The sequence below is a fragment of the Sphaerodactylus townsendi genome, linkage group LG08 (genome assembly GCF_021028975.2).
Source record: "Sphaerodactylus townsendi isolate TG3544 linkage group LG08, MPM_Stown_v2.3, whole genome shotgun sequence".
NCBI lineage: Eukaryota > Metazoa > Chordata > Lepidosauria > Squamata > Sphaerodactylidae > Sphaerodactylus > Sphaerodactylus townsendi.
Window position 1 is genome coordinate 96,792,845 of NC_059432.1, and position 144,179 is coordinate 96,937,023.

The following is a 144,179-nucleotide window of genomic DNA, read 5'->3' on the forward strand; positions in this document are numbered from 1 at the left end:
CGTGCCCACAGAGAGGGCTCTGAGTGCCACCTCTGGCACCCGTGCCATAGGTTCACTACCACTGCACTAGAGCCACCCTGACACCTTTTTTTAGGATTAAACTATTGCATACATTTTTCCCATGTTTAAATAACACAACTGTCATCATCCCAAGCTAAATATTATAACCCAAGGTAAGTAAGTACACATTAATTTTCAGATTATTATTTACCTTTTCAAATAATAGAAGCATAAAAGCTTTGGGGGCAGAATGCGGGATCGGTGAGTGTCTTTAATTAATAAAGAGAGCAGAGCGTGTTAGAAACGCTGAGCCAGCCACGCTTTCTGTGTTATTTATCTATAGTTGTGCTTTGTTTTGACCTCACAGACAAAGAAAAAGCTGGGCTAAGCATGCTGCTGGAGCGGTCCAAATCGCATGGAAGCCACATGCTGCAGTAGGACGCCTGTCGGATAGACAATTAAAGTGGCCCAGGAATGACATATCCCCTCTTGCCAACATAATTAAGGTGTATTATTTGTCAGGGAGGTCAACGGTGAACAAATGTCCTAGCAAAGTGAGACTGAAAGACAGGGAAGGAGCAGATAATGAAATTCAGGGATGACAAATGGCTTTGAGTCTGACACAGTGGCATCTGACAGAAAGAGACATCCAGCCAGCCTGAAACTTTACTTATGCGGCAGTCAAAGCTGTTTCATTCCGGCTTCTGACTGAGAGACCCTTGTGCCAGACCGCTTACAACCTCGTTTTGTTTACAGCAATAAAAAGGATGACCAATTAAAGGATTCTGGGCTTATTTTTATTTTATTTTTTTAGCAAATTGGCTGCCTTGCTTTGAATCAGTTCACGAGACAATGAATAAATATGTGATTGGCCAGTGACCAATTCGCCGCCCGTTGAACGAGTGCCATGAGGGAATTCTCTGAGGTCGAGGCAGAAGGGTACAGCAATAAGACGATGGAATTTTGGTTCAGAGGGAGGGAGGGAGGGAGGGAGGGAGGGAGGGAGGGAGATGTACATTGCTCGATTGCCATTGGTTCTGCGTGTGAACTGATTCTATATAAATAGCACTGGGTCTGAGGTGATATACAAATCTGGCCTGAGGTTTTGATCTGCGAACCAGCGTTCAGAACAAGCCCAACAGCAATCCTCGGATAGCGGGAAGCAGCAACAAGCATTTTCATTTGCAGCAGCCCTCTTCAGATGACACGATACATAGACATGAATGAGCATACTGACCCTGCCTCCAAAAGATCACTGGAAAATGAGCAGGGGAAGGCTAGTGTTGCCAGCCGTTGGTTGGCTACAAGCAGAAGATGACAGGGCTGGAGAAAAACCATAGAGTTTGGGGAGGACCCTGGACAATGACTTTACTAAGGCAAAGTCACTTCTGGTTATTCACCAGAAGTGACATTGAACAGTTAGTGAATCTCTGGTTTTACCGCTCCTTTTTCCCTTGTCCCCCACACCAAGCAGAGCAGGTGGTAAATCTGCAGTGCAGGCTCTGTCCCCATGGCTGAAACGGACTCAGATTCACTTCATACCTTGTAGGTACTTTGTTCATGTTTTGACAACTACACTTAGGCAGATGGCAGAGCCGACAGCTTCTCTTTATCACTCATTCAAGATAATTTATTTAAGAGGCAGACTATTCTCTAAGCCATTCCTGCTGAAACCACTGGGTTTAGACTGCAGCACCTCTGCACAGGATTGCACCTTCAGTCTGTTGTGTCTAAGATGACCAAGAATTCAGTGACTCCATGAAGATCAGTAGATTTGTTGTAGCAGATGCTTTCGTGGATCAGAGCCTGCTTTTTCAGATTTAAGAAAGATTTAAGACAGATCAAACCTCTTTGGTTTTTAGGACCATTCACACTGCTCTGAGCTCCCTGGAGGAAGGGTGGAGTAAAAATTACTAAATAGATAAAGATCTTAAGACTAAGATCCTTTACTACTAGTCTCTTGTGAATTGCCCTACAAAGATATTCAATCATTTGATATTTCTCTTGATAGGTGTGGTATCTATCTGAAAGGAGGACCATTTTATTTTTGCAGTGGTATTAATAAAACAGTGGGGAAAAATTAATCATTTTCCCCTGCTGTTACAAAATTATGAGAATTTTTTTAATGTGAGATTTCTCTTGATAGGTATCATATCTCTCTGAAAGGAGGATCATTTTATTATCGTGGTGATGTTAATAAAATAAATGAGGAAAATGAGTTATTCTTTTCCCACTATTACAAAACTATGAGAATTTCTATAATTTCATCATTTTTGAATATTTGTAATTTTTAATAATAAAAAAGAAAGAAAATAAGAACAATAAAAAGACAACAGCTCACCTCTTAAGCACAATCTATAATTTCATTATCGATCTCTTCCAGAATAAACCCTACTTAGCTTCTGAGATCTGATGAGATCAGGCGATCTTTTTCAACCTAAAGATGATAGGAGACTTGTGAATTCATCCACCATTTCCTGGACTGTCTTGGCTCAAGAATGCTCTGCTCAGGTCCTAGTACATTGAGGACAGAACTAGATAGGCACTAGGATTTAAACGGAGCATTCTAAAACAAAGATTGTCAAGGAAATGGCAGATGAATTCTAAAATCTCCAGTCATCTTTATACTGAAAAAGGTATAGCCTGGGTCATTCATGTCAGGATCTTTCAGTATATATTTTTAAACCTCAAGATTAAGATGACCAGATGGTCACCTTTGTGAACCGGGACGGGGGGTGGGCGGCTGCACACGCAGCCGCAGGAGCGCATGGCCTTCTGGGGCGCTGCTGTTTCCCGCCCTGTCACAGGGCGGGAAACGGCAAGCCCCAGAAGGCCGTGCTCCTGCAGCCGTGCGTGCGGGAGGCTGCCGCACTGCCTTGCGCCCCAGAAGGCAGTGCGGCAGCCTCCCAAAAATCAGGACAATTGAATTAACCCGCGGGACACGGGACAAATTGTTTGAAGGCGGGACTGTCCCGCCAAAAGCGGGACGTCTGGTCAGCCTCCTCAAGATGTTCCCAGATATCCTTTTCTGAGTGATAAGCACAGAGCAAAGCTCGCTCTAGCATGGTTAAATAAACCAGTTCCAGAAGATTTCTCAGTGTCAAAGATTTATTCTTTTCAAAACTGCAGTTTCGGGAGAGGTTGTTTGGTTTAAGTCTTCCTGTCTGAGTTTTCTATAATTGTTACATTTGCTCATGTTTATCTACTTTTCGTTAAAACTTTCTTTCCTTTTTCTGTAACTTTTTGTTAATAAAATAAGATGAGTTTTCTGTTGGTTCTATTTTTCATATTTTGACTGAAACACCACAATAAATCTCCTATGCATTGGGGGAAGGAAACAAATGGGAACAAGGCAAAGAAAGTAGAGGCCTCCAATCCACTGAGTTCAGTGGGACTGAAATGCTTACTAGCGTGCTTACGTTCCACTGACTGCGGTAGGCCTCACCGGCTATCTCAGGGTGATGCCCAGTAGATTTACCTATACCTGGTTGCACATTGCACAGAGCATGTTTAATCATAGGCTCAGATTAGAGTGCCAGAGGCAAGACATCCGCATTAAAAAGTGATCTTTCCTTACTGACGCTGCCAATATAGCATTTCCAGCAACTTTGGAACTGGCACAAGCGATAATATATTCTTATGATATTAATATAACATGTCTGCCAGTTTTACGGTTTTTAAATGGAGGGGGAAATTACTTCATTCCATTTTTTACCATACCTTGAAAAATCATGACCAGTATTAATAAAGCATTGGAATCTCTGTATTTATGAAGAATAGATGCTTAAGATTTTTTTTTCAAGCGGTCCCTTTATTGATTGGAGGGCTCTTTTTGTCCATTACAGCAATAAAACACAACACTGACGTGATGCTGAAAACACGAAGCTCTAGAGAGGGGACCGCTGGAATCCAATCAGCAAACACTTACTCCAGAGTACCACCACTTATGTTAGACTTTAAGGGGGTGCTTTATATGGCGCTCCATCGTTCCTCCCCCAGACGTTCTCCCTGCGGGTATAAGCAAAACATGTGCCCAATCCTGCAATCAAGTTAATGTCAGATAACTAACACGACTCGGACATGGAGCACCCTCATTTGTATATGGTTCTGTCAGAGAATACATGGTTCTGGTCAGTATCTCAACAGGAGACCTCACAGGTAACCCTCTGCATGTCACCTGGCTCTGCAGAAGAAGTGGCATATCAGTGTCTAAAATAAAAAAAATTAATACATTCTCTGCTATTAGAAAACTAGCAAATCAGGAACGAGCTGGGCAAGGGTTTTCTCCCTGACAAGGTATTGTAGGGTTCCAGAGTACGGTTAGGGGGTACATGAAACGGTGGCCTTGCCAAAGCTAAGCATGCCTGGTACTGGTCACTACCTGTCCAGGAGACCTGGAAATGTTATGCAAGCCAGTATAAGATCTATGAAGGAATAAATGCTGGGTATAAAAGCAATGTGGTTGAGAATGAGCACTTTCCACAAACCAGTGAGCCAGCATTGTGCCTGGAAGAAATGCTATGTATAGGAATGTGAGTCAGGGATGATGGTGTTCTGTATGAACATGGGTTTAGTGGTTCTGGTTGGATAATGTGCTTGTCAGATGGATCTCCTGAGTCACTCTGTCCCTCACCCTCACTGTTCTAGGAACCAGAAATTTAAAAATTGTGCAGGGAAATAGGAAAATTATTCTACAACCATGTAGGGTTGCCAATTCTGGGTTGGAAAATTCCTGGAGATTTGGTTCTAGGCCCCTTCTGCACATGCAGAATAATGCACTTTCAATCCACTTTCACAATTGTTTGCCAGTGGATTTTGCTGTTCCGCACAGCTGCAAAGTGCATTGAAAGTGGGTTGAAAGTACTTTATTCTTCATGTGAGGAAGGGGCCCTAAAGAAATACCAGAAGTGGCCTATTTAGTTCAGATTTTAAAACTGGGGAAAATTTAATTCAGATTAATCCCCCATCTGAGATTAGTAACCAGTGTGTGTTGTTTGGATTTGATCAGTTCCTTTCCAGATACACTACCTAGGCACCAATAGTAAAATATTATATAGGGGGGGAAAGGGTAATATGAAGGATCATATTCCAGATGTCTCCAATTTAACTGTGTCTGCTGAATAAGATCATCATCAAAGGCCTACTTTCTGTTCCCCTGTGTTAAGACTCTAGATTTCTCAGTACCAGAGTCAGCGCCTTTTCAGAAGTGGCTCCTAGGCTGAGGAACTTCCTCCCAACAAAGGTTTACCTGACACTAGATTTACAATGGATTAGGAGAATACATTTCATTTTCTCAAGCCCTTTAGAGATCTCAAAGAACAAATAACCCCCCTTTCCAGTCATTCTCATTGTGCCATGTTACTCTGATATCAGGTGACCAGGGCAATAGATCGATTGGGAGTTCAAGGTAGGTACTGGGTCAGGAAAAATTGAAAAATCAGTGGTCCGTTCTGACTGGCAGAGGCTCTACATACAGTCAAGCAAAGAAAGGCATTTGAGAAGACCTGCAACCTGTAATTCTTATTAACTAAAGATGCCAGTTATTCATTCTTAGTATTATAATTAATTAGGGCTGTCAACCAATTACATAATTTTAGTTGATTAATTGTGTGCCTTTTGACCAATTACTATGTTGAATACATTTGCATAAAGTAGCAGATGACCACAATCTCAGTCTAGATGCTTTTTTTCCTGAGGATATTAAAAAAGCATGTGGTAACTTACAATTTTTAAAGGAAAACCTATAACGCTTTCTTTGAATTGAAGGCCCTCCTTTCTTTTCCCTTACCGTTTAGCTGTTGAATGGAACTTGCTAAATACACTGGAACTCAACATTACAGTTTTTTAAACAAATAAATAGAAAGAAGTATGGATTGGTTTCCTGTTTTATTGTACTAACTGTTGTTTTAATGGATTTTCAGTTTTTATAGTTTCTAGTAGATGGAGCTTGTGCATTTTTATCTGTACATTATTTATTGTATATAGCTATCTGCTCCACCTGTTTTTTGGGGTTTTTGGAGTTTGGGTTTTGTTTGTATTTTGTGGGGAAACTTTGTGCTATTCGGAGCCCTCTTGGGATAGGGTGGTATATAAAACTAAAAAATAATAAATACATACATACATACATACATACAATATGAAGAAGAAGAAGAAGAAGAAGAAGAAGAAGAAGAAGAAGAAGAAGAAGAAGAAGAAGAAGAAGAAGAAGGAGGAGGAGGAGGAGGAGGAGGAGGAGGAGGAGGAGTTTGGAATTATATCCCCCCTTTCTCTCCTACAGGAGACTCAAAGGGGCTTACAATCTCCTTGCCCTTCCCCGCTCACAACTGTGAGGTAGGCGGGGCTGAGAGAGCTCCGAGAAGCTGTGACTAGCCCAAGGTCACCCAGCTGGCGTGTGTGGGAGTGCACAGGCTAATCTGAATTCCCCAGATAAGCCTCCTCAACTCAGGCAGCAGAGTGGGGAATCAAACCTGGTTCCTCCAGATTAGAATGCACCTGCTCTTAACCTCCTATGCCACTGCTGCTCCTATAAAACATTTATAGCCTGTCTTTTTGTTCAAGGTCGCTTACAATAATAATAATAAATATATTTTCATTTTAAAAGCAAAAATAAATTACATTGTCGTCTCTCTCATGTCACATTATCATCTCTCTTGTGTCCTTCAGGTCCTTCCTCATAAGTGACGACTTTGGCACAACCAGGGTTGTCAACTCTGGCTTGGTCAATTTCTGGAGATTTGGGGCTAGTACCTGGGGAGGGAGCTCAGTAGGGATATTATGCCATAGCCCCCACCCTCCAAAGTGGCCATGTCCTCCGGGGGGACTGATGTTTGTAATCTGAAGATCAATTGTGATTATGAGATATCTCCTAGCTTCAGGTAAGGAACCATACAACCCCTTGAGCCTGATCTACTCCTGGATAGGGTTACCAAGTCCAGGTTGGGAAATACTTCGGAATTTTGAGAGTAGGGCCTGAGGAGGGGAGGGTCTTTAATAATGTATAATTATAGCATTATGCATCATTGAAGTCCACCCTCCAAAGTGGCCATTTTCCACAGGTGAACTGTCACCTGGAGATCAGTTGTAATAGTGGGAGATCTCCAGCTACTACCTGGAGGTTAGCAACCCTACTCCTGTGCTCCTTCTCGTGTGGCTTCCCCTATGTTGAATCTTAGCTAGCAAGATACCTCAGTACAGGGCCCTTTTGTGTGATTACTTTGCAAAATGCCATGCAAATTGACAATGTAGTGTAAATAAGAATAACAGGATGGCAGCCGTGGAAAGGAACCTCAGCTAGCTGCTGGCACTCGTCTACATATTTTACCTCAGGGTCCCAGACTTTCAAGCGTGTGTTTGGAAGCTTCCTACAAGGTCAGAGGACTGCTTTGCACAAAGGACAAAAAGCAGAATATTTCAGTTGTCTAAAGATAACAATCAGCTGGTTAAACATTACAGTCCTATCTACCTATCATAATGCTCATGTTCTGCTCACCTGATGCACACAAAAACAGCAGGTATACTTCTGTTCTTTTGGAGAGATGGTATCAAAAGTGCCTCCCATTAAATGGAGCCGAATAACCTGATAGAACACGGAGGTCCCTCTACAGTCACGTGAAAATGAAAACACCCAGCAATTAAGAGACACAGTGATACAAAATGATACAGTGGGTAAGAAACAGACACAAGCAAGGAATAAACATATCTTACTAGAAGAAAAGTTCGTTGTCATTCACCATCTTTCTCCACAAAAGGAAGTGGCTTACAATTACCTTCTCCCACCCCCCACCCCCAAAAAAGCAGGCACTTTGTGCGGTAGCCAGGGCTGAGAGAGTTATGAGAGAACTGTGACTTGCCCAAATTCACCCAGCAGACTTCATGTGGAGGAGTGGGGAATCAAGCCGCTACTCTTAACCACTACACTATACTGGCTCTCCTACAACCTCTCTTGTCTGTGAATGCTACAGGTGAATGCTATGGATACAGATCAGTGGTATTCACTCCTCAGCTCACAGAAAGCCACATTCACAATTTTCATCAACTAAAAAGAACCCAGCAGGAGATAGAGGAAGGAGGATACTTACTGCATGGGGTGGGGGGGTGGGGTGGGGATCACCACATGATATCCTCACTTCTGGTGCAACTCAAAAGCACTTAATATACAGACCCACCTCCCGTCTGGGTCTTGGAAACATAAAGCACCAAACAAACACAAATCTAGACCCACCTCTCACCTGGATCATAGTAAGATACAAACAATAAACAAACAAAAAGTGGAACACCCTCACTCTCCTTCCTCCCAGGACAGCAGACCACACACCTCAGTCTTCTCTTTGGATAACTCCTAGAGTTGCCAGCCTCTGCGTGATGGTTGTAGATCTCCTAGACTTGCAACTGATCTCCAGGTGACAGAGATCAGCTCACCTGGAGAAAAATGGATGCTTTGGAGGGTGGACTCTATGGCATTATACTCCACTTAAGTCTTTCCTGTTGTCAAACCCCACCCTACTCAGAGTCCATGCCCAAAATCTCCAGGTATTTTCTACCGCTAGTAGCTCCCCTGCCATGGTACAACCAGATGGGGGCCAAGCAGTGCTGGTTCAGTGTTGCTTCCTGTTGCACCCAGGCTGTGGGATTTTCCAGATGGGGGGGGATTGGTAAATAGCAGCCTTGCAGGGGTCAAATTCAGATTAGAATCAGGGTGCAAGGGAATCCATCCATTTTCTTTAAACCATTTTCCATTGACCTAAGAGGCTGTTCATTGGCCCATTATGTCAAATGCCACCTGGGTCTTAACCTCAACAACAAGCTAAATATCAATGGGGAGGCATTGCAAGAGTATCTCTCTCTACCTCATACTGCTTCTTATTATTTTCAAGAGGTTACTAAAATAGAAAAAAAACTAGACTACATCTGAATGGCTGAGCAAATCAATCAGAGGGGCATACAAATTTCACAACTGAAAGAACAATGATAGGTCTACTATTATTTTCTAATAAAAGAGATAATGTCTCCACTTGATCTCTAGCCTCAGTGAAGATGCTGCATTCAAAAGTTACATGGTACAGAGTATCTACACTACCTGTACAGAAGAAGTCACATACTCGATCAGAGTAGGGTATCTTCTGACACCTCCCCTGCAAAACTCTAGATGGTAAGGCGTATAGCTGTGCCAGCATAAAGACATGCCTATACTATGGAACAGGCAAATATGAGCAGTATGCTGGAAGCTGGCCAAATGGATGGATGGGACACAGCATTCAGGATGAGATTACGGAACAAGTTTAGGACCACATAGCCATTTTGCTTTGACCACTTATTTGGAACAGACCGTGGGACGCCCACTTTGTGGAACTGCATGCAGGATTTCCCCAGTTAGCCTTCCCAAAAAAATTTGTCGGCCCATTTGTTTAATATGGCTTTTGAAATCAGTTGATTATTTTACATTGCCATTTTCCTCTTTTATTACAGCACTTAAATTGAAGCTCTTTGGAATCTAGGGTTGTTAGAGGCTATCCAAATTTTATAGACCTCTTGTTTAAAAAAAATAAAACTTCAATCTACTGTGGTGCTTTCACCTCTACGCTATTTCAAATCATAGTCTATGGCATGTTAAATTTTGTTTTGGCATGATTGTCTTTTAATGGTGTCCTTTGTGATATTTCTTGCTGCTCTGCATCACATAAACGGCCATAGCTACAAAAACCAAAGTCATTTTAGGCAATAAGGAAACGTCACTGTTCAGAAAACGATCCCACGTTTGCTTGGGCCTCACCAAAAAATGGTCTCAATGCACACAAAGGCTTTAAACAATGCAGAACACCAACAGTTTTTCAGAAACCCAAGAAGTCATTCTGACTCAGCTGGATTATCAACAGGGATGCAGGACGGGAAATGGAGCAAACAGAACACACACTTATAGTTAGTCACCAAGGAATCCCAGTTAAGTCCTGCAAAATGTTTTCAGATTATAAATCACTTAAAAAAAACCCAGACCACCTCCAATCAGCCCCCAAAACGTATGCACTTCTCAGTAAAAGGAATCAGCCTCTTATATCACCTGCCTTTCAATGCAGCCTTGTAGGCCACCATGAACAAGTTGACTGAAAGAGTCATAGAAACCAAACGCCCCTCCGGCCCAGGAGAATGTCATGGAAACACTGACGGCAAGGGGCGCCACCAGCAGTGATGAGAGAGCCCAGACGTTCCCTGAATGACCAAGAGAGACCGTGATGAGTTCCCAGGGTCCAGACCAAGAGACGGCCAGTAGCTCCTTCGATGAATGTTCAAGTAGCTCCTAAAATGAATGTTCAAGAATGCTTTGAAATTACCACCCAGCAACAAGCCCATTTTTAAAAAAAAACTGCTTAGGAAATTATTACATTGATCTCTTAGGCCAGCCCTCCATGATCTGTATCCCTCCATGATCAAACTGCAGTGCTTTGTGGAGCCCTGACTTCTATCAGGATGATGGCCTTCCTGGGTTGCCACATACAGAATGGGCCGTTCTTCTCAACCAATCGAACTCTTCTCTAGCACTGAGGTGAATACCAATCCCATCGCTGGCTTCACTGAGACCTTATAATAACATTTTTAAAAGAAAAAAAAACTTGATATAATTATTACAACCATTTTTTAAAATTTATTGAGGTCGTCTGTGGTGGCCCTCCATAAGCTCAGTAGACCTCTTCTTGCTTCCTGCCTAAAAGGGTAGTAAAGCAAGGTATCTGGCAGGCCAGAACATAACATACAGCTAGTCAGCATGGTGTAGAGCAGGTGGACTCTAATCTGGAGAGCCCGGTTTAAATCCCCACTCCTTCATAAGAGCGGCAGACTCTGATCTGGTGAACTGGATTTGTTACTTCACTCCTACCTTCCTGCTGAGTGACCTTGGGCTAGTCACAGTTCATTCAGAACTCTCTCAGCCCCACCTACCTCACAAGTTGTCTGTTGTGGGGACAGGAAGGGAAAGGAGTTTGTAAGCTGCCTTGAGTCTCCTTACAGGAGAGAAAGGCAGGATATAACTCCAAACTCTTCTTCTTCTTGGGTCACAAACTAGGTAAGTATAGGCTATTGTAACAGCATTCTCAGCAAGACTATTTAGATGGTAGACAAAGAGATGACACCATGGTTTATAGTTATAGCAGAATGAGTGGGTGGAATCTTAAGCTAATAGAGTGGACTTTGCCATTTCACTTAAAAAATACTCCTCCACATTTAAAAAAAACAATCCTGAAAGTAAAAAGATGAAAATAGTATTTTCCAAATTGGAACTGGCTACCCTAGATGAAGATGAAGGCTGTTAGGAAGAGATGTTACAGACTAGTATGTTTGGCCCCCCCCCCCCCCCCCGCATTTATAGGATGTTGGATTTGTTTGTTTGTTTTTAATATAGAGCAATTAAAATGTGATTTCTCATTCACAGCCTGAAGTAGTGTGGTCCATTATTTCTCTTAAAGACTCAGTTGCATATGTAGAGCCAAACCTATAGAAAACACTAGAGAGATAAGGATGAATGAGAACCCCATCCTACACAGCTGGGAAGGCAATATGAAAACAGCCAAAAGCTACTGAGCTGAGATTTTTATTTCCCCCTCCCCACCAACTCTTATGCAAAGGGGAAACAACTTGCCTGCCCTGAAATCTATTTTGCCTTTCCTTTGCTTCCCCATATTTTTAATGCCACCCCTGAGTCCTGTTTCTTTTCTTTTCTTTTAATTTACCACACATAGACAGCTTGGGTAAATGCCCAAACTTTTCTGAATTTATCAGACTTAAATAAACCAAGTCTCTTATCTGCAAACACCAGGTCCCCACAATAAATATGCTCATCCATGAAAATCACCAATGCTTATTACTAGTGAAAACTTTATAAATATGCAGCAACGTGAAGTTTAATCAAAATGAATGTTTTTATTAAATCATGTTTTATTACTCATGGCTCCTCGGCCCCAAGCCATGACACTGTAGGTCAACACACTCAAAAATATATACATGTTCCAGAGTATTATGAATAAATATAGATTTTTTTTTCAAACAGATACATGTACTTTTAAACAATCCTGGTATTAGACTAGTTTGACAGTCTCTCTCTCTCTCTCTCTCTCTCTCTCTCTCTCTCTCTCTCTCTCTCTCTCTCTCTCGGGCCCCTTCCGCACACGCAGAATAATACATTTTCAAACCACTTTCACAACTGTTTGCAAGTGCATTTTGCTATTCCGCACAGCTTCAAAGAGAATTGAAATCAGTTTGGCCCTTTCCGCACGGGCCAAAAACAACGGCCTGGGGGCGGTAAAAACGCCGCCCCCAGGCCGCCGTTCGCACAGGCGGCGCCGTTCGCACAGGCAGCAGCGCCGACCTGACCGTGCTCCCCCTCCCCCAGGGCGGCGTCAGGCCGCCCTAAAAAACAACCCTTTAAAGGGTTGTTTTTGAGGGGAAAGCGTGTTCCCGGCGGCGCGGTGCGAACAGCACCGCCAGGAACACGCTGTCTCCCTTCCCCGTCCCACTCACCGTGTCCCCATCGTCGGCCTGCTGGCCGTCGCAGCCCCGCCCACACTGTCCTCCAACCCCTGGAGGTCGGAGGGCAGTGTGGGCGGGGCTGCAACGGCCAGCAGGCCGACGACGGGGACACGGTGAGTGGGATGGGGAAGGGGGAAGAGGCGGCGCAGTCTGCCAGCCTCTCTGGAGGCCGCCCGCATGCTTGCATGCGAATGGCCTCTGCCTCCACGCCGGCGGAATTCTTGCCGGCGTGGAGGCACCCTTACGGCCGTGTGGAAACGGCCTTTGAAAGTGCATTATTCTGCATGTGTGGAAGGAGTCCTAGTGTAAAGTGTCATCAAGTTGCAGCCAAGTTATGGTGACCTATTGGGTTTTCAAGGCAAGAGAGTAACAGAGGTAGTTTGTCACTGCCTTTTTCTGCATACCAACTCTGGTACTCCTTGATGGTCTCCCATTCAAATGCTAACCAGGGCCATCCTTGCTTACCTTCTGAGAACTAAGGAGATCAACTAGCTTGGGTCATCTAGGTCAGAGTTGTGCATGTAACATGTTAATTTAGTATATATATATTTTAATTTACAGTTGCACCTGTCATTATTAATCTCTGTTCTGTTTCTATGATAGAGAACCCAAAAATATATCCCAGAGTATATGTCCAATTACCAACAGAATTCCCCCACACCGCATATAAAAGCAAGAGATATACAGTACATGGTGAAGGACACTGAATGCAACCCAAGAACTGGTGCAAATGTAGCTGCATGATACAGTAAACATACATCTCCAAATATACAAGGGAGGGTCACTTCTCGAAACCGTATCAACATCGCTTTTCGTGTAGAAAACTAACAGCTGAAGAGAAAATTTTGCTTCTGACAGACCTGAAGGAAAGGGACTGAGCCTTTCCTTCTAGCTGCTTCTGTTTACAGAATTGTCACTTAGGATCTCATAGAAAAAGTACCCGAGTGAACTTGATGTCAAAGGTGAGCACAGTTGGGGATATGCCAAGGCCATGGCCCAGAAGACTACTGACAGAGACAATTGGCCTGTCTGCTCCCATCAGGAAATGGGAGACTGCTCCAGAGACCGCACGATTTTGCAAAGGTCTCTGGGGATTGTCTTTCATTTCCTGATTAGAGATGATTTTGGGAAAAGCAGACAAGCAACTCTCCTTGGCCCCCTTTAGCTCCACCAGCACTGATGCCTGAGGTAGACAGGTTGTACACATACAATTATCCTTTCCACATTGTGGGGGTTGGGGGTGCAGTGCCCCCTGCAATCTGGAAATCCAGGTAAAATTTCCTGGCCCTCCCTTCACACCAGAGACGAAGTCTGATTTTTTTTCTTTTAACTTTAACTGTAAAAAAGAAATTGTGTATATTTATGGTATTAAAAGATAAAATATATTGATATATAACACTATGCATATATTTTATGCATTTCTGAGTTTCTAAACCTTTTCTGTATTGTCTGCTGGCCTTTTGTGTCATCTGCAGCTTTTACAAAATACCCCCAAAATTCCAATTTAATTTCTTATGCCAACCTGCAATATATCAAAACCGTGATGGGGAAAGTCACGTTGTGGAAAGTCGTGATGTGTATGTGCATTTGGAAAGGACAGTAAGAGGAGTTGGTGGGATAGTATGCTAAATGGAGAGGCTTGGATGACACCTTCCCCATTGGATGACACTTTGCCCACTGTCTCCCAAAATCAGGATCTGACCTAGCCACAGTTCTAGAATAATTGGCCTACCCAATGATTCAGCCAAATACCTCAGACACAACAGTCACTGGTCACCACCACAGCCAAAATATTGTCAAGACTGAGGAAGATTATGAGATTCAACAGTTTAGTGACAAAGCATTTGCTTTGCATGGAGTCAGGGAAGAGGTGATGTGAAAGAGCCAGCAGCGGTTAAGAGCAGGTAGATTCTAATCTGGAGAACCAGGTTTGATTCCCCACTCCTCCACCTGAGTGGCAGAGGTTTATCTGGTGAACCAGATGTGTTTCTGCACTCCTACATTCCTGCTGGGTGACCTTGGGCTAGTCACAGTTCTCTCAGGACTCTCTCATCCCCACCTACCTCACAAGGTGTCTGTTGTGGGGAGAGGAAGGGAAAGGAGCTTGTGAGCCACCTTGAGTCTCCTTACAGGAGAGAGAGGGGGTACAAATCAAAACTCTTCTTCTTCTCTTTCTAAGACCCTGGAGAGCCATTACCAGTCTAAGTAGACAATACTGACCTGGATAGACCACTTATTTCAGTATAAGGTAGTTTGTGCATTCTTATGTATTAATTTGTACTTGCATGGCAGTGAGGATAGTGCCCAAGCTTGAAGAATCTCAGGTTTCTTCCTTGGATTAGGATCCCTAATGGTGTAAGGGTCCAGTGCCCAATGTGCAAAGCTCTAGATTCCAGTGTTGACAGCAACTGACTCCCAATCAGAGCTCCAGAACTTATTCTCGAGGCACTTACATCCAAAAAGGGTCATTCCACCATTACGTCTGCTTTGCCTCCCATTTAACTTTCCAGCCCCAATTAAGACTCAGGCCTTAGAAATGAAAGGCTACAGAAAACCAAGCGTAACACACACCCTTCCAACACTTTGAACAGACCTGCTGCCACTCACTCCAGAACTACATTTAGTCCTGCTTTCTAGATTACAATAATAATGTTAATCAAGTTCACGGCAATGCCATGAATGGAAGATCGAATGTAATGTGCTGGGCAGCATCCACAAAGGACAAGACGTCATTATGTCTCGATATCGCCCCAAACACGTTAGTGTTTATGAATAGGAAAATGAGACAGGGTACGTAAAGGAAGGTTGACAGCGAGACTGAACGACCGAAGATTCGACTTAAGCTGTTGAAAGCCTAACAAGATAAAGACAGGCAGGGGAGAGTTCCCTTAAATGTGATGAAAATACAGCCTGAAGGGGTGGAATGATAGAGAGAGATTGAAGAGTACATGCTCTGCGACAGAAGATGAATGGGCTCAACATGACAGCAACATGTAGCTAAATTAATCAGAACACCGACAGCACTAAACGACACTAACAAAACGCAGTAATGTCAGCGCCATTTCGTTAGCAGACGTGAAAAATGTGTACTTTTCAACAGAGGAGCTCTTGAAAGATAAATTCGTTCCCCAATTACCAACTGGTAATGAGTTTAGATTGGAAATCCAGGGTTGGCCCAAGGCATTTGGGTACCTTGGGTGAAAAGTCTTGCATGGCCTTTAAAATGGTAAGAGGTCTGGAATCCATGCTCTATGGAGAGAGACTTAGGGAGCTGGGGATGTTTAGGCTGGAGAAGCGAAGGTTAAGGGGGGACATGATAGTTATGTTTAAATATTTGAAGGGATGTCATGTTGAAGAGGAAGGCTGCCTCAGAGACTTGGACACGGAGTAATGGATTCAAGGTGAAGGAAAAGAGATTCTTCTGTAGATTACTCCACCATAAACCAGGTTTTGGCTGATTACGCACAATGAGCTTGCAGCACAATAGGGGCAAATGTCCATTGCAGGAAGATTTGCTGTACACACCTACTTCCTGGAGCTCTGCTTTCACTTTCCATTCACTCTGCTACAAGCAAGATCACTGTTAGTACAACTTTTAATTTGATTCGCCACCAGAGTGGGGAGATTTGCCAGTGAGCACAGTTTTGCCCTGGAGACCTTCCCTCTGCTCATGGTCAGCCTTCCCTCTCCCTTGCACTGCCACCCACGCCTTCCCCCTTGCCCCCCTTTCATGTTGCCGGCTGTTTCAAGTTAAAGAAAAGAAGTTCACTCATACAAGCTTAGCCAAAACACACTGACCTCTGCATTTCATGTCGATAGATTGATATCTCAACATATTAGGAACAGAGAGTACTTGGGAATAATAAGCCCTCTGTTCTCTGGCAGCAGAAGCAGCAGCAAGAAGGGGAGGGAGAGAATATCAGCTCAAGGCAAAAGACCTTCAGAAGTGGTTTGCCATTGCCTGCCTCTGCATCTCAGTCCAGGTATTCCTTGGAGGTCTCCTATCCAAACACTAGTCAGGGTCAACCCTACTGGTTTTCTGAGAACTGAGGAAATCAAGCTAGCCTAAGCTATCCAAGTCAAGGTGAAGCAATCCAAAATAGATCTATTGTGTTTCCGTGCTGGAGTTACTCCTGATTTTCTTGGGAGTTGATCCACAAGAACTGGAATTGGGCAGGACTCTATCATACATCTGCCTTCCCTGCGCATTTTAACAGTTGTGGAGTCGATTCGTTTTCTTCTGTGTAATGAGGATTTCCAGAGGAGAATGTTACTGTCATTGGGGCATTATTAATGGCATTGTAACGCCCCCTTTATTTTTTTTAATGCACTTAAAATATAAATATAATGCTATAGTGTTATAACAACAGTTTAAGCAGGTTCTCTGAATGCCTCGCCTTCCTTTTAAAAAAAACATAACTCTACCCCTTCCCTTTCAGAGATGGAAGGAAAAGGGCAAATCTCTGCAAGGGAAGGATCTAGACTTACATTTTTTTAAAAGATGGAATTCAGAGAACCCACTTAAGCTGTCGTTACAATGCTGCAGCATTAAGTTGCTATTTTAAGACCATTTTTTAAAAAAGAAATAACTGTTTCACGAAGGACAGGGAGTGGTTTAATGATACTGACAGTCCAGTAATTGAAAAGTGAGCTGGAAGTGGGTGGGAGAGAGTGGAACAAAGAAAACCAATAGAAGAAGAAGAAAAGTTTGGATTTATACCTCAGCTTTCTCTCCTGTGGCTTACAAGCTCCTTTCCCTTCCTCTCCCCACAACAGACATCTTCTGCGGCAGGTTGGGCTGAGAACGTTCTGAAGAACTGTGACTAGCCCAAGGTCACCCAGAAGGAATGTAGGAGTGCAGAAACACCTCTGGATCACCGGATAAGCCTCTGTCACTCAGGAGGAGGAGTGGGGAATCAAACCCGGTTCTCCAGAATCCTCCTGCTCTTACCCACTACACCACTCTGGCCAATCGATACTTGGCTTTCCAAGTTGGCTATCAGAAAAACATCAGAGGAAAAATGTGATCTCAAAAGAGCTAGGAAAAAAACGGAGCGGGGGACAAGGAGAAAACGAAAGGTGCAAAAATGTGTGCTGAAATAAGGGGAGATATCAAAGCAGTATGTGACCAGAACTGATAATAAAAACCCATGCAAAACAGCCCATGTTTGGAAGTAAGTCATGTTATTCAATGAGACTTAACCTCATGAAAGTTTTCTTAGGATTGCGCTGTATGACTGTAATCTATGCGTACTTCCTTGGAAGTAAGCCTCACTGGGCATAATGGGACTTACTTCTAAGTAACGATGCACAGGACTTCTTGTATAGCACTCAGATGCTAACAAAGAGGAACAGCAGTTCTGATTAAGGTCAACACGGGAGAGCATTACTGTATTATGACAACAGGATTACGATTCAGAGGAAGAAAGGAAGGAAGAAAAGAAGGAAGGAAGGCAAAAATGCTACATTCATTATTTTGCAGACTAGGAATGAATAAACCATACTTTATACAATGAAGCTATTTACTTATAAATCACGGCATGGTCTCTTCCTAATTCTACAGTCATATCCTGGCATAGAATGCAGAAACTGTGCACACAATTAATACAAATAATTCAAGCAGCTATCCAAAGCACCAGTTCCGAAACAAAGCTCCTCTTTTAGTATTCAAAAGCCCCTCCTTGGAAATAAAACTTTCTGGGGGCCCTCTTCCCAAACCACACTCCAACCCTGTCCTGAATCAATAGTATGATTTTGATTAATATGCAAGGTTGAAGGATTGCCTTGTGTTTGAAATTGTGCAGGAATGGAATGTCCACAATTATAAATGAGCCCCATTCCTCTGTGATGTTCAGTGCTCTTCTTCTGCAGTAAGGAAAAGAAAGTCTCGTACTTTGTCAGGCTACAGTCCTGCAAACTCTGTTTAGAGAGATTCTGAGGAAAGTGTTTCAGCAGAGCAGGGGCGGAGCAAGGGGGAACTGCGCCCGGGGCATGTGCGCACCCTGTACCCCTGCTGCAGGGTACAGGGTGCCCAGTGTGCCCCTGCCATGCCCCTGTCGCACTGCCTCCCAGGGCGTCACGCCTTTTCCTTGCCCCACTGACGCTACGCCACTGCAGCAGAACACTGCACTGTGTCCCCGTAACCTCCGTAATCTGCACCCCTGTAATTGGCCATGCTGGCAGGGCCTGATGGGAATTGTAGTCCATAACATCTGGAGTGCCAAAAGGTTTGCCACCACTGCCCTAACCCAACTCTCATCTAACTGAAAACCCCCAATGAAACATGGTGGCATTGGTTTAGGAGAACACAGCTGAAGCATCATAGCAGGAACCACTGAAGCAGCAAGAATTTTTGCAACTTGGAGCATGGAAGTTGTACTGCAACCAATCTAGTCTTGACATGGAAGCTCTGGAGAAAATTCACGTGTCACCACTCTCATTTGCATAAACCCAGGCCAGCTGCAAAAAACCAGAAGATATCTTAAGCTCTTGCTAGGCCACGATACTTGGTAAGAAGGCTGGATGAGTCCAAAGTTGCAGGTGAAAAACTCATGGAGAAGTGGCTTTTTAATAAGTCAGTCCGTTGGTCAGTCAAGTTCAATAATGTCCACTCTGGCTCTCCAGGGTCTCAGGCAGAAGCCCTGTAACATCCCACACAACCTGATTCTATCAACTGGAAATGCCAGGCATTGATCGTGGGACCTTCTACATCAGTGGTTCCCAGCCTTTTCCCACTCACGTACTCCTTGGCAACCCATTTCCCTAACACTGTACCCCCATATTAGCAACCCATTATGTAATTTTTTTCACATACCCTCAAACACTGTGGCACGTACCCCCGGGGGTCACATACTCCAAGTTGGGAATCACTGTTCTACATGCAAGGGAGATGCTACTGCTTTGCCACGTAGGGTTGCTAGCTGCAGGTTGGGAAATTCCTCAAGATTTGAAGTCTGGGCAGAGTGAAGTTTGGGGAGGGGAGGAATATAATGCCTATAAGTTAAACCAACCAACCAAGTCCACCCTCCAAAGCAGCTGTTTTCTCCAGAGGAACTGATTTCTGTCCTCAGGATCAGTTGTAATAATGAAGAAGAAGAAGAAGAAGAAGAAGAAGAAGAAGAAGAAGAAGAAGAAGAAGAAGAAGAAGAAGAAGAAGAAGAAGAGGAGGAGGAGGAGGAGGAGGAGGAGGAGGAGGAGGAGGAGTTTGGATTTACATCCCCCCTTTCTATCCTGTAGGAGACTCAAAGGGGCTTACAATCTCCTTGCCCTTCCCCCCTCACAACAAACACCCTCTGAGGTGGGTGGGGCTGAGAGAGCTCCGAGAAGCTGTGACTAGCCCAAGGTCACCCGGCTGGCATGTGTGGGAGTGTACAGGTTAATCTGAATTCCCCAGATAAGCCTCCACAGCTCAGGTGGCAGAGCGGAGAATCAAACCCGGTTCTTCCAGATTAGATACACAAGCTCTTAACCTCCTACGCCACTGCTGCTCTAATGGAAGATGTCTAGACCCTTCCAGGAGGTTGGCAACTCTAGTGTAAGGGACTGTTACTCCAGTCAATAATTGAGACTCGGGAAAGGTTCAAGAGCTTTATTGAACGGTGTCAGGACCAGAGGCGTAGCAAGGGGGGGAAAGCGCCTGGTGCACTAGTGCGTCCTCCGCCCCGGCCCCGCAACGCCCCTGTTCTGCCTCGTCCTGCCCCCACCATGCCCCTGGAATGCCCCCACCACGCCCTCACCATGCCCCCCACAGGGGCACGCACCCAGTGTGTCGCGCACCCCCCCTTGGAGCTATGCCTCTGGTCAGGATCTTAGCTGCAGAAAGCCAGAGCTGGGACTCAGTCTTTTGCAGCTAGCATATGTCTCCAAACTTTTCCCGCTCTGGGTTCTCCCCCCTCCCACCAGTTCCCACAACAGACAGCATAAGAAAAGGACAGTGGTTTTAGACAGTATTGTTATGTGTTCATAACTGCAGGACAGCCATAGAGCTCATTCCAGGCCTCCAAGAGCGGGAGAAATGACACCTAGACACAAGACATGCCAGCATGCTGACTGATACAGCTACAGCAAGATTCAATAGGAGAATTCGGACGGTGACCAAGAAACGTCAGACTCCTTTGAAAGGTTAAGGTTTCCATTCGTGCCTTACCCTTTTGAATTATTGCAGTTCAACAATCACGGGATAGTTGTACGGCTGGAGGTAACCTGACTTCATTTCCTCGTATAAATATATGTATTCTTTTCAACACATGAAGCCGTATCATTGGCGTGGCTAACGGCCCAGCACACGGTTCCAAAATAAACGTAGACTCATAACGCTCATTCTTTACATTTCCAGTTACAACTGAGTCACCTTCAGTTTTACATCTGTCTTGGATCTCTTTGACTCAGCTGGCTCCAAGAACATTAATATCTAGTAGCTTTGATATGTGGGGTTCTCCAGCTGAAATTCAGAAAAACCCATTGACTTGTTCTGGGCACCGAAGGGAGTTTGGGAGAGCCATACCACGTGTGGGGGGTCAGTTGTTTTTAGCCCTCACATTTTAAAATGGCTCTGAAGTTGACTGCATTTTTATTGAATTTTATGATTATTTATTCTATTTTAATACTGTTGTAAGCTGCACACAGCGGCGGCCTAGAAAAACAAACGAATGAATGAACGTGACATGGCAAAAGCATCTTTTGAAATCATTTTCAGTAGGGCATGGGGCAGAGATTTAACGTTCCACTGAGCATGCCCGAGCTCTTGGGCATGGCTGAAGGAATTCCTTGGATGCTGGCCTAAGGATAATATTAAAAACAAGCTTGACATTTCCAAGGTGATTGGATATTTTGCATTGTTGTGGGGAAAATCCAAGGAAGGGAAAAAAATTAGAAGGGAGGAGGAGAAAATCAGAAATGACAAATACATGGCTACTGGATTTTCCAAGCATGTCACTAGAATGTGATCTATGCTCCTTATACATGCCGATGATCTCCTTGGAATTTCATATTCTGTGCTTGCAAGGAAACGGGGGAAAAATTCTATTCCCTCAGAGGCCAATTTTCATTTTGTCCTGGAATACTCATTTAAACGTTTCAGAAAACACATTTCTATTTCTAAACACTGGCTGCTGTCCTTTAACGCTGTTGTGGAAGCAATCCCACTGAAATCCATAAAGCTGCACCAAAGTAATAGGTCTGAAGGATCACAGCCCTTAACAAAATGATTTTTTTTCCTGGTTCCAGTAACATATTTCTCAGTGCATTAGCATGTGGAAACAAATTCCTAATCATTTTTTGACAAGACTACTCCCTGCACATATGGCGGTGTTCTTCTGTCTCCATATGTTCCTTAAGTAGCGGGATCTGATTCAATTACTACAGAAATGTGATGGCTCAGGGCGGGTCACAGCAGCCAAGAACAGTTTCTCACTTGCTGAGGGGTTAGCTGATGTAGGCCAACATTATGACATCTCAGAATACAAAGAAACGTGCGTTCAGTCATCAGAGACACCCTTCTCAATGCAGGAATCTACAAAACAACCAGGGGGTGGGGTGTTGTTCCCAGGGCCCCATCTATGCTGTGCCAAAAATAAATAAACAAACCACGTGCCAAGGAAACCCATATTTTGCAACAAACAAGTCTTCTGTATCTAGTCTTATGAGTCAGGAACTCACAGTGCAATCTGGAACAGTTATACCTTCTAAATCCAGTGAAGTTTGGAAGGGTACAATTCGTCTTAAGAGTGTGCTGTTATTGCTCACCATATGTGTTTATATGTGCACCCCCATGGAAGCCCCATCCTCACTCTACCTGATATCATGTGCCGCACTTCGTCGGATTCCCACTTTGGTACCTCCCTTTCCCTTCAATTTTTTGTAGCCATATATCCCTTTCTGTTTGGAGATGCAACATTATTTTTTCAAGCTAGTCAAGATCTGTATGTAACCCATGCCATTTTAGTATTTTTTTTTGGTTTTGTTGGATCTTAGGGCCCAGGGGATAAAAGCTCACTGAGCATGTGCAGTTGGTAAGCTTGCTTACTTATTACCAACTGCAAGAGCCCCACCCTCCTCAATTGATCTGGCCTGGAGCAGGAGAAGGAAGGCCTACAGCTTAATTGAGGGAATGACTTATTTTTTTACAGGCCCAAACTGAAGAAAGACCTGCAGTAGCTACATCAGATGCAGAAGGCCAGATGAGAGAAAGAAGCCCTGCTTGATTAATAGTTTGGACTTTCTTGCTATTCTTTCATTACTGGACACTGTTAGTGGTGGTAACTGTTCTGAGTGCTTTTTCTTAAAACAGCACTGAAGATTTTGTACAATTGAGTTGTGCTGTATATATATACTCACTATATATTCACTATTATTTATTCTTAAATGATAGAAAGTTGTGTTAAGATTAAAAGTTTGTTAATTTGTTCAAGCAATTTCATATTGGTTTGTTAAGCCACAGGGTGCTGTCATATATTATTTCCTAAATCTCCAATGGAGATTGATGTGGCCAAGGATAAGTAGGTTACATGTACATACAGGCAGATTTACTTGTGTGGATCCCATACTGGTTGAGCATCCAAAAGCACAAATCTGATGCAGATCCAAGTGTGCTATCTGGTCAAACTTGCTTTCAATCAATTACATACCTAAGGTGTGATAGGTAGGGCATGTGCCCTGGGCACCATTTGAAGGGGGCGCCATCCTGGCCTGCCCACCATAGCTGCCCCATTCGTGTGCCTCGCCTCACTCTGCCCATAATCCAGATCCTGGTTAGGGCTTAGTCACTGCCCCACACTGAACCAAGCTTCAGGGGAGAAGATCCTGCTGCCCTAAGCCAGCAAAAAAGACCGACCCCCAGGCTAGATACCCAAGAGGCACACTGACATCAAGTGGCACACTGATACCCGAGCAGAGGCATAGGAAGGGGAACCAGAGCCCAGGGCACAATGGTGCCCAGGCCTGTCTGCAGCACCCCCACCCCAGCCAGGCCAAGCACGAGTGCAAGAGCTTCAGAAGCCCAGGCTACACAACAGCATACCCATGAGCCTTTGCTAAACATGCAAATTGCATATTCAGCAAAGGCTCATGGGTATGCTGTTAAAAAAAATTAATGCATTTTTATTTTTGGTTTTATACCTTGCCCATCCCAGAAGAGCTCAGGGCGACAACAACATGTTAAACCTACATTACAGTTAAAAATTATAATTTTAAAAATGCTCACCATAACTTAAAAGATAGCCCAAAGGCAGAACCAAGCCTGCTGGAAAACAATCTTTCTGAACATACAGAGCCACTGTGGCTCTGTGTACTCTGGATTTCTGAAGCACTTGTACTCATGCTTGGCCCAGTAAGGGGGCATGGTTTTGTGGGGGGGCATTTTGTGCCCCTCATGTGACCTACAATGGGGGTGCATGGGGTAAGTGTTCCCATTGTAGGTATGCCACTGTGCCATAGGTGCTATTTTCCATAGGTATACTCATGCTTTCAATAAAATACAGTTTCCAATGCATGTCCCTACAGTCATTCTGGTGTGATCAGTCATGTTTGAAATAACTTCCACATGCTAGTACAGTTAAATCAAACTTTCTGCGTATTGGAAGCCAACTTGTTTGTGACACAAAATTTTCTAAAGCCACAGGAAAGCTAGATGAAGCTAATATGGATTTCAAACACTGGCTAGAGCCACAATTTCCCATACCAATGGAAGAGCAAGAAATTTTATGGAAGTCCTATGGGTAGAAGTTTGTATATCCTAGGCTGACCAGACATCCCGCTTTTGGTGGGACAGTCCCGCCTTCAAACAATTTGTCCCACGTCCTGCGGGTTATTTCAATTGTCCTGTTTTTTTGGAAGGCTGCTGCACTGCCTTCTGGGGCGCAAGGCAGTGCGGCAGCCTCCCGCATGCACGGCCGCAGGAGCACGGCCTTCTGGGGCGCTGCCGTTTCCCTCCCTGTCACAGGGCGGGGGAAAGCGTAGCGTAAGGCTGAGAATACCTGCGACTTTCGCGATGCGCATGCGTAATGCTTGCGCGTGGCCGCCGCCTACCTGCCCATCCCAGTTCACAAAGGTGACCATCTGGTCACCATAGTATCCCCATAACAAAACATATTTGAAAAGGGTCAAACAGTTTTAATTCTCATTTTAAGGGGGTTCATTCTATCCGTGTTTGTGGTTCCTGGCCCAAAGACAGAACAATCAGGTCCCCTTGCCCAGAAGTTGACATTATGAATAGTTCAAATGCACAATTAAGCCACCTGTATTGTAAAATTCAGAACAGGCAAACTGGCCACATGACTTCAAAGCAGATGGAATCCTGCCTTGATGAAGTTTCAGTCTGTGGAAAGAATTATGGCTACGGATTGCATACTGAGCAGACAGACACAAAGAACACACATTTATCTCAGAACTTGGAACCACACAGGAAGAACATTCTAGACAGGGAAGCAAAATATTCCAAAATCTTTAACAAGCCCGTAACTAAAAATCAAATATCTGCCTGGATAATGAAATCATTTTTTAAAAGACAAAATTGGGCTCTGCAGAAAGTCTGGGGGGTGTTGTTGCCGGTGCACTTGTTGTTTATGGGCTTTTCCCAGGCTTGTACTGGGCAACATTAATTCCCCAGAACACAGGTCTACTGAAATTCCAAAGCACAAAGTACAGCCTTTCTCTCTCCAAGGCTTGGTTTCCATTTATACAGTCCCAGCCAGTGTCAACCCGTCTTTGAAGACCACTAAACCATCATTGAAAAGGGTAATATAAGAGAAGAACTAAGGATTTGTCGAAGGCTTTCACGGCCGGAATCACTGGGGCGCTGTGTGGTTTCCGGGCTGTATGGCCGTGTTCTAGCAGCATTCTCTCCTGACGTTTCGCCTGCATCTGTGGCTGGCATCTTCAGAGGATCCTCTGAAGATGCCAGCCACAGATGCAGGCGAAACGTCAGGAGAAAATGCTGCTAGAACATGGCCATACAGCCCAGAAACCACACAGCACCCCAGAACTAAGGATTACTCTTAGAACGGGGATGCCACTGAAAACAGCATTTTTGTGCTGTTAGCATCATAGCTCTTACAGCATGTGTCACCGTATGTTTTGTTTTGATGCCATTGAATTGCATCTGCAGCAGCCAACAATGTAAAGTATGGTGGGGAACTTCAGTTTTGATGACATTATATCATGGCAAAAATGGTCCTACAGGTTACAAGGGATGGAGGGAGTTCTGCGTGGTGTAGTGGTTAACAGCAGGTGGAGAACCAGGTTTGTTTCCCCACTCCTATATCCCTGCTGGGAGACCTTGGGCTAGTCACAGTTCTCTCAGAATGCTCTCATCCCCACCTACCTCACAAGGTGCCTGTTGTGAGGAGAGGAAGGGAAAGGCGCTTGTAAGCCACCTTGAGAAGAGAAAGATGGGATATAAATCCAAACCCTTCCTCTCCTTCTTCTTTGCATGGGTATTCCTTTTTTTGCTAACAGTCCTATGTTGGGTGTAATATGTAACAAAACCAGGACTATTACTTGGCAGAAAACAACTTATTGGAGGATTCTATATTTGGAAGAAAGTTTTAATTGGCATGATTACACTATGGTCACGTCAGGATGTTGTCTCCAGCACAGAATCTATTCCATACATCAGATTTCTAGATCTCATTGTTTTTAAAAAAATCTCAAATGCTCTCCAAAGGCTGAGAGATCCAAATTTCACACATTGTCTTACCAGGAGAACATTGTCCCTACAGTAAGGTGACCAGATGGTCACCTTTGTGATACGGGACGGGGAGGCGGCGGCGTAGCAGCGCACTGCTTTCTGGGGCTTGCCGTTTCCCGCCCAGTCACAGGGCAGCAAACGGCAAGCCCCAGAAGGCAGTGCGGCAGCCTCCCAAAAATCGGGACAATTTGAGGAACCCGCGGGACATCTGGTCAGCCTACCCTACAGGCCTCATTCACCATTTCCAGTGCTCCATACGTCAGCACCCTGGCTGATCAAGTCACACACATTCTCCCCCAGTGTGGGACCATGTTTTTCCGCACAATTCATTTAAACCATTTTGAAGCAAGAAATAAAATGTTTCCTCCATGGAGTGGCACACTGTATTTGACCCTTAACCATATATTTTCAGCCACAAAACATGTTAAATGAATCCCCCTTTAAAGCAAATCTCTGGCTGAAATGTTTTGAAAACATCTTCAGTTGCTGTGCAATCTATTGTCTACATTTCTGATGCTTCTCTGCTTCTCTGCTTCCCTGAACTTCCTCGCTCAGAGCCATTTTCTGAGCTCACCTACTTTCCCCTCGCCTGTTTATTTGCAGTATTTCTCTGTTTGTTCCTTTGGTTTTTGGAGGGCCAATCTTTGAAGTATCGAGTCTACAAGGAGTACAGAATGCAGCACACAAAAGAATGTGAAGCACTGAAACATCAATTCAACAAAGAACTAAAAGGGGGGGGGTCACATTATAGCACCCAGGAATCATTTCAAGGATGTGAGTGCAGACATATATCATTGTAAAAGAGGAGACTGAAAATGTTTTAGAAACGTTTTAGGGGTTTGTTTGGAAAGGGCCTATGCCATGCAGAAGCGTCTTCCACACTACTGTGTTCATAAATCACAGGATTGGGCAAGAGTGCAATGATCAGAATTTACTAATATCCTATCATATTTGGACTAACCACCTTTGTTCAACAACCTTAATGTTGCAATCCTGAACAGATATAAATCCTTCTAAGTCCAATGCCTTCAATGGATTCAGAAGGATGTAACTGAATAAAATGACACTGTAAATTAACACAATTAAGGTTGCAATCCTAAAGTTACTTTACTGAGAGTAATCCCCATTGAATAGCATAGTACTCACTTCCTCTAGCGCTGTTTAAGATTACTGCCAAAATCTGGTACCCCAGCCCCCTGAATGAGTAAGAGAAACCCAAACTGCCCGATCCAAGTAACGTAAGCAATAGTAAAGCTAATGGAAATCAACAGTTCTGAAACGGAGCACACAGACTGAAGTTTATTCTACCATTATTCTGCATTTCGGATTTTTTTGCATTTACTCATGTTGTTAAATAGTGTGAAGCTTTTGAATGGGATGCATTGCAAATGAAAGTAAAAACGCTGCGGTCTTCGTCCGGGAGACCAGCTCTGATACATCAGCATCTGTTTCAAGTCGACAAATGCCAGGGAACTCAAAGGATTTGATACTCAGAGGGCATAATATGACAGCAATCCAGTTAAGGCAATTTATGCTCTGCTGATTTACACCAAGTGCAGAGACGACCCTAATACCGTATTATTGACCTGTCTTTAAAACCCACCAATGACACACTCTGCCAATCTGTCCTCTTGGAGGACTCCGAGGCTGTACGCCAGGGTAACAACTGTGCTTCCTCTTTAAGAAATACAAATCAATATTAATTAAAATGAGACAAGGGTTTGTGATGGAAAGGGTCCTTGTACTCAAAGGACGGAGCGGCCATTAAATAAATTTTAACGCTTATGACTTAAAAGACTTTAAAATTAAGTCAATGCACTGTACGTCCTAAGGGAAGCTTCCGGGCCTCTGCGCCACAGCGGAACGCTAAATTATAGGTGCCGCAGTCAAAAGGCAAACACAATTTAGAACCAAGCGGTTAAATGTGACGTGTCACTCTCTTGTCAATCTATATCAGAACGTTTAATTAAAACTTTTTTCTTTCTCTTTTCAGAATTCCAGAGTGCAAGCGAAAACCCCCAAAACCGGGCCTTGTTTAGCTCATATTAAACAACCTCCGCGCTGAGGAAAACACGCCGCTCCTGTTCATTATCACGAAGGGAACATTAGCATTTCTTGATAGACTATTCCAGTCCCTTGCTCCCCTTGTCGCACATCAGTCGGTGGAAAGAGTGCCACCACAGGCCATCATTAACCTTCCAAATCTGCCCGAAAACAAATAGTTACAAGAGCTCACTAATTTGAAGATCAAAAAGCCACTTGTCCATTATATAATTGGAATGAAAGGCAAAATGTTGCCGTTCTGAAGAGCATAGTAATTACTAGCTGTTAATTGCTCTCTCGTGGTGGCTCACTTTTAATTAAAAAGAACAGCTCGTCGCAGGCCGATAAGCAATGGCGGAGACCACTGGTCTAATCAACAAAGCGGAAAAATCTGTTTCTGCCGTGGCCAGCAACAGCTTGAGAAATCTTCAGATGTCCAATGGAGATTAAAAACTGTCCATTTAGTGCAGTCAGATTTTATTTTAAACCCGAGGAAAACGACTATTTGAAGCCTTCCAAACGCAAGTGTCCCCACTACATCCCTGCTGGTACTGCGGGAACTAATCGCTTACTTGTGGTTGTGATCACTCAAGGAAAGAAATTTAGCTACTTTCCTCTCGACTCCCATCATTCTTGGGTAATTGGCCTGTCTGAGGTGAGCCCTTTTTTTAAAAAAAAAGAGGGGGGGAGAAAAAAAGAAGAAGAAAAGAAAAAGAAAATGCTTTAAAGTATGGACGGCCCACAGACTGCGTTTAATTACTGCTCATATTTCATGCAGTCAAACGGAATTTCATTTAAGAAGAAAATGATTTACCTATCTTTAAGGAAGCTCTATATGCACTGTGCCTTTCCATCCGCCCCCCCCCCCTCCTTTTCTACCGCCCTATTTACATGGGGGAGGAAGAATACCGAACATCACTATTAATACTTCAAGAAGCTTTTGGCTGCTCCTCTTTTATCTACAGCATGCATAAGAGAGGGCTACCTTTCAGGAAAATAATCTGCATCTCAGGATAACAGTTTATTTAGTTAGGTGGCATCTGGGTTAAGTGGGGCTATTTATTTCCCTGGTTTGTATCATCCGTCTCCAGCAGTGAGCAGTTATGGCTTCAGTTCATGCACCATTCCTCTGCACCTCCGTAGGGCTCTTGGGTGTTTTGTATTTGGCCCTTTGGTGTTCAGCACCTAGTTGCTTCTGTTGTCTGAAAGGTTCTGTTTTGCATTGCAGATCAAAGCAGCCAAAGACATGTCTATAAACGCAGAAATTAGTAAAACTGACCTAATTTTGTTGGATCGGAATCCAGTGCGCATTAGATTGGTTCAGGCCTTTCCCCCACCCCCCACCCCCCATGGAATTGAAGACACCCAAGTCTCTGCCACAGTTCTGAGATCACAGCATGGGTTACTACTAGATGAGCCAGCCCAGAGGAATGAATTGTGATATATCCTGCCTCTTCCACTTTCAAGGACAACTCATTACAGATTGGGGTTCCCAACTTCCAGGAGGCATCTGAAGATCTCCCACTGTTCCAACTGATCGCCAGATGATCAACGGTGAAAATGGCTGCTCTGGAGGATGGACTTCATGGCATTATGTGTTTGTTTGTTTATATTTGCGGGCTCAGGAGGGCTTTCAACATACAATAAATACAATAAAATTCAGCATAATGTATGTAGCAATCTGCAGTTATCTATAAAATACATCCAGATGGCTATTAAGAACTCCCTCAGCTAAAAGGACAATACGTTCCAATCAATTCTTGTCTAGGCCCCCTTCCGCACATGCAGAATAATGCACTTTCAATCCACTTTCACAATGGTTTGAAAGTGGATTTTGCTATTCCGGACAGTAAAATCCAGCTGCAAAGTGCACTGAAAGTGGATTGAAAGTGCGTTATTCTGCATGTGCGGAAGGGGGCCTAGACAAGAATAAGGAGGGGAAAGGGGGTGGAAGAAAGGAAGGCTATTAGTTTGGTAGAACATTTGCTCCTCAACCATAAGTCTGGTGGAGCGGTAGAACATTTGCTCCTCAACCATAAGTCTGGTGGAGCAGCTCTGTCTTTCTGACCCTGTGTAATTGCAGCAGGTCCCACAGGGCCTGGTTCTCATCTGACTGAGTGTTCTACCAGGCTGGGGCGGTGGCCAAAAGCGCCCTGGCCCTGGTTGAAGCCAGCCGGATAGCTTTCAGGCCAGGGAACACCAGCAGATTGTTGTTAGCTGGGCATAGTGCTGTTCGGGGAACTTCTCGGAGGATACATCCCACAGAGGTTCTGCCCTTCTCCAAACCCTGCCCTCCTCCTCAGGCTCAACCCCCCAAACCTCCAGGTAGTTCCCAAACCAGCCAAATCTAGGAGATTGCTTAGGTCTCCACAGCTTCAAAAGGCGCCAAAACAATTAGCGGGACACAGGCAGCCCCAGGGGTCTAAGGTGCAGGAAACTAAACCGGTATTCCTCCTATGCATGTCTACCATGCCTACTTGGATGTATGTCTCACTAGGTTCAATGAGATTATTTGATCCCATGTAAGCATGCTTGATCTGACCTTGATCTGACCACGCTAGCCTGATCTGTTCAGATCTCTGAAGCTAAGCAGGGTCAGTCCTGGCTAGTACTTGGATGGGTATCATCTGCACCACTACTTCACTTCCCAAAGAAACTGTGAAATGACATTGGGTAGCTCTGGGAATCACTGGAAATGCTTTGGTTTTACCATAGAGTGTTTGGCAATTGCTAGAGTTACCCTATGCTCTTCCAATTTTCCCCAAGAATCAATGAAGTGACTGAGACAATGTCACACATACCTATTTCCCTGCCACAACCCTCCCACCTGTTGCTAGCCATGGCCTGCCAACCTTACTACTAAAGATGTCATAAGATATACTGGACTGGACGGGATCCAGCTACAGTAAAATACTTCAAGATCCTATTGATTTCAATGAGAGCACAGAATTTGCCAAAGGCAAAATGCTTTACACACTTACTAGGAAACAAGTCCATAAAAGTCCACGGACAAAATTTCTGAATAAACATTAGAATCGTAGAAGTCCAACCCCCTGCAATGCAAGAAATGCATTGTTGGGATTGTGCAGCAATTTTGTGGGTGGAGTCTGAGGGGGGTGAGTTTGGAGAGGGGAGAGAGTTCACGGGAAATAATGCCATAAAGTTCACCCTCCAGAGCATCCGTTTTCTCTGGGGAAATTGAACTCTGTTGCCTGGAGATCAATTGTAGTTCCCTGAGATCTCCAGCCACCCCCTGGATGTTGGCATCCCTTACCTGAGAAGCCTAGGGATGCCAGCCTCCAGATGGGAGCTTGGGTTCCCCGGGAATGACAACTCATTTCCAGACTATAAACCTCCGTTTTCTGGAGAAAATAGATGCTTTGGAGTGTGGACCAGTGGTGGGATCCAAAAATTTTAGTAACCGGTTCCCTCGCCAGCCCCCCCTCAGCAAAGGGGGCAGAGGCGTACCTAGGCAAACCAGAGCCCTGGGCAAAATCTGAGTTGGATGCCCCCCCCACGGGCAGCCACCCCACCACAACCCCCCCAAAAAATTTTTTGCACCAGGTCATTTCTAAATCATCATCACATCATAGAAAATGTCCCAACTCACAAATCTGAACACAGCAATGGTGAAACACACAGGTCCTTTGATAGAGACTGGTGAGATAAAAGGTATGAAAGGCTAAGAATCAATGAATTGCAGTACCTGAAAGGGATTAAGCCAGTTCAGGGAGTTACATTATTAGTCGCAATTGCTATATGGAACCTTCACGTTCAAAAGCAGTATGCCTCTCGGGGAGGCGAGGGCATGGAGATGGAAAAGCGGACCCAATTAGTAACCCCCTCTCGGCACACACAAATAATTAGTAACCCACTCTCGGGAACTGGTGAGAACCTGCTGGATCCCACCTCTGGTGTGGACTCTATGGTAGGGGTAGCCAAAAGAGCCATACAGAATAAACTTCAGATGTTTGAGAGCTACAAGACATGAACAAATATTACACACATGTTTTAATTGTTACATTTACGTTTTGTTACAAACCTTTAACACAGATATTATTATTATTACAATGACAATTATTATTCATGTATCTATTTTTAATTAATTTTATTGATACTAAATAAGACTGCCAACATTAAAAAGGCGAATAACCAATGATAGTTACTGGCTATTACTGCTAGTACAAATATTGTTAGTCTCCATATTTGCTGTGTGGTGTTTAAAATTTGGCTGTTGTGTTATCAAGGCTATATGAATTGCAGGGGCTATAGGGTCTTGGGCATTTCTGCTTCCCATGCCCAAGTTCTTATCATTTCTTTCAGCCGCCTTGTCCAATAGCAAAGGGAGCAGCACAACCAGCAATAAGCATGTGCACAGGGCAGGGAGTGGGGGGAGACCCACGCCGCTAGCAGCAAACTACACATTCTGTGACAAAGAGTCCCATGCAGCTTACAAGGCACAGTTTAGCCACCCCTGCTCTATGGTATTGGATCCTGCCGAGTTCCTGTCCTCCCCAGGCTTCAACCCCAAATCTCAAGGAGTTTCTCAACCAGGATCTTGCAACCCTACCCACCCCATCCTCTGCTGGTAGCCACAGGGGATCTGGCAATCCTAAAGAAGAAGGAAAAGGACAAGGGCTTTCTTAATGGCCCCTTCTGCACATGCAGAATAATGCACTTTCAATCCACTTTCACAATTGTTTGCAAGTGGGTTTTGCTATTTCGCCCAGTAAAATCCAGCCGCAAAGTGCATTGAAAGTGGGTTGAAAGTGCATTATTCTGCATGTGTGGAAGGGGCCAATGAAGAACCCTATTCCATCTACTCTAGAGGCTGCTTATCGTTTAAAAGTGAAATTTCGTCGCCTCCTGCCCTATTTAAATTCACTCAGAGCTCTGGCACTTCCTTCAGACTCGCCATCCATGCCGCTGGGAAACTTAATCTGACCTGATAAAATCCCATTCAACATTCCCATCTGAATCTGCATCCTCCTACGCCCGCATACCACGAGATAACAGCAGCTCCTAACAATGCGTTTATCGGCCGACTTTTCGGCACATTCGTTTTCCTGCACTCATTCATGCCAGCCTGTCCGCCTGCTCGGGCTGCACCCAAACATGATAACTCCATGACCTCTTATGTTCGCTTTGCGATAACGTGGCCTGTGAAGAATTCCTCTCTTCCCCAACCCTGCCCGCCTGCTTCCCCACCCATTTTCCCTGGTGACCAGTTTTCAGCACCTGTCACCAGAGAGAGTCCTGACTTTTATAGTCTTCTCTTTGGTTCCCTTTGGGGTTTTTTTTGTTGTTTTCTTTCTTTTCTCCCCTCAGACCAGCTTGAAGGTTTATCAGAGGAAACACTTGCACTCCGAAGGATGGCCTCCACACTGTGACAGATTAATCCAAGTTGAGTGAACTTCCTTAATATGGAGGGCCCTAATTATTATGAAGGCACTTCGAACACAATGAGAGCTGACATCTGACAGACCATTCCCTGCCAGCTCGGCATTGTCTTACTGTCAGGCTCGGTCAGTTCCCAGCCTTAATTACATCCTGTTTACAAACATTAAGGCCTGACTTCAGATGAAGCCTTAACAAAGATTGACAAAGGTCAGGGTCACCTCGCAAGGATGTTATCTGTCTGTGTGCTCCTACTGATAAAGGAGGAGGAAGATCAGAGATGATCGGGGTGATAAGTCGGGCAGATTGGAAAAGAAAAGAAAACGGGAACGTCCAAAGGTGGCCGTGCCGTGCCGTTCACTAGCTTTATCCGATTCGTCGATGACAGATACACCCCACAATTTTGCATCTGATTTTCTGGAATGCTTTGGAAGGGATTCCTTTTGCACCTTTTGGGACTTCTTTGTTTTGATATTTAGCAGCAGCGCAGGTCATTGACTGGCAGTCTTTAGATCTATTGGCTGCCACAGGCTTCTGAGGATCGTGTCTTAGCCTCCCGCCCCACTCCAATTTGATTTTCTCCTTTTTCCTGCTCCTACTGTACGTTCTTGTTGGTCTTTAACTATTTTGTTTTTACAATTACTATGTTAAGGAGGGGGGTTTATGAGGGGTGGTGAAAACGAGGCTCTTTGCTGCTTAGAAGTGGGAAAGCATTGGGTAGACCTGACCTCCGTGGACCGTCTTAGTTTTTTCTGCATAGAAAAACTAGTTTTTTCTGCATAGAAAAATGAAGACAGTCCATGGAGCTTGGGTGTACCCAATGCTTTTCAATGGGCAGTAGACATGTCTTTTGAGCAGCTAAGACTCTCATGTGCATGTCTGCGTATCTTCAAATACAGCTCCTCCAAAAAAGTTGTTTTAAAGGGAAAGTATAGATTGCTGGGATTGGCAGGACAAGCTAAGTACAACTATGTACTCTTCAGGTTGAAAAAGTGCCCAGGATAGGAGACTGCAGAGCAAACATCCTGGGACAACCTTCAGCAAATGGAGGCAGGGAGAATCCTTTCAGCAGCGCACAAAACGTTAGGCGCAAGCTGAGGGAGGAAACTGACCAGAGAGCTTAATGGTTGGGTGGGAAACATAAGGCTCCTCCTGAGCTCCTGAGCTCCAAACAGCCAGGTAGGAGATGTCTTGCAGACAACTTGAAGAAAAAAAGTCCTTAGCATCTTTAAAATAAGACAGCTTGGGCTGAAATAAGACATCCTGAAGACGTCTTGAGGAAAAGTTGTGCAGAGTTCCACCCAAAGAAGCCTTTTTAGCATCCCCAAGACATCTTATCAGTGCTGTGCAGAACAGGCCATGGCCAGACAGAAATGTCAAAATAAGCTAGCATGTGAGAAAAGGTCTCTACTTTTAGAAATCAAAAGAAAAGAAAACAATAAAACCTGTGAAACAGGGTTATTGCTCATTCCCTTCACAAGTGTTATCAATCATCACTTCCACTCATTCTCCAATCTAAAACAGGTTAGTGCAAGTGGCCAAAGACTCCAGATACATAAAACTAATATTTCACAACAGTTCTACACCAAGTCTGTGGCTCCACACCTAACTAACCCAAACAAGAAAATCCAATTTTAAAAAGAGGGGAAAGACTGCAAGCTGAAAACGAGAAACAGTGGCCACTCTATTGCTTGGAATTCTCCAGCACTTAAGCTGTTTTCATTGCTGAGGCAGACAAATGTGTAATAGTTGAAACGGAATCCAACCTTTTAACTCTCTCAGTCCTCATTTTTGGAGCCATTCAGCTACTATGAAGACTGGCACAGTCCCATTGAACTTTTTTTGATAGAGCAGTTTGTACAGATATTTTAAAACCCATGACAAAATAAATCAATCTACAGGAAAATAAATTAAAGCAAATTAACATTTTTAAGAGAGAAAAAAATGTGGGCCGAAAATTCACTGAATAGGTGCAGGCTGTTTAAACACAGTTAAATGCAGAGGAGAAGGTTTAGAATTTAGAAGATGAGGAGAGAAGAAAAGGAAAAACAATGTGGAAGATTCGCTATCCAGCAAGTAGACTGAGGCTGCTTTTACTCAAGAACAATCTGCCGATCCCAGGAAGTGAGAGTCTGTGTCATCTGATATGTTCCCTAGGACTGCCAGCTCTGGGTTGGGAAATTCATGGAGATTTGGGGGTGGATACTCACCTATGTGTGTAACCCAGTAAGGTCTTAAAACAACCAGTCCAGGACTGTACCATTCTGTACCAAGAAGAAGAAGAAGAAGAAGAAGAAGAAGAAGAAGAAGAAGAAGAAGAAGAAGAAGAAGAAGAAGAAGAAGAAGAAGAAGAAGAAGAAGAAGAAGAAGAGGAGGAGGAGGAGGAGGAGGAGGAGGAGGAGGAGGAGGAGGAGGAGTTTGGATTTATACCCTGCTTTTCTCAACTGTAAAGAGTCTTAAACCAGTTTACAAACACCTTCCCTTCCTCTCCCCACAATAGACACCTTGTGAGGTAGGTGTGGCTGAGGCCCCTTCCACACACGCAAAATAATACGTTTTCAAACCACTTTCACAACTGTTTGCAAGTGTTTGCAGGAAGAAGAAGAAGAAGAAGAAGAAGAAGAAGAAGAAGAAGAAGAAGAAGAAGAAGAAGAAGAAGAAGAAGAAGAAGAAGAAGAAGAAGAAGAAGAAGAAGAAGAAGAAGAAGCACCACCACCACCACCAGCAGCAGCAGCAGGAGGAGGATTTATACCCCACCTTTCTCTCCTGTAAGGAGACTCAAGATGGCTTACAAACTCCTTTCCCTTTCTCTCCCCACAATAGACACCTTCCAAGAGAACTGTGACTAGTCCAAGGTCACCCAGCAGGAATATAGGAGTGCAGAAACACATCTGGTTTACCAGATAAGCCTTTGCCACTCTAGTGGAGGAGTGGGGAATTAAACCTAGTTCTCCAGATTAGAATCCACCTGCTCTTAACCACTACACCACGCTGGCTGTCAGAACTACGGCAACTGTACATATCAAGAGGATCGCAGGTAGTACTCACTGTTGGTATACATGAGGTTAGCAGGCTCCTGGAACCTGCAAACCTAACATCTGAAAGGGCGCTATGAAAATGTACGTCCTGTATCAGGAGCCATTTCAGAACACCGCATTTGCTCTGCCCCCCATTTATTGGCCTAGGGACTCCAATGAAGCCATCAGCTCTTATTGTCTTACCAGGTCTGCAAATTCTATCCAAACTGGCTATTACCTTCTTTCCTCCTCCGCCTCCCCCCACAACCCAGGCTCACCAATATCTCACGGCCTGGCTGTCCAGAGGCATCACTGCAGCCAGTAACGGCATGCAACACTGACTGGCTCAGTTCCAGCCCCTGATAGGGAGTGTTTCAAACTCTGCCGCCCCCTGTCCCCAGAGCCCCATTAACTTTATATCCAAAAACCTCTATGCAATGGGAGGATCCCATTTGTTGAAGGAGTGGTGATTTTTACAAGTAATTCCAACATGGTGTTCCTTTGACAGTTTTTTGAGATATAAAATCTTAACACACTATTATATGAAATGCTGATGTCAAATATATGCTGCTTTTGGAAAGATTACATGCATATATCTAGGGGTTTTTCCCTAGCTGAAGAAAAAATAACATTGTATTGTCGAAAGCTTTCACTGCCGGAATCACTGGGAAGTTGTGAGTTTTCCGGGTTGTATGGTTATGTTCCAGTAGTATTTTCTCGTGACGTTTCACCTGCATCTGTGGCGGAGGTATAATGCCATAGAGTCTACCTTCCAGAGCGGCATCTTTGTCCAGGCAAACTGACATGTGTCACCTGGAAATCAGTTGTAATAGAAGGACATCTCCAGCTAAAACCTGGAGGTTGGCAACCCTAACCCTTAGATATGCTTCTCATCAGCTGGTGACCCAGTAACCGAACTGGAATTAAAGAGAGCCAGTGTGATGTAGTTCTTAAAAGTGGTGAACTCTAATCTGATGAACCAGTTTGTTTCTCTACTCCTACACATGAGGCCTGCTGGATGACCCTGGGCCAATCACAGTTTTATCACAGCTAGAACTTTCTGAGTCTCACCTACCTCAGAGAGTACCTATTGTGGGGAAGAAAGGAAGGTAATTGAAAGACTCCTTTGAGACTCCTTTTGGTAGAGAGAAGTGACGTATTAAAACCTACTCTTCTTCTGAACTGGAATGTAGAATAATACACAAGAATAGTAAGTTACTAGAGTGGTATACGGTTGACCTTTCTTTAACTGCACCAATTAAAATACAGTTGTGATCTTTTCAGTCACGGGCATGATGACTGCACATATTTCCCAGCAATGGAAATCAAACACAGCAACCACACCATATCTGGGAGGAAACTACAATGTGCGCATTGGGCCAAATAATAAACATTCCATGGCAAATATTTTGCATCATGAGGTGGAGCGTGGGAGCCAAAAGCCATTCTGCTTTGACGTCACGGCAAACACAGAAAGCGTTTGTCGAATGTAACAGATTTAATCCAGATGTATAGATAGGTAAAACTGAGGGCCAATTTTTTTTTATTTTCCATTTTTATTTTTTCTAGAAAGCCTTACATTTTATAGACATCCTTATGGCAGCAAACAGGAAGCGTGCTTCATCCTATAAATGACACTATAGCGAAATAACAGGAACAATTCTCATCCGCCCCCTTTTTCATAACTAATAAAAGCAGAGTAATTCCAGAGGAGTAACTGTGCTAGTCTGTTGCAGCAAAAATGAATAAGGGTCATGGGCCATCTTAAAGACCAACAGGATTTTGTTTCAGTGTAACTGCCTGACAAATCTGACAAAATTGGCTCTAAGCTACAAAAGTTTATATTAAGAACATAAGAACTAGCCTGCTGGATCAGACCAGAGTCCATCTAGTCCAGCACTCTGCTACTCGCAGTGGCCCACCAGGTGCCTTTGGGAGCTCACGTGCAGGAGGTGAAAGCAATGGCCTTCTGCTGCTGCTGCTGCTGCTGCTCTCAAGCACCTGGTCTGCTAAGGCATTTGCAATCTCAGATCAAGGAGGATCAAGATTGGTAGCCTTAGATCGACTTCTCCTCCATAAATCTGTCCAAACCCTTTTTAAAGCTATCCAGGTTAGTGGCCATCACCACCTTCTGTGGCAGCATATTCCAAACACCAATCACACGTTGCGTGAAGAAGTATTTCCTTTTATTAGTTCTAATTTTTCCCCCCCAGCATTTTCAATGAATGCCCCCTGGTTCTAGTATTGTGAGAAAGAGAGAAAAATTTCTCTCTGTCAACATTTTCTACCCCAATCATAATTTTATAGACTTCAATCATATCCCCCCTCAGACGTCTCCTCTCCAAACTAAAGAGTCCCAAACGCTGCAGCATCTCCTCACAAGGAAGGTGCTCCAATTCCTCAATCATCCTCGTTGCCCTTCTCTGCACTTTTTCTATCTCTTCGATATCCTTTTTGAGATGTGGCGACCAGAACTGAACACAGTACTCCAAGTGCAGTCACACCACGGCTTTATATAAGGGCATGACAATCCTTGCAGTTTTATTATCAATTCCTTTCCTAATTATCCCCAGCATAGAGTTTGCCTTTTTCACAGCTGCCATGCATTGAGCTGACATTCCCATTAGAATACAAACTTCTTATCTTTCGAATTCTGCAAGACTCCAGAATGATTCCACAACATGAGAAATCAGAATACGGACTAAGCAAAACCTCACAAAAAGATTTTGTTTAATTATAGACAGAACTTTGTAAAATGGGTGATTTAAAAATTTGGCCTGATTACAAATCAAAACTGATTTTTAATGGATTATTTCACTTACTTTAAATAATAATGTAAGGTGAAGGTAAATGTAATGTAACCTAACGTAAGGTGCTCTGCCATAAACTGGTAATTTGTATACACAGAGTAGCCCTTGATTTTTATTTTGACAGACAGACAGACAGGCAGGCAGGCAGGCAGGCAGGCAGGCAGGCAGGCAGGCAGACAGACAGACAGATCTTGCTTTTTGTGACCTACCAAAAAAGCAAAAGCAAAATCCCCTACAAAAAAAAGTCACTACCATGCTTCTGCAGTATGGCATTGGCCCTGGGCCAAGCAACCTGCCCAGGTTAATTTGCCAGTATCCAAATGATTTTGCAATCTATGCCTCCCCTCCTAAATATCCTCTAAAAGTAATCTCATTGTTGGCACTGAGACATTTCTGAGACATTTCTCAGGCGGGAGAGCAATTTGCCATGTGACCTATTTTGGTGTACTTAATGCACAACACGCAAACAAAAATATGATCCCATCTCAGCTAGCGACGATCCTCTATGTGATGTGCTTTTCCTCACTAACAAGTCTGGCTAGTTCAATAGTCGGTATATCCCTCAAAACCAACACTGTCCTTAATCAAAACCCATGATGATCTGTTGTCAACTCCATCTTGGTTCTCTTGTTTTCATTAGAAACATTCATTTTGTGTTCCCACGACACTATATCATCTGTGCTTTCGTCCAAAGGAAAAAAGATTCGTCAAGCAGACAGCGCATCACCATCACACAAGACACTATTTTCAGACAAAAGCTGAACATTGTGACGCTCTTGTTGAAACCACTGGCTAGTTATACACACAGGCAGAAGATTGCATTCACCAACCCCAGTTTGAATTATGGAAGCCATATTTGGCTCAGAAGTACAGTTGGCTGCCGAGAAAGGATGATAACATAGAAAAGCAGCCCTGAAATTATCACTGGAGGATGACATTGGACTTAAGCAAGTACAGAAATACACAATTGCACGCCGCCCTAGTATGAAATCGATTCACAACGACAAGCTAAATTTATTTACTTTATTGATTTTAAATTTTACATGAACGGCAATATAAGTAAATCTTTCATGGCAATTCTAAATCTTGAAACATACTGTAAATAACAAACCTCCCAAAAAGGCCAACGGGCAGCTCAACCATTTCTCTGGTCTGGAAGTGCATTATTCTTAAAGCCCAAGACAATTTTTTTTTAATGAATACTTTCAATCTGCCTGAGCCGTCAGAGTTGGTATTTTCTTTAGAGTAAGAGCTTGTGCGTGGCATCCCATGAATTCTAGTTCACAACTGTTCTTTAAGGCAACAGGTAAGTAATTAAATTGATTCTCTGGGATAAAGAGAGCATGGAATACGGTTTGGCAGCTCTAAGAAGCTGGTCGCCGATCGAGTAAAGGTCAGATGCTGGGTGATAAATGAATTGATTGACGATGCTGAAAAAAAGTCTTTGGCTTGGGGCCACTATGGATGTTGCCTCATAGAGATATGAGAGCTGCTACTGTAGGCTGACCAGACATCCCGCTTTTGGCGGGACAGTCCCGACTTAAAACAAGTTGTCCCGTGTCCCGCGGGTTTTTTCAAGTGTCCCGGTTTTTGAAAGGCTGCCGCACTGCCTTCTGGGGTGCAAGGCAGTGCGACAGCCTCCCGCGTGCGCAGCCGCAGGAGCGCATGGCCTTCTGGGGCGCTCCCGTTTCCCACCCTGTGACAGGGCAGGAAACGGGAGCGTCCCAGAAGGCCGTGCGCGCGCCTACCTGCCGGTCCTGGTTCACAAAGGTGACCATCTGGTCACCTTATGCTACTGGCATAAAAGTTGTAGTATCATCTATTGTTTCCAAAGTAGTCTTAAGCACTGCTCTGGACTCATAACAGTGTAACAGAGGAGGACGACCAAAATGCTAAAAGGTCTGGAATCCATGCCCTACAAAGAGAGGCTTAGGAAGCTGGGGATGTTTAGTCTGGAGAAGTGAAGGTTAAGGGGGGACATGATAGCTATGTTGAAATATCTGAAGGGATGCCATGTTGGTGAGGGAGCAAGCTTGTTTTCTGCTGCCTCGATGACTAAGACATGGAGTAATGGACTCAAGGTGAAGGAAAAGAGATTCCACCTAAACATTAGGAAGAACTTTCTGACTGTCAGGGCTGTTCAACAGTGGAATTCACTGCCTCGAAGAAGAAGAAGAAGAAGAAGAAGAAGAAGAAGAAGAAGAAGAAGAAGAAGAAGAAGAAGAAGAAGAAGAAGAAGAAGAAGAAGAAGAAGAAGAAGAAGAAGAAGAAGAAGAAGAAGAAGAAGAAGAGGAGGAGGAGGAGGAGGAGGAGGAGGAGGAAGAAGAAGAGGAAGAAGAGGAAGAAGAGGAAGAAGAAGAGGAGGAGTAGTTTGGATTTATATCCCCCCTTTCTCTCCTGTAGGAGACTCAAAGGGGCTTACAATCTCCTTACCCTTCCCCCCTCACAACAAACACACCACCCTGTAGCAAAGGTGGGTGGAGGCTGAGAGGAGGGCCTCCAGTAGAGCTGTGATCTCAGCCCTCGGAGGTCACCCTAGCTGGCATGTGTAATGTGTGGAAGTGTACAGGCTAATCTGAATTCCCCAGATAAGCCTCCACAACATAAGCGGCAGAGCTGGGAATCAAACCCGGTTCCTCCAGATCAGAGTGCACCTGCTCTTAGCCACTGCTCTTAGCCACTACGCCAATGCTGCTCCTTTTTTGGAGGTTTTTAAATAGAGACTGGATGAATGTATGTCGGGAGTGCTTTGACTGTGTGTTCCTGTGTGGCAAAGTGTTGGACTTGATGGCCCTTGGGGTGTCTTCCAACTCTATGATTCTATGATTCTAACAATGTTTAGAATGGCACTGCAAGACGTATTGACGTATTTCATTTGTAATAGCGGAACAGATGCTGTATGAGCCTGACCAACACAGCTACCCTTTGAAACGATCTTCATTTGTGGTGCTTGATCTGTGATAGTCTGTTCACACACATTATACACGCCATTTGAGTCATCAAATTACAACCATGTATGGATGAGTCAGACCAGCCAAGCAATGTATCAGAAAGGTGACCTGCAAAACTTTTTCTTAACAAAGGGGGGGAAACCTCCCCTACTCCCTCCAGGACAGAGGCGTAGCTGGGCCAAACTGTGCCCGGTGCGCATTCTACATTTTCTCCCCCCCCACGGCACCCCCCCGCTCCCTCCCCATGGCACCCCCCCTCCCACACTTACCTTAGTTCCTTTCCTTTTTCAGAACTTTTTCAGGCTGCAAAAGGCCTGTTCTCAGTAAAAACGGCCTGATGGGAACTATACTTCCCAGGAGACCTTGTGAGCCCCAAGGTCTCCTGGGAACTGTAGTTCCTCAGGCCATTTTTACTGCAAACAGGCCTTTTGCAGCCTGAAAAAGTTCTGAAAAAGGGAAGGAACTAAGGTACTGGTAAGTGTAGGAAGGGGGAAAGGGGGCATTGTGGGGGCATCATGAGGGGCAGGGGAGGGGGAGGGGCCTTGGGGCGATTTTCCGCATTCCCCCAGGCATGCCCTCGATGCTCGGCGCCCCCCCCCCCCCCCCGGTCCCCTTGTAGCTTTGCCACTGCTCCTGGAATTTTTGACAAAGGTAAGTTTTGAATGCATAATAGACATGAAGTTAAACCCTCCTTATAAGACACTGGTACACATATGAACATTTAAGAGACAATTAAAATTGTGGTACTGTCCTCACTGGGTACTATGGTACTTTCCTCACTGGGATAACCAATACAACCTGCCTTCCATTGAGGACCTGTATACTGCACGGGTCAAAAAAAGGGCTGTGAAAATATTCACTGACCCCTCGCATCCTGGACATAAACTGTTTCAACTCTTACCCTCTAAACGTCGCTACAGAGCACTGCACACCAAGACAACTAGACATAAGAACAGTTTTTTCCCGAATGCCATCACTCTGTTAAACAAATAATTCCCTCGATAATGTCAAACTATTTATTATATATTTATTATATAATTACTACACTACTTTTTTTTTCATCTATCATTCCTATTACCCATCTCCTCCCAATTGCGGTGACTGTATGACTATAGCCTGTGCTGACATTTCATTTTCTTTTATGATTTTACCTTTTATGCTTTTATTACTAGATTGTTTCCTGATTGCTTACTAGACCTATATGACAATCATTAAGTGCTGTACCTTATGATTCTTGACAAATGTATTTTCTTTTATGTACACTGAGAGCATATGCACCGGAGACAAATTCCTTGTGTGTCCAATCACACTTGGCCAATAAAGATTCTATTCTATTCTATTCTATTCTATTCTATTCTATTCTATTCTATTCTATTCTATTCTACAGGTGCATGCCCTTGAATGCACTACAATGTCATAACAGTAGTGCTATACACTTTTAAAGGAACAAATTAACCACTTAACTACAAGACTGTGCGAAGAACGATTAATCTGTCTAATAATCAATCACTACGTGAACCAAACTCCTGAGTGAAGAGGAGTCAGAAGTTTATTTATCCCGGGCCCTGTTGAAAACTCTTGCATTCTAGCCAAGAATCACTCAGTGTTATCCTTTAAGAGCTTTCTGCGGCTCAGAGAACATTCTTTGCAGATTCAATCCCTATGCATCCTCAGTTGCAAAATGCCTTGGGCTTTCATTGAGAATAACCCTGAAACCTTGGAGAGAACAGGTCAAAAGTACTCAGCTTCTGAGAATAATCATCTGTTCTAGTATAAGGCAGTTTCTTGCTATGTGTTCACTACCTGGGCTATCCCCTTCTCTCGCCGAGTAGCATCGCATGTACAAGTAGAACGGGATACAAGTACACTGTGCAGATGTACCTAGGCCTATCTAAGATGGTACAGACTGTGCCAGGTGCGCTGCTGAATGTTTGAATGGGCTGTTGTGAAGTACGAATCAGAAGTGTACTGTTTTTACAAATAAACCCAGAATGGGGAGTTGGTGTCTCCAATGAGTACAGACAGATCTTACAGTCTTAGAGATGGTGCCATGAGATCGCAAGAAGCTACTTCACACCTCTTGCTTTTTAGTTATATGCCTAAGATGACTTCAGTGAATCATGAAAGTATTGTGTTCAAAGATTGGCTGTTGCTCCCTGTTGAGCCTACCCTTGATCGCAAACTCAGACTTGCTGCCATGTAAAGGTCTTTGGTTATAGTCCTAACAAGAGTTGCACCCATATCCTGGAAACAGAGATTATGATTCTGGAGGTAGAAAACATAATTCCTTAAACCAGGGTCCCCACAGTGCCACTGTACTCACCAACACCATTTCTGGCATCCAACAAGTGTTTTCAGGAAGAGTGCAGAGCCAAGTATGACTTTGCCCTGCAAGGCTTCTTATCAACTATTGGAGATCTTGATTGTCTATGCAGATTTTTGTAATAGTTGCTGTGGCAGTAGTTGTCACCACGGCAGAAGGATCTGCACTGTTTTAGTGAAATTAAGTTGCGGCAATCGTTTTGTGGCTAGCCCCACCTCCTGCATCGGCCATGTTGTGGCAGCCATTTTGTTGCTGTATCAGAACTTCAAAGGCTTAAAATTTTTGGAGATTCCTGCCTTAAGCTATCAGGGGCAGGACCAGAGGTGGGATCCAACCAATTCTCACCACTTCTCTAGAAGTGGTTACTAATTTTTTCTGAGTGCCGAGAAGGGGTTACTAAAGCAACCTCCCTGCCCAATAGGGACTGGAGGTGCGTGTGTGTGGCGGCGCCACTGTTTGAATCCCACCACCACCGGAACCTGTTATTAAAATTTTTGGATCCCACCACTGGGGGGGGGGGGGCTGGCTTCAAGGAATGCCATTCCTCTGGGGAGACTTTTTTGTGGGGGAAACAATATGGTTTCTCCCAAGTCATTCCCAGCACTGCAACCATCTTACAAGTATAAACAATAACCTTTACAGACTTATAAATGGAAAGATTCAAAAAGCCAACTGGCGACCTGGATTGAAGTTGGGTTTCCTGGTGCCCATTTGCTTCTTCCCCAAAAGCAAATAACCAGAAATACGGACATTCCACTTATAGGAGCTCCTTTCTTTCTGCAGCATTCCTCATAAAGTCCCTTCTCCATTATGATTCATAGGTTTCCAGGAATCATAGGTGTGACTCTTTTGGACATGATGAAGTAGCCAGTGAGGATACAGGAGCGACTTTCATAGCCTCTTTTCATGCTTCCAATACATCCTCTGAAGAAATGAATCATCAAGACCTTCTATAGTTTAATGTAGGAAATAAAAGCATCTCAAAAAGGATATCGAAGAGATAGAAAAAGTGCAGAGAAGGGCAACGAGAATGATTGAAGGATTGGAGCACCTTCCTTATGAGGAGAGGCTGCAGCGTTTGGGACTCTTCAGTTTGGAGAGGAGATGTCTGAGAGGGGATATGATTGAAGTCTATAAAATTATGCATGGGGTAGAAAATGTTGACAGAGAGACATTTTTCTCTCTTTCTCACGATACTAAAACCAGGGGGCATTCATTGAAAATGCTGGGGGGAAGAATTAGAACTAATAAAAGGAAATACTTCTTCACGCAACGTGTGATTGGTGTTTGGAATATGCTGCCACAGGAGGTGGTGATGGCCACTAACCTGGATAGCTTTAAAAGGGGTTGGACAGATTTATGGAGGAGAAGTCGATCTATGGCTACCAATCTTGATCCTCCTTGATCTGAGATTGCAAATGCCTTAGCAGACCAGGTGCTCAGGAGCAGCAGCAGCAGAAGGGCCTTGCTTTCACCTCCTGCATGTGAGCTCCCAAAGGCACCTGGTGGGCCATTGCGAGTAGCAGAGTGCTGGACTAGATGGACTCTGGTCTGATCCAGCAGGCTCTTTCTTATGTTCTTAATGTTCTTATGTCCTGCAGATGTAACATTTGGCCTGTGCAGAATCCACCAGTGTTCCAACAAGCAGGGTTGAGAGGGATAAGGGAGAGAGCTTTGTGGCTGATGTAAATGCAACGCTGCAAGAAAGAAATCCTCCCCAACTGCCTTTAAGTTAAGAAAGGAAGGGTGGTTTCTTTGTTTGGCGTCGTTTAAACATGGTAAAACTGTGGCTCTTCAGTACAACCGTAATGGGATGAAATGTTTTTACACACAGATTAACCTATCACTGCAAAAGATTATAAGGATAAAATACAGCAAACGCTTGCAAAATTAGCCCAAGCAGATTTTGGCAGCTGATGCATGTTACCTGGCGTTTTTGATTTCATTATGTTAAACGCTATTAATCTGGGTGTATGATTTCAACAGTGAAGAGATGGAATTTGTCATCTGGTAAAGGAAAACATTATTTTTAAAGGAGTGAAAGATTAATGCTTCACCGTGGACTCCTTAAAACCTTATGCAGCAACAGCACCGTAATATTAATCCAACTTTGATGGGTTTTGCATAAGGCTCATAATTAAACATTTTCTTTTTCAATACTTTACAGAATCCCCATGTGTTTTTAATGGCATCATTTTGATGTTTTTCTTAATCATTCTGGCAGCCCGTGCCTGTAGTTTGAAGCTTTATTTTTTGTTCCTAATGTCTTCTTTGACAGAGCCTGTATTGTGCCAAGGCTGAGTGAAGACTTTTGGAAACCCACAGCTAGAATGCGCGTTGCTTTCTTTCCCTGCATTCCAGGAACTGGGGAAATATAGCATCTGTGCGGGTTTTCCATTTGCATGTGCAAAGCTATTCGAATTTAGGCTTGCATTAGGAATCACGGGTAGGTCTGCAGAGTTGTTGTTCCCCACCTCACACAGTCAAATGCAATTCCTCATTAATGCAGATGCACCCATATTAGCAGGAGTGGGCTGAAAAAATTGTAGGAAGAGCCAGATGAACGGTCCATCCAGAAGTAGAGGCGGTTGGAAATTGGCTTGTTGAGGACACTGTGGTGCATCTTATGCGAAACTGATGTAGAACTTCTGACTTTCAGATCCAGGAGATATTCCTTCTACCAGCTGAGGCAGAAAACACATTTAACTGGCACTTAGCTCCAATTCTTAATTAAACTGGTCAACCAAATATGTCAGCAACATCAGGCAACGTATTCAGGTTTTCCAGATTATTTATTTATTTATGAGATCATCTCCATCACGCATTTTCTCCCCAGTGGGAATGCAACGTGACTTAACGATATGAAGATAGAAGGGGGGGAAACCACCGAAACAAAGAGGAGAAAAAAGAAACAAAAGGCTTCTATGTGTCCAGCATCCCCTGCCAACTCTGAGCTGTGCTCTTCAAGTCAAGAGTTCAAGCCCCATATCCCTTTCATCCTAATTTGTGCTACTTTCTATAGGTAAATAAAGTGGAAGAGCAACGGGGGAGGATGGTGAATGCTAGTGGATACTATTGCAGATACATTAGACAGCAAACGATAGTCTTCATGACTGATTACCATCCAAGACTATGTAACATGGAGCACTCCTCCCATAAATATGGGACTCTGCCAGCCACCCACCAGGAAATGGCATGAGGTAGGACTCAAGTATTTGGGGAGGGGGAGGGTGGCCCACTGTGGCAACCCATTAGCATAATATATTAAATTCAGAAATAAAATAGTTATGAATGTATACGGTGGTAGTGTAGTGTAGGGCAATACATGTCCACACCAGGGAGGTGTTGTGTGCAGAGATGCATCTACACATGCTCCCAGTGACATTGTTAGATGGTGCTGGAGCCAACAGGTATAAGGCTTGCTGAATCGTTTTGCCTCCATTTTGTGGACTCGTGCCTTTCACTCAAGATTCTGAAATGAGGCTCTGAAATGGAGAGAGATCTGAATTTGCTTATTTATTCAAATAACTGCTGTCCTGTTCTCTTCACTGAAGATGCACCGGGAAGCTTATGGATAATGAAAACTCCACAAATATTTTTTAAACACCAGCACAAAATAAACGCCTGTCAAACCCGCAACAGTAAAATAGACATAACACTAAAATAGCAGCAACAGTAGGCAGCCTCAGTAGGCATTTTTTTCATAATCAGCTGAAAGCCTGTGTGAAGAAATACCTCTCTAACTGGTTCCAGAAAGTTAGCAAACTCACCTGCTTAATATACGTATACGGAAGGTGGTCCATAACTGAGATGCCATCCCAGAAAAAGTCCTCTCTTGCATGGCCACCCACTGGAGGTCAATTAGCTGCAGCTGGGTAGTTTCTTATGGCAGTAGATGGTCGCTCAAATTATCCTGGTCCCAGATGGTATATGGCTTTACAGATCATAACCAGAACTTTAAACTGAGCCCAGAAATGAATAGATAACCAAACTAAATGCTTCAGGGAATGGGAAATATCTGCTTTATAATTTATACCAGACAGGAACATTGCTGTTGTATTTTGAACTTGTTTCCAGTTTGTCTTCAAAGACAGCCCCATGCAGAATGAATTACAGTAATCTAGTTCTTCCACATATATCCCCATCAAGTCCCAGTCAGAGGCGTAGCTCCAAGGAGACGGGGGGGGCACGACACACCGGGCATGCACCCCTGTGGGGGTGTGGCAAGGGTGTTCCGGGGCGGGACAGGGGTGGAGAACGCACCATTGCACTGGGTGTTTTTCCCCCTTGCTATGCCTCTGGTCACAGTTGACGTATGCCGACCTTGTAGGGCTTTTAAAGCAAGAGCCATTTGGAGGTGGGTTGCCATTGCTTGCCTTTGCATCATAACCCTGGTATTCATTGAAGGTCTCCCATCAAAAAACTAGCCATGATCAGGGCTGGGAGAACACGCGCCTGGCCCAAGGATACCATGGTGTGAGTGGGCATAGTTAGGGTGCCAAAATAACCTTCTTCAAAGAATCAAGCAAAAAAGTGAAGAGGTGGCATGCTAAAAGAAAACTGTTCTGAACACAGCTCTAATAGCACCCCCATCTGTGAACTTGTTCTTTCAGGGGATGTGAAATCCCTTCCAGAGCAAGGAGACTCCACAATCCCTGATTTGGTGCAGAATTGACCCATGGGATATCTGTTCTTTAAGGACTGGCAGCATAGTGACCCTCATTCAGCTTCAGAAATGCTATCCATGCCGCTTTTCCAACCTAGTTTCTCCCCTCCGATAACACTTTTCATTTAAAAAAAACCCTTATTATGGTTCAGTTATACCCCCTGGAATCCAATATGTAGTTAGCCCCAAATGAAAGTTTCAGGTGGGTAGCCATGCTAGTCTGTGGCAGTAGAACAAAATTCAAGCCCAGTTGCATCTTAAAGACCAATGAATGTTTCCAAGGTACAAGCTTCCATGAGATGATGAAGTGAGCTTTGGTTCACACAAGCTTGTACTGTACAAAATTCTGTGGGTCTTTAAGGTATTATTTGACCCAAACTTTGTTCTTGCCCTGAATGCATATTGATTTTTTTAGGGGCTGTCTTTGTCTTTCTCTGGCCTAGGCTACAGTATTGGATAGAACTGTCAACTTCTGAGGGACACTTGGAGATCCTCCAGAATTCCAACTGATCTCTAGACCACAGAGATCCATTCAAGCTGAGAAAATGACTGCTTTGGAGGGTAGACTCTATGGCAGGGGTGTCCAACTCTGGCGCTTCAGATGTTCGTGGACTACAATTCCCATCAGCCCCTGCGGATTGGCCATGCCAGCAGGGGCTGATGGGAATTGTAGTCCATGAACATCTGAAGTGCCAGAGTTGGACACCTCTGCCATAGAGTCTACTCTCCAAAGCAGTCATTTTCTGCTCTATGGCATTATACTCTGCTGAGGCTCCTCCCCTCCCCACCCCAAACCCTGGCTTCCCCAGATTCTACCCCCAAATCTCCAGGATTTTTCCAGTCTGGATCTGGCAAGCCTACTATTGGCAATGATCACATCCTGTGCCTCTAGATTGGAGTCCAGTAGCATCTCCAAGATCAACAAGATTCCAGGGTATAAGCTGTCAAATTCCTTTCATCAGATGCTTTGACTCTCAAAAGCTAATATCCTAGAAATCTTGGGTCTGAAGACACTACAGATCTGGAATCTAACTCAGATCATCATGGCTACGCACGTGAAAAGTTAGGGTTGCCAGCAGAAAGGGTCTGGGGATCTCCCAGAGTTACAACTGATCTCCAGAGTACAGAGATCACTTCACCTAAAGAAGATAGCTGGTTTAGAGAGTGGACTCTATGGCTTTATGCTCCACTAAGGTCCCTCCCCTTCCCAAACTTCGGCTTCCCCAGGCTCCACCCACAAATCTCCAGAAATTTCCCAACTCTGTGCTGGCAACCCAGCCTCCAGCTCTGAAAACTTCCAATCACCATAAAGATAACCTATCAAAAATGTATAACATAAAGACTGATCACATTTCTGGTTGAAAAACAAATTCTGAGAGGCGGCCATTTTGGATTTTTCTGCCATGCAGCTGTGTTCACGCGCCTACCTGGGCCTTCCTGTTTTGATTACTGTAATGCTTTGTTTATTGGCCTTCCCGGTCATTCATAAACAAGAACATATGGTCCAAAGCTCTGCTTACCGGGGTTCTCCTACTAGATTAGGTTGTGATCAAATTCTGCGCCCTGTTTTAAATCAATCGGATTTGGCTTCATGTCAGGCAATGTGTTACTTTTTAAAACAGCTATGCTTTCTTTTAAAGATGTTTTCACTTTGCCTCTGGCTTCATAGTTTACCCAGGGAAACTTTCACCAACTTCAGTGTATTTTATATTTGTCTGACAGTAGCTTGTTATGGACCCCCCAACCTCGCCCCTCTCCCTTCTTTGATTTGCAGTACATTAAAAAAAATGTCAGGAGAATCCCCCTGAGAAATTTTCCTTGAATTCCCGGTCTTCTCAGAAGCTGCTATAATGCCAAGAGTATTTCCAAGGCCATTTAAGAGACTTGTTATCTTTAGCTAAACATCTGTATTTACATGTGGAGAGATGCAAAATGTTTTCCCCAAAATAGATTTCTGTACAACAGGCCGTATTGTATTATTGAAACATGCTCGGTCCAATTACGGGGTAGAGACGGCAACGGCTTATATAATGCAGCCATTGTAAATGATTCCCAGAGGGGACCGAGGCAACTTTACATTGATTGAGTCACTTTGGATCCGACACGCATTGAAAACCTTCCAAAGGATAAAATATTAGAAATACTTATTTTAAAAGAAATATTTACCCGTTGAACACTAAAGCACTGTAACCGTCTGACCTTTTTTCTAGCCGTTGTTTCTGTTGTGCTTTTGACAACGAGGCCAAGAGTTTTGGAGAGGAAAAGAGAAAAAGATTATTTTCAGTCTAGCTACCACCCCTATCCTAAGCAATAACATCATGATGGAAGAATAATCATTGTAAACAATCCCCAAGAGACTGTACTGGCTACAGTCAAGGATGAGGGTGCCAATTTCAGTGCTTTCATACACTACCTCACTGAATTTTTGTCTAGTGTGGATAAGAGGGGACATCTCTCTATGCTGCTTGAGTGAATGTGCTAACGTGCAATGCATTGCTTCAGGGCTAGGCCAATTAAAATCATGCATGTCCTCTCTCCCTGGATGCTTTGGCTCAGATCTTAAAATTGGTTCCAGGATCAGATCCCTGTTTTGAAGGGCCCTGAACAAAACACAACGCAGTGGCTGACTACCAACCATGTCACCACTACCACTTCATCCTCTTCTCAAGCATGTGCCAACCTCATTCATGGACGCATGCACAAACCCTCCCTTCGCATCATTCTGGAATAATTGCTGGCAGGGGTAAAGGAGGTCAGAGAGAACTGCTTCTCTGCTCCAACCAGCATCTCCCCATCCAGGAAATGGGAAACCTCCTCAGTGGCTCTTGCAGTAGTGTGTGGTCTCTTGGTGGAAGCAGATGAGAAAGTATCTGCGACTGGTGGTAGGCCCTGTGTTGGACTGTGGACGTCTGCAAGCATCCAGTCCCAACACTACAGAGGCGTAGTTCTAAGGGGACAGGGGGACATGATGCTCCGGGCAGGGGCGGAGGACGCGCCAGTGCACCTGGCGCTTTCCCCCCTTGCTACGCCTCCACAACACCATTCCTGGCTGTTTTAGACATAGGTATTTATCTTTCATTGATGATAACATTTGAAAAAGCAAGGAAAAGCCATCACAGATTAAGTATCACAGATACAATGTTTAGATGACCCAACGGCCACTTGAAAAGTCAGAGACACAAATTACAGCTGATGTATGATTACCACTGGAAACAGCAGCCCTGTGTCTCCTCTTCCTTGCTTCCTAGTAACATTTAGGGCAAATTGCATGCCAAAATGGTACTGTGCTACAGGTTTCTACACCCCTACTCGCAGCAGCCAACTAAGTGGGATTTAGACGGAGAAATTTGCAATATAATTTGCATGTTATGTTTCATTATGGAAGGACAGGAGGAAGGAGGCTTGGACCAAAGGGGGCAGTTAACACAATTCATTTGATGAGAACTCAAGTGTTGGATGGAGACAAAGAGGCCAAAGAATGGGCAAATATGATCCCCCTCCCCACGCAGCTGTTTCTGCAGGTGAAAATGGTAGAGGAAAGGCTGAAGTTCCTTCCCCTTGGCATTTGGAGCTGCACAAAGCAGCACAATGCTTTCAAGGTAAGTAACGCTGATCCAACATGTAATAAGCTGGGTCGGGCACCTGTGTTCTGAACTGTGTCACACATATTTGAGTTACTTGAGGACAAGCAGTGTGCCAGCCCCTTAGAAATCACAGTTTCCTTTTTTCAATTTTTTGTTTCTGTTTCAATAAAATCTTTTTAATGAAGATCAAACCAACGTTTCCTGCAGTTTCCATCAGAGTGGGTGCACCCCCTTCAATATGACATTGAGGAAAGTGATGCAAATTACGTGGCTTTATACATATGATAGTTGCCATACAACTGAAGAGTGTTTCTGGGCATTTTCACACATGCTGAATAATGCACTTTCAATGCACTTTCAATGCACTTTCAATGCACTTTGCAGCTGGATTTTCCTGTGTGAAATGGCAAAATCCATTTGCAAATGATCACTCAAGTACATTGAAAGTGGATTGAAAGTACATTATTCAACAAGTGTGAAAATGCCGGCTGTCTTTAGGAAGGAAAAGTATACATTTGTTATAGAAGATGCTTGTGGGTTATTATAAGAAACTGGTCTCCTACTCTGAAGAAGGGTAGGGCGATTTCCCACTGGCGATTAATCCTGGGATAGTCACCCAAAATATCCAGGTTCCCTCGAGATCTCCTCACAGCCGAAACACAGAACACAGATCAGTCCCGTTTCTGGCACTCTCTCCCCCCCATCCCACCCCACCCCATCATGGGATTTTCCTGGACCTGCTTGTATATGCACCTTTTTGAAAAAACACTCCAATGGGAGCTAATAGGAGATGAGGCTACACATTTGAGGGTCCATAACTTTGGCCCCCATGAACCAAACTTCATCAAACCTGGGTGGTATCATCAGGAGGGTCTCCTAAAGATATTCTGAAATTTTAGTGCTGCTAGATTAACAATTGCACCCCTGACAGCAGGAACCCCCCCCCCCCCCCCCCGGGGCAGGCCTAGACATCTTCACTAGAAACATGCTGTAGTGAGGATGTTGGAACCTGGATGAAAAGGTGCCGATTCTTTTGAAACTTGGTAATATCTAGATTAAATTTTCAATGGGAATTCGACCGTAGTGTCTCACATCTGGAGATGGTTGAAGATGGGTTGAAGATGCTTGGTAGGCAGAAAACAGGAAATATCTCCAATTCCAATGCCTTTATTGGCATTATGAAAATATCTTATTTTTCCCACCCAAGTTTAAAGCTCCCACTTTTGGTTTCTTTGCAGCCCACGCCCACCACTTTCTGCTGCTCCACGGATTTGGATACGCCACGCTACCTGTCATTAGCTGAGTTGTTCCCAGGGCTGTTTCCTCTTCTTGCATCACAGACGGCCACTAGTTCACCTTGCAAAGTACATGAATAAACTTAGTTTCCCCTGTGGATGACCTGCATGTGTCGTTTTTTTCAACAACAAAAAAATTGTTTTCAATTAACTGTTTTCAAAGCTATAAAGACTTGATATGAGAATTGGCATGGATTCTCATATTGAGTCTTTGTAGCTTCAAATGTACCTTTCTGAAAAAAATTTAAAACAGGGAAACAACAGGTTGCCATAATCGGCAGGAGAAGCTGAGTTCATTCATGAACTTTAATCACTGAAAAGGTGCCCAGCTGTGATGCCAGGAGAACAAATGTCCCAGGGGAACTTCAGCAAATGATGGGTGGCAGGGAGGTTTCAAGGTTCAGAATAGGGGGAAAGAGAGAGAATGATGAATGACTCGTCCTCCACCGCAATTGAATGTTGAATTTGCAGGCCACATTCCCTTTTAGCTGGAACAGGGGTCTGCAAACTGTGGCTCTCCAGATGTTCATGTTCATTTTTTCCATTCTATATTTTATGTCAGTGGGCTATACAAGGTTATGTCAAGACGATGTGGAGACATCTTGGGAAGCTTACTTGCCCTCCAGGGAAGCTGCCCATTGTGTGTATGCATAAGTCACTGTTGTGGGTTTACCTCCTTAACAATCAAAAAGCACAGCCAAACAGGCAGAAAACAGTGACTATTTTTTTGCCATGAATTCACAGCTCACTTATGGTGGTGACCCCATAGGGTTTCCAACGCAAGAGATGTTGAGAGGCGGTTTGTCATTGGCTGCCTCTATGCCACAACCAGAGGTGGGATCCAGCAGGTTCTCACAGGTTCCCGAGAGTAGGTTACTAATTATTTGTGTTTGCCGAGAGGGGGTTACGAATTGGTGATTTTGCCCTGTGATTTTTGCCTTAGTTACGCCCCTCCTCTCAGCAGTAGCGCACAGAACTTGAAGCAGTCTAGCAGGAGGTGCACCGGCGTGCGTGGCAGCCTGCGCCTGCGTGCATTCGTTTCCCGCCCAAGGACCGGCGCAGCAGCTGCATCCTTGCCACAGCCCCGCCCAGGAATACCCTACCCCCAGAATGCCCAGCCACGCCCCCATCGTGCCCCGCCCAGCCCCATTGGCGCTACGCCAGTGTTTGAATCCCACCACCATGGAAACCTGTTACTAAAATTTTTGGATCCCACCACTGGCCACAACCTTGGAGGTCTCCCATCCAAATACTAATCAGGGTCAAGTCTGAGAGTGTGTGACTGGCCCAGGGCCCAGCAAACTTCCATGGCATAAGTGGGGATTCAGACCTGGTTATCCCAGGTCCTATGATATCTTAACCACTACACCATCTTACATGTTCAAAAAGACATTTTCAGTTCTGTGAGTGAAATGGACCTCCAATTTTATTTCTGCAGGAAAGGTGCCTTGGCTATCAGAAATTTGGGGAACTGCCCTAAAGATAAACCCGACAATTATCTCATGGTAACAAAATCAAGGGATAAAACGTCATGGGTGGACCAGATTTATTGCTTTGCTTACTGGGATCTGCTTTATTACAGCAATTGCTATGAAAACATTCAAACAATGAAGGTCTTAATCCTGTGGATCTCTCTACGTAGCAATTGGCTGGCAAGCACGCTTTTTTAAAGCGCAGACATTCAGAAAAGGGGTGTGTGTGAAAAAAAAAGCCTCCCTTATCCACCCAATATTTCAGACACATGTCATCTGTTGTTATCATTAATGATCCGTTTTTACAAACAGAGTCCCTCTCTGGAAAGCTGAGCAGAGGCCAATCCAAATAAACCAAGAAAAACCCATAATTGCCTACTGACAAGCTGGGCTGCCCGGGATGTAAGATAATGTGGGCGTATATACGAGCTAGAAGTGTGGAGCACGCCACATTATGAGCGAGGTCTCTGTTAGCTCTGGAGCATGACAGAAGAGAGGAAACTCGGCTTAATCGCAGCTGAGAATTCTGCCCAAACATACCTAAGATCAGCTTTTAAAACATACACTTCATAATGCTTTAGGGGGAGGGAAAGAACCTTCGTGTTTGAGGACAGCTGAGTGCAGCTGGAAGCAGACTAAATGGACCTTCAGTCTGATCCAACAAGATATAACTAAACGGGCTGAGGTCCAACATGTCTTGGGCATGTGCCCAAAACACATCCATATGCACACCAGGTCTCTCTGGACTTCCCCTTCCACTGCAGTTCCTTAAACTGCATCCACAGTCATGCTTCATGTTCACCCAGCTTTCTGCGAAAAACTTTTCTGAGCTGAATGGGAGTGCCTCAAAGGTCATGTAGCCCAAGTAAGGTCTTCCTCACACGAATGAAATGATTTGCGAATACTGTGAAGGTATGGGGTAAAGCCCCTGTAGCAGAGTAGCACAATCCACTGGAACACAGTAGGAAGTCAGACGCACACAGCAGCTCAGCTTCACAGAAGCAGTCCTACTTTTATTTGTTCACAAGTATAGCTCACACATACAAAGCGCTCTGCCAGGCGGTGCGAAGACAAGTGTCTCACAGACCTCAGTACACTGCAGCCTTATATCTGGTTTACTGGCCAATCACAGTTCTTTACCAATTAAACCCAGAATGAGGCTGTATCATGAGCTATCTGTCAGCTAGCTGTCAGTTAGATTTTGATGATCAGACACCAGTTTCAACAGTGCTCTGACACCCCTTCTCAAAATCTATGACAGTGTTCTCTATTTACAGTGTTCTCTTGTGTAAACACACGCGTCTGCAATAGTTCTGCTCCGAGCACTTCACTCTGGCCTTGCCTAGAGCTAGGAAGTTCAGGCGTCGAATCCCTTTTCACTACATAATAAAATCATCATACAATAAATATAAGATATCATTATATAACATTATATAATAAAATAAAATAAAATGCTGTATAATAAAAGTATATAATAAATATAATAAAATTAAAAACCTCAGAACTTAAGAAGAGCCCTGCTGGATCAAACCAGTGGTCCATCTACTCCAGCATACTGTTTTATACAGCAGCCAACCAGTTGCATTAGATGGCCAACAAATAGGGCATCCGGGCCAAAACCACCCTCCAACATTTTTTCCAACTGAGAAACATAAAGCCATAGCATAAAAAAAACACAAAAACCATTAAAAGCCCAAACAACACCATAGCATGAAAACATTCTGTGCTATTACATTAAGAAACAGTCTCTGCCCTTCTTCACCTTACTGACATCAACTGTCCCACCAAAGTCTCCTGTCCATCTACTACATAAAGGTACAAAGGGGTTACTGAGGACTTTATTTTTAAAAAAACAATCTGAGACCATAACTAAAGCATTAATGGGTTCATCAATGTAATTCACTGTTTATACTCCTTCATCACAGAGAAAGAATACCGCTGTTCCTTGTTCAGGTACACTGCAAGCTATTCCAAGGTAGTTGAATGGTTTCTTATCAGTGGGAGTCAATTCTGTTTATTTATTTGTTTTCTTCTTTATGACCAAGTGTTGTTTTTTTAACCCCACAAACAGCCTTCAAATGCAACTTACAAACAACAGAGGCAATAAATCCATAAATTGCACGACTCAGTCCTAGGACTTTAATATCATCAGACAAGGATATCTCTGATCCTGTGCAGTACTTAGTCCTGGTTACTCAGCAACCACCTAACCAGCTGAGGACATCGGTACAACAGCATATGGAACGACTTTCTGCCTTTTGTTGTGGCACCTCTCCCTAAAGAACCGTGCCATATCCAATGGCTCATATAAGTTGATGTTCCACAGAGCAGCCTACCAAAGCCTTGTGGAGCAATCCAAGGACAGTGCGTCAATCAAGTTGAATTTCCTCCCTAATGTTAGTTTGGTCCATAGCTTTAACATTACTAAGAAGAACCCAGACTCCCCTTTTTTTTTTTGCACACTTGTCTGAAATAACACACAGGTGCCAACCATTGCCGCGGTTCAAATGGCAACGAAAACATTCTGGCAAGCTCTCCGCTCCACAGGACAATTGCCTCATGCATGAGCCATGACAGTCCAGGGCTCAGGAATAACAAACAAGGTAAATGAGGTAAGAGAGATCATTCCACACAGCAGTAGATTCCCAGAGAATAGGTGGGATCCAAAAATAAGACACTTGTTGACACGATGCCCATGCCTTAATGAGCCAGGATTATCCATCACCCTAACATCTTGTCTGCACCAGAGTTTTTCCATGGGTCACAGGGCTGGATTAATCATTATTCGTTATATGCTACAGAGGCAGCATTCCAGCCAAAGGAGGCCCTGGTATGGTATAAACATATGAAGCTGCCGTATATTGAATTAGGCCATTGGCCCATCTAGTCCAGTATTTCCTATCCTGACTGACAGCAGTTTTCCAAGGCCTCAAGCAGAGGTATTTCTCAGCCCTGCTGTGTGAGACCTTTTGTCACTAGAGTTGCCAGAGACTGAAACTGGGACCTCATGTATGTAAACCATGTGCTCGGCCACAGAGGGATGTAACTATCAATGGTAGCCTGGTGTACAGCTGAAGAATACTGATAACTGGGTCAGTAGAACTAACATAACACTCCTTGTGTTGCAGAAGGTGTTGAATTACAGCATAGTTATGAGCATGGGAGTGTGAGCCAGTAATAGGAGCCAGTTATGTGCAGTCCGGCTGGTTTTCCCATGTAAATGTGAGCAGATGAGAAAATATGCTTTACAGGTCAGATACCTGGAGCCCAAGAATCTGGTGCTTCTGACAGTCCTCAATAACTACAAAATGACCCTACTTTTGTTGTTGTTACATATATTCACCAATAAGCCCCCACCCCAACCTCCATGATAAAAAGTATGGATGGTTGATAAAAAAAACATATATCACTGCTATCTATCTCAAGAGCAAAGTTGGGAGAAGAGATCCCAAATCATCAGAGGTGTAGCTCCAAAGGGGAGGGGGGGGTGCAACGCACCAGGGGGGCGCCCCTGTGGGGGTGTGGCGAGGGTGTTCTAGTGGCATGGTGGGGTGGGGCAGGGGCAGAGGACGCACTGGTGCACCAGGCGCTTTCCTCCCTTGCTACACCTCTGCAAATCATTGGCAGGAACTGTTGGGATAGCCCTGTTGTCTTGGAATACCCCAAAGCAAGCAAAAATAGGAAGGCTGATAGGACAAGCAAGGAGTCAGACAAATTCATGCAAACCAGTCCCATGCCAAACAACAGTAAGCTAACTTGCAGCCATAAGGAAAGTTGGTGTAACGAATTAAGCTCTGGATGAATAGCCTAAAATATGCATGTGTGCACACAGGGCCAAAGGACAATTCAGCAACTAGCACTGATCAATGGAGGTACTGATATAATCCCTTTCAGTTCTTTCCTACCTGCCACATGTGCTGAACCCCATACTGACCAGAATTTTCCAAGGTCCCTCCTTGGAAACTTGCCAACTTCAAATAATTGAAGATTTAAGAGTGGAGTCTGATAGAATTTGGAGCAGCAGTGGCGTAGTGGTTAAGAGCAGGTGCATTCTAATCTGGAGGAACTGGGTTTGATTCCCCGCTCTGCCGCTTGAGCTGCGGAGGCTTATCTGGGGAATTCAGATTAACTTGTGCACTCCCACGCATGCCAGCTGGGTGACCTTGGGCTAGTCACAGTTCTTCTGAGCTCTCTCAGCCCCACCCACCTCCCAGGGTGTTTGTTGTGAGGGGGGAAGGGCAAGGAGATTGTAAACCCCTTTGAGTCTCCTACAGGAGAGAAAGGGGGATATAAATCCAAACTCCTCTTCTCTTCTTCTTCTTCTAGGGAAGGGAGGGACCTTGGAAAATTACAATATCATGCAGCCCACCTTCCAAAGCCCCCGGGAGAAGTGGAATAAATGTTTTAAATAATAAATAAAGGATGTCTGCAAATCTATATTGTTACGTACATCTCACTTCTCTGAGCAGCAAGACATCATAAGTTTGCCTGGATTGGTTTCTTTTGGAGGAGAGAACATGGAAGATTTTTGCTATTTTTTGGTAGTATTTTTGTTATTTTTCAACGCACACGTCTTCCAAGCCTTGATGGGTATAGGAACAGATCCATTTCCTGACAATTAAGGTGAACTGAGAAGACATCTAAAATGGTTGAGAGACACTGCCAGTCTTCTGTCACAGGATTTCACGCCCACACAAACTGTATTACTTTTGAGTATTTTATGGTTTGGCATATTCACAGGTTCTTACAACGTTATATAAAAATGAAGGAAGGTCATCAACTTCTAGGTGGGGTGTGGAGTTCTCCCAGAATTTCAACCGAGCTCCCTAGCTCAGTTTCCCTGAGAATATGGCAGCTGTGGAGGGTCAATTGTATGGTGTACCACGCTCTAAACGCGTGAGACGTTTCTATGTAGAACCTACAGAATTGATACATGGACTATATGGAACTGAAGTTTTGTTGCTGAATAGAGAATTGAATGGACTAAGTGATGATTTATGTTTAGTTATAAGAGTTGGAAGACTTATGCTGTATTTTTAAGAACCTTGTCAGAGAAATAAGGAAATGTAAATACAAATAGAAGTGTTGAGTTGTTCAATTATATATAAGATTAATATATAAGATTAGACACAGCCAGAGTGCAACGTGTGTATTTTTGAGTTCATTTGGGCTAATGTTGACATTGCACTCTTAGAGATAGTTGGTGATTGTACCACAGAGTATACCATAGAATACAATGATAAACCATAGAATACAATGGTAAACCAGAAAAAATGGAAGTCTCTCCCCTGGTACAACCCTCAAATGTCAATAAATTTCCCCAGCCACAATTGGCAACCCTAAGACATACCTGATGTCAAGTATGATAATTGGCTCATCTAGCTCAGTATCGCCAATTCTGACTGGCTACAGCTCCTTTAGGTCTCAAGACAGAGAAAAACATTCTGTAACGCCTGCTACGGGTCTTCCTTTCACTAGAGACCGCAGATTACAGCTCCTCTGTCGAAGGCTTAGTTTGTCATTCTGGTTGTGTTTTTGTACATTTGTGAGAGGAATGCATTTTCACAACCGGATACCAGACTCAAACAACTGCATGAATCCAGCAAGTTTATCTGGGAAGTGCATAAATGGGCCCCACAACATTTTAAGATGCGTTGGGGGGTGAGGGAGAAGGGTGACCCAAACACGACATTCCGCAGTAGTTGTGGTCCTTATTAATTTACCATGTTATCTTAAAAACAAATTGAAGGTTTTGACTGACGGAGAAAAGAGTAAATGATTAAATTTTTGCAGCACCTTGCTTGGAATTTTAGAGGAGGCTGAAACCAAACCAAGGGGGTAAACCTTCAAATCCCTCTTAAATCTTTCAACCGCCACCCTGTCAAGCCACCCTACAAGTCCTTTAAAAATGGTAAACGTAAAAGATTTTTAAAACCAATGTCGGAAAAAGAAGAACTAAGCCCGCTTTTATTTATTCTACATGGGGTAATTTAACTTCAAAAATAGTATTTCCAAACAATCATACCATGCCTTCATTCACTGAGGTGAATAATTCTGTCATTTGTGGGAAATCAGAAAGCTGAAGTGAGCGGTTTATTTTCTTGCTCCGATAAGCTATGCTAGTCATTCCATAGATTTTAATTTGTTTTCTATTATTTCCAGTAAAAAGGAGGAATAAAAACAGGTAGGAGATGGGAAAGGGAAATGGATGGGCTAGTGATTTTAAGACATTATTCTTTTATCCTAGTGGTTTGGAAACAGTCTTAACCCATATCTCACTATTTTTCCTCCTGTTTTTTGTTTCACCGCGTTCAATCAAAGTTCAGATCTTAGGACTTGCATGAGAAAGCCACTGAAATTGATTTCCAGGCAGCACACCTGGGAATGCATCATATTAAAGTTCTTTTTACTACCATACCATACCAGTTGCACCTCGTCCACAAAAGCTTAATCTTTAATCAGTTGCGTAGCGCCAAGGGGTCAGGGGCGTGATGCACCAATGTGTGGGCGTGGTGGGGGCATGGTGGGAGTGTTCTGGGGGTGGGGGCGTGGCAGGGGCCCCGGGCGCAGTTCCCCCTACCTCCAGCCCTACCTTTAATGTGCCACTAAACTCCTGTTTATTTTTGCTGCACAACCAAGGCTTCCCCTCTGGAATCCTTTAGCACCACATAAGCTGGCCAGACAATGTGAAAAATCTCCATGTCAGTCCTGTACATGCCAGTAGCCACTGACAACAACTCAGGATACAAGGCTATGGCCATTTATGCATGCAGTGTTGGTTCAGGTCAGCATGATATAGTGGTGAAGAGTGGTGGACTCTAATCTGGAGAACTGGGTTTGATTCCCCACACCTCCACGTGAGAGGTGGACTCTTATCTGGAGAACTAGATTTGTTTCCCTACTCCTACACATGAAGCCTGCTGGGTGACCTTGGCCTAGTCACAGTTCTCCCAGAACTCTCTCAACCCCACCTACCTCTCAAGGTGTCTGTTGTGGGGAAGGGAAGGGAAGGAGTTTGTAAGCTGCTCTGTGACTCCTTATTCTTCGACTCCTTTGAGAAAAGCAGGGTATAAATCCAAACTTTTCTTCTTCCGATTTGTTGGTTTCTTTTATGTTACTTTTGTACTATGTTACACAATTGTAGTGACATTTTATTAGGGTTGTCAGATCCTCCCTGACCACCAGTGTGGAGTAGGGTTGCCTGATCCAGGATGGAAAATACCTGAAGATTTGGGGACATCCAGTGTCACACAGTGGCCAACCAGTTGCCCTAGAGCAGTGATAGCGAAACTTTTCGAGACCGAGTGCCCAAATTGCAACCCAAAATCTACTTATTTATCGCAAAGTGCCAACATGGCAATTTAACCTGAATACTGAGGTTTTAGTTTAGAAAAAACGGTTGGCTCCGAGCCGTGCGTTATTCGGGAGTAACCTTGGTGGTAGTTGGTGGCTTTGCTTTGAAGCAACCCTGAATCTCTTCCAATGGGTGAATTACAACCCCAGAAGGGTTTACTCAGAAGCAAGCCCCATTGCCAGCAACTGAGCTTACTCCCAGGTAAAGGATTGCACTTTAGTTCTTCACATGAAAATCAGTGAGGTTTAACAGGGTTACCTACACTGCTTCCCAAAAATTAGATCTTAGGTTTAATGCTAATAATCGAGCCCAGCAGCCCAGGCCATCCTAGATGTGTGGGGGGAGGCTCTGTTTGTGCATGCCCACAGAGAGGGCCCCGAGTGCCACCTCTGGCACCCGTGCCATAGGTTCGCCACCACTGCCCTAGAAGGTCAAACAAACAGAGCACGAGGCCAAGACCTCCTCCTGATGTGGCCTTCTGTCAGTACTACCCAAAGGTTTACTGCCCAATAACTGCTGGCAACAACTATTTGTTTTGCCAACATACCGTAAGAATGAAATGTTGCCCTGAAGGTATCCTATTTGCAGAAGTGAAGGCAAAGAGATTTCAGTGGCGACAGCAGTGAAGTTTCCAGCGGCAACCATCGCTCAAAAGCCCACTCTTGGACAGGTGTATGAAAACAGTGTATGTAACAGCATTTCTTCAGGTCAGTTTGTTATGCTTCCTATAGTAAGAAGAGCAAGGTTATTAACTCAGGTGAGGCAATTCCCCCCCCCCTTCTTTTTTAAGTGAAGGAATGTGTGCCTTCGGCGCGCATACCATAACAAAAAGGCCATTTACCATGTAAACCTATGCAAAGGTAGTCCGGTGTATGTCCATTGAACTCAATGGGATAAGAGTGGAATAACCCCGCATATGATTACCCTGTTGACTGCTTAGTTAATGTGTAGAAATGTTAACTTGGTCACAAGTACAGGTGCTTCCTAGAAATAATCACCTGTAGTTTGAAATATGGGTGTGATGCCTCCTTTTGTCCTTGTTAAATAGAAGCCCTCAAGTGCACACTTCGCTGTGGATTCAGTGTGTGCATTCAGTGTGACCATTCCCTGTTAGGGGTACCCAGTGGCATAGTGCCCAGGGAGCAGGGGGTGTCGCACTAGGCATCTGCCAGTGCAGGGGTGTGCTGGGGGCGTTCCGAGACAGGGGCGGGGATGCGGCAGGAGCGCAGGGCACACACGTGCCCCAGGCGAGTTCCCCTTCGCTCTGGCCCTGGGGTACCGGACCAAAAATGAAAATGCTAAGCACAAAAACCCACTGAGACTATCATGTTTCTCCACACCCTGGTCACTGCTGAGGCTAAGTAATGCTCTCTGTCTCCCCTTGTTGCCTGAGAAAATTAAACCACACAGCAGGACACCAGAATAAACCATCCATTTGAACGTTCCCAGCTGCTCCTGAATTTCAGAAAGGCTTCCGACTGGATACACAGTGTATGAAATAGTTACAAATGGGCAAGGTTCACATTTGATCCCAATTAGGGAACTTTTGTTCCTATATCCTTTCTGACGGGCCACAGATATTAACTTAATATCAGCTGCCAATTGGGTTGCCAGTTCTGGGTTGGGAAATAGATGGAGATTTGGGGCATGGAACCTTGGGAGATCAGGGTTTGAGGAGGGCCCTCGTCAGGGAATAATGCCATAGAGCAGTGGTTCTCAACCTGGGGGTCGTGACCCCTTTGGGGGTCGAATGACCCTTTCACAAGGGTCGCCTAAGACCATCGGAAAACGGTCTTTTTATATTTTATATATACCAATTTTATGTTTGGGGGTCACCACAACATGAGGAACTGCATTAAAGGGTCGCGGCATTAGGAAGGTTGAGAACCACGGCCATAGAGTCCCTCTCCAAAGCAGTCATTTTCTTCAGAGGAAGTGATCTTGGTCTTCTGGAGACCCATGGTACTAGTAGAAGAACTCTAGTTCCACCTGGAGGATAGCAACCTTAGCCACCAACAATGGACTTTTTCAGACTCTAGATCAGTCATTCTCAACCAGGGTTCCCTGGTACTCTGGGGTGTTGTGAGCATGTCCCAGGGGTACCGCGGCAACACTACTGCCCCCTCCCATTTTTGTGGTGTCTCCCACCGGCGCCAGCAAGGACATGGAGCTGGCCCATGGGGCAGGGCCTGCCACAAGGTCAGCAGCCACCCCCCCCCCAGTGCTACCCTTTACCCTGGGAGGGGAAGGTGGGGGTGTGGCAAGCAGGGGCAATGGGAGGGGAAGGTGGAGGGTGGCGGCAGGGGTACCGTGAGATATGAAGAGTGAGGTCAAGGGTACCCTGAGCTCGAAAAGGTTGGGAAACACTGCTCTAGATAAATAATACTAGTGGGGTCCCTGCAGTCTGCCAACATGGCTGAGAATGTCCAATGATACGGGGGGGGGGGTTCTAAGTACCCCTTTTACAAACAGGTCTGCGACTGTCTTTTTAAAAGGAGCTTGCTTTGGCAGCTTTGCAACGAGAAAGATCACAGCGGCAAAGTTTTCCAAGTGGAAAACAATTGTTCCCCCTCCCTGACCCGCATTCCCACCGAGGGCGCTCTGTGGAAGAAAGCCCAGTCTCCGCAGGTAAGGATCGCAACAGGAAGGGCCACAAAACCGTCTTGGCACTTCACACTGCGGAGAGCTGAAGGGGATGGCAAACGGAGTTATTTGTGGTCGTGGCCTTCCCCTGTTTCCCTGCAAATGCCTCAGTGATTTGTCAGAGTGGAGTGAGACCTCTTCTTTCCCCCTATGATTAAAGTAGCAGCTTTCCTCATTAAAGCCAATAAATCAAATGGGCCAGGTGGACCTAAACAGTCTCTTGCTGCACCACTCCTTGAAGTCTTCTTGTTATGGTGCATCGGCTGGTGGCAGGGAGGGAGAGGAGACCAAGAGCAGGTCAGGGCAAATAATTTCTAAATCGATGTCCCTCGGCCTGCTGTTAATCACCTATTCTCCTCCAACAATGGGATTTCTGAATGGGGAGCAACGCATACTATAAGATTGCGCCTCGTCCCTGAATACTTCGGGCGCTTTGAGGAATGTCGCTGATGAGCCAGGCTTCATTGAAGGCAGTTGATTAGTTCCACCGTGGAGGGTACTAGACAGGACAATAACGGGACGGCAGACACAAGGATTCATAGCCTGTTTTGCTGCCTGTTGCAGGTGGCTTTTTTTTAAAGATATGAAAGGGGGAGAGAGACAGGGTTTGTTCTCAAAAACCGTCTTCCCGTCAAAAGATTAACGCAAATAATTCAGTTATTGAAATCAGTCTCAGCTTCCAAGCTTATGAAATGTTTCAAAGATCTTCCTCCCCCCCCCACACACACACATGCACTCAAGACATTCCTAATAACAACATGAGGGTATAGTTCGCTTTCAAGAGACACCCCCAGTTCATTTCAAGAGGTTTTCACAAAGACAAGGGAATGTGTCCTTCCCTATCTCAAAGTCAAGAGACTTCGCCAGGAAGCAGCAAAGGTACCCCCAGTGGATCTGAATGCTGGGGGGGGGGGGGGTCTACTCAAGGAAACAAGCAAACTTCTCTCCAGCCCCTTAGATGAACACATGAAGCTGCCTTAAAAGTGAGTTAGGCCATTGGAAGGTCAGTCAGGGTTGCTAGTTCCATGTTGGAAATATCTGGAGATTTTTGGAGGCGGAATCTGAGAAGAGCGGGGAGCTGAGGGACTTCAATTGATCTAATGCTATAGATTCCACCTTCCAAAGTAGCCATTTTCTCCAGGTGAGCTGATCGCGGTCACCTGGAGATCAGATGGAATAACAGATCTCCAGCCACAACCGAAAAGTCAGCATTGCTTACTCTGTCTGGCAGTGTGTCTATAGAGTCTCAAGAAGTTATCTGCAACCAGATTCCTTTTCACTCTTTGATCCCTATTTTTTGTTTGGCAATTGGCTACAGAAGTTTTACTTCAACTCACCAATCAGTGAAAAGAAAATGTCTGGGTGTCACTGAATTATTGTTTCCCAAATCTTGAGGTGAGTTTTAATAAACCACCCTCTATTACTTTCTTAAAGGTTGGGGTTTGTTGGTTTGTTTTTTGCTATGTTTCAGAAGAATCTTGTGATTGTGTTGGAGTGTGCCACTGATACCCCAAAAGTATCAGGTTTGATGTCTGACATCTCAGGGATCATAGGTAGCAGACTGAGGGTGACAGTGGAAAGTGCTGTTAAGTTTCTGGCAACTTATGATGACCTCATAAGGTTTTCGAGGCCAGAAATGAACAGAGATGATTTATAATTGCCTGCCTCTGGACATCATTGATGGTCTCCTATCCAAGTATTAACCAGGGCCTTCTCTGCTTACCTTCCAAGTTTGGATGAGATAAGCTGGCCTGGACCATCCAGGTCAGAGTAATAACAAACCACCAAAGACTTTTCTCTGCCTGAGAGCTTCTATCGCTCATAATACACAATACTGAGCCAGATGGAACTTTGGGCTGACTCCAAATTGGGAAGCTTCACGAGCATTGTTCTGTGTATGCATGATTTTGATTCCTCTGCCTCTTAAGTCACAAGCCAAACACTGAGCCTTCATAGCCCTGTTTTCCCTTTCTTTTGATCTGCCACCCTTCAGTGTAAAATGAAATCCAAAGTATTTTATCACAGAATTGTAAGTGATCCAATTGATCACAAGCTACAGCTTGTGTCATGTAATCTAGTCTGTTGACTGTCTGATAAACACCATGTTTTGTCTCACCCCTCAGAAGGGCCAAATTGCCCATGGTTACCATGGATTGGGGGATGTGGAATAGTATGGTATAGCCTGATCCCATCAGATCTTGGAAGCCAAGCAGGGCTGGTACTTGGATGGGGAACACTCTGCAAAGGAAGACAATGGCAAACTACCTCTCCTTCACATAAGCCTTGAAAGCCCTTGCTGGGATCAGCATAAGTCAGTTGCGATTTGATGGCACATACATACAATAGGCTGGATACAGCCAGGTTTCTTGCTCAGCCTTGCGCCATTCCCATCTCTATCATACATCTCAGCCTCTATGGTTTTTGTCCATGCATGTTCTATGTTTGCCTTCTTGATTGTCAAGGGTGAACTACTTCTTCCATTTGTCACCAGGAAAGCACTTGGATCCAATCCTATGTATGGCTTAGCACCAGACTGCCCAACCATTCCCTTTATATTAGCTGTATAAGGTGTCAAAGAACATAGTGAACACAGGAGTGTAGAGTAAGGAATTTGCAGTTTTCCAGTCTGTGCAGCCAAGGAGGAAGGGTGTGGATGGAGTGCTGATGGTTTGCAGAGAAGAAGACTTGGATGACAGTGATGTTTAGGTTGGCAGTGTGAGGTGGAGGACCTGTTATGATAGTCGGAATGGTCTGGAAGTACAAGGAAACCATGGGGGAAAGGGACTTACAATGTAATCCTAGGCAGGGTTATGTCCTTCTAACCTCATTGAATTCAATTAGAAAAGTGTAACTCTGCTTAGGATTGCATAGCTAGGCAGTCTGGTGTGGGCTGTTCGTGTCTATAAAGGAAAAGCTGACAACTACAGCCAGTGGAAGTGCTGGTGAAGGGATTCTGTCAAGCAAGATGTACAAAGCTGGGCAAGAGAAAGATCTTGCTTTCGCGGCTTTTGTATGCCTCTTGCGCTGACCTGGGTGGCCCAGGCTAGCTCGATCTCATCAGATCTCGGAAGCCAAGTAGGGTTGGCCCTGACTAGTATTTGGATGGCAGACCACCAAGGACTGCTATGCAAAGGCAGGCAATGGCAAACCACCTCTAAATGTTTCTTGACATACGGGGTCACTATAAGTCTGTTGTGACTTGATGACACTTTCCACTTACACCACACGTGCATTTGCTGGAAGAGAAGTCCATGCTAGGTTGATGTCCTTAACGTAAAATGGTGCAGTGGTACAGCAACCATACTGAATATTATTCTCTGTAGTGTCAAAGGCTTTCACGGCTGGAATCACTGGGGTGCTGTGTGGTTTCTGGGCTGAATGGTCGTGTTCTAGTAGCATTTCCTCCTGATGTTTCGCCTGCCTCTGCGGCTGGCATCTTCAGAAGATGCTATTCTCTGCAGTGATAGCCACTTTGGAAATTCTAAGATGGCAGCAACAATTTCATTGCCAGTTTGGCTCAACATGACAAACAGAATGGCTGCATTCTTGCAGCTATCCCTCTCCTGAAAAAGTCTCCATCTCTATACATCATTGGCAAAGGGTTCAAATGTCTGACGATGAACCCTTAGCCAATTGGTGTGCAGGACCCACAGGGCTTTTGCCCTGTACATCATGCACTCCAATTGCTCCGCAGCCTCCCCTGCCCCTTCTCGCCCTTTCCAGCCGTGCCAGGCTAGGCCAAAGAGACCCGGCAAAGCACGCCCATGCCCCCACCCGCCCTCCCCAGCTGCGCCATCCCAGAGAGGCCCTGCAAAACACTCCCCCACCCCTAGCCACCCCTTCCCAGCTCCCCCACCACTAGCCACCCCTTGCCACTCTCCCTCCACCTCTACCCATCCCTTTCCTCCTCCCCACCCGTAGCCACCCTCCCAAACTCCCTCCACCCCAAAACTCACCTTGTTGCCCTCCCCTCACCAAAGCCACTCCTCTCCACCCTCCCCGTATCCTCACCCTCCTACCTACCCCGAGCCCCAGGAAGGGTGGGGTGGCCGCTGCTTCAGCCCCAGTAAAGTCCATTGTGGGGGGAGATGCTTCCTCTTCAATCCTTTGCTAGTGCCCATTGCATCTCCCCCACAATGGGCTTTGCTGCTAGTATAATATGATGTCCCATAAGCTGTGGGACATCTGGCACCCATCCCTATTGGTGATGAATGCTGTTCGTTTTGCATAATAGTGCTTGTGAGTCCAATGAATCCCTTTGAAGTCTGCCTAATTAATGCTAACACTTAGAACAATTATAATAACAATGGCATTTACATGGCAGTTTGCATTTACAAAAAGGCAATGCAATTACACTAATTAATTAAACTAATTGAACTAATGCAGCGCTCATTTATCTACCAAGGCTACATGTTTATGGGCTGTTTGTCTCTCTCCATTCAGGGCACAGCATCTTGTGGACAAATGTCATATTCTCCACGGATAATGAAGAAACGTACTGTTAAGTATCCAATTACCTCTTTTTTTCCCCGCTGCACTGTTCTATGGAGTTTTTAAATAAATGCAAGAAATATCATGGTAGCAGTTGTTCATGTTCAACAAAAGAAAAGAAATGAGAAACAGCACAGCTTTGATTAAAGCAAGACTGATGACGGGCTCCTTTGAGACAGCAGCTGGATCCAAGACAGCAGCGCTGGCCTTTTCACCCTCCACTACTTTCTCCTTGTATCTGCACAATTTATGGGAGTGGTTGCAGCTCAGCAGTAGGGCACACGCTTCACGTGCAGAAGGCCCCAGACTCGATTTCTGGAAACTCAAGACTAAATTATTTCTGGGAACAGGTGCTGAGGAATCACCGCAAGTCAGAACAAACAATACGGAACTCGGTAGATTCTAGCAGCTTTCTACGGGGAGGATCCAGACTCAATTTCCCAGTTACTGAAGGAGAAAAATGCCATTGAGCTGCACCTGACTCCTGATAACCACTTCCCCAGGGTGTTCCAGGAAGAGAAGCAGAGGTGGTTTATCCTGCTTTCCTCCACATAGCAAACCCAGCCTTCACTAGTGGTCACCCATCAATATATTAACTCTGGCAAGGGTTGCCGACCTCCAGATGGTCGATGGCATTGTACTTGATCTCCAGAGGACAGAGGTTTATTTATTTATTATTTATTTTATATTCACATTTATACCCTGCCCTTCCCAACTGGGCTCAGTGCACCTGAAGAAAATGGCGGCTTTGGAAGATGGACTCGATGGTATTATACTCCATTGAAGCCCCTCCCCTCCCCAAAACCCACTGTGCTTAGACTCCACCTCCAAAATCTCAGGATATTTCCCAACCCTAGTTGTGTCCCACCTGTTCTCCCAAACCCTGATGAGCTCAGGTCAAACTGGGCTACTCAGGCTGAAGAAATGATGTATTTTCCACCAAATACCTCTCCATAAGAACATGCTGCAGACCCTGGATTTGCCTCTGGAAACCACAGCCCACGTCCTGGCAACCCTACCTTGTAATCCTGGATGTGTGAAAATGTATGTTCTGAATGGGTCAAAAACCTCTTATCTGACAAAACGCCCCAAGTCCTTATGCGAATTGCGAATTTTTCGTTATATGTGTACAAAGTTCGTCAACAGGAATCCAAGCAGAAAAGTCAAATGGACATATGATATTTTATCAACTTAATTACTTTTTTTTTTTAGATTTTTCTCTTATGCTAAGTTTGTATCATGGTCACTCTATATATACAGTAGGATTCTCATTCAGAGCTTTTGTGGTCTTAAATGTCTTTATCGTAACTGTATGTCTGGTCACTTATTATATTGGCAATCTTAAGCTAATAAAAGAAAAAGAATCTATGATGTTACTAAGAGCCCATTCATACATTCATCCATCCTCCATTCAAGCACACCCAGGATCATTCATGCAATCCTAAATGGAGTTATGCCCTTCTAAACCTTTTGGCTAAAATGGGCTGAGAAGGATGTAACTCTGTTGAGGATTCTGGTAGAGATGAACTGGAAGAGAAGACCAAATGCCAACATAAGAGGCCTAGAAAAACAGCAAAAGAGAGCCAAGGTCCTGTAAGCACCCAATGTTCTACTATATCTTTTTTAAAAACAAATTAATAGTTGCTTATGCTGAGACTTCATCTCCAGTTAAGGACCAGGTAGCATGGAATGGGAAAGACCTCCGCTTGAGAACCTGGAGACCTGCTGCCAGTCTGAGTGGACAAAACTGACCTGGGTGGACCTAAGGTCTGATTCAGGATAAGGCAAATACATGAGTTCATGTGCTTTATTATGACAATGGCTAAGAATCCAAGTTATGCACCAGGGAACCCCTGGATTGAGTCTCTCCTCTACTGCCCATTATGTAGGGTAATCCTAACCAAGCCACCTTCTCTACAACTCAAGTTCTCCTGGGCTGTATTTGAATTGTAACATTGACCTGCCTGACAAGGTTGCTGTAAATGTTCACAAGATAATGTACTTCCAGTGCTTTGAGCACTGTACAAAGGCTACACATTATTACTCCTTTCAAACTGGAGACTGTTCCTAGTCAAGACCTGAGCTTTCAGGAAGTGATGCCACCAAGTGTTTAATAACAGATTGATATTCTGTGGAGTGAAGTAATGTGTGGAATAGAACATAAGAACATAAGAACATAAGAACTAGCCTGCTGGATCAGACCAGAGTCCATCTAGTCCAGCACTCTGCTACTCGTAGTGGCCCACCAGGTGCCTTTGGGAGCTCACATGCAGGAGGTGAAAGCAATGGCCTTCTGCGGCTGCTGCTCCCGAGCACCTGGTCTGCTAAGGCATTTGCAATCTGAGTCAGTCGGTGATGAAGGTTTCCTGGTGTATTCCCAAACGCACGGAGCAAACCAGAGAGGAAACATACATAATAGAAATTTGCCTTTGGTAACTGCAATTGTTCATTAGGCCCTGGTGTATATTTTCTCAGTGGTTTGTTCCAAGAGAGGATAAGGACCATGCTTATTCTTGGAATGGATATCTGTTTGTATCATGGTTGGTGCCAGACTCCCAAGTGATCTTGCTATCAAAACAAGGACATCTGTATCTGAAGTCTTTTTTCCCTTCAAAAAAGCAGATTTATTCAAAACACAACAAAGCACAATATAATCGATGGAATTTAACATCCTTTGCTCAGAAACGCAGCTTAGCATTTATGACTGAAGCCATAGCTATCAAAACACTGAATGTGATCTTGAAGCCCCCTTGTGGAATGAATCTATTTTGAAGAAATGTTGATTTCACTGAACGCAGAGAGGTCTACGGTCATTGTGACTACTTACTACACTTTTAGTGCAATGCGTGTTTTAGAAAACTTTATCTTTGCTCAGCACTCTAGGATTTGAGTGTGTGCTTTTTGCAAAACAAAACTAACTGACCAACAAACAGCTCCACAACCCAGTTAAGCCAAAAGATTTGGCATTAAGCTGATTTTGTGCCATTGATTTAATGGGACAAAATCATCCCAAATCCAATTACTTCAGCTTAACTGGGTTGTGGAACAGTGTGTAAGAGACAGACAACAGCGAAGAGGGCTAACAGAATTATTACGAAAGAGGATGAAAATCTCAGCATGCATTGTGATACAAATTTGTGTGTTTAAAATTCCAATAATCGTGTCTTCCCACCTTTACACAAAAAGGCTGTTAATGTTTCAGAGGGAAGTATCCCTCTCTCACTCCCCTACCCCTTGTCTGTTTTGGAAATCTCCAAAATGCATATGCCCTTTTTTTCTTGGTGAGTTTTCATAAAGTTCTACTGGGAACTAACACATACACCCTGGATATAGAACTTAGTTGGGCATCACCAACACCACCTTTATTTTTTGGAAAAATAATTTCAGTCTCACATGGACAAAAACCCCTTGAGAACTCTGGAGAAAATCCATTGAGCAGCAGCAACAATATTCCATAATTTGCAAGACTTTTTTGATCTCTGCTTCAGAATTAAAAAATTAGAACTTCAGACTTTTATGTTCTTTGTTGCTGTTGTTCTTTCAAGTCACAACTGACTTCTGGTGACCCAGTAGGGTCTTCAGGGCAGGAGATGTTTGGAGGTAGTTTCCCATTGCTTATCATGATGCTGGTATTCTTGGAGATTGCTTATCCAAATACTAACCAGGGCCAGCCCTGTTTAACATCTGAGATCTGGTTAAATATAAGTATAATAATACATCATAACAGAATATGGGAGGGAAGGAGGCATAGTATAGCTTGATCTCATCAGATCTTGGAAACTAAGCACCATCAGTACTTTGAGGGGAGACCACCAAGGAAGACTCTGTAGAGGAAGGCAATGGCAAATTATCTCTGCTTCTCAGTTGCTGTGTGCCTCACAGTAAGGTTTCCCCACATTTCCTTGTCTACATGCGAGGAGATCACTCTGCTGTTTCCTTTGAACCTAACCGCTATTTTGCCTGACTCTGCTTCTCCTGCTTTTGGATCTGGATGGTTGTTTGCCACGGTTTCTGATTTTTTTAAAAGGCTGTTTCCTCAGTCTATCACTCCTTGGATAAATCTAAAGCATCTAAACAAAAACAAAAAGGTGCCCCATCGTTCCACTGGAAATACCAGTGGAACTGCTCTTGAATGGGGAGGAAAGGAAGAGAGGAGTAGAAAAGCCAAACAGAGCAAAACACACATTGTTGTGCTTCGCTTTCCCTGTGAAGGCTGGGAAAAAATCATGCTTTGCCTACTCTTGAAAACTGTGGGACTTCTCTAATCTGCAGCATGCTGAGTTTTGAAGAGGGGCAAACCTATGTGCAATTGAAATCTGATCTGAAGGTAATATACGCTTGACTGAAGAGACCAAATGTACAGAGAAGCCCTATAGAAAGTTGTTATAGATCTATAGCCAAAAATATTCAAAATGGTAGTGTAAGCAGCTAACGCTATATAAAAAAGGATGTCAAATTACAATGTTGATAGGCCAGGGCTGATAAGCCAGGCTAACTATTCAAATAACACCATTGCTGTGCTTATTTCTGCAACTACAACTCCTTGCAGAAGTCCTCTGCAAATCTCCATGAGATTCCTTGCTACGTGTATGTAGCAATATCCCACGTGGGATATTTTTATTTGCACACCAAGACAACTTCAGTGGTTGCACTGTTAACTACAGCAATCACAAAAGAGGATGGCAGAACCATAGCAAGAGTTGTTAATTACATTAACACATTAATAATTTAAACACTGTGTTTTAGGATACAGCACTGGATAATGGTAAGGGAAGGTGGCATATTATAGCCCCATCTCATCAGAAATTGGAAGCTAAACAAGGTTAGTATTTGGACGGGAAACCACCGAGAAAGACACTGCAGAGGAAGGCAATGGCAGACCACCCCTGCTTCCTACTAGCCTTGAAAGCCAGTTGGTGGGGTGGCCATAAATTGGTTGCTACTTGACTTATGTACATACATGTATACTGGAATAATGTGAGACTAGTTCAGATCTCTACCATGAACAGTCCAGAAAATGTTTATCTTCACACATGTGGGAAGAGATTGTAGCTCAACAGTAGAGCACTTGCTAGGTATACAGAAGATCCCAGATCTAGTCCTTGGTCCAAGCAGGGGCGTATCTAAGGAAAATGTAGCCCAGTGCAAAATCTGAGTTTTCTGTGCCCCCCCCCATATGGGCCACCACCCCCACCACCCTCCATGACCAAACCACTTTTTTTGCACCAGGTCTTGAAGTCAGTGCATGGAAGACCCAGGGGGAAGGAGGAGGGGTGTGGGGGTGGTTTTCCGCCCACTACATGACTAAATGGGCATAGCCTCTGAGTCCAAGTCTCTTGGAGAGTTGTTGTCAGTTATGGCTAGTTCCACCCTGACAGTGTAACCCCCATGCTCAGAATGGGTTGACCCACTAAGGGGTGGAGACTCAAAGCAGCAAGAGGCTGCAGACCTCATGTAGTTTGGAGGAGACAAGGCTACCAGACTCGGACCTTGGTTGTATAAGCCCTTAACACCTTGTTAAGGTAACTGCAATATTGTTGGGAACTACTGGGAAGGTAGTTGTTTATTTTTGCTATGTTGTAAATGTTGGAGTTCATTGTTTCAGGGTTTCTTTTTGTGGTTGTAATGGGTGAGAGTTCTCCTGGAAACCTTCACCATGTTGAATCCTGTTCACCAAGTCCTTGGAGTCTTCAGGAGCCAACCCACTTGCAAGAAGAAATGGACTTGGCAGTATCAGTAGACTGTAAATATAAGGACTTGAAAATGCAACCTGAACGGGACCTTGAAATGTGATGTTAAATGTTGATGTTATATGTTAAGAAAGTAAACCATTTTGTTTTTAAAAATTTGTTGTTGCAAACTCATTCCAAATTCTGCCCCATAGAACCCACAAGCTGAGGTTACAACAGCAGTCGGTTTCAGATAGCCGGCGCAAAGTTGACTCAGCTTCCACCCTTCCGAGGTTGGCCAAATGTGTACCCAACTTGCTGGGGGTAAAGTGTAGATGACTGGGGAAGGCAATGCCTAGTAAACACTGTGATGTGACGTCACTCTATGGCTTATTCCGCACATGCAGAATAATGCACTTTCAAACTGCTTTCAGTGCTCTTTGAAGCGGTGCAGAATAGCAAAATCCACTTGCAAACAGTTGTGAAAGTGGCTTGAAAATGCATTATTTTGCCTGTGCGGAAGGGGCCTATGAGTCACTGACTGACTTGGAACTTGCACAGAGGACTAGCTTTATCTTTTTTTAACCTATGGATAGGGTTGCTAATCTCCAAATAGGGTCTGGAGAACGGATTTCCTGGTGACAGAGATCAGTGCATGTGAAGAAAATGGCCACTTTGGAAGGTGGATCCTATGATATTATATCCCACTGAAACCCCTCCTCTCTGCTAACCTCACCTTCCTCAGGCTCTACCCCCAAAATCTCCAGCTATTTCCTAACCCAGACCTGAAATCCTAGTTATGTCAAACAATATAAAGATAGACATGGTTCCATAGAATGACTTGATCAGTTTTCACATACTCAGCAGAGTAAGAACCACCTAGTGTAATCTCATACTACTGGGGACTGTCTGCAACCATTCCAGCCACACAGGAAAACCTATTTCTCTCAGCCTTTTTTATCCAAGCAGCACGCTAATAAAAAGGAAGGTAATAATCTTCTGCCAATGAATGTTTTGTGCTAAGGGGATGAAAGAAAACTGGCGTATAACATTTTTATAAAAAGCAGTCCACCAGACATGACCCAGTTACTGATTTCCGTGGAAGAATTAAACTTGCACCTCTGATAAAAATCAGTCCCATTTAAACTTTGGATTGTGCTCAGAATAACGAACACGTACGCCGTTCAGCTGCATAAATTTCATAGAGCATATTAATATACAACATGACACACTTTTTTTCTAAAGCTAAGAAAAAAACTTCTTGGACTTTCATGATGTACGCAAGGCTGTTAATTTCAATGTCATTTTTGGCTGAAACAACAATATGTATGTATGTATGCACGTATGTAAGCCACGAGAACAAATGTGTTTTATATTAAAATTTATACAACTCCATACATTTTTATGCTGTTTACTTGAAAATTAATTTGGGCTTAAGGCTCCGAGACGGCAAACGTTGTCAAGATTTGAGGGCTACCTGAAAAGCCTTTGGGACAGCATTATACTTATGCATAAGAAACAGCAAAATAAAATAAAAATAAATGAATTTCCTAATACGTCATGGCCAATCCCTGGAGCTGACCTACAAATGAATTATGGAGGTTTGGCTATGGGACTGAGTCGATCTTGTGATTTTCGCAGAGAGATTTATCTTGTTTTCCCCAACTTATTTTCATATCTTATTTCCTTTTCTTTTCGAATTAGACTGTAAATTAAAAAAGCGCAGAGATGGAATGAAGCTCTTCCCCACCCCTTTCAGGCTCATATTGGATTGATAAATTAAAACGGCAAGATGGGTTTTTACATGACCCATCCTCGAGGATTTGGGGAAATTTAGCTGATGCAAAACAAGGCATTAATTTGAAGAGGCCGAGCCTCTTACAATGCTTAGTATTCTGACAATGATGAATAGCATCAGCCCAAGCAAATGGTAATTTCACTTTTTGTGACAGCACTTTAGAGCAAACCCGACTTTCTTCACACAAAGAATTTGCAATCCTATTCAAGGGAGGCTGTACCTGAATATCAGAAATCCTTCATTGTTTAAGTATCATCTGATATTCTCGATTGGCTCCAGACTGAAGGTTGCAGTTGAATTAAGGAGAAACGGAGGTTAAGTCCTAACCTTGAAAGATTTAGCAGCCATTGAAATAATGCCTTTGGCCACTTATTGGGCCTGTATTTATTAAAAAAAAAACTTTTCAATTCAATGAAGGGGAGGGAGGGAAGCACAAAACTTGTCACATTCATCAAGTGAAGCCACTGGAAAGACATCTACAGAAGAACCACCCAAAAAGCATAATCTTTCAGAAAACCTGATAGAAATGGTAATTGGTTGGGCGAAGAATAATACTACCCAAAGCATGTGCAGGAGAGAATATAGCTCAACAAAACCAGAAGGGGGGAAAAAATCAAGGTCAGCCACGGAGAATGTCACCTATTTAACTTGTGAAAATGTACATTTGCTCTCTGTACGATCGAATAATGTCTGTTTGGTGCTGCCTAAAATTTGATGCTCGTTTGAAAAAAAAACATTGGGGTGAGGAAGTCTGAAAATGTTTTTTTAGAACAGTGATGGTGAACCTTTTCGAGACCGAGTGCCCAAACTGCAACCCAAAACCCACTTATTTATCACAAAGTGCCAACATGGCAATTTAACCTGAATACTGAAGTTTTAGTATAGAAAAAATGGTTGACTCCAAGGCATGCGTTACTTGGGAGTAAGCTTGGTGGTAGTGGTGGCTTTGCTTTGAAGCAACTGTGTAACGCTTTGAACGGGTGAATCACGATCCTGGGAGGGTTTACTCAGAAGCAAACCCCATTGCCAGCAAGCGAGCTTACTCCCAGGTAAAGGATCACACTTTCATTCTTCCCATGAAAATCAGTAGGGTTTAACAGCGCTTAACAGGGTTACCTACACTGCTTCCTCAAAACTAGGCCTTAGGTTTAATGCTAATAATCTCCCTGAAACAATTACACTATTATCACATGACAAACTCTGTGCACATGTGCCCACAGAGAGGGCTCTGAGTGCCACCTCTGGCACCCGTGCCATAGGTTCGCCATCACTGTTTTAGAAGAAGTCAATCGTAACCGGTTAGGCTTAAATCCGTTGCTTTTTTCCTGCTGGTTTGCAAAGTGACATTCTGGAATTCACATCTTTTTTTAAAAAAATGTCCTCTGGGTATTGAAAAAGCTTCTTCGAGGATTGGCAGACGTTCTAACATTGTCTCCTTAATAGGGAGCAGAGCCGATGAATCATAAAAATCTGATTGTGTGTCTTCCTGCCTCCTCGCTAACAAGGTTTAATCAGCGCCGGTGACATGTGTAAACAGATGAGTTGTACGTGGGTGCGAGGTTGTCCCTTTTGTTATCTTACACAAACACCTCTTGCGTGGAACATCAGGCCTTTCTGGCATGGTGTGGCGGCTGTGTGTGTCATGGGTCCCGTCCAGCTGTGAATGGAAAGGAAGTGCTCAAGTGTTGTGTTGCCGGGCTCAGGGTTAATGGCACGGATGCAGGTGTCTCCTTTACTGATGAAGACATCAGTAAAGGGAGATTCTTTTCTACAAAGGAAGAGAAATCTGCAAAAGGTCATGTTTGAGATCTGTGAAGCCCTCGGTCGCTTTGCAGTTTGTGCGATAGTCTTGTTTTACTGGCATTGGTGGTGTAGTGGTTAAGAGCAGGTGGCCTCTAATCCGTACACCTCTCCCTTTTTGTGGGGATGTCAGGGGGGGGGGGGGAGAGATTTTAAGAACATAAGAACAAGCCAGCTGGATCAGACCAGAGTCCATCTAGTCCAGCTCTCTGCTACTCGTAGTGGCCCACCAGGTGCCTTTGGGAGCTCACATGCAGGAGGTGAAAGCAATGGCTTTCTGCAACTGTTGCTCCCGAGCACCTGGACTGTTAAGGCATTTGCCAGTCTCAGATCAAAAATTGCAAATTTTAGATTGTATCGGGGTTTTATTGTGATATTACTGTTGTGGACTTTTGTTGTGATTTTACTGTTGTATGGTTTTTACAGTAACCCGCACTGAGATCGTGGGAAAGGGTGCTGCATGAAATGTAAACAAAAAGAAAATAATCTGGAGAACTGGGTTTGATTCCCCACTCCCACACGTGAGAGGCTGACTCTAATCTGTAGATTGGGTTTGTTTCTCAGCCCCTTCACAGGAAGCCTGCTGGGTGACCTTGGGCTAGTCACAGTTCTCTCAGAACTCTATCAGTCTCACCTACCTCACAAGGTGTCTGTTGTGAGGAGAAGAAGGGAAGGCGATTATAAACCACTTTGAGACTGCTTTCAATAGAGAAACACTGGGTTTAAAAACCAACTCTTCTTCTTCAAAGACAATGTGGTATGGTCATTACAGCATCGAACTAGAAACAGGAACGCCCAGGTTTGAATTCTAATGCCACTGTAGAAGCAGGGTTGCTAGCTGATGGCTGACACCCAGCAGGAGATAGGGTGTAAGGAGAAAAAAAATGCCATTGTTGCATGCTATATGATGTTACTTCCATAGAAAACTGGAAGTGACATCACATTACTCTAGAAATCACTGGAAATGCTATAGTAAAACTAGAGATTTCCAGCAATTTCCCAGAGTAACCTGAATTCAAATCAGAAGTCACCTCATGTCTGACACAACAATGACTTTTTTTTTCCCTCCAGCCACCCAAAGGAGTAGTGTTGGAAATCTCAGGTTGCAGCAAGACCTGGCAACCCTATGTAGAAGCTTGCTGTGTGATCTGGAGGCAGTCATCCACTCTTAGCCTAGCCTGCCTCCAGGGTTGCTGTGAGGATAAAATGGAGGAGAGAATAATGTAAGCCACATTGGGTCCCCCTTGGGGAGAAAGCCAACATTTAAATAAAGTTTAAAAATTAATAAAAGTGCAAATGGGAGAGATATGGCCCTTAACAATCTAGGACAACCACTGGAATTGGCTGTGGTGGATGTTCGGAGACAAATGGTGCCCTTTTTTTGACTTTGCCTGGACTGCCAGTGTGGTGTTGGTCTAGGACAGTGGTGGCAAACCTTTGGCACTCCAGATGTTATGGACTACAATTCCCATCAGCCCCTGCCAGCATGGCCAATTGGGAATTGTAGTCCATAACATCTGGAGTGCCAAAGGTTCGCCACCACAGGTCTAGGACAAGGAAGGACCAGGTTCAAGTCCCTGCCAGCTGTGAAACTTTCTGGATGGCTCTGGTCTACTCTGTCTCTCAGCCTAAGCTACCTCACAGGGTGGTTGTGAGGGTAAAACAGATAATTGATTCATGTATGCTGCCCTGAGGTCCTTGGACAAAGGGCAAGAAGAAGAAGAGGAGGAGGAGGAGGAGGAGGAGGAGGAGGAGGAGGAGGAGGAGGAGGAGGAGGAGGAGGAGGAGGAGGAAGAAGAAGAAGAAGAAGAAGAAGAAGAAGAAGAGGAAGAGGAAGAGGAAGAGGAAGAGGAAGAGGAAGAGGAAGAGGAAGAGGAAGAGGAAGAGGAAGAGGAGGTTTGGATTTATACCCTGCTTTTCTCAACTGTAAGGAGTCTTAAAGCAGCTTACAAACACCTTCCCTTCCTCTCCCCACAATAGACACCTTGTGAGGTAGGTGTGGCTGAGAGAGTTCAGACAGAACTTTGACTGGTCAAAGGTCACCCAGCAGGCTTCAATTGGAGGAGAGGGGAATCAAATGTGGTTCTCCAGATTTGAGTCTGCTGCTCTTCACCACTACACCACTCTTAACCACCAATAAATAAAAGGAGTGGTACCTGGCTACTTCATAAAATAGAATATAGATTTGAATAATAAATCCCAACCATGCTTGATTCCCTGCTCCTCCAACAGACACTTCCAATCAGTATGTATGTACATAGACAGTGATGGGGCAAACTTGTTTGTGTTTGGCTAAGCACACATGCACCTGGCATCTCCATCTTTTCCAGCATCCTTTCCTTCTTAACACTTAACGGTGTTAATATTAATATGTGTGGAGGCAAGCAGAGCTGAACATGACAGCCCCTGGGATGCTAAAGGGCTCTCAACTCCAGATATATACACAAATCAGCCATTTTCTGCCCAGAACATTTAGAATGTTTTGCAAACATTTTGAAAAGAACTGTTTTGGGGGGGGGGGGTTGGGAATTGGGGGGTTGGAAATTGGGAATTGGGGGTTGGGAATTGGGGGGTTGGAAAACAAAGCAGGAGAAAACGGTTCTTCCCTTTTTTAAAAAAACCCCTGAAGCTACAGAGACTTGACATTTGCACAGGCTTGCCGCTTCTAGCATTGTATTAATGTAGCTTCAAAAATACCTCACAGAAAATTTTAAGAACAGGAAAATGATACATTCATGTAATCAGCAGGCAATATTGAGTTTTAGTGCACAGAAGTGATGGAAATGGTGGGTAGCCACAATGCCAGATGAGAAAATGCCTGTAAGAAACTTCAGCAAATGGCGAACACAATGAAGAATCACTGAAGCAGCAGAAAATGGGCAGCAGAGAAACAAAATTGACTGTTTCAAAATTAGGCGGGAGAAATAAAACGTTTCCTGATCTCCACACGGTAAGCTAGTTAACTGTTTCCGAATAAAACCATGGGGGGGGGATCTTTTCAAAACATTTTGGGGGGAAAGCTGTGCTGAACTCCTCCCCAAAACGCTTCTGTTTCTGGCGTAGGAGGTTAAGAGCTCGTGTATCTAATCTGGAGGAACTGGGTTTGATTCCCAGCTCTGCCACTTGAGTTGCGGAGGTTTATCTGGGGAATTCAGATTAGCCTGTACACTCCCACACACACCAGCTGGGTGACCTTGGGCTAGTCACAGTTTCTCAGAGCTCTCTCAGCCCCACCTACCTCACAGGGTGTTTGTTGTGAGGGGGGGAAGGGCAAGGAGATTGTAAGCCCCTTTGAGTCTCCTACAGGAGAGAAAGGGGGATATAAATCCAAAACTCTTCTTCTTCTTTTATTTGTGTTGCCCAGAGCAATTTTCCACCCCTGACTGCATGTTTGTCTAAATGGTGGTGGACCTACCACACACACATACACCAGTATTTTGCACTTTGCTTCCTGAATGTGGATATATACGCCATAGAGATACAATTCATTCTGACCTTGCTTACTGAAATATTTGGACCACTTATAACAACAATCTGAAAAATGATTCTGGAAGATCCTACTCTATTCCACTAATCAACGGGGATGATGTAGTTGGTCCAACTCCTTTTGTGTGTTTTAGAGTCGGGTCAGAAACACTGTATTTTGTATTTTAAACAGTTTTACTTTATGGTGTGTATTTTAACAATTTGTTCCTCTGAGGAAGGCCTATTGGCTGAAATATGTTTGGTTTTAATGAAATTGTTTACCATTTATAATGTACTAAGGTTTTGTTAAATTATTGAATGTAACCCTTAAGTATTCACTCTGGTAGTAGGCTTTTGGTCAACCATTTTAGTTACCCAGTCACTTTGGCTCATTCCGCACATGCAGAATAATGCACTTTCAAATGGCTTTCAGTGCTCTTTGAAGCTGTGCGGAATGGCAAAATCCACTTGCAAACAGTTGTGAAAGTGGTTTGAAAATGCATTATTTTGCGTGTGCGGAAGGGGCCTTTACCTCAGCTTGACCTACCTTCCAATGTTGTCATAAGGATATCATGGAGGATGGGAGAACCATTTTATATCAACCATCCTTAGTCGCTCAAGGAGTGTGGTAGATAAAGACAAATTCTCTATTTCTGGACAAGCCCCTTTCCACACAAGGGACTGGAAATGTAGAAAAACAAGATATAAATATCTAAAAAAATAAACCAGACAACCCAAGTGCAGCTTAGTGGTTCCCCTCCGTTTGCTGTGAAGCATGAGGATAACCGTGGGGGGGATAAATTATGCAAACATAGCAGTGATGAAACACTGCATGCTTCAACCTGAACCACAGTGAAGTTGGCATGGGACTCACAGTGAAATGGAAAGAGATTCACGAAATGGATCTTTCCTTCAAGAACAATCTTACTAAATAAACTTGGATATGTCACCACTTTTTAGCCTAATCTACTTCTCAGATTTCTTACAAAGATAACGTAAAATCAGAAATGTTTTGTAGGCTCACACTGATGGAGAAATTATGTAACATTATCTAGGTGACGATGATGCTTCAAGAATTGGGATCCCCCTTATGTCACACTAAGGGACATAGATATGGTACCCTGTATTGGTTTGCCTTTGAGAACAAAATTTTACCAGGATCAACCAAAACATTGTGAAAGCTTTCAAGCTCACCAAAACTCTTCATCAGGCTGGATATTACAAGATTTAGAATGATTGTAACACCCAGCCTGATGAAATGTTCTGCTGAGCTCAGAGGTTTGCGCAATATTTTGTATCAATTTGATTGGTCCTAAAAAAAGATATTACATGGATTTTTGTTCTTGATTTCGGTTTTGCACAGACCAAAATGGCCGTTTACATTTTTTTCTCTCTCTCTCCAAATGCCTTCTTTCAAACAGAAAATTGCCGTCCTGTTTGCTTTTCTAAAGTCTCGGAAGTTTGTTTTGCACTGAGTCACGCAAAAGGTCTTTCCAGCTCAGTACAGCCAATTCTTGATTCAGAGTAGACCCTGAATTTAAATCCTCTGACACACATCCTTCCAAGTTCTACCAGCCAAAGTAGGATTACCAGGCCTGGCCTGGCAGCTAGCAAGAGACCGGGGTGGGGGAGTGAGGACATGGGAGGTAAGCATTGGCAAAACATAGTGGAATTAGATAAAACTCCATGCTAAACCTGTACTTTTTGGTGATTCCTATAGAGGAATGACATCCAGGAAAACCTAGAAGTGATATCAGTCCTCTCTAGGAATCGCCTAAAACTCTCAGCCAATTTCTAGATAGGTGTGGTGTCATATCCAGGTTTTCCAGGAAGTGATGCCATGCTGTCACTTGATGACAATTTTTAAAATTTGTTGTTTTTATCCTGCCACCACTCAGAGCAGCCAGGGACTACGGATTCATTGCCCCTACTCAGGGGCTGGAAACGCTAAGCTGAAGATACAGGTGCAACAAGTTTATTATGTAAATTGCAGATCCATCTGAGGTGGCAGAGGTATAAATAGGGATGTCAACTTCTCCTTGGAAAATTCCTTGAATTCTGAGGAAGACAGAGTTTGGGGAGAGGAGGCAGCTAATTGGAGATGTGATGCCATAGCAACCACCATCCAAAATTGCCATTTCCTCCAGAAGAACTGATCTCTGTAGTCTGGAGATCAGTTGTAATTCTTTGTACCAGCAATGGAGAAATCCTAAATATCTAGTCACACAGGAACCAGGAAAGTTGATGTCCCTAGACCAGTATGGTGTAGTGGTAAAGACCAGGTAACTCTAATCTGAAGAACTGGGTTCAATTCTCCACTCCACATGAGCAACACACTCTAATCGGGTGGACTGGATTTGTTTCCCCAGCCCTCCACCTGAAGCCTGCTGGGTGACCTTGGGCTAGTCACAGTTCTCTCTGAACTCTCTCAGCTCCACCTACCTCACAAGGTAGGGAGAGGAAGGGAAGGAGTTTGCAGGCTGCTTTGAGATTCCTAACAGGAGAGAAAGGCAGGTTATTAATCCAAACTCTTCTTCCTCTTAGACTAGAAAGGTAAAATATAGGACCTGCAGATATGTTTCTAATCTTGCTCGCCCAGTACACTCTACTTCTATTCTGAGCTACTTTCCCACTGACTATATACAAAAACCAAGCACTACATACAAGGGTAGTATCCTTTTATTAAGCCCCACTTTATCTATATTTTTCAGTCTCAACCAGGCTACATTTCTTCTAGAACTTAAGTTGGTGCTCCAGTCAGAAACCTCATATTCTAAGGTTTCAGACCAAGTTAGATTAGTGAGCGGCCTGCTCAGGCCTCAGAATCCTTTTCAGGAGCAAAGAATACAGAATGTGCAATATTGGTCCTTGTGATCTGCAGGGACTATGACACCTCCAGATTATCCAGGCCCACTAAAAATACTAGGAGCATGTCTCTTGTCCTTCATCAACAAAGACGGAACTTCTATTTGTTTCTGCTGAAACTACAGCTTCTGAAGTACCTTAGGACTGGAAATGGGTGATTCCACACAGGCAGAATATAACAGGTTAAGGGGTGTGAAAAGGTATTATGGGGGAGAAGTTCCCACAGAACTCACCCCCCACACACAAACACACACAAAAGCTTCTAACCAGTTTTATTTTGCTGAAGCCAGGTTAAATGAAAGCCATTGAATTAGCAACTTTTCACCTTAAACCCGGGTTTCACATGTTTCTTGCATGCCTATGCAAACTATGGCAAGCAGGAAGTATTCTGCCCTCCCCGCTTCCATCCACCATTATCATGGGTTCTGTAGGCAGCCATCATTGAAGTGGATTCTCTGCCAGTATGTTTGTGATGGGAGCTTCTCAGGTGGGGGGGGATTCTTTGATGTGCATTGTGCAGGATGTTCCTGTGTGAAACATCCTACATCCTATTGCCGGGCTCCCAACAATCACAGATGGGCTGACCCCTCCACCTGCATCGTGAACAGGGAGACAGGCAACATGGGTTCATTTAGCCAGTTGGTGTTGGCTGCACAGAAGGGACCAAAGACACTCTCCAGCTCTAGATGGACCTTGCGCTGATTACTTAAATTTCTACAAGCAGATGAAACAGAGGTTACCACTGGCAGGATTGGCAGATGTCCTTTTTTCCCCAGAGGGCTGTCCTCTTTGATACCTGTCCTCTGAAACATTCCAATTCTGCTTCAGTTAAATCTGCTTAATGGATTTTTTTTTGTCAACATTTGAGCGATGAGCTTCCCACCTGCTGCCCAGACAGAGCTGACACTACAATGAGTTGTATTTAAATTAGTAATAACAATTTGTACATTTGCATTCAAGAATGTAAATTAACACGTGCAATTTTTTCCCCTCTCATTTAGCCAGCAATAGATGCCTACTCTTTGCACATAGAAGAAGAAGAAGAAGAAGAAGAAGAAGAAGAAGAAGAAGAAGAAGAGGAGGAGGAGGAGGAGGAGGAGGAGGAAGAGTTTGGATTTATATCCCCCTTTCTCTCCTGCAGGAGACTTAAAGGGGCCTACAATCTCCTTGCCCTTCCCCCCTCACAACAATCACCCTGTTAGGTAGGTGGGGCTGAGAGAGCTCCGAGAAGCTGTGACTAGCCCAAGGTCACCCAGCTGGCGTGTGTGGGAGTGTACAGGCTAATCTGAATTCCCCAGATAAGCCTCCACAGCTCAGGCGGCAGAGCTGGGAATCAAACCCAGTTTCTCCAGATTAGATACATGAGCTCTTAACCTCCTACGCCAAAGCAGGGCACTACAGTACTCGAAGATACTATTGTTTCACTGCTGCTTCACATTTTAAACGCTGAGTGCCGGTATTAAAAAGCATTTTGGGAAGCAGAGGGTAAACCATGTCTGGCTTTGATTCAGATGAAACCCTGTCATCAAGACAAATCAATGAGAGTAGTATTTCAGTAAACCAGTTACAGCTACATAAATCAAGATGCCTCACTTCCAATGTAGATGCATTCTAGTACAGTTGCTAACCTCCTGGAGGTCTCATGAAATTAGAACTGATTTCTAGAGTACAGAGATCAGTTCTTCTGGAGACAGTGGCTGCTTTGGAGGAAAGAGGATATGGCCTTATACCCCACTGGTCCCTTCCTAAGCCCTGCCCTCTCTAGGCGCCGCCCCCAAATCTTCCGGAATTTCCCAGGCCAGAATTGGCAACCTTATTTGCATGTATATTCAACAAGATGACTGGGATGATCTTCATTTCAGAAGGCCAACATTTTTGGAGGGCTGCAGAACATAAATATGTTTCAAATGCAAAAATAAGGTCCAGATCTTTAAACACGCACACCACAGAAATTCTCCCAATAACCTACCTAGAGCCAATTGATTTGAAGTCTCTTGTACCATTTTCTTTTATATTATATATTTTCCCTTCTGCCATACTACAAGGTAGATATAACAATCTAGAAATGTGCAAAAGGGAGTGTTCATGTGATGCAAATCAATTAGAAACATTTACTCACCAATTATTCCACTGTTCTAAATCGGCAAGTATTAGAGTCAAATACTCTAGGTTGCTTTCTATGATACCTAGCGAGCTGGATGAACTAAGCAGACTATTGTTCTTATTAAATAATTCTGATGCTACATTCTGTAAAATGGCTGCAAACTTTCTGCTGGAAATATCCCATAAGCAACAGTATGTATGAATCAACTTCATTTGTTATATGTTGCAAGTTTGCATTTTGATGCGATTTACTGTTTCCCCGAATATTAATTTTTGCTCCCAAAGATGTGCTATGTCTTATTTTCAGGGGATGTCTTATTTTTCCTGTGTTCTGTTTGTCGGGCATGCTTCCAATCAAAAACTTTGCTATGTCTTACTTTCGGGGGATGCCTTATATTTCGCACTTCAGCAAAACCTCTATGTCTTATTTTTTGGGGATGTCTTATATTAGGGGAAACAGGGTAGATGTGATTTTATACTGTTTATGCCCAATAAAGGCTAAATGAAAAAAATTTCTTTTATTATTCCTACTAATATTCATGGGCATTCAGACCGATAGCCAAACCTGCTTCTCATGTATAAATCAAACTTGATTACTTTGAGAGAGAGAGAAAACCCCTGATGCCTGAGCATGTTTTTGCAAACAACCACCAAGAGTCCTATAGCAGTTGAAATACTAACCCGTTTGCTGTGGCATAAACTTTAAAATCCTGTCCACTTGATGGGACTGACAAAATGGGCTCCAGATTGTAGAAGTGCCTCCCCCCGCCCAAAAGTTGTTAGTCTTTAAGGTGCCCCCAAAACTCTTTGTTGATTTTGCTATCCCAGATACCCTGTGGAACATATCTTACGAAAGCCAAGGAAACAGAAAGTTATATATTGGGGAAGGGGTTTTGACGTGACCCCAAACACGTTTCACTAGAGACAATGTTATGAGAAAGCACCGGATTAATTACTTGGGTCCGTTTAAAAAGATTTCAGCACGCCAATCCACATAACTAGATAACTCCTCGTGCCCATCTTACGTCATCCAACTACGCTTTATGAAAGCTGCAAAGCTGCGACTCACCACCAAAACCAGAACGCTAATTATTAATAAATAAGCAAACCACGCCATTCTCTTCCATCGCTGTACCCAGTGCTGGAGGAGAAGTCGGGGCACACTAATAAGCACGATTTAATTAACAGATGAAGAAGCCCCCCCCCTCCCCTTCCAGGAGACTGCAGTGGCAGATTTGAACTTGATCTTCTCCCATTTGATGTCATGCAAGACCAGATAAATGACAAGTATTTTGAAAGTCTGCAAAGGCCCTTTCGAACAGCTGCGCGGGCTTCACCCCTTCTTTCGGAGCAGGTTTCTCACTTAAGAAAAAAAACATGCTTCATTACATCGCCTCTTACTCGAGCTGCAAGGGTCTATTCAAAGGAGATAAGCCTCTTAGAAGTGAAGTAGGGTTGAATATAGGTTTTGAGTGATGGCAGGAAGGTTTATCCATTCAACAGACAATACCGCTTTCTCTGCATTAATCTGGGAGGCGGGCCATGATCTGTTTTTAAGGCCGCATCTCATCTCTTTTCCCACAGCAGAAGGTGATTAGAGTTAGAAAACGGGGACTGTGAAAGAAAACTGAGCGCTATCTCTCCGGCCCGCCTGTTTCCCGGATGGGGAGGAGGGAGGTTCTAGGCCAAGTCCATCAATCACAGATTCACACTCAGGATGTTTCTGGTTTATCAGATGCCATGCGACAAGCTGGCAAAGGTGAGGGTACGAAGGGCATGACCCCTGGCAAAACAAATGTGGCGTTATCTTTGAAGATAAAAGATGCAGGCATGATGAAAAGATTCCTTTGCCATCAGTGTATTATCAGTTGCAACGAGCATTATCGTCCAGTACTCTCATTAGTTGTCGAAGGAGGGAAAGGATATCAATCCATGACTTGGGCACAGGTCAGGATAACAGGAGTGCCAGTTTTTCAAGGAATAATTCCTGTCTGCCTTAGAAACTCCGTCCTCATGTTAATGCCCTCACACTTTCTGAAATCAGTCAAGAGATGGTGTAGATATGGCATTCCCTATCTACACAAGTTGAGATACAAATGTCCCCTTTCAAAACGATGGCACCTCAATGGGAACGAGCCACTTGAAGGCACCAGCTTTTATGCCTGGTACTGTGGTACTTCTAGAACGAAGGCAAAAACGTTTGAGTTCATCCGTGTCTCTAAATTATTGCTTGTTTTATCTCTTCCCGTTCAGTATTTAGTATTTCTTGATGACTTTAAGCAGAACGCTGTTGCACTTGAGCTCCTGAGTTTCAACAGCCTATAACTGTGGTGGCGAACCTTTGGCACTCCAGATGTTATGGACTACAATTCCCATCAGCCCCTGCCAGCATGGCCAATTGGGGCTGATGGGAATTGTAGTCTATAATATCTGGAGTGCCACAGGTTCACCACCACTGGCCTATAATATCTAACCTTCATTAAGATATTTATATCCTGCTTTTCCCCATGGCTCAAGGCAGCTGCTCTTGATCTAGCGTATTTAATGTGTGTCAGAATGTTGTAGGCTGCCTTGATAATATATATGTTGTAATTGACAGAGTGGGATACAAGTATTTTATTTTAAACAAGCATATAAATGTTCTCTCCTCTCCAGAGTTATGGGGATGTTTCAGCTAGCTCTCCATACCGAAGGAGTTGTCCTATATGATATCTTAAGGCTATTGTTCAGTTGTGGAGAATGTGTGCAGAAAGCTAGCTAAAAAGAATCTCAGGTAGCCGTCATGGGGCAACTGCCCACTGAGAAAGGTGGCTATATCCAGGTTTCAAAAGAAACACCACCTTTTCACCGCAGATTCTCCTTCCCCACTGCAGCGTGTGTCTAGTTAAGACCTCGATGTCTATCATGGATTCAAGCAATGTAACACTCCCCATGAACACGTGATCTGCTCGGCGGGTCTGTTCTTCCTCATCCTGATTGGCTGTTGTATTGTGTTGGGAAATTTAAAAAAAACCTTTTTTTCACGCAGCTACATTGCTACGTAGATGCGTAGGCAGAATTTCCCCACCGTCTGATTGGTTATTGTGCTGGAGCGGGAACACTACTCCGCCCCGATTGAAAATTCATGTTATTTATGTTATTCTTCTTCTCGTTTTTACATTTGAACGTAGCCACGCATCAACAATTTATCAAAATCATTGTACTGTAGCTTCCTATTAACATTCCTTCGTAGCCATGCCCAACGCAGCACCCAAAAAAAGGCTGCGGGCGCTCTGCGCACAGCTCACTGCACTCTGATTGGCTGGAAGGTTCGAAGGGTGCGTCTGTCCCCTGTTTCTCCCCACTGATCCAGCTTCAGAGTGATTGGGAGAAAAGGTGCACTTCAATGCAGGTCTGAAAAAACTCAGGATAAGGGGGGGAGCGCATGCCAGAACCTGGATGAATCGGTGTTCGGCACTTAAGCGGTGGGGAGTTTTTTCATGTGAGTATCATGCAATAAATTGACCGTGGGAAATCGACAATGGTAAAATCTCTGTTTTTCTCACAGGGAGATATTTCTGAGAGTTGCATCACCATTTGGGGGATTGTTTTCCCAAAGGACTAGATAAACACAAATGGTTTGGAGGACTAGTTCAAGGAAGTAAAAATTTGTCTCCCCACAAGAATCCACTACTATTTTCTGAGACATATTCTTAATCTAGAATTCAGGCTTCCTAAGGATACAGCAAAACCCTGAGCAAAGTTGAACCCACAACTGCAAGTGCAACAGTATCAAAATGCCATTTTGTAAATAAAAAAAAATACTCTCAAAATAGTCATAATTTTTGTAAGGAAGCCTTTCCAAACATGCATCACAGTCTGCTTAGCATTGCTGACAGCAGAATACACACATGGTACATATTCCACTGCAAGCAAAGCCAAGCAGATCTGTTAGCCATACTGTTCAAGGATGGATCATGGCTAAATGGTAGAGCATCTTCTTTGCGGAAAGTCCCAGTTTGAATTCATGGCATCACGATATAAAAATAATTGCATAAGATGCGAAGGACCTCCACTGACCCTAAAGAGCCACTGCCACTAAGAGCAGACAATACTGACATTGATAGATGCATGGCCCGACTCAGTATAAGAAGCACATGTTAATTCTGGGTCCACATTTACAGGATATCTCATTTAGCCAGGATCCAATGAGATGCAGGGCAGCTGGATTCAGAGAAGATGCTAAGGAACACTTCTCTTTATAAATTAATAGATTGCCTACCTACCTGGCATACTCTCCCCTTGGCCATTGACTCTGTAGGGCAGCATCCCAGGTTCTCAGGGTATGTCTGCCAACTGGTAAAGGTTCCTCTTGCTGACAGTTCTGTGGCACTAAGGAGCAACATGTCCAACATGGCATCCATGCCCAGGGAACAAATGTACAACACAACTACTGGCTGACTGAGGACTCCTGCCTAGCTGTTCCACGAAGCTGGCCAGAAAAGTAGAAAGTCAGAAAAGTCATGTTGGGCTTGTGCAAAAGGCATAGCAATGGCCTAGCTTCAACGAACAAAACGATTCCCCTCTGTGATGAAGGAATCTACCTGAAGAGCTAGAACAGGACTTGGAGGATACACACGTACAGATGCAAGTCCTCTGTGGCCGATGCCTTCCTTGTCTTTGATAACAGGACACTGGTTGGAAACTTGGGAGGTGTGAATTCCTTCTCTGTGTGTCATGTGATTATAGGGAAAACATCCATAGCCAGCTCACCAGTTCTATATGTGTTGTTGTAAACAATGAAATATGAGAACCAGCAAGGTGTAGTGGTTGAAATGTCAGAATAGGACCTGGGAAATACAGGTTCAAATCCCTACTAACACCATGAAAGCTCACTGTATTTAGTATTTGCGCCTTGGGTCATTTACATCTCAGCCCTGACCATGGCTAGTATTCGGATGGGAGACTTCCAAGGTATACCAGGATCGTGACATGGAGGCAAGCAATGGCAAACCTTCACCACCATCCAATTTCTCTTGCCTTGAAAACCCTAGGCACCTGTCATAAGTGAGCTGTGATTTGGTGGCAAAAAAACCTCCCTGACCTGGATGGCTAGCCTTATCTTGGCAGATCTCAGAAACTAAGCAAAGTCAGTCCTGGCTAATACTTGGCTGGGAGACCACCCAGGAAATCTAGGGTCACTATGCAGAGGAAAGCAATGGAAAACCACCTCTTGCCTTGAAAATCCTACTGGGTTTCCATAAGTTGACTGCAACTTGGTGGCATTTTACCCAGACAAGCAATTAAATGGCTCTATGCAGTGGTGGGATCCAAAAATTTTAATAACAGGTTCCGATGGTGGTGGGATTCAAACAGTGGCGCCGCCGCACACATGCACCTCCAGTCCCTATTGGGCAGGAAGGTTGCTTTAGTAACCCCTTCTCGGCACTCAGAAAAAATTAGTAACCACTTCTAGAGAAGTGGTGAGAACTGGTTGGATCCCACCTCTGGCTCTATGCTCCAGAGGTATGCAGGCACGATCCATTTTGATGACTGTTTGATCTGTGTGGATTATGCCAGAAGAGTTGGCAAAAGAAAGAATGAAAACAACCATAACAAATACCCATAAATACACTATTCTTTTTCAATTTCATCTTGACTATATTAAAATATATATCGAGTCCTGTGGGATAGCTTACAAAAAATGGGTGCAGATGACTCCTTCACTTGCTGCATTCAGGAAGTTATGTAAGATAATTTTATTTCGGAGCACATGTGATGTCGTAAACTATCATTTACCTATATGCTTTTAAGCTATGTACTGTTTCTATCTTGACAGTGGAGAGTTATGGTTTTGGTGTCCATATACGGTTCCCATGAGTAACCCTTGTAGCTCACTACTACTCCAAGCAGCATCGGTGAAAAAACCCACTGGCATCACTCTCAGCCTGATGTCACTTCTGGAGGAAACCCGGAAGTGATATCATGTAGCTCTAGGAATCACTGGAAACTTTATGATTTTACCATAAAGTTTCCATGGGCCCTGGACTGACATGATATCACTTCCAGTTTTTCCCAGAAGTGGCATCATGGCGCACATGACACCACATGCCCCCTGTCCCTGCCCCACAAATTCCTGCCAGTTGCCAGACAGTTAGCTGGTTTGAATTTAAGAGATCAGTTAAATAAATAAATAAATACATACATACATACATACATACATACATACATACATACATACATACATAAATAAATAAATAAATAAATAAATAAATAAATAAATAAGAGGGACCTTTGCACCTCATCGTAAATCTTCTTAAACTGCCATTGAAGTCTCTCCCTTGTCTGCAACTCAAATGTAGAACGACAACCCATAAGACAGACGATACTCTCATTTCAGTTAGCAGCAGTCCACAGATTCCTTTTTTAAAAAATTAGTAACGGAGCCGTACAAATTTAGTATTTAATGTAGGATAAGATCTCCTCTTTCTATCTGTTTTCTATCTTCCTGCTTCCTACTAAGCCCATGAAACAGCACTTCTGCAGTGAATGGCTTTTTGTTATTCTTATCTCAGGGCCCCAACATTCCTCAAAACACATCTGTCACAGCACAGCATGATAACCAGTTGCTAACAACTCCCGTGCAGCAACTTCCCTATCTCACCGAAAGATACTGACCTCCCAGGAACAGACAAGTAAGGCCAAGGAAATCTTCTGTGTATCAGATTCAGCCTTGTTTATCTAGCCAGCACCCTGCCATTTACGGTATTTGGGTTACCGCTGCGGCCACAGTTCCTAATAAGTATTCAAAACAAAACCAACAACAACAACAAAAGAGGCAGATCTAATTGTATTGTCTTGAGACTGTCGTGTTTAACCTCAGGAAATGGTGCTGTAGATATGGCAACAGGTTTCTGGTAGTTTCAATCACTCCCCCTATTATAAAGTCCAGCCAGTTAAGAATCCTATTCATTTGCTTCCCCTGTCATCTTGATCACATTTGAATGTCTGGGGAGCAGAAGGTGCTTAGCAGACCCTGAATTTCAACAGAGGGGGCAGAAAAGTCTGGGCAATGTGTTGGAGACATTGAAAGTTTTCATTTTGACTCCTTAATGAGGCCGACCTTTGACCGAGGTTGATGAGTTCCATACCTGTCCTGGTGTGTTTTCTGAAAACATTTGACATGGGTTGAAGCTTTGACGGGGGATATGACTAATGAAGTCTCGGTATAAAAATAATGGGCTGCAATTGCAAGTCATTTGCGTGAAACCAAACTCCTTAAAAAGTTGTCTCTGCTCACTTTCTGTTTTCTAAACGAGTCAATAATACGAATCAGATGGCTCCAAGGACTAGACCTCCAAATATTTCCTCTCTCAGTCTCCTTTCTGTAAATTAGCTGCCATTCCGTGCAATTTTGGTTGCCTCCGGGCATACCTTAAATTGGTCTGTTGCTACTAAATGGCTGGGGCTATTGTAGGACGTGTAGGCTAATACATAATGCCTTGTTTTTTGTTAAATGCAAAGTAACAGCTCTTCTTGTGAGGTCAAGAGGCCCATTTTTTGCTACTACTCAGAATGCGGGACAATTATATGCAAAGTAATGGTGGAAAAAAAATATATTGAGTATTTGATTTCTGTTTAACATTTCCCCAAAATTAAAAAGGTAGCACAGACTTTCCCACCACACTCGTTCTGTTTTCTCTGGGGGAGGTTGTTCTAATCTCCATTTGCTGGGTTGACCCCTTCAACATCTGCATATTGTGAAAAAGGCAAACTCTATGCTGGGGATAATTAGGAAAGGAGTTGATAATAAAACTGCAAGGATTGTCATGCCCTTATATAAGCATAAGCATTTATTGTCATTGTGCACGCACAACGAAAATTTACAGCAGCATTCCTCGATGCACACAATTTCAGACTCATACCCATCCTCACTTTCCCCTACCTCCACCCATCCCTACACAGCCCCAAACACATCAACACGGAGCCCTGGAGTTCAGCATTGCCACAGCTCTAGAGTAGAAGCTGTCTCTAAGCCTCTTTGTCCTAGTTTTTATAGACCTGTATACAAAGCCGTGGTGCGACCGCACTTGGAGTACTGTGTTCAGTTCTGGTCGCCACATCTCAAAAAGGATATTGAAGAGATACAAAAAGGGCAGAGAAGGGCAACGAGGATGATTGAGGGACTGGAGCACCTTCCTTATGAGGAGAGGCTGCAGCGTTTGGGACTCTTTAGTTTGGAGAGGAGACATCTGAGGGGGAATATGATTGAAGTCTATAAAATTATGCATGGGGTAGAAAATGTTGACAGAGAGAAATTTTTCTCTCTTTCTCACAATACTAGAACCAGGGGGCATCCATTAAAAATGCTGGGGGGAAGAATTAGGACTGATAAAAGGAAACACTTCTTCACGCAACGTGTGATGGGTGTTTGGAATATGCTGCCACAGGAGGTGGTGATGGCCACTAACCTGGATAGGTTTAAAAGGGGCTTGGACAGATTTATGGAGGAGAAGTCGATCTCTGGCTACCAATCTTGATCCTTGATCTGAGATTGCAAATGCCTTAGCAGACCAGGTGCTCAGGAGCAGCAGCAGCAGCAGGCCATTGCTTTCACATCCTGCATGTGAGCTCCCAAAGGCACCTGGTGGGCCACTGTGAGTAGCAGAGTGCTGGACTAGATGGACTCTGGTCTGATCCAGCAGGCTAGTTCTTATGTTCTTATTGCCTTGTAGAAGTCTTGGGGGATAAAAGTCTTAGGCCATCAAGGCATTGGAGGCACACCGATGGAGCCCCCCTCCCCACCCCATATTGGGAGCCTTGCTAGGGGAGCCCATGTCCTATTCAGAAGAAGAAGAGTTGGATTTATGTCCTGCTTTTCTTCACTGCAAGAAGTCTCAAAGCGGCAACACAAACGGGTAAAATGAACCTGTGTTGCCATTTGTACAGATGGTTGGAAGCACCCCTAAACCTGTTATATTTGGCCTGCGCGGAATCACCCATTGAGGTCCTTTCCCCCTCCAAACCCTGCCCTCCCCAGACTCCACCCCCAAATCTTCAGGGATCCCCTCCCCCCCCTAAATTTGGCAACCCTGAGCATCCACACTGAGCCATTTTGTATTCTTCACCCCGCCCCAAATTCCCTTCATATCTACCTTCCCCATCCCCTGCTATTGCAACAGGATTTTATTCTGGCTTTTTAAAATAGTAGGTGCTTCACTAAAAGGTCATTGCAGTATATCGACACCCGATTTTTTTTAAAAGCCAGCAAAAAGCCTATCACTGTGAGTTCAGAACAGACAAAAGGAAGTATTTCTTTACACAGTGTGCAGTTAAATTGTGGAACTCCCTGCCCCAGAATGTGGTGAAGGCTGCCAACTTGGAAGGTTTCAAGAAGGGAGTGTCATAGAAGGTAGTTGTCAAAATGGATACCAGTCAAGATGCATATCTGTTCTCTCCAGTATCAGAGCAGCAGGCCTATTATATTAGTGCAACTCAGGCAGGATAATGCTGCTGCAATTGTCTTGTCTGTGGGCTTCCTAGAGGCACCTGTTTGACAGCTGTTTAAACAGACTGCTGAAGTTGATGGCCCTTGGTCTGTTCCAGCATGGCTTTGGAGGAGGAGGAGGAGGAGGAGGAGGAGGAGGAGTTTGGATTTATATCCCCCTTTCTCTCCTGCAGGAGACTCAAAGGGACTTACAATCTCCTTGCCCTTCCCTACTCACAACAAACATCCTGCAAGGTAGGTGGGGCTGAGAGAGCTACAAGAAGCTGTGACTAGCCCAAGGTCACCCAGCTGGTGTGTGTGGGAGTGTACAGGCTAATCTGAATTCCCCAGATAAGCCTCCACAGCTCAGGCAGCAGAGCTGGGAATCAAACCCGGTTCCTCCAGATTAGATACATGAGCTCTTAACCTCCTACGCCACTGCTGCTCCTTTTCTTATGTTCTTATGTGTTAGGAGGAGAATACTGAGCATAAAGGGAACGGGAGTGGAAATGGTGCCAGATGTAGGCAGGGAGGTTTGAAAGTCCAGACCTTCCTGTCCACACTGTGGGGAAATCTAATTTGATTCCAGTGTCTCCAGAAAAATTGGAGCAAACAAGGTTCCAGAAACACTGTCGCAAACCTTGAGAAACCATGGGAGAAGAATAGATGGAGAACGGCATCATGGGGATGCTCTGAAAAGCCTCATTTGAGAGTCAGGGCAGAGCAAAATCATCGCATGGGTCTAATAATTCCAATTTTTAAAAGGCCTGCAAGCCTCTCACATGATGTTTGCGCTGTGTGTGAACCTTTTGGCTGTGGAATGGAACACAGGAGCAAACCTGAACCTTCCCTTAGTCAGTGCAGATTTTAAACTGGCATTATAGGCCAGTTTAAGCAAAGCCAACTTAAGTCTCACATGTGAAAACATCCTCTGTCTCCCTCGCCGGAAAAGACGCCTGCCCAGGTTTTTCCCTGGAAACAGCCGTGGAAAGTGATTCCAAAGCTTCCAGCCTGTAATGTTACTGCACCAGCCTTATTAATCAAGATGCACTTCCACTGTTTAACCCAAATAAATCTTCCTGTAAAGCGAAACCTTGCCCTGGAGTTCGTGAACAACCGCTCTTTCTGTTTCTCTCAAATGCATCAAAGGAAGACATTCCCATATAAACCTATTTTGGTCAAACCTATTTTACATCTCCAGTCTGTGCATTTGGGGTTCAAGCTTTAGGCCTTCCCCGAGAATTATTGGGAGCCTTTGATACAGGATGCTATCTTCAAGATATGGCTGGGTCTTAAACTTACAGTATGACATAGGCAGAGCGTTTGGCTGGTGTTGGTTGGGTGGAGTTAAGTACCGTGTTTCTAAAAAAAAAGACAGTGTCTTATATTAATTTTTGCTCCCAAAGATGCGCTATGCCTTATTTTCAGGGGATGCCGTATTTTTCCGCTCCACAGCTGCATGCTCTGGTGTTCTGTTCAACGGGCATGCTACCAAACAAAAACTTTGCTATGTCTTACTTCCGGGAGATGCTTTATATTTAGCAGTTCAGCAAAACCTCTACTACGTCTTATTCTCAGGGGATGTCTTATTTTTGGAGAAACAGGGTAGTAGGTCAAGTTAAGAGCTTCGGGATACTCTGGGACCTAGCCTTGTTGATGGATAGTAAGCACTATTGCTAGGTGCTCCTTTTTTCAAAGATATCTGGCTCATATACAGGCCCATTTTCTCAACTTTGTTGACCTAGCTATCAGGGGTGTAATGCCCATTGGGCAAGATGGGCAGCTGCCCAGGGCATCACCTTGTGGGGGGCACCAAAAATGTGGGGTTTGTTTTTGGGTATTTTTAGTGGTTTTCTGTTTTTGGCCTGTAGGGGGTACATTTTTAGACATATCAGCACCAAAATTTCAGCGTATCATCAGGAGACTGTCCTTATACTACCCCCCAAGTTTGGTGCAGTTTGGTTCAGGGGGGCCAAGTTATGGACCCTCAAAGGGGGTGCCCCATCCCCCATTCTTTCCAATGGGAGCTAAGGAGATGGGGGCTACCCTTTTGAGGGTCCAGAACTTTGTCCCCACTGAACCAAACTGCACCAAACTTGGGGGGTAGCATAAGGCAGTCTCCTGATGATACGCTGAAATTTTGGTGGCAATATGTCTAAAAGTGCACCCCCTGCAGGCACCAATGACCTGGTGCAAAACCAAATTTTGGTTGTGGTGGGGTGGCCACCCATTGAGGGGGGGGGGCATCCAACTCAGGTTTTGCCCAGGGCTCCAGTTTGCCTTGTTACACCCCTGCTAGCTATAGGGTTGCTAGTTCCACGTTGGGAAATTCCTAGAAATTTGGGAGTGGAAATGAGGATGAGGGAAATTGATGCTGGTAGTCTGGAAAGAGGTGTATTTAGGGTGGGGCAGTCAGAGTCTGTGCCCGGGACGCTGGACCCCTCCCCACCAAGAACTCCCTGCCGTGGGTCCAGCTTTAAACTGCAGGTTCCACTTCCAAAGCTCTGACTCCAAAACCACGTGAACTTGAGAAGCAGCATAAAGCCGGTTCCAGCCAAGTCAAGCCTGTAGCGTGATCCTGAGCTTGGCCTGGCCAAGCAGGATAAAAACAAAACAAATAAATCTGCCCTCTGTAGACTCGGGGCAATGAACAGAGGATTCCTAGGACATCTTCCATCTAGACCAGCTGCTCAGCTTCAGCGAGGTGGTTGTCATGTCCCTTCCCAGTATGCCCTGGAATTAGTTTCAGCAAGGTGTACCTTCCCAGCATGCCTTGGAATTAAAAAAAAAATTAAATTTATATCCCACCCTTACTGACTGAAGTCGGGTACTTGTAAAGAGGCAGTGGACTTCCTAGATCCCTCAGAACATAGGACTTCGTCCACAGGCCCAAAGGTCCATCTCAATCCACATCGTTTCCGGGGCGGGGGGGATGTGATCTGTTTAAATCCGATTTTGTACATCACGAGGGTTGCACAAAGAGGCCCTGTTCCCAAGTTACAGTGAGCACATGTAAACTGCGTGTACAATGTACGGTTGATTTTCCTTCGTACGCACATTGGCTGATCCTCATGTTACATTCAGAACACGTGTAGCTGAACATGTGATTGAAACTGCACATTTATCAAGGCACTGGCCTCCAATTTCATCTGAAAGGGAACGCACGTTGTCCCTTTCTTATAAACAGATACATGCGCGCAGGATGTACATATGCTCACTGTAACACGATCAGCTACTTATGCAGGCATGCTTCCATTTCTGCATTGACTGGAGTTAGGAATTTCAGCGGTGTTGACTAGTAGGTCAACAGCTACGCTGTGTAAAACTCAAATAACTCAACATTGTTGGCTCAAAAACAAACACCAAGTTTCCAACAACTTAAATATGTTGCTTTGATAGTTCCCTCCTTTCCCTCCTTGGTTTGATTCACTGCTGTTTATTTCCAGCCAGTTCTTGGCATTTCACCACGGGGTGCTACAAGTAGTGGGTTTTTTTTGTTTCTTTTTTTGCTCTTATAACCAGTGATTAATTTCTAAAAAGAGCACTGCTAGGGCTGAAGCCTCTGACCTGGAAATCCTGGCTCCCAGAGCCAATTTACAGAGCCAAAACAGCACGCTTAGGAAACTTGAGCAAAGAGAAAAAATTATTTAAAATACTTATACCCTGCCTTTCCTCTTTTACAACTTACAGTCGACAGATTAAAATCAATATAGCACCTAAACGAATCTGAATGTGTACTAAAATCATTGCCATCCAAACATTAAACGTAACAGGAGGGCCAAAGCAAAAGCCAGAACAAAATTAATACAGTTATCCCTTCCACGTCGCGATTTTCCCCCGTTGTGGTTTTGACACATCGTGGTTCAGCATAAGGAATTAAGTCGGAATTTTTGGGGCGTTCCGAGGAAGCTACAGATGACATGCGAAGGCCAGCAGACAACACTGAAAAGGTTTAGAAACTTTTACAGAAAGAAAAGTTATAGAATAAGAATTATTTCAGAAGTATAATCATACCAATTCTTAAGTTCTACCTTAGTAACTCAGGAAACAGATTGGAGATTCTTTTGTTAAGCTGGGGAAGTCCCCCTCAAAAATATGTGTAAATTAGTCTTCTTTTCTCTTTTCCTTTCTTTTTCTTTTTTATTTCATAGACAGACAGACAGACAGACAGACAGACAGACAGACAGACAGACAGACAGATGATTGATAGATGATTGTTAGAAGATAAAGGATAGATGGATAGATAGATAATTTTAACTGATTTTTCTGCGTCACCATTCTTTGCTTTTCCCTCTTTTAATTCCTTCCCTCTTCTTTCTTCCTTGAGTCTTCTCTTTTAAATGGATGTCAACAAAAGATTGTTCATGTGTAGCTTATGTGTTACTTATTATACTATGAAACTAATAAAAATACTTTAAAAATGTACGTATAGTATTGTATAATTTCAACATATTTTATCTTTTAATAACATATAAACAATTTATTTTTTTAATTAAAATCAAAGAAAAAGGGGAACATTCAGACATTCTCTGGCATGAAGGGAGGGCCGAATTTTTTTATACAGATTTCCGGATAGCGGGTGGCATCACGCCCCTAACCCCAGCGTTGTGGAAGGGATAGCTGTAATTGAAAGCAGCACAGGAGATCCTCTGCTTTATCCCATTGGTCCCCAACATAGTCCCCCTGGGTGCCCACAAATACCTTTCCTGATATCTGCCAAGTATTTTTAGAAAGTAGGCAGGACTTCTGATTGGCCTTTGGAGATTTGATTGACGGTAGTTTTTTTAACATGCTGCTTTAGCAGCAGCTACTACCACAGCACAATGATCTTCACCGTGTGACTAAAGGTTCGACTGGCTCCGCCTCCTGGGGCAGCCATTTTCTGGCGGCGCCGATCATGCTGTGTCAGGATTCCAGAGGTGCCCACAGGCCCCAAAAGGCTGAGGCCTGTCATCCTCACAGCATTCCTGTTCATGGAAGGAGTCCATGGAATGCATCTCCCCCTTTTGCAACTACACATTTCCCCCTACACACACACATGTTGCTGGTCCCCTTCCAGGTACTGTTCGCCCTCAGTGCTAAAAATAAAAATTCAATTCTGAGAGGTTTTTTAGGTTAAGTAATATGGGATAGGAAATTTGAATTAATTAAAAAAAACTGTAGGAGGAAGTGACCTCCCAGAAAGGCAAGTATTCAGGGGAGCTAACCTTTGTCCTGAACGTGAAAGCACAGCATAAGGCACTGTCCCCATATCTCCAGGAATTTCCCCCGCACCAGAGTTGGCAACCAGACATACACCTGAATCAAGGAGAATCTGCAGTTCACATCAGATTGTGGCATAAGACACAGGGAGAGAACCCAGAACTAGAATTGTGTACTTTGCAAGTCCACAACAGACTGGAAGCCAGAAAAGATATTTTAACTCTGGGCCTTTCCCCACTAACCTTAAGCCCCGCGCTACTCTCCTCAAGTAGCGCAGGGTCCCCCTGCACTCCCCACAACAGGGGCGGTGACAGCGCAGCCGCCCCGACGCTGCTGCTGTCGCGCCCCCTCAGCACGCGGCATCCCTGGCGCTGGAGAAAACGGCACCTTTTGATGACCCCGCACAGAGCACGGGGTCGTGGAGACACCCAGGCGCACGCCAGGGATGCCACACACTGAGAGCAGTGCGCAGCATAGGGGGGATCCTTGTGAGTGGAGAAATGCCCTATGACAAGACATAATCAGAATGGCAGGTAACCTGACTTTTTTGTTCTGAATCTTTCTAAAATTATACAGAGAACTAGATTGCTAGCTAGATAGGTAAATGTGCGTGTGCGTATCTATCTATTTTTTTAAAAAAAAAATTAAAGGATGTTGGCTCACCTACTCTTGTTTTTCATGCACTTTATGCGGAAAGGCTGCCAAAGCTCAGAGTTTCCACCTTTGGTATATTTTCCATCCTTAATTAAACCCCCTTTCCCTGCATGACAAATGGACCCGTCTCTTGGAAAGGGTATGACTGCAAATGAGGATCAAGTCAAAGAGGACATTCTTTGTGATTATACATAAAATATGGGCATTTGAAAAAAAAACGGACTTTTTTTAGTTTGAAGAGTGAATTATTTACCACATCCTAAGGCAAAGAGTAATGTATGCTCTACCTCAGTGAGTTTTCCATATCCGTTTGCTCTGGGTCAGCAAGGGGGGGGGGAGTTAGATGTGGCTTTAAAACTCTGGCTGTTTTAATGTAACAGCTTTGACACGGTTATTCATTTCAGTATTTTAGAATTCTTTCTGAGTTTTAAAGCCAGTGTTCCCAGTCAAGCTGCAAAATCTATAGCGGGGTTCCCAACCTTTATGAGCCTGCAGGCACACTTCAAATTCTGACATGGCATGGTGAGGGCTGCGATAAAATGGCTACTACAAAATGGATGCCGCAGGAGGCAAAGTCAGCCAAGAAATTATTGCCACAGCTCAGCTTCATTAACACAGTGCAGATCCTTATGCTATGATGAAGAGTTGAAGAAGAGTTTGGATTTATACGCCACCTTTCTCTCCTGTAAGGAGACTCAAGGTGGCTTACAAGCTCCTTTCCCTTCCTCTCCCCACAACAGACACCTTGTGAGGTGGGGCTGAGAGAAGTTCCGAAGAACTGTGACTAGCCCAAGGTCACCCAGCTGGAATGTAGGAGTGCGGAAACACATCTGGTTCACCAGATAAGCCTCTGCCACTCAGGTGGAGGAGTGGGGAATTAAACCCAGTTCTCCAGATTAGAATTCACTTGCTCTTAACCACTACACCACGCTGGCTCTCATATGACAGCTGCTTCCAAATAAACATTTTGAAAATCTGCACAGCCAATCAACACTCTAATAGTCAGAAGCCTTACTGGGCAAAAGCCCTAGCTGGCCCCTCCTACTTCTTGAAAATACTTGGCAAGCCCCAGAAAAGGTGTTGGTGGGGACCACATTGTGGACCCCTAATTTATATTGTTAACCGATTGCCACCTACGAAGTCTGTAACTTGTTTGGACCCCTTCTGGCAAATGCAAATGTTTTGAATCAATAGAGGAGACCGAAGTAGATGATTCCATCTATAGATCCAGGCCCAGTTCTGGAAAATGTGGGCTTTTACCAGGTTTTCAAGACCACCCATGAGATGGTAGCTGCGAGAAATTTCCCTACTGACATTGCATGGAGACACCTGAGAAGGTGAGCAAATTCTCAGTTTGCACGCTCCATCTCTTTGGGAGAATCCACTAATACCCCAGAACACCAAACAGATACACCAACTCTAAAAGCAATGCTGACTTTTGAATTGAGTTTTTGAAAGGGTATAATGATGCCTAAATAGCTTCTTGAATCTCAAAGCTGAATCTGCCATAGGTCAAGTAATTGTGAGAATTCATGCTCCATGACCTATGAGTGGGGATTCGAACCTGGATCTTTCAGATACTAGTCAGACACTGCACCACGCTGTCGTTTGTACCACTGATACAAGTGCTTTTTTGCACATTCAAAGGCATTTTTAAGAGCAGGGAACACTTACACAAAATACATATTTACATCTTTTCCCCCTGTACTTGTAACACCTGTTGTCTACACCTTATGTAAGTATCTTGCAAATTTTGTTTAACAGATATTCCAGTAAAAAAAAAAGGTTATATATTTTCATTTCCTTTGTGCATGTGTGTGGGTTTTTTTTCTCCCATATTATACTTCAATATCTAGTTTTCTCTTTGTTCCCATGGCCTTTGTTGTTGGTGTTACAAAAAACTACATTAACAGTGCAGTAAAACATCAGTTTATTTACCATTATTTACTATTGCCACATTCTGCCTCAGGTTAATTTTTTCCTGCCATTCTGAAATTTGTGAAAAGCCACTATTATGCTGTCTTTGCCCAACTCCCACTGCCTTCTCTCCCCCCGCCCTTCCAATGTATAATATATGCATAAACCCTTGCTGTTTTGGAATGCAGCTACTGCGGTTTAGAAATACTTGATCTCATCTAGCTGTCTTTGAAAGAAGAGTTCGTTATTCGGAACACGGGGCTTCTGCCGAAAACAGCAGCTCCGTGTCATGTTTTCCCTGCCTCCCCTTCCTGTGATATGTGACAGTATATTCTTATGTCCTGATGTCATTCTGCTTTGCGTTTACCCACACCAAGCAGCTACGACTGATGATGCTGAGCAGCGACAGGATAATACCTTCAGGAAACAAGATAAGTTGTACTAAATACCAGCAGGAGGAAGTAACTCAACGCAGGGCTTTCGTTTTCAGCGGCAAACCCACGTTTCTTTTAAACGTGTAATTCTTCTCCAAAAGCAAATGTATATTTGTAGCACACGTATGCTATGTGGATCTTACTCAAATTTGGTGAGAGAAAAAAATACTGTTTTGTAGATACTTTCCTAAGTAGCTAATGATAACTGGATTTACTATTAGCGGCTCTGAGCCCAGGCTGAGGACAGGCTATCGATATTTAAAATAAATAAATGATTTATCTGTATAGTAGATTTTTATCCCTCTCTTTCTCCAAGTGCCTCAGAGTAGTATAAATAATCCTTCCTCCATTTTATCCTCACAACATCTCTGTTGGCATTAGAGGTGACTTCTCAAGGTACACAGGAACAAAAAAAAAACCCTGTACAGTCCAATCTGGTGAAGGGGACGGCATCTGAGAGCAGTGCAGGGCCACAATGGTGTATTTGGCCCCTCCAGTGGCATAAAGAGCACCCACTCCGGTGAAAAGACCAAAGACACCAGCATTCTGGTTCCTCAAGCTCCACAGCAGCCAGAAGTGGAGTGCCACCATGTGTGGTGTCCAGAGGTGGGACCCAGCAGGTTCTCACAAGTTCCGAGAGTAGGTTACTAATTATTTGTGTGTGCCGAGAGGGGGTTACTAACTGGTGATTTTGCCACGTGATTTTTGCCTTGGTTATGCCCCTCCTCTCAGCAGTAGCACGCAGAACTTGAAGCAGTCTAGCAGGAGGTGCACCGGCGTGCGTGGCAGCCTGCGCCTGCGTGCATTCGTTTCCCGCCCAAGGACCGGCACAGCGGCTGCGTCCTTGCCACAGCCCCGCCCCGGAATGCCCCGCCCTAGAATGCCTGGCCACGCCCCCATCGTGCCCCACCCAGCCCCATTGGTGCTACGCCACAGTTTGAATCCCACCACCATGGGAACCTGTTACTAAAATTTTTGGATCCCACCACTGGTGGTGTCCAAGAAGATGCTGGAACATGGGTGGGCGGCTTGAAGCCTGCAGTTTAAAGCTGGACCCAGGCAAGCTGAAGCCAGCATCAAATGGACCATGGAGTTTGGAGGCATTGCAAGGCCAGCTGGTCCCACTCTAGAACTCTACATGGAGTTCAAGGGGTGGAGCCAGCCTTGCTGATCAGTACTCAACGGCACCCCTGCCCCAAACTCCTCCAGGGCAGCAGGCACCCAGGACAGGTGTTGCCCTGGTCACCATTTTCCCTCGGTACGCTTCTGGCCCCAGTCACTGATCCACACAGGCGCAATACAACTTTCCCATGCTACTTCCCCATGCTAATTTTGTAGATGTGGAAACACCTGCAGGCAACATGTCATGGCGACAGCACAAACCCAGGGCAGGAGAACACGATTTGCAAGGAAATGCATTACTCCTGCACTAAGCCAGAAAAAAACCTGAAGAGGTGAGGATGACAGCAGTTCGCAATGCAGGCTACTTGCCCTGCATGAAAGGGAGGCAAATTTACTGCTGACGATGGGCAGGATAAGATGTGGGCGTGTAATTGGCAATTTTCTAGTCACTCAAATGGTTACTGTGAGTCAGTGGCGTAGCTAACATGGGGAAGGCGGTGCGCATCGCGCCAGGCATGCGCCTGGGGGGAGGCAGCAAAAATGTATTTTTGATATTTTTAGTGTTTTTACTTTGTCGGCTGGCAGAGAGCGCAGTTTTTAGGATAGTGGCACCAAAATTTCAGGATATCGTCTGGAGACACTCCTGCTGATACCAGCCAAGTTGGGGGAAGTTTGGTTCATAACTTTGGACCCCCAAAGAAGGTGCCCTATCCCCCACTGTTTCCATGGGAGCTAATAGCAGATGGGACTACCTTTTGAGGGTCCATAACTTTGGACCCCCTGACCCAAACTTCATTAAACTTAGGTGGTATCATCAGGACAGTCTCCTGTTGATACCAGGCAGGGTTGGTGAAGTTTGATTTGGGGGGTTCAAAGTTATGGACCCCCAGAGGGGGTGCCCCTATTGTTTCCAATGGGAGCTAATAGTAGATGGGGCTACCCTTTTGAGGGTCCATAACTTTGGGCCCCCGTAACCAAACTTCACCAAACCTGGGAGGTATCATCAGGAGAGTCTCCTAAAGATACCCTGAAATTCTGATGCTGCTAGCCTAAAAACTACACCCCCTGCAGGCCAAAAACTGCAAAAACACTAAAAATACAAAAAAACACAAACGAACATGGGGGGGCAGCAAAACTCCGATTTTGCACCGGGTTCCATTTCCCCTAGCTACGGCACTGCTGTGAGTATTGAGAGGATTGTGGTGAGCAAGATTTCCCATTACACGAAGTCATTGCTGATTACAAGTGAGATAGGGAAGTTTGGGGAAAATGTGGAAGCTGGATTCTTCCCAGGCAGGTTACCGCTATGAGAAAAAGTCCCCACCACCAAAAAAAATTCCCCAAAACACTGATTTTCTTCGTGAACTCCAAGGAGGAGTATGCTTGGCAGAATGGATGATTATATGGGATTTCCAAGGGTTGGAAAAAAGGGTCATATTTCTCCCCTCAGAAACAACAGAATCATATTTAAGTGACTTGTTTAAAACTGAACGTTTAAGAGTTCTTCTTACACACATGAGTAGCCCTGCTAACAATCACTGGGACTCCTTGCGTGAATGAGGACTGCTTCTCCGGTTAAATGGTTTCAGGATCAGGTCCTTAATTACGTTTTTTTTTTAAGTACACTACCCACCAACAGTTACCTAATTTAGCAGAATATATTAGCTCTCGCCTGTATAAATCATAATTAAAGCTGTTACCATACCTATTATGTGCTCAAGAAATGCCCCATTAAAGTTAAATAGTTTCTACAAGCAATTTTACACATTATATAGGAGAATGTGTAAATGTGCATTCAGCGCGGTTTAGAATTAGTTTGCATGGTCTTTAAAGAACTACCTATTAAATCAAAATCGTGCAGAATTTCATTACCACACAATTTTTTTCCAACCTCCCCCAAAGTCTGAGCTGTCCCCTAGGAATGTATCTGCCCAGGGCTGACTCTTTTTAATACAATTTATTGCTTACAATCACAACTAAAGTATTTAAGCATTTGCAGAGGTTGTCATAAGTACTTTTGTTATTTTCTGTCAAATTCAAGCCTACACTTAATACTGTTAACTGTAGTCATTTCATTTCAAAACTCAAGAATCCAATCTCAAACATTTACAACAATATATAAATTCAGTTACTTTGGTATAGGGTATGTATGCTACTGGGGGGGAAAAAACCCTGTTTCAACAAGAAGGGCAAAATGCCGAGGCCAAAGAAAAGCCACTTTTAAAAACAAGTTTTATTTCTAATAAAGCTGGTCTGGTCTCTTAAGAACGGTTTCTGTTGGATTCTAGAATGGATCTCTCATTTTATGTGCATGTTTTAACATAAGCCAAGTGCTCTCTTCTCCAGCATTCCATCTGCTGCTTTATGTGTTGTCAAGAATTTTGAAAGTACCAAACAATTTATTAAATGCAGCATAAAAATATGTATTGAAATAAAGCACTGCGTTCCTTTTAATTTCCCAGCAATTGTAAAAGAGGAGAGGGAAAAGTGAAACCTGGCTTTCCCCCATTCTTTCGGTTCTTGCAATTCATTGCCCTGGCATGTTTACAAGTAAGAAGTAGATGTGAAATGTTACTGGGGGGGGGGGGGCGGGGGGCTGCATCCAAGCAGGTGCCTTTAAAATCAACAAAATCAATGCAAAAATCCACTGTTTTCGTTGAATGTTGATCTCTTGACAACTATACGAAGAGAACCTACTACATTAAACAGGGCACTAAAACAATGGAGAATAGAAGCTAGACTGAAGCTGGAAATCCACGTTTAAGTGCAGTTGACCACTGATCCCAACAGCATTTTATGATTGGAAACATTAAGATTGTGATAGGGCGGCAACCCAAATAATCTATGGCCCCTTCCGCACACACAAAATAATGCGTTTTCAAACCACTTTCACAACTGTTTGCAAGTGGATTTTGCTATTCCGCACAGCTTCAAAGAGCACTGAAAGCAGTTTGAAAGTGCATTATTCTGCATGTGCAGAATGAGCCTATGTTTCCCATAAATACAAAGACTTTTTAAAAACTCTTTAAAAGTAATGGACAATTGGCTGGAAAATAGAAAATAACAAATTTGTCTAACATGGGCGTTCTCCTACAGCAAGTGGTCCGCACTCATTGGCCATCAAAATTGCATGTAAATACTGACAGTTTCAGACAGATTTTGTACATGTCTGCCAACTCTGAGATAAAGTGATGATTGCTGACAAATGTAATTGACGGCAGTTATGTGTATGTCCAAAAATTGGGGTGGAGGGGTGGAATAGATCTTTGTTTTCAAGGATACAATGACTTAATCCTGGATTAATCCTGGATTAATACATCCAGGATTGGCAGAATTCCATGCATGGAATTCCATTCCACATAAAAGTCAGCATCCATTGTCACTTGAGCGTGCAATGCAGTAATAAATGAAAATATTGGGAAAATATATTCGGACAACTTTGCTTTCAAAACTTCCGATCCCGGAGGCATACGGTTCCTCTGAGTTAAAATTAGAAGCACATTTCACCCACCCGAAAATTCACTGTTACATATTCAGAACAGTGACTCATACAGAGTCACAACTCATGACCTCATATGGACGTGAGTATTTCTTAGCACGTCTCCTCATTAGGTGAGGTTCAATCAATCACTCCCCATACAGACTCACAATGGATTTACCTGCTGCCCTAGGAGCCATGCCCAGAACCTTAAAGGAACCTTTGATTATTTAATCAACTTATTTTCGTAAAGCATACTCACGTTGCTCTCAAGTTACATTCGTGTGCATGCAATTTGGAAATGACTACCCTATATTGTAAAAAAAAATAGGTTCCAGTCTGAATTTAGTGGCTGGATTTGCTTGTTTGATTATTTGGGGGGGGGGGGGAATCTCTCTCTCTGTTCTTAATTTTTGAACAGCTGTATGGCTTCATAAACAGGAGTATTTCCTGGCATTCTTCACACATCAAACCAAACATATTTTCCAATATTAAACCTCCGCATTCCACTCTATCATTACAGTTCTAAATAAGCTACAAGTTCACAGAACGAGCTGTTTAATAGCAACACACACACACACACAATGCTTTATTAATACAAAGCCACCCTCTTCTAAAACATTAGCACATTACACATTCAACTATAGTATATCAGATTGCAGGAGTTTAAAAGTTGCCAAGACAAATGGAAAGTTTTCTGCCAGCTTCTTTTCTCTTTCTCCCTGGAGGGATTAAATTTCTTACTAAACTTTGTGGCAAAGAATATAAAATATAGTAATAATCAGTTGACATTCCTATCATGTTTTTTTCCTCTTAGACTTTAATCTAGAGGAGCAAGAAGGAGTTAAGGGCTCTCCAATCACGCCCCGATTCGGCAAAAAAGATGTTAGGTGGATTTTCGACACTTCTTTTAAGACGGATTCGAGAACAGACAGATCACCTTAACTCTTTTTTTTTTAATGGAGCTGAGGTCAGCATACAACCAATCAAACTGAAATGCCAGAGCAGAGGGCAAGAAGGATATGGAAACTGAGAAGATAGACTTCCAAGTCCTTTCCTGAAAGTGCTGGGATTTTGAGGAGAGTCCAGCCTCGCCTGACAAAGGTCTCTTTGTATTTGCGACACCAGGGAAAATGAAGGAGTGCTCGAGAAACCCAAGGAAAACAGGCCAAGCTTTGTACATTAGACCCCATGGAGAATTCTGAAGCATAGAAGCTCAAGACACGCACAGTGCATGCAATGCCAAATTAAAGACCACCGAGTATGGACAGCGCCAGAGCAACTGCAGGTCAGACGGACCGGCCAGGTTGAGGAGACCGCTTTGCCTCGCAATACAAAAAGTTGTTCTTGTCTTCAATTTGAGCTTTTAAAATGCAAGGGAGGGAAACAGGGGGAAGGGGGGAATTGCCAAGGGGCTTCACTTCAGAGTTTCACTCATGGTTTGAAGACTTGGATTTCACCTCTTTTTTTCAAACTAAGGGCATTTTTGCACATGCAGAATAATGCACTTTCAATGCACTTTTGTTTGCAAGTGGATGTTGCTGTTCTGCACAGTAAAATCCAGCTGCAAAGTGCATTGAAAGTGGATCGAAGGTGCATTGTTCTGTGTGTGCTAAAGTGCTCTGTGATCCTTTTCAAAAGCCTTTGCTTCTCCTTAGAATGCTCCACACCTTGCTGGCGATCAAACAAAGCCATTGTACACAAGTGAAAACAAGGGGGTGTTTTAATATATTTAATGTTTTTCGATGCATTTAGTATGCTATTAATTTTATAAATATGATCAATACGGCGCAGAGCACTCAACACATTTCAACAAGCAAAGCTTCGATAAAAAGCTTTTTGGCGGGGTTAATATCTAAAAATCTGAAAAACGGAACTGTTCTCATGGAAGCGTACCTGAGGAGGGGGAAGATGCTGCCCTCTGCTCCAGAGATGCCTGCAGACTGATGCTTTTTCAGCCTGCGTTGAACTAAAAATTTGCCACTCACACACCTATTTTATAGTATAGTATACCAAGCAGGGAAACAACAGGTTAATTGATTGAGAATGGCTTATGATGACATTTACTTATTATCATTTTGGTTACTAACATTAAACCAATTCAACACAACACACTCAGGAGCCTCAGCCCTGTGGGCTATAATGGGAGGGGGGCCAGCGTGGTGTGGTGGTTAAGAGCAGGTGGATTGTAATCTGGAGAACCGGGTTTGATTCCCAACTCCTCCACCTGAGTGGCAGAGGCTTATCTCGTGAACCAGATGTGTTTCCACACTCCTACAATCCTGCTGGGTGACCTTGGGCTAGTCACAGTTCTTCGGAACTCTCTCAGCCCCACCTACATCTCAAGGTGTCTGTTGTGGGGAGAGGAAGAGAAAGGAGCTTGTAAACCACCTTGAGTCTCCTTATAGGAGAGAAAGGTGGCGTATAAATCCAAACTCTTCTTCTTCTCCTAGGTGAAGTTGCCAACTTTGAGTTGGGAAATTCCTAGAGTTCTGGGGATGGAGTTTGGGGAAGTCCATATTTGGGGGAGGGAAGGACATCTGAGGGGTGTAATGCCATTTAGAGCCACCCTCCAAAGCTGCCATTTTGTCCAGATCTCTGTAGTTCAGTCTAGTTTTGGAGCGCTCTAGACCCCCCCAAGGTGGGCAATCCTACTTCTAGGAAATATTACTCGATTTGGCTTCCATTGACTCTTTAACTAAAATTCATCTCCAGTTTTCACTAATTGGCATGTCTTTGTTCTTTTAGACTTTTAAAGAGACCCGAGTGTGCCCTTTGATGCTAGATAGATATGTGATCAACTAGAGGTCTTCATATTTTTAGTTGTAGACTGCCATTCTCCTCTCGTCTTCCCAAAAGTCCAAAAGGGCAAGCTGATGCCATCTCCTCCCACCTCCTGCTTAGAAGATAAGAACATAAGAACTAGCCTGCTGGATCAGACCAGAGTCCATCTAGTCCAGCACTCTGCTACTCGCAGTGGCCCACCAGGTGCCTTTGGGAGCTCACATGCAGAAGGTGAAAGCAATGGCCTTTGCTGCTGCTGCTCCTGAGCACCTGGTCTGCTAAGGCATTTGCAATCTGAGATCAAGGAGGATCAAGATTGGTAGCCATAGATTGACTTCTCCTCCATAAATCTGTCCAAGCCCTTTTTAAAGCTATCCAGGTTAGTGGCCATCACCACCTCCTGTGGCAGCATATTCCAAACACCAATCACACGTTGCGTGAAGAAGTATTTCTTTTTATTAGTCCTAATTCTTCCCCGCAGCATTTTCAATGAATGCCCCCTGGTTCTAGTATTGTGAGAAAGAGAGAAAAATTTATCTCTGTCAACATTTTCTACCCCATGCATAATTTTATAGACTTCAATCATATCCCCCCTCAGCCGTCTCCTCTCCAAACTAAAGAGTCCCAAACACTGCAGCCTCTCCTCATAAGGAAGGTGCTCCAATCCTTCAATCATCCTCGTTGCCCTTCTCTGCACTTTTTCTATCTCTTCAATATCCTTTTTGAGATGTGGCGACCAGAACTGAACACAGTACTCCAAGTGCGATCGCACCACTGCTTTATATAAGGGCATGACAATCCTTGCAGTCCTCAGCACATTAGTTCTTATTGCCTAAGGATAGTGACCAAACAAGGTTGCACCTGTCCAACCTTTGACCTTCAGAGCAATGGCTTCCTGGGTCCAACGGGAAACCTATTTGCCTATCTAGTGGAGTGGAATTCATGGATACTAATGAATATAAGAAGTATTTATTTTATTAACCTTATTTATAGTCCCACCTTTCTCCCCAATGAAGACCCAACCAGCTTCCACGGCCCTGTATAATACATTTCTTTTGTCCATGTGCTTGGATATTTCTTGTTATTAAATGTCAATGTTTGGACGGGAGCACAGAAGGCCCAGAAATATGTTGTGCACCACCCAGAGCCCTTTGGGGGAGGGCAGCAGTGGTGGGATCCAAAAATTTTAATAACAGGTTCCGATGGTGGTGGGATTCAAACAGTGGCGCCGCTGCACACACGCACCTCCAGTCCCTATTGGGCAGGGAGGTTGCTTTAGTAACCCCTTCTCGGCACTCAGAAAAAATTAGTAACCACTTCTAGAGAAGTGGTGAGAACTGGTTGGATCCCACCTCTGGAGGGCGGTATACAAAACTAATATAATAATAATAATAATAATAATAATAATAATAATAATAATAATAATAATAATAATAATAATAAGAAGAAGAAGAAGAAGAAGAAGAAGAAGAAGAAGAAGAAGAAGAAGAAGACATCTTTCCCTACGTCCTGAATTACCTCTTTGCACCCTAGCAACAAAAGATAAGTTCATACACCAATACAAATTGCTCAGTGAGATGTCACAGTTAAGTGTTAACTTCTGTAAGCAAAACAGTAGGTCCAGGTCAAGATGCCACTGACATCAGTTGACTTCCCTCAGACACATTTTTTCTGGCATTCAACTTTTATTAGTAATTAAAATGCTTACTAGCCATTCTCCCAACAAGCGCTGCGAAAGGAGGATTTGCCAAAGCCCGTTTGGTTTTCTTTATATGCCCACAGTTTATATGCCATATCTTGTAACTTAAGAAGATTTCTCCTGCTGTTGCTGAAGTGCCAGTTATTTATTTCTTTTGGAATTTATATCCAAAATTTATATGAGCTTCCACAGACCACTCGTGGCAGCGAACAACATGATAAAAATGGCAATAACAATATATAAAAGCCAGTATCAATTTGAACACGCACATTTATATTGAGAGAACAGCTTATCAGTAGCCAGCCAGCATAAAAAGGCAACAGCAGCACATCAGATTATGAGCAACACTTGAAGCCCGATGCCATACAGTCCAACTGAAAGCCAGTTTCTCTCCACGTGTCCCTATGCATGTAATAAGGTCCCGGGGCTGTCACATTTCACTCCCCCCGCCCACATTTAAGGTGCCCTGCTGGGCATCTACTAGAACCCATGTCTTTTCTGTAGTGGCTCCCACTTTTGAGAAACACACTTGGGCCCCTTCTGCCAGTTGCGTAGCTGCAACGGGACGAGGGGGGCGCACACCATTGGGGGGTAGAAAATTGGCCCCCCCCACACCACTCGCCTGCCCCCCCACACACACACACACACTTACACTTCCCAGGAGACCTTGCAAGCCCTCCCCCAGGGAGGCCTCTGCAGGAATTGGGGCTCGCAAGGTCTCCTGGGAAGTGTAGTTCTTTGCAGCTGACTGAACTAAGGTAAGTGTGGGGTGCGGGTGGGGGAGCCAGTGCTGTTTTGCCCACGGCACCATTCCTCCCCCTCCATGCCACTGCCTTCCACACATGCAGAATAATGTTCTTTCAATCCACTTACACAATTGTTTGCAAGTAGATTTTGCTATTCCGCACAGTAAAAACCAGTTACAAAATGGACTGAAAGTGCATTATTCTGCATGTGCAGAAGGGGCCTTGCTGAGGAGGCAAAGGAGCACCATCTTTAGAAGACTTCAGTAGCTGTTGTAAAACTGCTTTATATGCAAGGGACTTTAATGGGATTTAAGCTGGATGCATTTTTGTGGGGTTGCGTTTGAGAGGTTGCCAGTCTCCAAATGGGGCCTGGAGATCTCCTGGGAATACAGCTGGTCTCCAGAATACAGAGATTAGTTCCCCTGAAGAAAATGGCGGCTTTGAAGGGTGGACTGTATATGGAATTATATCTGGCTGAAGCCCCTCTCCTGCAGAAACCACACCCTCCCCCAGGCTCCACCCCCAAACCCCCAAACAATTGGATGCCCCAGCATGGGTCTTGCAACCCTAACATTTGGAATGGTGGCGGTTAATCTTGGAATTATGAGCTGCCTTATGACACAAGGTGAAAGCAGGGTATAATAATTGACAGAAAGGAAAGCATGCTGTTACTTTCTGATCTCCAAATACAAGGGAGCTTACAGAAGAGAAGGGGGGGATTAGTCATTGAAACGATTCAGGGGAAAGCCATGTGGGAGTCGTATGGACCCAGAATCAGACCACTGTGACAATGTGGACGGGTTGCCCATCCCTCCCTCTTGCACTGTAGGCTGCGGCTTTAAACTGCCACAAATAGCTGTGGTCACCATGGCCGTTCCTGGAACCCACTTTGTAAATATGGCTGCAGTGTGATTTTCCTAGGTGATCCATCAGAGCACTATGACCAGCAGACTGAAAGCTACAGAGGAATTAGTGAGGTCAAACTTTTTGATTCTAAGTTCTCTATCAAGGCGCTCAATACAATCTCCATTCCAACACTTGGATTCAAGCCAAGCTGAAATAGATCTAGCTGGTTACACAAGGGCGTACCTATCTTTTGGGATTTACCATTCCTGGTGCTTTTATGACCAGGCCTGGGCATGTACAATTCATTTCCCCTCTTTTAAAAACACCAGCATGAGAAAAGAAGAAGAAACCACCCACTAGAACAGTAGCCTCACTCATAACATGGTATTTACCAGTGGCGTACCGCCCATGGGGACATGTGGGGTCACGTGTCCCTGGGCGGAGAATCTATCATCTTAATGGGATGCCACCAAGCTCTAGTATTATGGGGGAGAGAGAAGGACTTTCTCCAGCCCATGCATAATTTTATAAACCTCAGTCTCATCCTGTAGGGTCTCACCACTGCTCTCTATGACCCCTCAAGCACCTAGGAAACATTTATCAGGGGCTGTGTACAGCAGGGGAAATTGCAGTAACCGTCACTGTTTTCAGGGGCATCTTTTTGCCATTCTCCATTTTCTGATTGAGATACCTCTGATACATTTCCAAGGAAGCTCAGGAGTCTTTGGTGAGGTCACACTTTTCCAGCTGGAAAGCCACAAGGAGCACAGTGCTCACTCTGCTTCCACTGAACACTTCCCAAACCTTATTCTGCCCTCACTTTAATTCGTTCTTTTTGACTGGGACTCTTATTTATTGCTTTAGGTTCCTATAAATAAGACGATGCTGTTGCCAGGGGGAAAGAGGCCAGAGGTTACTGCAGAATCTAAAAACAAAGAGGTTTGCACTTTCCTTGGGGCTGCAGACGCAATGACTGTCACAGCAGGAATGTCTGACAACGTGATCCGGCGTGTGCGCTCCGGATAGGGGCCTCAGGGATCTCCTCCTGATTCGATTGCTAAATGTAATTCTGCTGAACATTCAAGCAGCTCAATTCACTTTTCGCGTTCTGTTCTCCGAGGAATTATTTATATAGGGGATTCAAGCCAAGATTTCCTCAGCTGTGTGTTTATGTAGCATATATGATACCTGCTAATCTCTATATTGTCTACATTTTTATGCAGCGAGGGAGAAGAACTAAAAAAAAATACTCTGGTAGAAACGTGAAGATGTCAAATCAATCTCACATTTCCTCATAAAGCTTAATATTTACACAACATGCTTCAAGCATTTGAAGTCCCACATGAGTCCATTTTACGCTACTCCTTGAAGGCAGACCAGTATTACCCTTATATTGCAGATACAACAGAGGTTCAGAAATATTGGCTTGCCCAAAGCAAGACACCAAGTTCATGGGTGAGAGACGATTGGAATTGGGAGGGGATTATACACAGGAACAATACATCAGTTCATATTTTAAGGAACTTTGTACATTATTTGCCACCTGTTGGTAGCTTGTTTAATGATTCATGAACGACAGATCATAAAACCCAGGTCAGCAACGAGTTCTAGGCCACAGTGAAGAGGGAACCAGCTAGTTCAGGCTAGCCAGCTCCAGGTTGCCAACTCCAGGTTGGGAATTCCTGGAGTTCTGGGGGTGAAGCCTGAGAAGGTATGAGGTTAGAGAGGGGAAGTTGCTCAGCAGGGATGTGACGTCATAGAATCCGCCCTCCAATTCGGCTGTCATTTCCTCCAGGCAAATTGCTCTCTGTAGTCTGGAGAGCTATTATAATTCTGGCTGCTCTCTAGCTGCAAACTGGAGGCTAACAACCTAGTTAGGACCTTCTGCCACTATCCCGTCTATGCAGTTCTCTTGTTCCGGTGTGAGCTACTAGTAGAAAAAGTGGTTGCCCACGGGAAAAGGGGTCAATTTGGCTCTGGGGCTTCTAGTTGGCAATTCCTGTTTTGCAGTCTTGATAACTTGGAAGACATCAGACAGGCTACTCCTGGACTGTTGTTTTAAGCACAACTTCCATTTTAAAGGAATGGTCCACAGCCTCTGAGCGGGCCAACGTTGTGCTGGAGCTACCGTGCTTTGCCTTGGCTACAAAGCCAGCTCTGGGAAAGCCTGAAAGCTTATATTTAAGAAAATATTTCACACTCGTTGCTGGCATATCACTGGCACACACTCACACCAGCAAATTCTTTCAGTGTCCAGAAGGGCATCTCCAATTTCAAACATTAGGAAGCATAAATTGCCCCAGCTTAATGATTAACATGTCATCTTCTTATGAAGGGGGAAGTGCTCTGGAGCAAGAAATATAATGGTGCTCCACAAACCCACTGCAGCTAAGACTCCCGCAGCATTTCCGCCATAAACCACATTTTTCAAAGGTTTACTACTTGGATGTCTTGAAATCCCACTGGGTCCCAACAGAGCGCACAACTTCTTCAACTGGAAATGCAGAAGGATAGGGGAGATTTGGTTTTGGTTTTTTTATTGTCATTTCCTTTCCCCCACCTTTAATCAGTTTTGGCCGCTTTGTGCAAAACACACAAAGTCCTCAAGATTCCAGGTGAGATATAAAGATCTGCCAAGCTGAAAAGGCTAACTTTTACAGAAGGGAGGGAGAAAAGGCTCAACCAGGAAAAAAAGGTCGTTTTTTCTCTTTGAATAATGAGCATAAAGTTCCATTTATTTAGAGTAACAGCCAAGATATTTCAGTTGGAAAAATGAGCATTCTGCTTCCACACTCTTTGCTATGTCAAATTGTAGATTAAGTTAAAACAATCATTTCTCCCATATTCACACAATCATGATGCTGAATGGGATGTCAAAAAGGCCCACATTTTATACGGTAGCATAGTGGTTAGCGTTGGTTTAAGGCTAGACAGCCTCATGAGCAAATCCCTGCCCTTACCGAGAAGCTCACGGAGTAACAGTTGGCCAGATAATCTCCAGAGCCAGTGCGGTGCAGTGGTTAAGAGCAGGTGGACTCTAATCTGGAAAAGTGGGTTTGATTCCCTACTCCTCCACATGAGAGGTGAACTCTTATCGGGTGAACTGGGTTTGTTTCACTGCTCTTACACACGAAGCCTGCTGGATGACCTTGGGCTAGTCACAGTTCTCTCAAAACTCTTTCAGCCCCACCTACTTCACAAAAGGTCTGTTGAGGGGAGGGGAAGGGAAGGGAAGGAGTTCATAAGTCACCTTACAGGAGAGAAGGGCAGAGTATAAATCCAAACTTTTCTTCTTTTCACTCTCTCTCCCCCTTTCCTCACTCTGGGAAAGTCTACAAGCAAGAAGCAGTAGTTCCCACAATCATCTTAATTGATGCAAAATGTTCCATTGAAACCTTTCACCAAGTTTCACCACAGTTGGTACTCCACATTGCTTTCATACTGTCCCGGATTGCTTTAAGCACATGCCTTTTTCAGTGGAGGCAGTTCACATGGGAGTCACCAAAGGTCTGATCTACACCTGTAGCAGAATGAGGTGAGAAAATCCTGAAGGGTTAGAATGGTAAAACTGCACATCAGAATGAAAGGGTTCTAGCCAATTTTCCTCCTATGGGGAATTACTGGCTATGCAGGAAAGCTCTTCAACATGTTGTTCCTTCTTTGCAACCTGAAGTGGTATCGTTTATGCTTCCACTTCATTGCTACTTTTGTTGGCTGTATAAGTAGACTTGGCCAAAATTTTGAATAATTAACATTGCCATCCTAAGCAGAGCTAGACCCTTCTAAGCTCATTGACTGATATGAAATGGGAAGGGTATAGGATCCCTTCCGCACATGCAGAATAATGCACTTTCAATCCACTTTCAATGCACTTTGCAGCTGGACTTTACTGTGCAAAATAACAAAAACCACTTGCAAAAAATGGTTAAAGTGCATTGAAAGTGGACTGAAAGTGCCTTATTCTGTACGTGCGAAAGTGCCCTTAGAATGACTCTGCCCATGATGACATTCATGCAGGTGTAAACAAGTTTTCTTAGGTTGGGAGGAAAGCTTCAGACTTTGCTCAAAGATAGAGCTGGAAGACAGGGGTAGAACGATTGTCAGTGTCAGAATTAGCAAAAGTCAGACAGTGTGGTTATAAGGCTGTTCAATACCTGTTTGAGGTGCATAGTTCCCACCCTGAGTTTGGAACACTACCAGAGATTTGGGGGCAGAGTTTATAGGGGGGATGGAACTTGACAGAGATTTGACACCATAGAGTTCAGTCTCCAAAGCAGCCATTCTCTCCACTGGTGCTAATCTCTGTGATCTGGAGATCAGCTGTAATCTGGGAGATCTCCAGGCCCTTGGCAACCCTACTGAATTGGTGAACAGATCGATCAGACATTTGACTCACAGGTGTTTGTGGCTGTCGAATGAGGCATGTTTGACTACTGAATGTGCTCACTGCAAAATTTGCAGCAACTCTAGGCAGGATGTGGAAATCAGTAGTTACAGTGAAATTACCTTTATATAAGGTGACCAGATGGTCACCTTGTGAACCCGGGACGGGGGTAGGCGTCCCAGAAGGCAGTGCTCCTGCAGCCGCGTGCAGGGGAGGCTGCCGCACTGCCTTGCGCCGCAGAAGGCAGTGCGGCAGCCTCCCAAAAATTGGGACAATAGAAAGAACCCGCGAGACGCGGGACAAATTGTGCAAAGGCGGGACTGTCCTGCCAAAAGCGGGATGGCTGGTCAGCCTACCTTTATAGCAACCCAGTGGTTTCTCGTCCCGTCCCCAAACAGCAAAAAATTCCATTTTATCCCATATCATTGTAGCTCCTTCTGGAAACATTTGTCAGGCATAATGAATCCTTCCAAAACCTAGATGCTTCCATGTCATATATAAATGATGGGTGTTGATTTAAAAAAAAACAACCCAGACGCCTACATTATATTACATTTGTGTAACACCCTCACCTCACTTTCTCCCTCCTGCCCACCCCCAAGCTAGACCCTTCTCTTTCTTCTTCCTCTGAAAACATGGTGTTGTATTTTATAACGTGCAGCTAGCCTCTCTGGCAAATCTCCATTCCTTTCGCCCTGACAGACTGTTTGTCAGTTAAACTCCCTTGTCATGTATCCCTACCACTGCCAACTCATGCACGGAGACCTTCACTTTCACAGCTACCACTTGTACCCTCGGCAACCTTTGTCATTGATCACTGATCCAATCCAGTGCCCACATGTTCTTCAAGTGCCTACACAAGTAATGAGGTACTTGTGGTGTAAAATTAAACTGTCAACTGTCAGCGATTGATAACCACAGGGAGAGCTGACCTAGAACACCTGCACTAGTGGCCAAGACAGGTGTGACACGTTTGATCACTGAGGCCTACCAGTCAGTCTGACCCAGAAGTGTCCCTTTCATGGATTTTACTGATGACAAGAGATGGCGGATTTCAGCGCCGGGCCTGAAATGTACCAGACACAGATTGCCACAAAGTTTGGGGTGTATCTGATCAGCCCCAAGCTGGAAGCAGAGCAGAAGGGGCCATATCATGGGAAATATCTTCTTGAGCCCAACCTTGGGCTAAAACGAGACACCTTAAGGGGCTAACAACTAACTGGGAGGAGGGAGAAAGTTTTATTGAGATATTCTGGGCCACCTCGGCCTTGCAAAACTGCCCAACTGCTGCCACCAGGATACAGTAAACCACACAGAAAATTAAGAAAGATAGTCAAAGGGGAAAGTACAGCTCTCAGAGATAGTAGTCATGTATAGACTGGAAAGAGGAAGAAAGCAACATTAACCTCAGAGCCATTTCAACTAACATTTTATATTTTAGTTTACAAGATGTAAAATTTCTGGAAATGTTGAAGCCGCGGAATAAAATAATTTTCGTGCGTCTTTTTTTTTAAAGGGAAAAAATGGAGACAAATTGAATACATACAGTATTTCCTTTTTAGATCTTTAACAACATGAACTGGATAATTTCACCATTTGGCATGTTTATGGAAGTTATCAGTGCCATTCCCAGGAGGTTTTTACAGAATCTTACTCCATGGGGTTTAGTAGTCCCACAATTCAATGTTTTCAAACCATAATAAAATTTAAATTTTGTTTTCAATGAGATCTCTTCGAAGCATCATAGCTTCAAAGATGTCTCATTGGGAAAAAAAGAAAAACAACACGTGCACAGAATCACCAGTCTAAGCTAACTTTATTCATGTAGTTTATACAGTGAAATCACAGGGGGATGAGCTGCAAGCAGAGGAAACCTCCGTGGGACACCTTCAGCAAATGGCAGGTGGCATGGAGAATCTCAGCAGGAACACAAAACGTCAGCTTGAGCTGCTGCAAAAGTGGAAAGTTTAAAGTTGTGCAGGAAGAATAAAATGTCCCCTGCTTTCTGCACAGCAAGCAGGGAATGTTTTGAAAACATCTTGGGGTAAAAAATGCCTGTTTGTGTTTTAGGAATAAAACATTTTGAGGAAAAATCTGTGCCGAATTCCTCCAGAAAATGTTTTATATTTCAATCTCAAGACGTTTCGTTTGTGTTGTGTGGAATGGGCCACTGTTTCCCTTCAGCCAGTGAGTGGAAGCTTTGTTTGTTTGTACGTCATACCAGTTGTCCTTAAAAAAGCAATGATATGATAAAAACAATCATAAATATATGCAATTATATATTTTAGCATACCTAGCCTTTATTTTAATGGGATCAATCCATTGGTGAAATATCAGGTGATTGAAAAAATTAAAATAAGTCAATGTGAATAGTTCTATAACATGAAAACCTCTGGTTCAAAACTGAATTTGCCAATGCATTTTTCATTCTCAAGGGTTATGTCTATCCCTGGTTTTTCTTATCTCTGTTGTTCCTCAGAATTCTCTCTCCCTTTACCAGCTGCTTTCCTTTAAGGCTGGCAACTCTACCTTGGGATATTCGGGCAGATTTGGAGGCACTGCCTCAGGAGAGTGGAGTTTGGGGAAAGGGGACCTCAGCGGGAATATGAATTTTATACTATACCATATATCCCCACTTACACACACACACACAAGTTGACATTTCCCTGAAGTCCGCAAATCTGCATAATTTTAGGGGAACCTCGGGCTCCAACTGGAGGTTGGTAAACTTAGTTGTCTCCCTTGTGTGCGTGTGCGTGTGCATGTGTGTGTGTGTGAGTGAGAGAGAGAGAGAGAGAGAGAGGTGCCAGTTTTCACCTGGCACCTCAGTGTCTTCACATCAAACAGTGCACAAAGAACCAAACACTATTAGTTCTATTTTTAGTGTCTGAAGCTGCTAAGGCTTCTGGATATCATAGGAGAAGTGTTAGGATTTCACAAGGGCCTGCGTCATTCAGTCAAGCAAGAGTAAACTGTTGAAGTCACATGACTAGAATCACATGAGCTTCTGGAAATAACTGTTTCTTCTTCCAGAAAAAGAAGAGAGACAGACACTCGCACAGATAGACTGCCCAGACACCCAGACTGAGCGCTTGCATGGATAGAACTTGCTGTTCCTATATTTAGTGTAATGTTATTTTGTTATCGACGAAAGTTCTACAAAACAACTCACTTGGACCTCTGCCCTATTATTTACTCTGCTAATTCATTGCGATACAACACGAAGCCTCAATATTTTCTTGGCACTGCTTCAGTAGCGCTGCAATCGGAAGCAAAGTTACAGCTTTCTAAGCCCGTTTCACTCAGATTGATCTTTAAATGTATTCACTGAAAGTTGTGAATGGGACATTTGTTTTGCTTTACTGTGTAGACCAGCCATGGAAAAAGGAAATGTAGAGCTATCAAATCTTTAGTTTTTGATGTAGGATATATAACCCAAAGTCCATTTTAGGAAAGGCTGTATGTCACTATTCTATGAGCACACAGGGAAGTTGCAGCTTGTGGCGCTGGTGACAGAATACAACTTCCCAAGAATCTGTCTTTTATTAAAAGCATACAAACGCACACTCATAAAACTTTGCTACATCCCGTAGCTGAGAAGATATGTTTGAAAGCAGCCAGCCAAAGTTTGATCAAATGTCAGCATCCAGAGAATTACCATGTAAGACAGACACCTTATGTTTTAATAATCAAATGTGGGCCCATCTGAGGATACTTAAACCTGCAGATTGGGTCCACACTGGCCTTTTACGCACAAATCTCCTGAAAAACATTTGTAAAACATTTTCAAACCCACCCACTCTTTTTTTGTTCACATTAACCCCATTCAAATGATGCCTAGCTGCCATTTTGTTTTTCCCTGTTCTTTTCCCAGTTTGGGGACAAAATCAGCGCTCCATGCTTCACACTGTAGTTCCCAGAGTCTCCTGTAAGTCTATTAATCCCAATAAGGGCTTCTTAGCAGCAGGAAAGGGGGGGGTTGCTTTGCAAGTTTCCCCATGCCTCTGGGAAGCCCCTATGGAAACAGTGGGGGGGCCACAGGACCACAGCCAGCCGCCTGGTTTCTTGGATGGGGCTGTAAAGTAAAATAGTCACTGAACTATAAAATGTGTTCACTATATTTAGTATGCTTCCTTGTTACCTCTGCAAGACAAAGCTGTTCAAACCCACTATCAGAACATATCAAATTGTAAAGGCAGTCAACGACTTAATTTTCCATCTCCAATATCCTAAACAAGACAAACCCAGCAGGGACAAGTTTTTAAAAGCACAAAGTAATAAAACCACAACTCACCGGCAAACCTCCCCCCGCCCCGCAACAAAATCATATAGAAAAGTACCAGCGTGACACCTAAAAAATCCCAGCACAGCCAAGATACAACCCAAAGTTGCACAACTGTAAAATAAAATCCAGAATTATATTCAGCCACAAAACAGATAATTATGCAGAGGTGCTTTAAATGTGCTACGGTGCATTCATAAGGAGACCTTCATATGGTGGTAATAGGTTAATGTAGATCCTGACTATGCTGGCAGAGTTAGTGAAGTTGGAGTTCTTGGCAATTAACAAGACCAGGGCAGTTGTTTTGGTAGAGCAGGGAGAAACTTCGTCCTCCTTCCCTCTCTATAAGGATGTGTCATAAGCCAGCTCCTGGGTACTTACCAGGACACAGAGGACTGAGGCAGAACCTGAGGACAGAATTGGCTGCTCCTGAGGAAAACCAGGCAGCAGAGTCAACGTTCAGCCCTTCCCTGCCTGATGACATACAGGTGGAGGAGCCTGCAGATCCGCCTAGGGAACCCAGTGATGAGCCTGTTGTGCAGAGGAGGCAGAAGCAGAGGTTGCTACTGCAGAAGCAAAGGAGGAGTGCTCGTTTGGCAGCAAGATATGGGAGATTGGAAGTCTCTGCATCTGATGAAGATTAACTCCTTGCAGAATCCCAGCCCCTTGAACAAGGCTCTCTATATAAGCCCTGCTATGAGCTTGTTTCTGCCTGGGTGCAACAAGTGTGTAACCTGTAGCCACTGTGTGCCTGGTTCTTTGTTGATTCCCAGCCTGCTCCTCGGTTCTTCCGTGCCTTGACCTATTGGACTGTGACCTGACTACGCCTTGCCTGCCGCCTGCCTTGACCTATTGGACTATGCCTTGCCTGCCGCCTGCCTTGGACTATTGGACTGTGACCTGACTACACCTTGCCTGCCGCCTGCCTTCACCCATTGGACTGCAATCTGACCACGCTTGTGCTTGCCACCCGTTTGGCCCTGCAGGATCAGATCCGGCCATGCCCCTGCCTGCTTGCAGCACAGGATGCTTTTGCACATATTGAATGATGCACTTTCAGACAACTTTCAATGCACTTTAACTATTGTTTGCAAATGGATTTTGCCATTTTGCACAAATCCAGCTGCAATGTGCATTGACAGTGGATTGAAAGTACATTATTCAGCATGGGTGAAAGTGCCCTCAGACTCTTGTGGTTATTTATCAGGAGCACCGATATTTCTGGCCAGTTCACTCATTATATAATCATGATTGGCCTGGTTCGGGTTAGCCCAATCTTACCAGATCTCAGAAGCTAAGACATGTCAACCATTGTTAGTGTTTGGATGGGACATCTGTGGCGAAAACACAGGATTGGGCACTTGTGACTGTACCTCCCTACTGCCACGCCACATAGCTTTGGAAGGGCTTAGGGTTGCCAGCCTCCAGGTGGGGCCTGGAGACCTCTCAGAATTACATTTGATCTCCTCACGACCAATATCCGTTCTCCTGAAGAAAATGGCTGCTTTGGAGGGTGGACTCTGTCACGTTATACTCTGTCAAGTCCACTCCTCTCCCCAAACCAGAGGTGGGATCCAGCAGGTTCTCACCAGTTCCCGAGAGTGGGTTACTAATTATTTGTGTGTGCCGAGAGGGGGTTACTAACTGGGTCTGAGTTTCCATTAGAAATTCCATTAGGTCCAAAAATCATAAAGTCCTGTTGTTTCCTATGTGGCTGGTTAGCAAAGGTAGAAAACAGGATAATTCTCCCTGTTGGGCTGTTTTAAAAACATGTTTTAGAAATATGGTAAAGTTCCTTGTTTAAGGAAAGTATCCTTCTTTTGATTTCTAGAAACAAAATTAAGTATTTGAAAGTATTAAGTATTTGACAGGCAGTCAATTAGAGGAGAAGTAGTTGTTTCTGTTGGCAGTAGACGATAGGACTTGCTATAATGAGTTTAAATTATGGACAGAAAGATACCAGCTGGAAATTAGGAACTTTTTTTTAACAGTAAAAGTTTTTTACAGTAACAGGGAAATTATTAATGCCCCGCCCCTGGAATGCCCGGCCACGCCCCCGTCGTGCCCCACCCAGCCCCATTGGCACTACGCCACTGTTTGAATCCCACCACCATGGGAACCTGTTACTAAAATTTTTGGATCCCACCACTGCCCCAAACCCTTTCCTCCCCAGCCTCTATCCCCAAATTTCCAAGTATTTCTGAGTGCAGAGCTGGCAGCCTAGGAGCTACTTGAATCATGGAAGAGGAAAGGTTAAACACTCTCTTCTTCCCCTTAGGACTCTTTCTAATCATATCTAGCTTGGCCCCAAGTGCTGACTCCCTCCCGGGATTATATCATCAATACCCGGATGAGATTTTTACCTCCTCTTAGTGCCGTTTGGAATGGTGCCCCTGGAATGGCTTACAAGTTGAATTCTGCCCTGGTGCATCTGTTATCACGACTGTGCAACTTCCAGTTATAAGGGGTGATGCTTGTTGACATAACTGGAGAGCATTATGGGTAAAGGATGGCAGTCATACACAGCTGATCTGTGGCTGAGACATGACAGCAAAAAAAAAAATCTTGCCTGCTCCAGTATTGGCTTGATGTGAATCCTCTATGCATTGATTAGTATTTAAGCTATTGATTTTTTTTTGTTTTAATCACAAAAGCACTCTAAAGAAATGAAACCTGAAAATAAAAAGCTCGCCCTAAACATATTGGGAAACAATTGGAGGAGGAGAAATGGGAGAGGGGAGGGGGTGTTTGTTCCTTTGCACAGTTGCACTATGTTAAGTTCATGTGATGAGAAGATAAAAATCTATTAACTTGCGGCTGACCTTATCGACACAAGAATCTCCGCAGACATTACAGGAGCCATATCTCTTCTGACTTTTACATCCATAACCTCACGCACCAGAGTCCCAAACCAAATGTAAACTCTTCATGATGAGTGAAACAGTGACACCAGTTCAGATTCCAGCCCGGCTGGCTGGCAGTAGACGGGAGGTCCTGGGGGGAACCAAGGCTGGCCTACGCTTTCAATTTGACTTTAGGGGCGGGTGTTTTTTTTTTAATGCCATATGCTACTGCGGGCGCTGAATCAAAACAGTTTCTGTGCAACCATATGCTACCCAGGTACATAGGCTGCAAATCGGAAAGCATAAACCTCCCCCGTACCACTGTGATGTATTGCAAACATAATTACATCTGAGTTATGTGCAGTTGTGTTTCAGCTAATCGACATGTTTCCCCTCTTCGTGGCCCTTCCCCACCCTTTGCTTTCCCTTTTCAATTCAGATCAGTACAAAGCATCCCAATTTCAATTCAGATCAGCACAAAGCATCCCAATTTCAATTCAGATCCGCACGAAGCATCCCAATTTCCAAACTGATTCCTAAAATTCAGGTTCACTTTTGAAAGCATTCGACGCGGGCGTGTCCCCAGAATGGATTCTCATGATGGATTCTGGAAGCCACATCAGTCAAGTGGGTGACAGGTTACTTGGAGAAGATGGCCACTTTGGAGGGTGGACTCTATGGCAGAAGATCACACTGATGTCCCTCCCCTCTCTCATTCCCACCCTTCTCAGGTTCCACTCCCCAAAACTCCAGGTTTTTCCCAATCTATAGCTGGCAAACCTATCATAGAAGCCAGAGGTGGGATCCAGCAGGTTCTCACAGGTTCCCGAGAGTAGGTTACTAATTATCTGTGTGTGCCGAGAGGGGGTAACTAATTGGTGATTTTGCCCCGTGATTTTTGCCTTAGTTACGCCCCTCCTCTTCCTCAGCAGTAGCGCGCAGAACGTGAAGCAGTCTGGCAGGAGGTGCACCGGCGTGCGTGGCAGCCTGCGCCTGCGTGCATTCGTTTCCCGCCCAAGGACCGGCACAGCGGCTACATCCTTGCCACAGCCCCGCCCAGGAATGCCCCGCCCCCGGAATGCCCAGCCCACACCCCCGGAATGCCCATTGGCGCTACACCACTGTTTGAATCCCACCACCATGGGAACCTGTAACTAAAATTTTGGGATCCTGCCACTGATAGAAGCCCATCATTAGGAACTGCACAGTCAGGTAAGTCATGGTGCCATCTATAAATCCCTGGCTTTAAAGGCCACATACACACAACAGCCCCTCCTAGGTTCAACTGAAACCAAGCCATAGGTTTGCTCTGTCCTCTTCCCCTCAAAATCGGTTTCAGTCTTCCTTTGGGCTACCCCTTGCAATGACTGCCAGATGCTCCTTCAACCCTACAGCCATTCTGTCAGGTTTTTTGACGAGAAAGGCATGTTAGTAGTGGTAAACTAATTTTTATTCCTAAAATCCAGTCAAATGGGTGACGGGCCAGGAAGAGAACAGGAACAAACAGCAACGTTTGGGCCAGGAGAGTCCAACAGCATCTGCTAAAGGACTCTCTGCCCTCTTGTTCAACCTCTTGGCTCTGTCCAGAAGGTAACAAAAACAAAGCACTTTATCTGAAAGCAAGCCGTGATGCATCCCCATCTTATATATTGTTTTATTTTAAAAAACCTTGTGGAATAATGAAAAAACGCCTACGTGGAAAATCAAACAACCAAGGCCTTGGTTGACCCTTCAGACAAAGCCAACTGAAGCTGACTACATCAAAAGTCCGACTGTTTACACATTTCAGGGACTTGTCCGCAATTTCTTCCCACTGACAATTGCAGTACGAAAATATTATTTCAAGAGGCAAGTATGTAAACCTGACTCAAAACAGGATTTCAACCATATCCTGAGAGTGAGGCATCCCTTCAGAGAGCCCGTCTCACACGTATGATACTCTGAAGGCCCTCTGATTCGAGCTGGCCACATTTGTTAAGGAGGGTCACAATCTCAGGAAGCAGGAGATGGCTCATCAAAGACGTCGGCTTGCCATTACCACTCATCACTGGACAGTCGCTTGTTTTCAAGAATGTGGCGGAAATGCATCTCCAGTGACCCATTGTTTAAGAACTTCCTTTTGTCTCCAAGTCTGAGGCAAGATGTGTGGAGGCCCTTTTTTAAACTCTGTTTTTCCAGTAGGTAATTTCCCCTAACTTGGGCTCTGATTACAGTGGCGAATATCTGTCCGCCAGCTCAGCACAGTTGCTTTTGCGGGTATGAAGGGCCACCACCAGCAGGTTCATGACCAAGACTAGGTGGAAGCACTCTTCGTACGAACGACTGCCTCACACGAGGAAGACTTGCTCACAGACTACCCCAATCTGCAGGAAGGCAGAGTAGCAATCACTCAAAAGGTAGCTTTTCATCCCAAATTCCTCTTTTGCTCCTTGCTTTGCAATCAACAGTACATTAAGGGCCTATAAAATGCTTTAACGTTTTACAAAACCTACTCCGCACTCTTCTATCCTGCTCTCCAGCAATTAGCAAAAGACACTGTTCCTCCGTCTTTTCAGCTACATTAGGCCAACCCCCGTGCTATCATTACCAGAAGCAGGATTTTTCTACTTGCAAGAGGACAGCACTTTTTTCAAGGTCTTCCCTTCCTAAGGTTACCATCCTCTGGGTCAGGCGTACAGATTTTTTGAAATTACAACTGATCTCCACACTACAGACATGAAATTCCCCTGAGGAAAACAGCTGCTTTGGAGGCTGGATTCCACGCAGTGGTGGGATTCAGCCAATTTGCACCAGTTCAATCGAACCGGTAGCTAACTGGCTGAATCCCCCCAGAGAGGGCAAGCGAGAGGCCTTTCCGAGCATTCCAGGGCTCGGAACGGCCCCTTGCTTACCCTTCCAGGCCAAGCTGCAGCTGCTGCCTTTCCTCACCTCCCCCCTCCCCCACCAGCCACGTTCCTCCACAGCAGTCAGGTAAGTGGGCAAAGGGGGTAGTGGGTGGGGGTACGGGGGGGAACCATTAGCTAAATTAATTGAATCCCACCACTGATTCCACAATATGAAAAAAAATTAAAATCTTCAGAAGCTCTGATTAATTAAAGGTCCCATCTTACTTGCTCTATATTTCGTTAATTATACAGAATACACTATGGCTTCTTCCGCACATTGCAGAATAATGCCGTTTTAATCCGCTTTCAATGCACTTTGCAGCTGTGCAGAATAGCAAAATCCACTTGCAAACAACTGTGAAAGTGGACTGGAAGTGCATTATTCTGCATGTGCAGAAGGGGCCTATAATTGTATTAACCCCTTAGTAACGAATGAATCTTATATTCGTTAGATCTCTTCAGATTTTTTTTTTAAATCCTTCTAAATAGTTGTCTGTTGGAACTCCTGTTTGCTGCAGACACATCATTAATCGATATGTTTGTGCCAGCTTCACCCCCTCCCTTCCTAAATTCAAAGGTTCCTCACTACAGCAGGCAAAGCCACGATGGAATTTTACCTTTTCCCACCTAACGTTAATCAAGAGCGAAAAAAGATAATGTCCTTCGACCGCAAAGCAATTCCATCGTAGTGGAACAAACTGTTATCTTAAGTTTCACAGGGCAATTGTTCAATAATTCCTGTATGTGGCTGTTGTCCATCTCCTTGAAAACAGCATAGGCTGCCAATCCTTGAATTAAAGAAAACAAAACAAAACCCTTAAAGGTCCGCACACAAGAAACCAGCGAGCATTTTCTGTCACTTTGTCAGCAGTTCAGCCGTGGCACACTCGACTGTTTCCCTCGGAACAGACTCCAGCTTTCGTGACTCTGACAGGCAGAAATGTACTGTCTGTTTGGAAACAATTGCTTGGAAAGTTGTAGACCCAGAGACTGTAAATATGTCAAAGCACAATCACTCTGAGAGGTGTTGCCTCCAGCTGGCACATTAAATGAAAAGAGAGCTTTGAGGGGCCAAAGCAATAAAGATCCAGAATACTTATGCAGGGCTCCGAGTGTCTGCAGCACAACCTAAAAAGTTATAACTATTTTTACAGCGAAGTAGGGGAGAACATATTTATTTGTCACAGCCAGGTCCCTAGGGGAGTGCCTTTGCAACTGGGTCCCCGTTTTGAAGGTCCAAGAAAAAGACACTTCTCTGAAGATCCATCAGTAGCCATTATTCTGAAAGCTAGGCAGGAAGAAAAAAGGTGAGGCACAGGGGACCGGATTTGGCAGCACACCTGGATACGTGTAAAAGGTGAGTATACAGAGGTGGGATCCAGCAGGTTCTCACAGGTTCCCGAGAGTAGGTTACTAATTATTTGTGTGTGCCGAGAGGGGGTTACTAACTGGTGATTTTGCCACATGATTTTTGCCTTAGTTACGCCCCTCCTCTCAGCAGTAGCGCGCAGAACTTGAAGCAGTCTAGCAGGAGGTGCACCGGCGTCCATGGCAGCCTGTGCCTGCATTCGTTTCTCGCCCAAGGACCGGCGCAATGGCTGCGTCCTTGCCACAGCCCCGCCCAGGAATGCCCTGCCCCCAGAATGCCTGGCCACGCCCCCTTCGTGCCCAGCCCAGCCCCACTGGCGCTACGCCACAGTTTGAATCCCACCACCATGGGAACCTGTTACTAAAATTTTTGGATCCCACCACTGGTATACATTATTTCCACACAAGGAAGATACTCTTTGTACATTTGGTGGTCCTTTGCTTATTAAAGAATTTCCCGCGCAGGAAATTTCCAGGAAAAAAAAACAGGAGTCAGAATTAGTCCTTGGGGGACTTTTCAGAAAAACTAACTATTAGAATTTTTGTAAACAAAATTCAGAAAAACCGAATATCAGTGTTTTGTAAACAAAAGGTAGAAATGTTGCCCATGAGAGGACTACACGACCTCAGTTTCTGCAGAATTAAATATCTGACTTATTTCCCTGACCACTACTTTCCTATGCTACTTCTTTACAGACTTCAGAGGGACAGCAACGTAATAAAGCCCGTTTTACAGTGAACCAAACATGAGCAGCTATTTAGGCCATATGCTTTCTGCACTCATTCTTTTCACTCCAATGTCATACTGCCCCTACCTGATAACAAGAATCTTTGCAGGGGAAGGCAATTCACAGTCTACAGTCCTGCATATCTAAGCATCGACCCACGAACCATGATTCATACATACAAGACTTCGTATCATCTGAGTCGCAGATGAATGAATGAAGAATCTCCAGTGGAAAGTATTGTACTTGGGGTGTGTTTTTAGGGGAAGTGGAGGAGCTGAGTTTTAGTTCAGGGCCTTATGCAGTTTTGCAGCCATCAAATGTTGACAATATGTGTGGAAGCTCAAGATAAACAGAGATCAAAGTGACAATTCTTATGCAATCTATGGCATATACATTTTATAGAGGCAGGATGTGCTGTATCCCCACAAAAAAGATCCATGAATACGTGTGGGGCCGAAAATGAACTCCTGAAGTCCCTGACCATCTAAATCATAGGTGTCAAACTCGCGGCCCTCCAGATGTTCTGGACTACAGTTCCTATCATCCCCTGCCAGCATGATGCTGGCAGGGGATGATGGGAACTGTAGTCCAGAATATCTGGAGGGCCGCGAGTTTGACACCTATGGATTAATTACTGATAGCAGAAGGCCGCTTAGGAATACTTTCGTCATTATTTACTTAAAATGATCCCCCCCAAACTTTCAGCACAGTGATCTCTAAGAAGCTTCCACACTCTAAATTAAACAATAAAATGCATCAAAAGAAACAATAAAGCATAATGCCCATTGACACTCTACATAAAAACCATTCAAGCCTGCAATTAAGGCTTAAGCAGCACAACTCTGCAAAAACCATGAGGAAAAATAAAATATGAGGGAGAAATCAGCACTAAGGAACAAGAGAAGCCAAGAGCAGACCAACAAACAGACTATGGTACGAACTTCTTCCGTGTGACCGAAGCGCGGGGGGGCGGGGGCAGCATATATCATGGTAGTGGTAGGGAGCCTGGGAGACGTTTTTGCCTGGTTCCTAAAAAAATCAAAAGTCTAGGTGCTGGCCAAACATGATAAGGAGAAAGGCATTCCTCCACTGAAGTACCACACTTGAAAACGTGGTACACACAGGAAGGAGGAGGGGGGAGGACTGGGATAAATAAACCATCCCAAATCACTCCAGGTAGGGTGATACGGGGATCTGAATTCAACAGGTCCTTTGACTATATTGCAAGAGCCAATCCATCAGAGGTATTGGCTGGGCTTCAAAACCTCTTGCAGGCATACAAGGTGGGAGTTTGGACTTTCCAAATAGCTGGCCCACGGGGCATCTCAAACCCCACTTTTGCAAATCCCTTCAGTTCCCATTACTGCAGATCAGATCTGGTCAGAAATTGTTTTGTGCGTGTGGGTGGGTGGGCTACATATTTTTTTTTTGTTCCTTCAGGTGCCTGCTCCAGGAGTGGTTTTGGCTTCCATTTTGAGTTGGTAATTCTCAATAGCAGAAATGGAGGATGAGACATTTTTGAATTGCCGCTTCAAAGTGTACCTGTGTGGTAGCACAAGAACGCCTGCGCATAGGTAAAAAAGGGGGAGGGTTGTTCTTCCATGTCATAGACAACATCCCACCATCATTAGGGCTAAAACTTTTTTAGCAATAACATGTGGCATAAATGCAACTAAAGAGACAAGGGGGGGGAGACCCCAACACAATAGGGGGAGAGGGGGTGTGTGGCATGGTTTCTCAGAAAGTGTTTCCGAGCCACGAGGTTTGACCATTGGGGAAATCTGTGGTAAGCAGTGCATGCGGAAAAGGCCATAGAAGCAGAGGTGGGATCCAGCAGGTTCTCACGGGTTCCTGAGAGTAGGTTACTAATTATTTGTGTGTGCCGAGAGGGGGTTACTAATTGGTGATTTTGCCACGTGATTTTTGCCTTAGTTACGCCCCTCCTCCTCCTCAGCAGTAGCGTGCAGAACTTGAAGCAGTCTAGCAGGAGGTGCACCGGCGTGCGTGGCAGCCTGCGCCTGCGTGCATTCATTTTCCGCCCAAGGACCGGCGCAGCGGCTGCGTCCTTGCCACAGCCCCGCCCAGGAATGCCCCGCCCCCAGAATGCCTGGCCATGCCCCTGTCGTGCCCACGCCCAGCCCCACTGGCGCTACGCCACAGTTTGAATCCCACCACCATGGGAACCTGTTATGAAAATTTTTGGATCCCACCACTGCATAGAAGTATTGTCCTTTCTTCATTTGCCATGCAGAGCCCTTCCAGAACAGAAAGTAAAGACGCTCCATTTCCGGAGAACAGTTGCCAGTTTTTTGTGTCAATGGGAACTGCACCTGTTCAGCCGACAAATCAATAAACAACTGCTTTGTTTTAGCTGCACCTCCGAGCTGAGGCGGCCTAGTTTCCTGAAGCCAAAACTGGGAGGTGTATTCTTAGAAGTGCGTCGCATTTTTCAGGCCAGTTCAGGGATTCTGAAGGCAGTCTTCCTTCCTTCTTTTGTCTTTGACTGGTAGGCACCTCTTAAAACTTTCAACAGCTTTGTTTCCATCCCATTTCCAAAAAACCCCGTCCCTGTTCTCATCTGGCAAAGAGGCCGCGCTTTCTGTTTGCAATCTCGGCCCATCGCAAGAAGCTCTCGGCCTTCCGAAATGCTTCATCAAAAGAGGCTTGAGCTATTGAAATGGATGGCCCCCCGTCGGAGCCAACGGGACCATTCTTTCCCCTCTCCAAACGTTCAGTCATCGCTAATTCATTTCGTTCTTGCCGGAGCAGGTTAATTATGATGTCTGTTTCAAGTTTATTTATCTTTGCTCAATGCTTGTTTATTGATCAAGCCGGGGGGGGGGGGCTTTCTGGAGGAGTTATTTTGCTCAAATAAGGGGCTCTCACTCAAATGATTAAACAGGGTGGGGGGCGAGCACTGTATTTTAAGAGATGGACCTTGAATACAGGATGCAATAAAAGTTTTAGTGGGGGAACGTGCAGGAGGTATCAATGGCTGTGAAGCTCATGTTGGTTTGAGCAAGTTATACGCTTGCCGATATTTTGTGAAGCTAATTCACAAATTAAACAGAACTGGGTAGAATTGTCAGTAGGGTTGCCAAAATCCAGGTGGGACCTGGAGATCTGGAAATACAGGTGGCAAAGACCAGTTCTCCTGGAGAAAAGGGATGCTTTGGCAGGTAGACCAGGCTCTCCGATTGGCCATGCGGCTCTCCAGTTGGCCATGCTGGCAGGGGCTGATGGGAATTGTAGCCCATGAACATCTGGAGAGCCGCAGGTTGCAGACCCTTGAGGTAGACTTGATGGCACCGTGCTCATGGGGATGTGTGGGGTCACATGTCTAAGGGCGCACATTAGCTGGTCACTTGGGGGTGGAGAATTGCCCCCACCCCTCCGCTCAGCCCTGCCAGGCTGCTCCTTCAGCCAGTGGAGGCTCCAGAGCAGCCTGGCGGCACCGGGCCAAGGGGCGGCCTGCAGCAGGCTCCCACTGGCTGAAGGTAAGTGGGGGGTGGGGGCTTGGGGGTGGAAGGAGCAGATGTTGCCCCGGGCACCATTTCCCCCCTACACCTCTGCTGTATTGCATTATACTGAGCTCCCCAAGGGTCCACTCTCCCCAAGTGTTCAGCCCCAAATCTCAAATGAATTTCCCAACTTGGACTTAGCCACCCTAGTTGTCAGACAGCTGACTTGTTCTTGGCTTTTGCACCAGTTTAGTGCTGGCATGGAGGACCAAGCTAGGGTTGGACAAGGATCTGGGAAGATCTGGTTTGAATCCTCATCCTGCCCTGAAAGCTTACCAGATGACCAGGGGTCAGATTCATCTCAGCCTACCCTTTTTCACATGGTTATTGTTGTGAAGATAGCAAGGCCAGAGCTAGGGGAAACTGCGCCTAGGGCAAACATGCGCCTTGTGCCCCTGCCATGCCACGCCCCCAGAAAGCCATGCCACACCCTTGGAACACCCCTGCCACACCCTCGCACTGGCGCGCGCGCGGTGCATAGCGCATCCCACCCACCCTGCCCCCTTGACGCTATGCCACTGGAAGTTAGGGTAGCAGCCTCCCTCTATGGCAACTGATCTCCAGGCAACAGTGATCAGTTCCCCTGAAGGAAACAGCCACTTTGAAAGGTGGGCTCTATGTTATTCTGTCCCACGGAAGTCCCTCCCCTCCCCAAACTCTATCCTCCCCAGGATCTGCTCCTAAATCTCCAAGAATTTCCCATCCCAGAGCAGGCAACCCTTAGTGATAAAATGAAGAGTAGAGAACACTTTTGTAAGCTGCTTTGGATCTCCTCCAGGAAGTAAGGAGACTACCATATATACTCGCGTATAAGTCGACTTTTTCAGCACATTTTTTGTGCTGAAAAAGCCCTCCTCGACTTGTAAGTGAGCCACCCGCCACTGCTGCCGCCACCTGTTGTCCCCCTCACTCACTCACTCACTCACTCACTCACTCACTCACTCACTCACTCACTCACTCACTCACTCACTCACTCACTCACTCACTCATCTTTTCCTTTCCCAACATGCTCTGAGGCTCGGCTTCAGGGAAGCTGCCACTCGGGCAGGGTGTCTCTATGATTTTCTTAAAAGGGCAATGCTCCAAAGATTGCAAGCAAGGAAACGCCAGAGCAAACAAGGGCAGGGAAAAGCCAGGGTGGCCGCTCCCCACCGGATCACTCCCCCCATCACAACCTCCCAGATCCCCACAGCAGGTGCAAGGAAACGCCAGAACAGCCAAGGGCTGGGGCTGCTGTGGGGATCCAGGAGGCAGCTGGGGGGAGCGATCCGGTGGGGAGCAGGTGCCTCGGCTCTTTCCTGCCCCTGCCTGCTTTGGAGTCACCACCCTAGACTTATACACGAGTCAATACGTTTTCCCAGTTTTTGGTGGTAAAATTAGGTGCCTCAACTTATACACAGGTCGACTTATACACGAGTATATACGGTATATGTGAATTTTAAAAATAAAAAATGCAAGATTATTCTACAACTAGACATACAGGCCCCGATCCAAAGAACTTGTCAACTGAGTGCATGAGATGGCATGTGAAGACCAGCCAAACAGATCAAGCGCAGCTTGTAGCAAGGTAGCTATAGAAGCAGAAACCACACAAAGAAAACATTCCTGCCCGTTGCCAAGAAAGGTAATTGACTATTGCAAAAGCCAGAGGTGAGAGGGCTGCACCATCCAGCCATTGCAGCCACAGAAGAACCATAATACCTTTTCATTCTCATAGGGCAGTGGTGGCGAACCTTTGGCACTCCAGATGTTATGGACTACAATTCCCATCAGCCCCTGCCAATTGGCCATGCTGGGAGGGGCTGATGGGAATTGTAGTCCATAACATCTGGAGTGCCAAAGGTTCGCCACCACGGTCATAGGGAATGGAATCCTTAGGTTTGCGACCAATCACTAGTCTTAGGGTTGCCAAAAGCAAGTTGGGAAATATTTGAAGATTTGGGGGCAGAGCCTAGAGAGGGTGGAACGGGGGGGGGGGGGGGAGGAGGTGAGCAGAGACGTGGAGCCATAGAGTCCACCCTCCAAAGCTGCCATTTTCTGTGGGGGATAAGATCTCTGTAGCCTGAAGCTCAGCTGTACTTCTGAGAGCTGGCAACCCAAGGAATATACTTGAGTAGAAGATCCAGTGTGGTGTAGTGGTTAAGAGCAGGTGGATTCTAATCTGGAGAACTGGGTTTGATTCCCCATTCCTCCACCTGAGCAGCAGAGGCTTATTGGGTGAACCAGATGTGTTTGTGGACTCCTACATTCCTGCTGGGTGACCTTGGGCTAGTCACAGTTCTTCGGAACTCTTTCAGCCCCACCTACCTCACAATATGTCTGTTGTGGGGAGAGGAAGGGAAAGGAGCTAGTAGTAGTAGTAGTAGTAGTAGTAGTAGTAGTAGTAGTAGTAGTAGTAGTAGTAGTAGTCGTCCTTCTTCTTTTGCTTAGCTTGTGGACTAGACAGTGGACAAATATGCTTGTGTGTTTGGAGGGTCCCTCTGGCCAGAGGCTGGAGCTGCTGCCAGGGATGCCCTTCCCCATTTCAGTTCTATTTCTGTACTGAAAAACATGGTCATTGCCAACCAAGGCTTAGTGCCAAAATCTTATTCTAGAGTTAAATCAAGCATTGGGGAAAGAAACAGGGGGAACATGAACCTACCTTGATAATTCAGTGTCAGTGCTGTCCACTACATCCAGTAATGACTCTCAAGGGTCTCAGGAGAGATCATGTTGCAGTTTTCAGCTCATAATCTTATAGACCATAGGTGTCAAACTTGCGGCCCTACAAATGTTATGGACTACAGTTCCCATCAATGCTGGCAGGGGATTATGGGAACTGTAGTCCATAACATCTGGAGGGGCACGAGTTTGACATCTGTGTTATAGACCATCTTGTTCGGCCTCTGGGAGTGGAAGTTGGACAGGTTTATTTTGTACCATCCATTTTAATGTATTAATGGGTGCTAATACTGTATTTAATTGCATTTAATTTGTTTTTATAGGAATATTGTGTCTACAGTTTTATATAGTGTTAAATTATATGTTGCAACCCGCCCTAAGCCCTATGGGGAAGGGCGGGATGTAAATTAAACAAACAAACAAACAAATAAAAATAAAGAAGTATTTATTTGTTTATTTCTTTAATACCCCACACCCTCTCCCCACTTGCAGTGGCTGACGGCAGTTTAAAGACAATAAGCAGAAGTGCCGTACAAATAAATACCTTACGTATAAAACAATAAAACACAATTAAAACATTAAGCTCAACAGCAAGCCAATCTGGAGGGTTAAAACAACTGCTCGCCATGTTAAAAAAATAGCATCCCAGCTCTGGTCTGAAGAAGCATTCGCCGTCCTATCAGCTCAGGACTCATTCGGAATAATTTTGTTGCCTGAGCAGACTAGAGCATAGCCAGAAGCCGCTATGCTGCATATAGATCTCCCTGAAACAGTGCCTGTCTGCACATACAGCAGAACGTCCACATACGATCACCATCCCATGTAAATTAACTACACGGAAGTGCTTCCCTGCAAGGAACTTTGTCATGTCTAAAGCAGCCCAAAGTTGGGGGCGGATGACTGAATGCTGCTCTTCCGGCCGCCGCCGCAACTCTCTGACACCTGCTCTACCCACTGGAGAGCCCTTCCCCCTTCTATTATCAGCCAGGCTCATAGATTGAATGCTATCAATTGACAGGTTTAAAGCGGGAGGAATTGTATAAATTAAAGAGAGTCGGCCGCAAATATATCGAGGAGCTAGAATTTATATACACGCTAGATATGAGGGCCCATAGTTATTACCCACTTAAGACCGTGTCACTGATGAATGATAAGCCCAACCTATCCCTGAAGGCACTTTTCATTATGGCTAGCATAGGAATATGGAGAGAGCGTGCGTCAGGCCGAGCTGCTCATTTCCATAGCGCTCCATCAGGTTTGCATTTCAGTTTATAACATAAGAAATTACTCGGGGGACATTTTTCACTCCGTCTCGACTCTTCCGTCTTTCACACACACACACACACACACACACACACACACAGAGAGAGAGAGAGAGAGAGAGAGAGAGAGACTGCAGCTGCCCTGAGAGGAGCGTGAGGTGCAACTGAGAAGATCTGGAAGTCAAGAGGCACACAGTCTGATGGGGGACTTACTTCGCCCCCACCATGCTGCCCGAATTTGGCATGTAAATGGACAACTATCAGGGAATATTTTGGCTGAGAAGGCGTTGTGGCTCAGTAGTGTTGAATTTGCCTGGAATGCAGGACGTTCCAGGTTCAATTTCTGTCATCTCCAGTTAAGAGGAACAGGTAGCAGATTATGTAAAAAAAACCGCCTACTTGAGGCACCAGAGAGCAGCTGCCAGTTAGAAAATGCTGGCAGCGGCCCTTTCCACACAAACCAAATAAAACATTTTGAGGCCAGAAATAAAACATTTCCTGTGAGGAGTTCTGCACAGTTTTGACTCTAAAATGTTTTATTTCTGGCCTCAGAATGTTTTATTTGGATGCTGTTCCCAAGCAACCTTTTTTGAAAAAGGTTATCTGGAACCAATTCTCGGGTGGAACTGTTTTAAATTGCTGTGTGGAGTATATAAAACATTTCCAACAGCTCTCTGCAGTCCCCGGACTTCGTCATTGGCACCATTTTCTTACTTGCCCCGGCTACCTTGCACCTGTATTTCCATCATTTGGGGGGGGGGGTGTCATGTATACATAACTACGAAGGCACAACCCTTAAGACTTACAGTATGAGGTTTTGAAGCCTCGCAGCATCGAATCTACAGCTCGTTAAAAAAACAGAAACAATCACAAAATGGCGGCCAGGAATCATTTCGAGGGGGTGAGTGTGGACAAATGGGTTTTTTTAATTTTTCAGGGGCTTATGCAGAAAGGGTCAGCGATAGACCATGTTTCTGACTCAGTACAAATTCATATGTTCATGTGACTACGAGGCCTGCCCGTTGATGACATCTATGATTCACTAACCTTTTTTTCCCTTTCCTCAAATGAGTAACACTTCTCAACCTGAGGAGTCTTATGGACCAAAGACCATTTAATCCTTACCAATGCATAACATTGTGAACTTCAGCCTCGGCCGATACACTGGCTTCCTTTTTTTACCAACGACCTTTCGCGGTCAGCGTGTGAAAGTCATTTTTTGTGGTTGACAGAGAACCCAGCCTGTGAAGATAAAAATCTTGGGATGGTGATCTCCTTTGCCCATTGTTTTAATTCCTCTTGCACGGAGTTTTGATAACTGGGCAAGCAGCCAGCTTTCCGCCTCTGGTTTGGGCCTGAAAACTTCTTTCCTTGGCAATCCATCACAATGGATGGCTCTCAATAGCTCTGGGTTAACATAATTGGTGTCTCGGACAGCTCAATATACTTCCCTTTGATGTACAGACAAGGAGAGGAATTCAGGAATTCAACTCCAGGCTCAAGAAGGCCAAGCGCTCTCTATTCTCCGTCCTGGAAGCCCGTCTCTAAAACTCGCTTAATTAGGGGAAGTGGAAAACAACTTCAGATTCACCAAGGTAACCCACCGACAACTACATTGCTTTCCCTGAATTAAGCTTTAAGTCCAGGCAGTACATCTCCGTCCTTTCAGTCCAACAGCAATCAATAACTTTCTTCCTCTCCGCCCCCCCCCCCACCAAAAAAACCCAGCATCTCTAATGAGAACAGAACCATCGACGTAGAGAAAGCAGCCATTAAAACGGTCACGGCAATTTCAAGACACCCCACTGGTTTAGGGTCGGTGGTCATTATTAACACAAGCCCCATTATTTGGATAGGTAGCATCTGTGAAGAGAGGGTCCCTCTACTTATTTATCTTATCCCTCCACTTTTCCAGCACAGGGAGGATACGTGAGTGGAAAGGAAAATGTACTTGCGAGCAGACCTGTTTGCGCAAATAATAGCATAGGGGTTGCTGTTGCAGAAACCAGCGTTGCATAGTGGTTAGAGAGTCAGGCTAGGATCTTAAAGGCCAGAGTTCAAACCCCCGCTCTGCCATGGAAGCTCTCTCAATGACCTTGGGCCAGTCACACTTTCCCAGCCTAGACCTACGTCGCAGGGTTGTTGTTGCTGTCAGGATAAAATTGAGGAGGGGATTGCGGTGTGTTGTACTGATAACATTAATACTGAAAGATAAACGCTAGCCTACAATAATTCCTATATGGCCAGTTATGTGGCGTATAACAGCCATGTTTAATGTGGCAGGATGGTACTATTGTAAAGGTTTTCTTGAGACCTTGTCAACAGGGTGGGTTGTAAATCTAGATAAATAAAAGAGCCAGGGGAAATTGAAGAGCCTCAAAATATTGGCCAGGAGCCAAGAAGCTTAAGCAAGCCTAGTGAGAATCTAAACTCCCTCTTTTGAGAGCAGCAATCTCTTTTCATGCTACGTCACGCACCTCTTTGAAAATTTCACCTTAATGTCTGTATGTAAGGCTACAGCGCGAGGATTTTGAGCCCAAAGCAAGCCACCAGCTAAAGAGAATTTGTTGCATGTTTTTAGATGTGAGCTATTGGTTGCAGTGAAATAGTTTCATGATGATATTATAGTATTAATCAGAGAACTGGAAGTTAACTGTCTGAAAGGCCAGATTCTATTTAAAATCAAAATTATCAAAGATAATTATTTGTGTGTGAGAGAGAGAGAGAAAGAGAGAGATTAACCAGTATAATTTAGTAGTTAAGAGTGGTGGGTTCTAATCTGGAGAATTGGGTTAGATTCCCCACTCCTCCACATGAGCGGCAGACTAATCTGGGGAAATGGGTTGTTTCCCCACTCCTACACACAAAGCCTGCTGGGTGATTTTGGACTTGCCACAGTTCTCTCAGAACTCTCTCAGCCCCACCTACCTCACAAGGTGTCTGCTGTGGGGAGAAGAAGGGAAGGAGTTTGTAAGCCGCTCTGAGACTTCTTATGTTTGAGAAAAGTGAGGTACAAATCCAAACCCATTTTCTTTTTCTTTCTGATGGCAGGTGCCCACTGGCTGCCTTTGTTGCCTGCCATCACTTTAAATGGCAGCGGAAAATTTTTTGCAGGCGTTGTCATCTGCATTGTTATGTTACTTCTGAGGAAAACCCAGGAATGACATAGAGCAGCTCTAGGAATCAGCAGAAACTCTATAGTTTTACCATAGAGTTTCTCGTGATTCCTAGAATCACTCTACATTACTTCTCGGGGCAAACCCAGAAATGACTTGGGACACAGATAACATCGCGTACCTGCCCCATATTCTGCCCCCTCCCAACCCTCCTGCCAGTTGGCAGGCTCTGCCTGGCAACGCCCCGCCCACTCCATTTTCAGTTCAGCTAGTCCAGGGGTAGGGAACCTGCGGCTCTCCAGATGTTCAGGAACTACAATTCCCATCAGCCTCTGTCAGCATGGCCAATTGGCCATGCTGGTAGGGGCTGATGGGAATTGTAGTTCCTGAACATCTGGAGAGCCGCAGGTTCCCTACCCCTGAGCTAGTCAAAGTGCAAGGGAGATAAACACATAACTTAGCAGTGTTAACGCACTGGGCCTCCAAGTCTGGATCTGATGGTTTCACTCTCACAGCCAGAGAAAGTTATGTGTGCTCATATTCCATTAAAAGCATAGCACAAGCCCTGCTGGAGCCAGTGTACTGTAGTGGTTAAATTCAGATTTGGTAGACAAAATTTCAAACCCCCCCCCCCCCCCACCCACTCAGATCCCTATTCATTTCCTCACAGTGAGGAACCTAATTCCCTGGAAGATCAACCATTAGAATGTAGACGCCAAAGCCTCCTGTGAAAATTCCACCTGTGGTAATCCCCCCCAAGCAATTGATATGCAAAGCTAACGTGCCCCTAAACATGGAGGCACACTTCCATTTATCCATGATGGTCAACAGTCATCGA